We start from the raw sequence: 106,452 nt of genomic DNA on the forward strand, positions 1-106,452 counted from the left end.
ACTTCACCAGCCTTTTCCATGGAATTTATCTACAGATGAATAACATAAGTCAATACTGTATATAACTAATGTATCGACACTGAAGGAACCCATATTAGCGATCATTGAGCAGATGACACGTTTTTCGAGATAGTTTAAAAATTGGTGGATTTCTCCATTACTTTGGGAAGAGACGAAATAAGTGCAGTGGGATAATAATTGGATTAGAGTGACTTGTTGCACTTTTTAGGAAATTACTGCATATGAGCACATTTCCAAGCAGAAGGAGAAAAACGTCAATGGAATAAGAAAGTGTAAAAAGGCAGCACAGAACCACAGTAAGTGCAGGAGAACAAAGGTTTTGAGCAAAGGAAAAATCTCACTTGATATGAAGACTGTTCAGGATTCTTCTAATACCCTACTCTCGGTAAACCATTGGATGTCTTCAGAAAGAAGGGTATAAAAGACGATTAGAGTTTATTGGGTGCAATAGGAGATGATTTGCCGAAATGACCAGTGTCAGAATTAGAAAAGTGAGATGTTAAAAATCAGCCTTATATTTAGTTGTAGATGGTATAGAACCACCACACTGTAACATGATTTGCAGTGTAGTTGGGAAGTAGTTACAGCCAACAGCTTTAGAAAAAGGCTAGAGAGCTCAACTGCCATTGGACAAGAAGTGAATTTCTATTCTGAGCCACTCAAAGTAGTTTGGACCGATTAATAATCGTTTTACATTTGTTGCCAACTTTAATGTAGGAAGAAAACAAAGCTGTCGTTTTCTTATCTTGTACAGTCTTAGCACATTTATTGTAAAGTCGAAGTTTAGATACAGGGCAAGATTTTTTGGGTAAAATGCAGACTAAAGGATTTCATATCTTCAAAAGAAGAATTTTCCTGACACCACCTGAGCAAACATTAGGAGCAGAAAATTTAAAACAGTAATCAAAACAAGAGAAATAAATCGTACAGGTCGTTTCATTTCGTATTTGACACGAGGCTGCAAATGGCCGTGAAGGAGTGAAAGCAGACACGCCAAGTTTCCAAGTTTTCATCTGAGGTACCTAGAGGACCCAATTAGCTTGTTATCCCATATCTACAAGTTGTTCACAAGGGTCATTACTAACAGATTAGAAAGAATACTTGATGAGAATCAACCGAAGGAGCAAGCTGGCTTTAGGACAGGATTCTCAACTATGGATCACCTTCACGTAATATCACAGCTAATGGAGAAAGCAAATGAATATAAAACACCATTATGCCTGGCATTTGTGGATTATGAAAAGGCATTTGACTCCATACAGCATAAGGCAATGTTTCGGGCACTGGAAAGACAAGGCATAGATACTCCATATATTATGATTTTGAAGAAAATATATGAGAGTGCTACATCCTTTATTAGACTAGACAAAGACAGTAGGAAATTTAAAATCTAGAAAGGAGTTCGACAAGGAGACACAATATCTCCGAAGCTGTTTACTGCTGCCCTTGAGGAAGCTTTCAGAAGATTAGACTGGTCACAGAAAGGAGTCAATGTGAACGGAGAGTACCTAAACCATTTACGATTTGCAGATGACATTGTGGTCATAAGCCACGATCCCAAAGAATTAGAGGAAAATCTTAATCAGTTATGCACAGTTAGTAAGGATTTTGGACTAAAGATGAATATGGCTAAAACAAAAGTAATGATGAACAAGTATACCACGGAAAGGGAAATAATGATTGAAGGAGCTGTAATTGAAAAGGTGGAATCATATACTTATCTGGGACAAGTTATTAGCTGTAATAATGATAAATGGCTGGAAGTCAAGAGAAGAATAAATTTTGGATGGATAGCATTCAGGAAATATAGTCACATACTGAAGAGCAATATCCCAGTTTGTCTGAAACGTAAAATAATGAATCAATGTATACTCCCCACCATGACTTATGGAAGTGAAACTTGGGCACTCACCAAAAGAATGGAAGAGAAGCTGAGAACTACACAGCGAAGAATGGAACGAATTATATTGGGAATCAGACTGTTAGATAAGAAGAGAAACACATGGGTTAGGCAGCAAACTCAAGTAAAGGACATTCTTATCAAAACTAAAGAACTAAAATGGTCTTGGGCAGGACACATAGCTCGAAGACATGATGACAGATGGACTAAGAAAATAACAGAATGGTACCCAAGAGGAGCTAGAAGAAAACCTGGAAGACAAAGGCGGAGATGGATAGATGAAATTCATGAGTTTTTGGGTAGTAAATGGATGGCCAGTGCTCAAAACAGAAGGAACTGGAAAGTTGCTGGAGAGGCCTTCATCCTGCAGTGGATTGAAAATGGCTGATGATGATGATGACCTAGAGGACCACTAAAATTGACTATGTATTTTAAAAGGGTGTTGATAAGGAAAAGATCAAGGGTACTTGTAGGATGAATGTTTAGGGAGGCTGGTATTGTGGTAGGTGAATGAACAAGTAACATCATTAATAATTGCAAAATTGTCTGCACCTTGACCAGTTGGATCCGTGTAATTCGAAAACTGAAGCCAAGCTGGAGTTGTGGACATTAAAGTCGCCAAGGAAAGTTACCTTACTGTTAGTAAAGTTAAACTGGACAATTTCAATGAAAGGAAATCAAAACTTTTTGAGTGATTAGAAGAGTTAGGAGAACGATATATATTGAATGGAAAATATTCCAAATTAAGAAGTCTCTGACAATGGATATCAGTAGTATAAGGTTGGGGTTCTAACCGACTTCGGCTCTATGAATTTTGGCGTCAATTTTCGTGCGTGCTGCCGCGTCGGTCGCTTGTTTTGCCGTTTAGGTTTTGAGCGTCTGCCGGTGAAGCGAGCCGAGGTTTAGGTTTAGCGGTTGCGCCGAGGCTTAGTTGCGGAAAAATATATTTTAGTTCTTATTTCGCCCGCTAGATGGCGCCACTTATTTTCGCCATTAAATTAAAATTTTTTTTTTCTTTACCCAGGCTCGAACCCATGTCGTTGCTACTGGTGGTCCGGTGCTTATCCCCACGGCTGCCCTTTCAGTTGTAAGAATGTGTGTAAATGTAGCTCTTATAGTTAAGAGTGGTGTGAGTGTGACGTATGAAGTTGTATTTCGCCTTTTTCTGATTGGAGGGGGATATGAACCGATGTTCTGATTGGTTTGGGGGTATAAACCGACTTCGCCTCTGAGTCTACCGGTGATTTTCTGGTCTGTTGATGCCGTAGAAATCGTCTGCTTTTGCCGCGTTGGTTTTCAAGGTGGCAGTGGCGTTGGAGGGTGCGCAATGAATTGTGGGTTCGCGCACGCACACACACACACACACACAAGCCCGAGCTCTTGAGCTCGCGCACGCACACACACACACACACACACACACACACACACACACACACACACACACACACACACACACACACAAGAAAATAGAGCAGTAGACATTCTTTCCCAAGACAAAGGTTTTGGCGGGAAAAAACGTGGACACTGTAGACATACGGGCACTTGGGGGGTCACAAAAAGTTCGAGCCCGACGATGGCCACGACAACAGAAGCCCACGAAACAGTGCCGCCATCTAGCGAGTCATTCTGAAAGCTGAAATCAAAGATTTTATTTTATTTAAGGTGTTTAAATTTTTTTTTTTTTTTTCCTAGGTAGCTATGACTTTGCCGTTTAAATATATTTCAGTGGCTTTGCAATATGTGGCGCCATCTGTGGAAGCAATCTGAAAGCTGAAAATTAAAAGATTTTATTTAAATATATATATATATTTTTTTTTTTCCTACATACTTCTTGAACGGAGATTGCCACGACATCGTAACAACCAAGAAAATGTGTCGCCATCTAGCGTGTCATTCTGAAAGTTGAAATTAAGGATTTTATTTAAATATATATTTTTTCTCTCACATACGGATACTTGGTGTCACAATACTTCTTGAACGGAGATTGCCAAGACATCGTAACTACCAAGAAACTGTGTCGCCATCTACCGATCTATTCTGCAAGTTGAAAAGCTGAAAAATTAAGTATTTTTATATGTTTAATGTTATGTTATGTGCTTTTTTTTGATGGTTAAATTTTTATATGTATATATTTTTACCCATAACTATTTATGATGGTTCCTCTTCAAGTTGAATTTTGTATCCTGATGCTTAGTCTATCTTGAAAAAAAAAAAAACCTGAAAAGTAAAATGTATTGATGTGTATATATATATTTATTTACCTTCTTCAGATTCTTTCCACAACTTTGAATTTTTTTAAATTTCTACTTTCTAAGAAAAAAAGACAGACAATATTTTTCAAATAGATATGTTTATTGATAAATAATAAAAAAAAAAAAAATAATAAAAAAAAAATAAAAAAAAAATTACAAGATAGTGGGGTCATCGCTATTTTTACCCCATCTTTAACCATTAGCTTCCAAACCCGCCATATAAGATGCAAAGAAACAGGGGTCGCGCCATAAGTACTCCTGGTTTTCGTAGAAGTCCATCTGGAAAAGAAAAAAGAAATGTTACAAGATTACAACGATCCGCGCGTCGTTGGAAGTTTTAGTGGTGTTAATGCATTACAAAAACATACAAAATTACCCAGACGTATCGTGAAAGAGTATTTGTCATCTCAACCTGCTTATGTCAGACACAAACCTCAAAGAGTTAATTTTCCTAGAAACCAAATAATAGTTCCTGGTCTACACCATACGTTTCAGTGTGACTTAGCAGAAGTTTCCAATCTGTCTGATGCTAATGGCGGAGTGCGTTATTTACTCGTCTGTATAGACGCTTTTTCTAGATACGCCTGGGTGAGAACACTTAGAAATAAAACATCGAAGCAGATGGTAAAAGCATTCAAATCAATTTTCAAGGAAGAAACGCCATTCAGTGTTAACAGTGACAGAGGTAGAGAGTTTATAAACAAAGATGTGAGGGCCCTATTTAAATCTCTCAACATTAATTTTTATACTACTAGATCGGAGAAAAAGGCTGCAATCGCTGAACGTTTTATTCGAACTCTGAAAGAAAAAATATTTAAATGGATAACTTATTCTGAAAGTAAGAAATATGTGCATGTTCTTCCCGACATTGTAGCTACTTATAATCGAACGCCACATCGAGCTATAGGAATGCCACCTGCCGATGTCACTTTGCATAATGAAGAAGACGTCTACAGGAAATTGTACTTGAAAAAAACCAAAGAACAGACTCCTAAATTTAAAGTGGGGGATCGTGTCGTTCTAAGTACAGGTTCGAATCTTTTCCGCAAAGGATTCTGGGGCAGTTGGACGCGTGAAATTTTTACTATATCTCAAGTATTGAAACGAAGAAAGCCAGTTGTGTACAGAGTACAAGACAAAGCAGGCGACACTATCGAGGGTACCTTTTATGAGCAACAGTTACAACTTGTTAATATTCACGACAAGTTGCCACAGGATACATATCTTATTGAAAAAGTACTTAAGGAGCGACGTGTGAGAGGAGAACGTCAATTCCGTGTTAAGTGGCTAGGATATCCTGCTTCCTACAGCAGTTGGGTTTCGGCTAAAGATGTTCTTCTTAACACTACCGAGTAATGCATGCATGGATTTCCATCCCCAGAATACGCAAGCTAATTTTACTATTATATTGCCCGACACTATACCTCTCAAAGGCAATTGGGAGGTGGCACTTGCAGAAATACACGTACCTAAGTCATGGGACAATATTTCCGAAGGTTGGGCCGAGTTTGCAATTCTGCAGAAAGAACCGACAGTTAGGAACCCTGAGGTTTACATGCTGAACGATGAGTACGAAAATTCGTCTAAATTGATTGAACATATGTGTGGTCTTAATACCAATTTAGAGCTTAAAGTAGAAGAGACAGAATTCAAAGTGAGATTTACAATTCGCGTTAAAAATGGCTGTGAGTTGCGCATGACTTTACGAACTGCCAGAATTCTAGGACTAGTACACAAAGTAGTAGTGAGTGAAGCTGTTGACAAATCTAGAACTTTTAAAGGGGAGTACATAGGAAAGTGGATACCTAAAGGTAAAATAGTGTTACCACCATTAAAGCCTAACAGTGAGTGTGCTGATAGGAAGCTTGTACTCGTACAACAGCCGACTTGTGATGTTCGCGAGCATAAAATTCCTTATGGTAATTACGGTAGCATCTCCGAAATTCTAAAGGTTATGACTTTTATAGCCCCCGAAATTAAAGGTTCTGTTAATGCCCGTGGTTTTGTTTCTTTCGAAATAGAAAGCGGTGTGCGTCTTCGCTTCCCTGAGACAGGACTCGGTGAGTTACTCGGTTTTGAGCGTATGACCGATGGTTTCGAAGGAACAGCGAGATCGAAATTTCCCGGAGATATAAATAGAGGTGTAGGCTCTTATTTTGTTTATAGTAGTGTGATAGAAGACCAGGTCGTGGGTGATATCAGAGCGCCTCTTTTGCGAGTAGTACCGTTCGGAAGCAGTGGTGAATTCTTACATTTGGACTATTACCCTGTACTGCTCTCGAACATTCAATCCATTTCTATTCAAATTCGCACAGACAGTGGTCAGTTATTTCCATTCAGAGGTGGTAAAACTCTAATTAAGTTACATTTTCGACCCCAATGAACGCGTACGTTGATTACTACTCAGTGCAAGCGGGGGGAAATCCCTACTTTGTAGGAGCAGCGATCCAGAGAGGTCAAGGTTTAGGCAGTATATTCAGATCAGCATTTACATTTCTCTCTCCTCTTCTGAAGCCCGCAGCCAAATTCATCGGTCGCCAAGTGCTATCGGCAGGTCGTAATATCATAGATGATGTCATTTCGGGAGCACCCGTGAAACGTTCGTTTATAAATCGAGCTTCTGAAGTAGGACACGCCATTAAGCAAAAAGTTCGTAGTCAGAGTGGAGGTAAACGTCGAAAGAAAAAAAAATATCAGGACATCTTTCAATGATGGGTGAAGTTATGATGTCAGAACTAGACCTGTTTGCTCAGCCTGCCACAAATCTATGCATCGAGCGATCTTCATACATTACTTTTTTGCCTTTAGCTTCAGTGGATACGCCGGGCCCAATAGAATTTTCCGTACCGGGGACATCAGAAGAATATCTGGACCTGGGAAAAACTTATTTGCGACTCAAAGTACAGTTAACTCAAAGCGACGGAAAAGAATTACAGTCGAGTGTAGGAGTTGTCAACAACTTTTTTCACTCCATGTTTAAACATGTGGATCTTTTCGTTCAAGACAAATTAATTAATCCAAGCAGCGACACATACCCCTATAGAGCTTATTTAGAAACGCTTTTGAATTTTGACAGAGGAGCAAAAAAATCACAGCTCACTACAGAACTGTTCGTAAAAGACAATTTTTCGGATGTTTCGCAAATGTTTTCTCAGCCTGACAGTGGTATGAATCAACGTATGAAGTTTTTTTCGAAAACCAAAACTGTGGAACTTCTGGGTCGTCTCAGACTAGATTTGTGCCATCAAGACAAATATATTATTAATAATTTATCGCTCCGCCTAAGAATGGTTCGCAGTTCGCCCGAGTTCTGTCTGTTGTCTCTCGACAATACTGCTAAAATTCATATACGCGAAGCCTGTCTTTTTGTGCGTAAAGTTAAACTTAACCCCAGCATACAGTTAGCCCACATGAGTGTTCTTGAAAAACATCCTATTGTATATCCTATTAATAGAGCTGATGTAAGTTACTATTCAATACCAAAAGGCATGTCAGACTCTACCCGAGATAATATATATCTAGGCCAGATCCCCACTCGTTTAATAGTCGGTATTGTGTCCAGTGATAGTTTCAACGGCTCCCTCAAAACCAACCCATTCAATTTTGGTCACTACAACTTGTGCTATTTACTTCTGACGGCTGATGGTGTGCAGCATCCTTCCATTCCGCTAACACCCGATTATAAGAATGGACATTATACGCGGTCCTACCTGTCTATTTTCACATCGCTAAACAAATGGAATTCAGACTGTGGAAACGACATATCAATCCTGGATTATACAGAAGGGAATGTGCTTTATGCTTTCGACCTAACTCCCGACAGTAACGCTGTTGGCACGCACATCACTTCTTTACGGCGAGGCGGTGTTCGACTTGAACTGAAATTCGCAGAACCTCTTCCCGAAAACGTAACAGTGATCTTGTATGCCGAATTCGAAAACATTCTTTCTGTGACTAAGGACCGTTCAATCATCGTGAATTATGAACACTAGAGATATATTAAAGGTTTTAGAAGCAGACAGTGAATCGAGAAAACATCTGATCGGTGTCTGTGCCAGGGACGAGTTACCGTCAAAAATACAGAGGAAACCAGCATTGCTAGTCATCAATACAGACAAGGCACACATGCCAGGTACTCACTGGGTGAGTATCTTCCTAGGAAAAAGAGAAAGTCAATATTTCGACAGCTTTGCACGACCACCGACACCGGACATTGCAGAGTTCCTTAACCAAAACAGTAAGAAATGGACTTATAACAAAGTGGTGATTCAACATCCAGAATCTATAGCGTGTGGACTACATTGTATTTTTTTCCTGACTCATCGGTGTAGAAATATTTCTATGTCAAAGATTGTAAACAAATATTATTGTAAAGATTTGTGGGCAAATGATTTGTTAGCCACATTACATGTAATTGAACCTTTACTTACAAAATAAAATTTTATTTATTTTTAAAAAGTGTCTGTTTTATTGAAAAAAAACTTACCACAACGAAATCCACGTATGCTTACGTCTCAAACGACGAGGCGATATTAAAGCCGTATATCGGCGCTTGACCTGCTTACGAGGCTTTACAACTTCGCTCTTGGAGTACCGTTGCTCCGACGCTTCAGAGGATGGAATTGTGGGTAGCGAGGCCGTTACGTTCGATACGCTGGTCTCGATATCGCTTGATGCCGACGAGGACGCTTGTTTTGCGGCATTAGTTTTCAGGCCTAAATATGACTGTAGTATCTGAAGATACATTTTAACTTTAGACTCGGGCTGCAAATCCTGTCTTTTTAAGATTTCAGACATTTTCTCGTCTAAAGAGAGCATCTGTTTTTGTTCTGGCGGTGCAGCTACAAGCAAGAATTTACGGAAAGATTCACTCATCTTCTAATCAAACTTGTAATGAGCGGAACCACTATACTTGCGATCAGGGGGAACAGTGAACCTCCTTGTTGAAGAATTAATTTCCGCCTAGTTTTAAATGCTACTTTTTTATCTGCTAGTGTTCTAAGCAGACGTTTTTTGCGTTGTAACTTGCTTTTCACTCTGTCTGTCAACGGAATGCTACCTTTGACTATGTTTTTACATATTTCACAGAGTGAATTTATTTCTGTTTGATTTGAACTCCTTAATAAAGCGGTTGCCTGTTTCGGCCGAACTTCCGACAGATACCTTATAAAGTTAGCATTGTTTTTTAGACGCAGAGCCATATGGGGATGTAAACAATCGTATGTCCTTCGTTTGGTAACACGTGTGAGCGCAGTCTCAACCTATCATCTGTGTTCTGACAAAAATCAAACAGTAAATATGAATGAGGATCGCGTGTTGCATGCTTATATATGTCGACTAAAACACGTGATCTCCCGGGGAAAACTTGACTTGCTAGGTGTGAAATTTGTCTTGAGTCGCGAGGGTTTTTAAAAACAATCAGATAGTGCGAATTCAAACTGATAGTACGGAACTGCGATCCTTGCGAAAACAGGTTTTGTGTTAACAAAATAACACTCAGATTTCTATGATGTGATCCTTTTATAAATATTTCAGAAACGACAATACTATCCTTTGCTTGGTTGATGAGATCGTCTAAAACAAGTAAATTTTTTACTGATGGATCGAATTCGGGGATGTTTAAACCCTCCACGAACTCGATTTGCGAGTAACACCGAAACTTATCTTGAAACTCTGAATAGCAATAGACGATTCTTTGAGGTGGTGGCGAAATTAAACTTTCACTATTTTCTAATAACGACAATACAAACGTCGTCTTTCCACTCTGTGTTGCTCCCGAGACTATAGCTGTGAATGGATGGTGAAACATTATGTAAATGAGCGCGCGCTAGTCTGGACCAAGTATTTATGTGTGTGTTCGCGCGCTGATGCGAGAGGTCTAGCAACTGTAAAGACAGAAGGTGACGTCTCCAGAAAAACGAAACATTGTCCCCTTTTTTAAAAAAACTGTGAGTTATGAAAAAGGTTTTTTTGGAAGTTGTCTTTTCCATGAAACCATTCTTGACACAGAAAAAAGTGTATTCCTCCATCTAAGCGCGCCCGACACTTCGTGGCGGGTGGGAGGGGTGCCGCGATCCCCCCGTGCGCTCGCCCATCACAACGTGATGGGTGGGAGGGGTGCCGCGATCCCCCCGTGCGCGCGCCCATCACAACGTGATGGGTGGGAGGGGTGCCGCGATTCCCCCTGCGCCCTGCGATTCCCATCCGAGTGCCGTCACGAATGTGACGTCGGTGGGAATAGGATGGGGAAGACGTGCCCGATCGACTTCGCCGACATCCTGAAAAAAAAAGGAGACGTCACCAGAGGTAGCCATTGAAAACTGCTTAGTGTCAAAAACATGGGGATTTCACTGGGTTTTTTTTCTAATGTTGATAGTATGATGACTAGGTGGTTAGCTTTCGCTATGTGTCTTGGAAATATCCATAAGGGTAAGTGCGTGTGTTGTCTCCTATCACACGTTTAGCGAAAGTAAATCCAAACCTTTTTGTTACTGAGGACTCAAGGAGACGAGAAGTACGTTTGTCTCTCCGGACAGAAAACGGTACATCGACAGAAACGTCAACATGTTGGCCTTTTGCAGCAGCTGTCATAACATTCATGTTGACTAACTTCGCGTTTTTGGCATTAAGTGTCACACCCTTGCATTTGGTCACTGTTTTACCCCCTTGGGTGCGGAAGGAGTAAGATTTGGGACCGGTCGAGGCAAACTCAACAATGTGGTCCCCAGACAATTCGTCTGTGAGCTGACCCAGCGAGTGACCTATGGGTGGACGTTCGTCCCCCTGTTTTTGGACAAACACCACCGAATCAGTATCGCAATATAAAAGAGATTGGCGTAGAGGGGCCATAGCTTTGTAAAGCTTTATTCGGCCATAGGAAGCGACGAAAGAGCCAATGACTGCATTACCCCGACGGTATGGTTCTTCCGTTCCATCAATCGGGGCAAATGCAACTTGCATTATTTCTTCCGACACTAACATAACGTCGTGGATGATTTTTGTGTCATCCATAAAAAGCTGTACAACGCTTTCGTAAGTGTTACATACTGCAGTGCTCACCCTATTAGTTCTCATTGCGAGCCGACCCCATAAACTATTGAGACATAATTTTGCAAGTGAACGTCTAGCAGGGTTCGCCTTTATTTCATGCCTGTCCATAGAGATGCCTTCCCTACTTTTAAAATCGGAAATGTATGCATCGGGTTCAACCCCCTTGGGCCAGCCCGACGCCTCCTGTTTGATTTTCAAGAAGGTGTCTATGTAGCCACCAAATAAAGACTTATGGCTCTCTTTGAAATGCCAAACTTCGTAGATGTTATCAATTTTATAACCGCTCTCAACAGCCAGGTAAAACTCAGGCGTGCACCAGATTCCCGAAAAGCTCCGATCCTCGTGATTACAGGTGGGAGACAACTGCTCGGCACAAGCACCGCATAGCGGGAACACTAGCTTGCCATTGGAGCTTATTGGGAGGACGGGTAAGAACTCCTTTTCGGGCGCTGTCACCCTAGCATGGATTATACCAAAGTATGCATTGTGACTATAGTCAAAGTCGCTAAGAATGACTTCGGGGTGACCGCGAGGAAATACGCCGTATTTGCAAACCCACGGATACAACGAACAGAAATCCACATAGTGAATCTCCTCGTTATCCGCCACCTGGTGGTAAAGTTTAAAGCAGTCAACTCTACCTCCTCTGAGAGCGCTACGTGGTGTAATCGATTCGTACGTTATGAAAGCTGCAACAAATTCTTTCATGGCAGGGTCGTTTTTCTGTTGGTTGTCAAACTGGCATTCCCATACGGAAACCACATCATATCCTCGAGACCTAATGAAGGCCTCGCGATCCATGGTTTCAGCATATAGAGCGCCCATAGGTTTGTTTCTCTGTGTCTGTATAGTACTAGATCGAAAACAATTCTTGCACCCGTGATAGTAACAACCGTAGAATTCGTAAGCGGTGCTACCACATACCCCATCTAATAAAAAAGGACCTACTCTAACTTCACCACCCTGTGATCGAGCTTGTTGAATTTTAATGTTGTTCTGTTGTTCCTGCCACGAAAGCCAAGCCAACGCCTTCCTACTCTGTGTGTTACTCCCTATGTAGCCGCCAGGTGGTAGGATAGCCATTGTGTTTGGTTCTAAATAGTTTCTGGCGAAGATCCTACTACAAGCACCGGCGATAGTAATATCCTGACAGAAAGGATCAACTTGAGAGACTGCTATAAAGAGAGAACGGAACTTATTGCAGGAATCTCGCAATACTCTCACGTCGTCTAAGGCATAGGCCAAAAGTTCACATTTCAGGTTGTATGTATCTCGTGACTTCTCTTGGTACCATAACACGAATTCCGTACGGGTTTCTTCGCTCATGAATTCCGGTTTAAAATATTTTTGATCGGGCAAAGCTCCCACATAATCTAATGTGTCTATCTTGTGGAATTCGTGAGGGAAGAAGCCCTTACGCACCTCTGGCAGCTCGAACATAGCTGGCAGTTTTCGGAGTGGAACTGTTAGAAAAGAATAAGAGTCCAAGAAGACTATGTTTAACGAAGATAGAAAGATGCCCAAAATCTTTGACCCATCATAGATAGTGTGAGGAGCTATGTGTTTCGCGAAAATATAAGAAAGCACAAAGTAACCGTCAAAACCACGAAGGTTGTGGGCGATTACTCGCACATTCTTATATTTTGGCTCTATGTGTCGAAGTTTTCGGCCATCACTACCTCGTTTCAAAGTCTCTCGGGTTCCTAACAGCTCATCCAAAAACTCCGCCATGCAATTGCGGCCCCAGTAAACGCGTTCCTGATCGCCAAAAGAAGCAACGCAGAGCACAGCCACATGCTCACCATCCAGCAAGACTGTTTCTGTGTCAAAGTATACAACAGAAACATCGTGCTTCGGGTCCTCAGGTTTTTGAACAAAGCAATGTTGTGTTTTGTGCACAGTTTTACAATAGCTACAGAAGTCGGGATCAATGCATTTGTGTGCTGTGTTGGTAAGAAAAGTGCACATACAAACGCCACAGCGATGCACTTCAGAGCAGGTTTTGTTTGCCCTGTGAGCATTAATGCATGCTTCGCCTTGGAAAAAACGATTACAAAAATTACACAGGAGAAGGTTGTCTTCATTATGAACGGCGACAGCTCTGCATCTATTGCACTTGAAAGAGCAATTGTGTGTGTTTAATCTTTCTCGAGTAGGTAAAACCTTAAGGCATAGGGGACAATAATAATCACTGCCAAACAGAGCTTTCAAAGATCGCACAAGATCATAATGTCTGTCGTGACTGAGTAGAAATATCTGTTTATCAGCAGCGGGGCCCCGATATGCAACTTCAAAACCGCACTCAGCGGAAATTACAACCAGTTGGTAATCAGGGATCGCTCGCTGAAACAACTCAACTTCATTCAAACCACAACTTTCTAAGGCAACCCCTGCGATACCATGTAAATTTGTAGCTCTGATAGTTTGCATACTACGCTTATCCTCTCGCACCTGTCTGTATGTTTTAGCATCATCCTGATGGGCCGAAATACCAACAGCTAATGCTCTGGCGAGACATAAACTATCGGTATTGTTGATTTGAATGACAGCTTTTTTTTTTTTAAAAAGTCATTCAAATTCAACATTGCCCTTTTTTTAATATTCTCAGAACGATAACCACCATCCCCCTATTCGTGATATTAATAAGAATGACGTCCAGACTCAAGTCGTCCGTTATCATAAATTCACTGTTTGATTGGTCGACAGCTATAAATGCGGCCATCACACGGTCAAATGTCAGATCGGTTAGAGGCATAAATGGCAAGTTTATGGGATTTTTTAGACTGGGTGCGTCTAAACACAACCTAACATGAGAATAATCACCCTGATTACTTAAATTGGCGATTATCTCTTCTAGCATCCGCCGAAAGTTCGAAAAAAACAGATCCCCGTCTGCTAAGTTTACAATGTTTGTAAACCGGACCTCATACGTTTTAAATAAGGTCTGATATTTTTTTGAATAACGTGCAACCCCATCCTGTACTTCGTAGTACTGCTCAAAACTTTCTTGTACAGCTACTTCTCTCTCTTCCATCTAAAATTTAAAAAAAAACGTCGCATAAGCTTTAGGGGTTTGTTTTTCGCGAAAAACAAAAAAATATATATATATATATATATATATATATATATATATATATATATATATAGGTATACTTACATCATCATCATCGTCATCGTTCAAAAATCCATCTAGTAATAACGGACTCTCAGCCTCCAATTCTTCTCCCCCAGCACCTTCTAACGTGTTGTCATGTGAGCATCCTGGTCGATGCTCAATACCGTCATCACCATAGCCAAAGAACTCCGCATTCTGAAAGGGTAACGTAAAAGAAACTCAGTTACCAAACAATAATTCTATAAACATTTTTAAAAAATCAAATAAAAAAATTTTTCAGTAATGAAAAAAGAAATACTTACACTCGAATATACCAAAGTTTGGCAGAATTCTATCTCAGCCTCTATCATCCTAGCATCTTCATGATCCTTCTCTACCCTGATAACTTCATCTATGAACTTCGAATCTACTTCGTCCCCAAAGAAAATATCTTCACTACTCATTTTGATTTCTTGTAATAGGAAAAAAGGCACTTGTGAATTGTTGTCGTGTTGACCCCTTTTTAAAGCAAACTCGTGGATTGAAACAACATTTGACGTCAGCCAATCAGTGCTTAGATTCAATAGTATGTGAAAGTCACCGCCAATAGGAAAATACCATGACATGAGAGCGAAATCCTTACACATCAGTAAGGGTAGGTGTGGTATCTTTGAAGGTAACCTTTTGAAACTGAGTTATCTTTTACCTTTTGTTACTACAAGGGCATGTGAACGATAACAGCGCTAGTTATATAACCTTTGTACATGTTTCTACTTGTTCCCAGCCAACACCTTTGAAGTTGAACTAGCTTTTACTACTACTCTAAATTTAAACAAAGACTTTGGGGTTGGTATCACCTTTAGTTATATGATGAAATATAACCTTTGCATGACATGTGTCTAGCCGTTCCCGAACGACATCTTTGAAGGTGAGCTATCTTTTGCTTTTTTTTTGTTACTCTACATTTGAACAAAGACTAAGGGAGCGGTTTTGAACAAAGGTTTGGGAACGGTGGCGCAGACTTGGGGGTGGTATCTCCTTTAGTTATATGACGATATATAGCCTTTGTACGCCATGTGTCCACCTGTGATCACCCCACACCTTTGAAGTTGAACTAGCTTTGTTATCTTTTGCTTTAGCCCTCTCTAAATTTGAACAAAAGACTTTGGGAGCAACACCTGCGTTAGCTATATGGTATTATATAACCATTGTACGACATGCCTCTACCTGTTCCTGACACGTCACGAACTTATGAGCCAGTAACAACACGACTAGATTCTAATCACATGATGCTATAGCCAGTGGACCACATTACAGTTTGGAGCTTTCTCAGTGTGGTTGTGAATTTTTCCACTGTTGCAGTTGTTTCCAAAATGCCAAAGCACGAAATGTTTGATGATATAAGACGACCAAACGTAACTTTCTACAGACGTCTGAGCCATAGTAGCACAGTTCGTGTTTATTGTCACGAATTCGAGCCACATGTTACGATTGAGACAACTAATACGCACATGATGCTATCCAGAAACCAGTGGGAAGAATTCAAAAACAAAATGACTGATATCTTGCTTTCCGTAAGAGCCAGATCTAAAGATGAAATCCATCTACCGGGGATCCGAATCAATACAGATGTCGGTGCTTGTGATTTCTATTGGAAACAATTCTCGCTATCTGCAGAACGACGAATGACTCTCCACCTTTCTGAACTTGAAGCTATATCTAATAGAATCATAGACATAGATTCTTTTCTTCAACGTCTAGAAGACGAAAAACCCGCATTTCTGTTAATGCAATCAGTTATACTTGAGCATCTTGATTGTGTTAGAGAACGTATAAAGAACGATGTGTTTACTGGCTCTATCGATGTTTCGTTTAACGACGTGTATGCGTACTTCGTAAGAAATGCTGAACCATCTACAAGTGTTAAAATTTTTTCTGCTAAGTGCTCGAAAGAAGGTGTAGTTACTGAGTTCAACGATTATGCTTTGTACAATGCTGTAGTTTCGATGATCGAAGAACTTCAAACTGCTTACACTACGAAATATACGAAGTATCCGTTCTGATCAAAGCAATGTGCATATGTAAGTTTTTGTGTTGATTTTTGTGATTAGTAACAACATCTGTAAAAACTTACCAATAAAAACATGTCTATTTGAAAAATATTGTCTGTCTTTTTTCTTAGAAAGTAGAAATTAAGTTTTAATTTTCCATTAATCAATAACCTTTTTTTTTAAAAAAAAATTGAGAATTTACTTTTAGGAAAGAAATGATTTCGAATATAGATTTTTAAAAAAAAATTCAAAGTTGTGGAAAGAATCTGAAGAAGGTAATAAATATATATACACATCAATACATTTTACTTTTCAGGTTTTTTTTTTTTTTTTTCAAGATAGACTAAGCATCAGGATACAAAATTCAACTTGAAGAATCATCATAAATAGTTATGGGTAAAAATATATACATATAAAAATTTAACCATCAAAAAAAAGCACATAACATAACATTAAACATATAAAAATACTTAATTTTTCAGCTTTTCAACTTGCAGAATAGATCGGTAGATGGCGACACAGTTTCTTGGTAGTTACGATGTCTTGGCAATCTCCGTTCAAGAAGTATTGTGACACCAAGTATCCGTATGTGAGAGAAAAAATATATATTTAAATAAAATCCTTAATTTCAACTTTCAGAATGACACGCTAGATGGCGACACATTTTCTTGGTTGTTACGATGTCGTGGCAATCTCCGTTCAAGAAGTATGTAGGGAAAAAAAAAAAAAATATATTTAAATAAAATCTTTTAATTTTCAGCTTTCAGATTGCTTCCACAGATGGCGCCACATATTGCAAAGCCACTGAAATATATTTAAACGGCAAAGTCATAGCTACCTAGGAAAAAAAAAAAAATTTAAACACCTTAAATAAAATAAAATCTTTGATTTCAGCTTTCAGAATGACTCGCTAGATGGCGGCACTGTTTCGTGGGCTTCTGTTGTCGTGGCCATCGTCGGGCTCGAACTTTTTGTGATCCCCCAAGTGCCCGTATGTCTACAGCGTCCACGTTTTTTCCCGCCAAAACCTTTGTCTTGGGAAAGAATGTCTACTGCTCTATTTTCTTGTGTGTGTGTGTGTGTGTGTGTGTGTGTGTGTGTGTGTGTGTGTGTGTGTGTGTGTGTGTGTGTGTGTGTGTGTGTGCGTGCGCGAGCTCAAGAGCTCGGGCTTGTGTGTGTGTGTGTGTGTGCGTGCGCGAACCCACAATTCATTGCGCACCCTCCAACGCCACTGCCACCTTGAAAACCAACGCGGCAAAAGCAGACGATTTCTACGGCATCAACAGACCAGAAAATCACCGGTAGACTCAGAGCCGAAGTCGGTTTATACCCCCAAACCAATCAGAACATCGGTTCATATCCCCCTCCAATCAGAAAAAGGCGAAATACAACTTCATACGTCACACTCACACCACTCTTAACTATAAGAGCTACATTTACACACATTCTTACAACTGAAAGGGTAGCCGTTGGGATAAGCACCGGACCACCAGTAGCAACGACATGGGTTCGAGCCTGGGTAAAGAAAAAGAAAAATTTTAATTTAATGGCGAAAATAAATGGCGCCATCTAGCGGGCGAAATAAGAACTAAAATATATTTTTCCGCAACTAAGCCTCGGCGCAACCGCTAAACCTAAACCTCGGCTCGCTTCACCGGCAGACGCTCAAAACCTAAACGGCAAAACAAGCGACCGACGCGGCAGCACGCACGAAAATTGACGCCAAAATTCATAGAGCCGAAGTCGGTTAGAACCCCAACCTTATACTACTGATATCACATGCACAAGTACCACTTTTGAAGTGAAATCAATCATAGAGAGAATAATCAGGTCAACTCAGATGAGTCCTATCTGAGGCAACCGATAATTGAGATATTTTCTAGAAAAAGTGACGTTTTGCAGATTAATGTGGAAGGGCATTATTGGTGTTGGAACTCATATCTCATATAATTTTCAAATGAATGAGGAAGGTTTTTGGAGGTTTAGATCTTTTCTCAGATAAGATCTAAAGATGTAGGCCTGCCTACATGGTAGCTACGCCACTGTGAAAAATATTTTGTTCTGTTGATTTTGTCGGGAAGTGTATTTGAATACTAGCATTAATAGAGGCAGATGATTCAAGAAAGGCCTCCGTAGCCGAGTGGTCAGAAGCGAGAGTACAATAGCACATGCACTTTGAATAGACCGGGGTTCAAGCCCCTGACTGCTAAATACGGTCAATCTGCTATCCCGTACTCGAACAGCGTGGCAGATTATGGTCCATTTCCCTCCACATGAATCATTGAGGAGGCTTCCATCCTGCAGTGGGTTGATAATGACTGCACTTTACTTTTACTTTATGATGCAAGAAAGCAAGCTTATATAGCATCAGCCAAATGAAAAAAAAAAAAAACCTTTCCATTTCACCCATCCATTAACCCCAAATGTTTGTCTTATCTAGTTCTGCCTTGAATTTATTTAAGCTGTCAACTTCTACAACGACCAATGGAAGTTTTGTTCCAGCAATCAACCATCTGCTGACTAAAAGCAAATTTCTGCACATCTGTTCTACAAATATGTTTCCTCAATTTGAAATTTATGTTCCCTCAGGCGAGAGGGAACATAAATTTCTGAATCAATGGGCAAGAGGAAGAATCTCATCAGCATTGAGCTTGCTCAAACCATTCAGGGCCTTATACGATACACCTCAATCAGATCACCTCGCAATACTGTATGTTTAATTATCCGTTGATGTTAGTTTCAAAAGGTTTCTAAATTTTTGGCCAGTGAGAGTATCATTTGATCTGCAAATACTATTTCAAAGCTAGGCTTTTGTCGAAAAAATAAAATAAAAAGAATATAATGAATGTTTTTCTTTTATATTTATTATATTAAATCACAGTAGAACCACGTTGCAGTTGAATTTTTTTTTAAATCTAAGAGAAAAAAAATAAATTTAAAAATATTCCGTGAATTTTACTCAGTTATTGTGAGCTATCTGCTGTGAAGTAAAAATTACCATTATTATTAGTTAATTAATCCGTTTAATAATTTTACTTTAATTGATAAAAAGTTGATTAGTAAGTGAACCGGTAAAATGGAACTCGGCAGTGAAAATTGCATATCAAAGATAAACCAATTTATGTAGAGCACACACAGTTATATATTAATAGTACGTGTAAACATCGCTATATCTGTGATATAAAGGTATTGTACAATCTATTATTTACTGTTTGTAAAATTAGTACATGTATAATGGCCATGATAACCGTTGACGTCACACAAATGTACACGTACATGTATACTTATTTACCTGTGTTTCATGCGTGATACCTGTTTCGTCATGGCACAATTAAATGTACTATGCTTTAAATGTTATTTTTTTTTTAACGTTTACTTTATTTATTTTTAATTAATTTTTTTTTATGCTGTGGGACAGCCACCAAATCAGTGAGTTTTTACAGCTTCGTTTCCACGGCAACATATATAACGTGCTCATTGAAAATAGTTCAGGAGAAGTTGTAAAAGCTTCATGTACATCTGGATTCATGTATCAGAACTTGCCACAAATCTCGCAATTAGTACAAATGTAAGTTGTACGTCACCTGTTTACATTTATATACAAGTTGTGATATTAGTTTCTAGTAAAAACACAATTATCACGAACTAATTTGAAAAATGACATCGGACTTGGATAGTTTCATTGCTTATAGTGAAATCGTATACAAGATAACGTTTGTTATTACCACCATCAATTCAGATTATCAAAGAATAAACAGTTTATTACAGGTTGGTCATTACAGGGCATAACCAAGCGCACCCAGGAATTGAGAGCAGTTGTGGTGTTGCTACTTAAACAAGAAAAAAAAAAAAAAAAAAAATGGCGCGTGTGCAGACTACATAGAGTCAAGTAGGGCTTGCAAAATTTTGTGGTTACAGAAAACCATATTAATTTTAGGGGGGGGGGCGTGAACTATTTAACTAAAAAAGTAAAAAAAATGTGATTTATATGGTAATTTACTGATAAAAGTTTTATAATGATATATTTACTAATTATTCCGCATGAATGTCAATTAAAGACTCCTGTAAAAAAACAGAAATCTAATATTTTATAAAAACAATAGTCTCGGCCCAGACTAATTTGGAAGTTGGTTATATGCTCAAAGGCGTTTAGGATCGATATGTAGTACATCAGAAGTACTCCTACTCAATCCCCCCCCCCCCAAGACTTATAATTAATGGTACGAATTTTGGTTTCTTGTGGCAACAGGACTGGAATTTAACATCTAGTAATTCACCATTAAAAGAATTTTATTTATCACAAAAATTTATGTCTCACATTTTCAAGCTATTTTTAAAACCAAAACCCTTTTCAGCGCCAACGATGGGGTTGGACTGAACCATCCCCACTTACTCCATTGGCATTACCTACGGAACTGGTGTTGAGTAGTATAGTAGAGTTTTAGGAGCGTTAGCCACTAAGACCATGTTGCTCAGTGTATATTGTGTGTGTTCTGAGGTCGATTTTCTGTTTGGTGGATGAAAAACCCCAGTTTCTGGGAGAAACCATGCGCCGTCTCCTGAGACCGACTAACTCAGCCACGTTGTGAAAAAGGCCCATAAAAATCCTCACGTCATCCACGAAACTCGAACTGAGGTATTTTCCGCCCGATGTGGAGAGGCCCACGATTCTACCAACTGTGCTACATGCATGGGCCTACCGAACTGTGCAAAATTCCTTTTAATACCAGTGCTCTTTAGAGTTGAATATTTTAACCATTTGATCATCAGCCGTTTTGACTGAATCTTAAAGTCTGCGCGGGTAGCACAGTGGTATCATCACCGTCCTCCCACACCGAGTGGAAAAGGCCCGTCGACGCGAGGAACTTAAATGGGCTTTTTTCTCAAGCGTAGATAGCAAGATTTTCACCCCATAAACTGGGGTTTTTCATCCAACAAAACAGACCAGAGAACACACGCAATTTACAGACAAAATAAATATATGGGTAATCATATACGGGTGACCCTAATATCATATTTTTTTTTTTTTTTTTTTTGATTTAATCTTCTCAGACCCTGTCTTAAATAAAAATTCAAAAACAAATACTGCAACGCTTCAAGTTTTTGAACGCTCAATTTATTTTTGTTCATCCATGCTTAAAAATGCATGGATGAATAAATTCATCATTTCAACACTCAAACAGATGTAGTAAACTTGAAAATAGGAGATTGATCATGAGGAATAAAGTTAAATATGGAGTGGAAAATGATTCCTGGAATTTTATATAAATTTAAAGTTAGAATGATCGCGATCTAGTTAACTGATATTACTAGTTTGAAAGAAATTTCCTTATTAAAATTATAAGGGAATTTTCTTATTAGAATTTTAACTGAGACCATATACAATAATATATAGAAAAAGGATATATAAGTAATTCGAATTAAGAGGGGGGGGAAAGACTAGTCTGGATTATAGAATCTAATTGTTTATAAATATTTTGAGGTCGTAGTTTATAAAAACAAGTAAATTTTTCCGAATCCAACAAAAATTATATTAATTTAGATAAACAAGATTTAGAAGCACAAGAAAATAAAAAGAACATTTTATCAAAATGTGCAGGGGAAAAAAAAAAGAAAGAAAAGAAAATACAGAGATAAAATTAAATAGAACAAATAAGGATTTTTTAAATAATAAAAATTTTAATTGCTGACTTTATCGGATTACTAAATATAAATTTTAGGATTAGTATTAATATTAGCTATAAAGTACGAGAATGCTACATGATTTCGCTGCATTAGCCAACAAAAAAAAAAAAAAGAAAAAAAAGAAAGAAAATAATAATATCAGCGTAGGAGAATTTACTCGATGCAGAACCCCAATAGCTTGGCATAGTCACACTCTGGTTTAGTGATGTTATGGTTGACCTTCTTAAGAGGCTCACATCTGGTGAGTTTGGCACACCCGGGATACTGAGCTGGATATCATCATTCTTCTCTTGGTGATCTCTCTCAAGGTAACTCGGAAAGTTAGTTTAGCTGGTGCAGCATAAGCCTCAGGCTTCCTTGCACTATATGGCTAGTAATAATAAGAATTTCTGCAAAGCGTTCATCGAATTTAGTGACATCAAGCGTATTACAGATTCCATATTTCTTGAAAGACCTGAGGTTTCTAGAAGGAAGTAAGATAAACGGTTTAAGATCTTATGGGTAGCATAGTTGGTACAATCCCCATCTTACTTTACACCGAGTGGAAACACCGTTAATGACGTGAGTAATTCTTATGGATCTTTTTTAAAACGGAATGAGTTGTTCGATCTCATGGAGGGGTACCATGGTGTTTTATCATGAAGGTCGGGTTTTTTGTCTAGCAAACAGCAAATCAACCGCAGAACACACGCAATTTACAAACATATTATACATGGTGCAATATGGTCTGAGTTCGCCGATGCACCTAACCCTACATCAGCGTTTCCAAAACTTTTTTTAGTCACGGAACACTTTTCATCTCACAATATATTTACAGAACACTTACGAAACACAAGTTTGGCGGAAGCCAAAGAACTATTTGCTAATATTTTATTACATATGACGCACTATGCATCAGGAGCATACTTATTTCCAACATACACCAATGAGCCAAAACATTTATTACGACCAGCGAGTCGTTATGCAAATCGAAGCAACTGCAGGTGAACTATGGCGCGTGCGCGGGTCGGGAAACGGTATAAAAAACCTGATACTGAGCTCCATTAATCAGCGTTACTATTGTTCTTCAGATGGGAAAGGCAGCGGACTTAAGCAAGTTTGACAAAGGCCACATTGTAATGGCCAGACAACTGAGTAAGAGCGTATCCGAAACGGCACGGCTGGTGGGATGCTCACGGTCAGCCATGGTTGGTACCTACCGAAAGTGGTCCGAGGAGGGGAGACCCACGAACCCCCGGCGAGGTGTTGGACAACCACGGCTCATCGATGCTCGAGGTGAGTGAAGGCTCTCCCGGATGGTACGTGACAACAGAAGGGCGACTGTAGCACAACTCGCCGGTAATTGGAATACTGGTGATGGGAGCAATGGGTCACAACACATAGTACATCGAACCCTACTGAAAATGGGGCTGCATAGCCGCAGGCCGCTCCGAGTGCCCATGCTAACCGTGGTTTGCAGCAACAGCACCTACAATAGGCATGCGAGCTTCGAAACTGGACCTTGAATGATTGGAAGAAGCTCGTCTGATCCGATGAATCATGTTTCCTGTTGCACCATATAGACTGTCGGGAACGTGTGCATTGTTTACTTGGGAAAGTGATGGTGCCTGGATGCACCGTGGGACAAAAATAAGCTGGCGGTGGCGGTTCATGCTTTGGGCGATGTTCTGCTGGGATACCCTGGGTCCAGTCATCCATGTGCCAGGCACTCTGATGTCTAGCACCTACCTAAAGAAAAGAAGGGTTAAAAAAAAGGACAGGGCTTGCCCCACGAGTGTCCTAACTTGAATCAAGTGGACAGGAATAGAGACAACAAACCACAGCCTAGCTCCCAAAGCCTTATGGCAGCCTGAAGAAGGCACCCTATCCCCTGTCACCTTTAAACCATACTTCCCGGGGGGGGGAATGATTCTCTCTTTCCCCACCCTCATTTCTACTCTGGTGGTGTATGGGCATGCCCCACTGAAACTTGGGGCTGTCTTCCCTATTGGCCCTATATTTCTGTCTTTCTCTCCTCCAGTCTTCAGGTCCCCCCTCTCTATTTTCATGCTAGTGAGGCCCCCACACACCTAAATTTAAACACATCCAAAATATCTTCACCCACATCCCGGCCTATCAACTGAAGCGCCATCAACCCCCACGATTGAGGCTGGTATGTGTATGCACGTTGTGTGTATATATGTACATGTGTGTGTATACAGGGTGATTCACTACCAGTGCGACAAACTTGCAGGAGGTGTAGGGGGCACAAAGACGAATCGGAATCACATAGCATTGCAGGGTCCAAAATGCCTTCGTCATCAGTCTCTAGTCTTCAGCTCCCCCTGCTCTATCTTCATGCTAATGAGGCCCCCCACACACCTAAATTTAAACACAGCCAAAATATCTTCACCCACGTCCCGGCCTATCAACTGAAGTGACATCAACCCCCACGATTGAGGCTGGTATGTGTATGCACGTTGTGTGTATACCGGGTGATTCATTACCAGTGCCACAAACTTGCAGGAGGTGTAGGAGGCGCAAAGACGAATCGGAATTACATAGCATTGCAGGGTCCGAAATGCCTTCGTCATGCGGTAGAGGACGTTGAACGGGAGGTCGCGTGAACAGCGATCTCGCTGGAAGTCAGCATTTGTGAACTGGTTCCCGAGGCAGTAGGATGGACGTTGAATTGGCCGACATGCACCTCGCGTATGGAGCCGCGGACTGTAACGGGCGCGCCGCTCTGCGCTTGTACCAGGAACGTTTCCCGGACAGTTGTGCTCCTCGTCATACGATTTTCGCATGCACAGAAGGTTACGTGAGACTGGTTGTTTCACGAGAGGTACAATGAATCGAGAGCGAACGACGAGGACGCCAGACAATGAGGAGAATGTCCTATGTCTTGCAGAAGGCAATCCGAGTACGAGTACTCGAGTGATAGGCCAACGATTGGGTATTTCCCAATCCACTGTATGGAGGATACTGTCAACAAACCAAATGAGTTCATACCATCTGCAACGCGTCCAATCATTGGAGCCTGCGGATTATCCACTCCGGAGGACTTTTGCTACTTGGTTTCTTCAACAGAAACGGTTCGCAAATGCTGACTTCCAGCGGGATCGCTGTTCACGCGACCTCCGGTTCAACGTCCTCTACCGCATGACAAAGGCATTTCGACTCTGCAATGCTATGTGATTCCGATTCGTCTTTGTGGCCCCTACACCTCCTGCAAGTTTGTCGCACTGGTAGCGAATCACCTTGTATATGTATTTGTATACACGCATATATACATACAATATAAGAATATATTTATTTATTTTTATTAGGTCCTAGCCATTGAAATCTCAGGAAATTAGGTGGCAGGACCTGCCAGAGTGAAACTAAAACTACTGAGTTCCTGGTCTTCCTCCACGGGGCGTAGGTGGGGAAACGTTGGGCCTCAGCAGGGGTACAGAGGCTAAACGACCAGATGAACAGCGGTACACGACACTATACATATACTATATCCATACACTTTTAAATCTCTGGCATTTCGAGCGAACTGGTACACCCACAATGAAAACTACGCGGAGATGGGGGCAACCCCTGGTGCCGTCTGACACTAAGTACACCTTACACCTAAACATCATTGCTGACCAGGTGGCTGACCTATCAGGGCAATGGTTTTTTCCTCTGGCAGTGCCGTCTTTCAGCAGGATAATGCACCATGCCACATTGCTCGGAACGTTCGAGACTGGTTCGCGGAACATGAGGAAGCCTTCCACTTATTGCCCTGGCCTTGAAATTCTCCGGACATCAATCCCATCGAGCATCTGTGGTTTGTGTTGGAACAGCAACTCCGATCTGCGACGTGTCAACGACGGACCTTACAGGAATTAAAGGATCTGCTGGTTACATGTTGGTACCGAATACCACAAGACACATTTAGAAACCTTGTAGCGTCCATTCCTCGCCGGGTACGAGCTGTTTTGGCTGCACGTGGAGGACCAACATCATATTAGGTAGGTGGCCATAATGTTTTGGCTCATTGGTATATGTAAAGCCGAAATTCAAATAACTGTCATCATACTTTCGTTTTCGTCTTCTCTTAATTGGTTCCTGTTTTTTCACTTCGGATTTTTATGCGTGACAATATTATGTGCGATTTCATCGACTACAGTTGCAATACTAGAAGTACTTGCTTCTCGTTTTAAAGTTCCTTTTTGGAACCACAAATCCATGGTCATTTATTTTAAGAATAATATTTTAAAATACTGATTATCAAAAAATACTGAAATTATGAAAAAAAATTTATACAAGCAAGTGAGTTTAGTTATGATATGATATCGGTTCGCTTCCTCCTCTCCTTCAACCCGTGTGTACTCCAGGATATATCGCATACGAATGGCATATTAGACTACTACATTGCTTCTTTTTCGTAGATGGCATTACGTCTATGCAAATCCCCCCCCCCTAAAGAAAGTATTCCGGGGTTTATTTGATTGTTAGTCTATACCAGTATATTAATAACCGAAAAAAATAATGTTAAAAATTATAATAATACAAAAGTGGTTGTACGCTACAAATATGCAAAATTTATTTATTTTATTTTTTTAATTATTAATTACGAATTTTCACGGAACACTAACGTTCCTTGGAACACAGTTTGGGAAACGCTGCCCTACAATCAACAACAACGTAAGCGGTTCAAAAACTGACGTGAAAATATTAGCGATAACCCAAGAAGTGTGTCCGACAACCTCTCGAAATGAGGACAGAGTTCCAAGATTTAGGGAAATTTTGGAAAGATCTCGTCGTTTGACCATCAGACCTCAGAATGATGGCTGATGAATTAGACAAGAATAAGAAGATTCGTCAAATTCTGGACGAAGATTTAGCGAAAAGGAGGGTTTGTGCAAAATTTGTACCTCACAGATGAGCAGACTCAACGAAGAAGTGTAAAGTGTGTTAGCTGTCTGGCGGCACCAGGGGTTTCCCCAATCTCCGCACTGTATACTCTGTTTGTTCATCACAGTACTCTGTGGAGGGCAGAAATTTCAAAGTGTGTGGGAGTGGAATGTCGTGTAGTGTTATGTTTTGTTGTTCTTTTGATCATTTAGCCATTGGGTCCCTAGTGGGATCTATCATTGCCCACACTTTGCCACGAGGAGGCAGGTCAGGCACCCAGTAGATTTTTAAGTACTCTGGCAGGCCCTGCCACCTAGTTTCAGAAGATTTTAGTGGTAAAGACCTATAGAAAAAAAAAGGGGAGCATTGCGGTGAATTTACAGTCGAATTGGGGTATAGGTTTAAGTGAAAGGGGTTAAATTTTGCGCCAGTTCAATTAAGTTACTTTATGGGCATAATCGGTAAGTTATGTTTGAGTAGGGGGAGAGACTGAAGGCTGGGGGAAACAGATAGAAATAGGGGGACAATAGGGAAGGCGTGAAGAGTGTCATCATGTGAAGAGTTCATCCAGACTTGTCAAGACAACAGAGGCTGACTGACCATAGGATTCACCGGTGAAACTCCGGTAGGCCAAAGGCCAGAAGCCGATGGAGGCCAGTGTGATTTTGGCCATAAATAATATTACCATAAACCAGAGGTTCCCAAACTTTCTCGGTTCACAGCACCCTTAGCATCTCAGTAATTTTTTCATGGCACCACTAGGCCAAATGAAAAACCTAACAGTTCCGTTTATTAAGCTGTGTGTTATTTTGGTTTTTAGGAGCATTAGCAACTAAGGTCATATTGCTCCGGGGATATGCGGTGGTCATTCCCTGACCTTTCCGCATCCTCCGTACTTGGTGGTCACGGGCACGAATCGGTCTATTAAGTAGTTAGGCCTAAACAACTTATAAGTAATGTTGATACTGTTAACTACCTCGAGCTAGTAGTTCGCGCGGTATCCGACAGATGTCGAGTATCGCTGTGTTTCCTTCGAAAATCCAAAATATCCCGTGGCGCACAATTTGGGAACCTCTGCCATGAACACTAGTATGGCAGCGGTTCTTGACCCACTCCTCCTCTGCAAGGCAACCCTAATTTTCTTGACTGTATTGTCGCAAAGAGTCATAAGATACTGGTCAAGGTTGGGAATTGAATGTTTGACAGATGAAGCTAGTGACAGGCAAAAAATAAATAAATAAAATAATAAAATTGCGTTGGTCGATGAAAAATTATTAGGGAATACAGAACCATACTTGACAAAATTAAGAGAACAAAATGCTTTCCATATAAACTGTGCTGCCACTTTATTAGGTACACCTACCTAGTAGTGTGTTGAGCCTCCTTTGCCTTCAAAACAGCCTAAATTCGTTTTGCATGGATTGAACAAGATGCTAAAACTTTGTACAGGAATGGAGTACCATGCAGACATGAGTGTGTCACGCAGTTCCTTGAGATTCGACGGAGGTGTAGGCCTGCAGTGAACAGCCCTTTCCAGCTTATCCCAAAGATGTTCAATAGGATTGCGATTCGCGGACTGAGCGGGCCACTGCAGCAAAGAAAAGTCATTGTCATGTTCCTGGAACCATTCCATAGTGATTCGGGCTTTGTGCACCCGCGCATTACCCTGCTGGAAGTAACAATCTGACTGAGGATAAACTGTCAACATGAACGGATGCACTTGTTCAGCAACGATGTTTAGGTACGATGTGGCATTCAGACGTGAATCTATGGGTATCAATGGACCCAACGTGTGCCAAGAAAACATTCCCCACACCATAACACTGCCCCACCACCTTGCACAGTAGTCGTCAGACTTGACGGGTCCATGGATTCATGTTGTTTTCGCCAAATTCTGAGCCTTTCATCAGCATGATGCACTAGGAACTTCGACTCGTCAGACCAAGCAACTGTTTTCTAATCGTCGATAGTCCAGTGCTGGTGTTGCTGTGCTCACAGGAGGCGTGCTCTCTTGTTCTTCATTGATAACAAAGGTACGCGATGTGGCCGTCCTCTGTTGTAGCCCATTCGCGACAAAGTGCGTCTAGTGGTCCGTTGCGATATTTTGTTCTGCGCACCAAGGTTGTATTCTGACGTGATGTGCGACATTGTGGCCCGTCTGTTTGCTTGCACAATTCTAGCCATCCTCCTGTAACCTCTCTCATCAACAAGCGATTTTCTTCCAAAGGAGTGCCGTTGAGAGGATGTTTTCTGTTCGTTGCATCATTCTCGATACACCCTTGAGACTGTGGTGCGTGAAACGTTCAGGAGAACTGCCGTTTCAGAGATGCTTTGTCTAGCACATCTTGCACCTACTACCATGCCACGTTCAAAGTCCGTTAGATCACTCCTTTATCCCATTCTTGCTACGGTTTGTACGCTTAACTGGTACTAGAAATGTTGTTCTGCCGCATTTATATCCACAACTGTGGTCATATAACTTGCAACGTTGTGGGACAAACCATTTGTGTGCTCAACAGGGGTGTACCTAATAAAGTGGCAACACAGTGTATATTTTATTGTTAACAGTGTCTCCAAATGCGAATATTTGATATAATAGGCGCCCTGGATGCAAATTCCGAGAATCGAATGGAAATCGATCTACAACCTTACTGAGTCGCACATTATGCAAATTATTCATACCTATAAAAACACGTGTTACGACCATATCACTTCATTCTCATGTTTTAGCTTGTTCAGTGGGATAGCTACATCTATCTGTGGATGGCAAGTCATCGTCGTTTAGATCAAGGGTGGCTAGCTTGATTTGTGATGCAATCTACTTTTTTTCTTCAAAATGGGCCGCGATCTATCATCTCAAGATTTCATTGCACAGGGTTAAAAAAGTTAAACAACACACATTGAAAATTGTTGTTTATAAATTTTAAAATTAAATACAATTCAGAATTCTTATTTTAGATTGACATATATTTAAATTTTTAAGTAATATTTTGAAGTAATATTTTCTTCATGTGAAAAATCTTAGCGATTTTTCTGCAATTCTTCTAAATCGACATTAAATGAATAAGAAATATATTGAACAATGTCTTCAATTGTTTTAAAATCACCGAATCTGGTTTAAAAATCATCCACAACTTTCTCAATTTCAGAAACATATTTCTCACTATTAAATTCAAAAACAGGATATCATATCTGGTGAGTATGGGCTTGGTACACCCAGGGTCAGAGCTGGATATCATCATTCTTCTCTTTCTTGGTTATTTCTGTCTCTCTCTCTCAGGGTAACTCAGAAATTTTTTTTGGCTGATGCAGCACAAGCCTCAGGCTTTCTTGCACCATACGGCTAATAATAATAATAATAAAGAATAATATTTTTGCAAATGAACTTGCATATTTGTAAAATGATCAATTTTTTTCTTGGAGATCCTTGATATCCAAATTCAGATCACTTTAATTTACTGGTAAAATCTGTCGAAAAAGCCAGATCATACAACCACTCCGTATCTTGTAGCTGCTGATAATCATCTCCCCCTTGATTAACAATTTTTTTAATTTCATTCAGAAATTTCGAAATCTCTGTAGAAACTTACCCCGACTCAGCCATCTCACATCTGTGTGTAATATCAGATCTGGTTCATTTTCATCGAGTTGCATTTTGAAATATCTCCTTTGAACAGATTGTCCTCTGATGGAATTCACGATTTCGTAAGCTATATCCATAACACTTTTAATATTTAATCTTTTGCTGGCTAACACTTGTTGGTGGATGATACAGCGGTAACTCAAAAAATCCGGGAAATCGTCATTATTTTGGCACACTGCGATGAATCCGTTAAAGTGTCCCGTCTGTTGTTATTGATACGAGCTTAAATAGTGGTAATTTAATTTTTTCAATAAAATTTTTGAATGCGTTAAATATATCAAGACCTCTAGTTCTTTCTTTTAACGAAACCATACCCAGTGGCAGAATCATCGAAAACCATACGAATAAAAACGAGCAATTGAGCTGTATCACTGATGTCTGTAGATTCATCCAGTTGTAAAGAAAAGGACACACAATTAGCAATATGAGCACGAATAGTTCGCTCACATATTTTCGATGCGTCGCATCACAGTATTTCGAGATAATTGCAAATCTTGAAGAGCACTTCTAATTTCACTTTTGTTTTTAAATTTCTCAAGAATATCTGTTATTTCTAAAAATGAGTCTTTCAATCGACCATCAGAAAATGGTTTGCATTTTTTGCAAGAAGGTGACTCACTTTAAATGATGCTCCAGTTACTATTTTAGACTGTAAATTAGGTGTCATGAAAAAATGTTGTTGTGCGAATAATCTGGATTTAAGTTCTTTTAGTTTATTTTTTCTAAGGTCACTATTAAACGGAAAATCCGATTGGTATTTATCATGGAGTGCATTGAAGTGCCTTTCTCAATTTCTTTTTTGGGCACAGCTACAAATTTTTTTGGTGTATTTTTTGGTACTAAATTTTTTTGGGTATAGCCACAGAAGCATTGCAAATCAAACAACAAAATTTTTCTTTTATCATTACAAAAAAGTATTTTAGTTCTCACTGTTGAAGAAACGATATCTTTTACTCTTTTTCGTAGTATTCATTTCATTTTAAACCATCACATTAGGTGGTTTAAATTTTAAACCACCTAATGTGATGTTGGTCCTCATGCAGCCAAAACAGCTCGTACCCGGCGAGGCATGGACGCTGCAAGATTTCTAAATGTGTGTTGTGGTATGTGGTACTAACACATAACCAGCAGATCCTTTAATTCCTGTAAGGTCCATGGTGGAGACGCCGCAGATCGGAGTTGCTGTTCCAGCATGAACCACAGATGCTCGATGGGATTGATGTCTGGGAATTTGGAGGCCAGTGCAATACCTGGAAGCTTTTCTCATGTTCCGCGAACCAGTTTCGAACAATCCGGGCGGTGTGGTGTGGCATATTATCCTGCTGAAAGATGGCACCGCCAGAGGGGAAGACCGTTGCCATTAAAAGGGTGTACCTGGTCAGCAATGATGTTTAGGTAAGTGTAAAGTGCGTTGATGTCTAGCGGCACCAGGTGTTTCCCCCATCTCCCCTTCGCTTACATTGTGAGTGTGCCAGTTTGCTGGGAAAGCCAGAGCTTTCCCAGCAAACTGGCACTCGTGGTCTTCACACTTTATCCACGGGGTGTACCTTTGTTCATCTGGTCGTTTAGCTGCTGGACCGATGCTGAGACCCAACGTTGCCCCACTTACACCCCGTGGATAAAGTGCGAAGACCATGAGGATACGCGTGGATCCAAGGAGCCTCCATAGCCAGGTGGGCAGGAGCAGCAGTGCGTAGCACACACTTCTTGATTAGACTGGGGTTCGAGCCAGTGATTACCAAATAGGGAGGATGCGGAAAGGTCAGGGAATGTCCACCGCATATCCTCGGAGCAACATGGCCATAGTTTCTAATGCTCCTATAAGCCATATAACAACAACGCGTGGATCCTTTAGATAGGTGGTACAAAATGTCAATTCTGATTACTTCGAGGTCGAGCGGGAGAGCCCCAGCCAGGACCTGTAGAGCATGGGCGCTTACTGTGTGGCAGGCGCAGGTGACGGTAAGTAGAATGATTCTTTGGATTGTGTCCAGAACGCGTTTGTTGGCTACAGTGGTGACTTTGTAGAACCAAACTGCAGAGGCGTAAATTATAATTGGAATAAGGTGGCCTTGTAGTAAAGTGACAGGGTTCGTCTGTTGAGTCCCCAGTCCCTTCTGGAGACTCTAGCGACCATCGCCGAGTATTTCCGAATCTTGTCTCTGATGGACATTAGATGTGGTCGGAAAGAGAGATGGGAATCCAAGATAACCCTCAGGTATTTAATTTGTGTGGACAATTTAATAGTTTTAACTTCAATTTTAAGCTGTGGTGGCCTAGAGGGTCAAGGGTTCCTTTGAGCAGTATTGATGATGTCATGTTGGGTGAGCTCCTAAGGAAATGGGAGGAGCCCAAGTTTGCAACACGTCGAGTGCCCTAAAAAAAATGTAAACTGCAGCCATTATCAACCCACTGCAGAATGAACGCTTCCTCAACAATTCATGCTGAAGGAAATAAACCATAATCTCCCACACTGGTCCAGTGCGGGTTGGCAGATCGACCGTATTTAGCATTCAGGGGCTTGAACCCCGGGCTACTCAAAGAGCGTGTGCTACTGCACTCATGCTTCTGACCGCTCGGCTATGGAGGCCGTTCGAGTACCCTACTTGCTATTATCTCCAGCTGGACTCTAGAGTTCGCCACCATAGTAAGAATGAGGTCGTCTGCAAAGGCCTGGGATCTCACTTCTCCCAGATCCAGCTCCAGGAATTCGTCTAGGATGAGGTTCCAAAGGAGTGGGTGCCTTTATGAGTGCCTCGAGTGGCCCCAGGACGGGACCCTAGGGGCATCCATAAAGACCGGACCGGACTGGTGAGCTTTCTGTAGGGAGCATTTACTTCTATCTTCCTGTTGGATAAGTTTGTTTTGATGACATTATACAGGTTGATTGCCATGCATGCTTTTCTCAGTCTGACGAGGACACTCGGCCACCATACGGTGTTCAACGCCCCTGCAAAGTCGATTGATATGACCAGAAAGCACTTCTTGTCGGAGCTTGTTGCCGCATTTATAAGCGTCTGAAGGGTGTCGATGGTAGAGAGGCCAAAAAAGAAAAAAAAAAAAAAAAACTATTATTTTTAGGCCACCAGAATAATTAAATTCATCTGCCTTGCTGGTGTGTCATATGTCTGTTAATTGCGTGTGTTCTATGGTCGATTTGTCTGTTTTGTTGGACGAAAAACCAGTTTCTGGGGGAGGGGAAAACCTTACTATCTACTCCTGAGACCAGCTAACTCAGCCACGGAGTGAAAAAAGCCCATTAAAGTTCCTCGCATCATCGACGGAATTCGAACTCGGGCCTTTTCCACCCAGTGTAGGGAGGACTGTGACGCTGCCACTGTGCTACACACGCAGACAAACGGTAGAGAAGCGGGTGGTAGACGTCAGAGTGCCCGGGACATGGATGACTGGACCAAGAGTATCCCAGCAGAACATTGCCCATAGCATCACACTGCCGCCACCGGCTTGTTTTCGTCCCACGATACATCCAGGTGCCATCACTTCCCCAGTTAAACGACGCACACCTACCCAGCCGTCCACATGGTGCAACAGCAAACGTGATTCTTCGGACAAGAAGACCTTCTTCCAATCACTCAAGGTCCAGTTTCGATGCTTGCTTGCCAATTGTAGGCGTTGTCGCTGGTAAACCCGTGGTGAGCATGGGAACTCGGAGAGGCCTGTGGCTACACAGCACCATTTTCAGCTGTGTATTGTGACACATTGCTCCCGTCACCAGCATTCCAATTACCGGCGAGTTGCGCCACAGTCGCCCTTCTGTTGCCACGTACCATCCTGGAGAGTCTTCACCCACCTCAAGCATCGATGAGCCGTGATCATCCAACACCTCGCCGGTGGTTCGTGGGTCCCCCCTCCTCGGACCTTGGGTGGGGGGAAATTGTTGAAAAATGCAGTTTTGGACGTCTTTGTGGTGATCCTTAATAACGGATTTCAGGCACTCCTCCAAGATAGCAGTTGAGGTTTCTGCATTCACCGTTCCGTTAATAAACTTAATTCGTCCCACCCCTTTGCTTGTTATGCATCTCCAGACCATCTAACTGGCGGGAACTTTACAGTCGGTGTTACGCAGTGAGGATGGTATGCCTCCAATTTTCGTCTTCTCACATATCCATTCCCATCTGAGCTATGCAGGTTGAATTTTGTCTGCACGGACAACACAGTGGTATCATCACCGTCCACTCCACACCGGGTGGAAAAGCCCCGGGTTTGAATCCCGTCGATGACCCGAGGAACTTTAGTGGGATTTTTTTCACTGCATGGCTGAGTCAGGCATAGATAGCTAGGTTTTCCCCCCAGAAACGTGTTTTTTCGTCCAGCAAACAGGCAAATCTTCCTCACGCAATTCACAGACAAAATAAATATATAGGTAGATGTAATCATTTACGGGGGACCCTAATATCATAATTTTATTTATTTTTTTTTTTTTGCAGGTTGAATTTCGATTCGTCAGCAAAGATGACAATGTCCCATTGCTCTTTTGTCCATGAAAGATGCGTTTTAGCCCAAGCAAGTCGCTTCTTCCTCATTTGTTGGGTCAACAGAGGCTTATTCTTGGGCCGATAGGCATGCAGACTACATTCCGAAATAGTTGGTGCACTTGTTTCAACACCATCTCAAAGTCCAGTTTTAGTTCAGGAGCACTAGCATGGCGATTACGAAGGCATTTCAAATATCGCGCTTGGGAAGGTGTAGTCATTATCTTATGGCCTGATCCAGGTCTTCTCTTCACATCACCGGTTTCACCCTTTCATTTCAGCACCAGGAATACTGTTAACTCGTGGAAGCCTATTTTATCAGTGATAGCACGCAACGAAAGCTCTTCCTGGGACAGAGCAACAGCTACACTTTTTTTTTGTGTCAACTGAACATATGGAACCATGCTTACACCTCCGCAAAACAGGTTACTAATGAGTGTGTATACACTTCCAGCGCCGTATTTATAGAAACGGCTGATGCAATACCTTGCAATTACTGTCTGATGCAATAGAAGCGTTATCTGACGCAATACCTTTGCTTTGGGACAAAAACAATAATTACTGTAATCAAACAATATCTTATACTTTTCATTACAAATGTTACTTTTTTTAAGATGATGTAGTTTTTTTGTCCGCTACTGTATATAATGACAATAATTTTAAAAGATTTACAGCGTGTTGTAAATTGGAATCTTTATTTTGAAGATTTTCAAATTCGTTTGCAAAAATATCTTTCTCTTCCATTTTTAATTATTATCATAGCCTGTCAGAAGCTTTAGCTGTATTTCGTTGCTAGTTCGGATAAGCGGTCACCTGCGTTCTACTTGGGAATATCCTTAAGCATAAGGCTGTCAGGGGCACTGGTTCATTATAAGGCAGTCTTTACTTAACTAAAGAACTAAATATAAAATTTCATCAAAATCGGTAAAACCATCTTTTAAGAAAACGTAATTTCCAAATTAATCTTCAAAGTTCATTAACCTTCAGGTAGAAAGTCAGTTTCCGATAAAAATCACTTAAAAATATTAAGAAAAAAACAGCAATGAGTTTTTCAAACAGTGATTTTGGGCTCCCCTCTGATCGGGTATCAGGTGTTTTTTTATATGTTCCGACCTGCGCAAGCGCCTGTAGGTAGTATACTGATGTGCAAAATTTAAGGACCAGTCAGGTTTTCACCTGTAGCTTCTCATAAGAGTGGCCTGAATATGGTAAAAGCATACCAAATGACCTTCGTCAGGTGCAGAAATGATAAAGGAAACAACACCGACACAACAAAGGAAACAAAAAGGTACAGAGGGACTTTATTCAAAAATGGCAACCTAGCACTAGCTGCCACGATACAGATGCATCACTGCCAAAGATGGAACAAAGGACAGAGGTGGTCCTCAGTAGAGAAATATGGGCACCCTCCTAATGCAGGCTTTGCACCGCCTGTCCATACTTAAAAGAATGTAGTATTAATCGTGGCATGTAATGCAAGAAAGCAATCATATGACCTTATGCAGCATCAGTCAAAAAAAAAGAAAAAAAAAAAAATTCACATGACCATTCCCTCTAAATGTTTGTCCAGTTCCTCCTTAAATTTATTTAACCTAACAACTTCTATAACGACAGATGGAAGTTTGTTCCAGCAATTAACCATCCGCTGACTAAAGGCAAATTTCCGCACATCTATTCTACAGCTCTATTTCCTCAATTTGAATTTATGCTCCTTAGGTTCGTAATCTGAACAAGTGGAAGGATCCCATCAGAATTCAGCGTGCTCAACCCATTCAAGGCTTTATACACCTCAATCAGATCACCTCGCAGATGCCTAGTCTCCAGCCGCTGCAATTTGCAGAACTTAAGCTTCTCTTGGTAAGAGAATCCCATCCCTTCATTCCGGTCACCAATTTTGTTGCCCTTCTCTGTACATGCTCAAGCAAATCTACATCCTTCCTAAAATGAGGCCTCCAGATCTGTACGCAGTACTCAAGGTGTGGACTGACCATTGCCTTATACAGAGGGACAATCACCTCCTTTTCCCTGCTAGCAAGATTCCTGTATATCATTAACAAAATTGCATGACCTGCTCTGGCAGCCTCTCTCCATTGCTCAGAAAATTTGATATCTGACTGCACAATTACTCCCAGGTCTTTTTTATTTTCTACCACCCTAAGTGTAGTACCATACAGTTGGTATGTTCCTCTGGGGTTACTTCTAGCCATATGCAGTACTTTGCATTTGTACTTCAGTTGCCCCTTCTCAGCCCATCTGCCCTAATTTTCTAGATCCTGTTGCAGTAGCATACTGCCATTACTGTCATTAACAACCCTGCCAATCTTTGTATCATCTGCAAATTTCAACACTAAGCCTGATGTACCTTCATCAATATCATTGATAAATATACAAAACAACAGTGGACCCAACACCGTACCCTGTTGGATTCCACTAATAATATTAATCCACAAAGAGCAGCGCTCATTGTTACCACTCTGTCTTCTCCCACTCAACCATCCTTTTATCCATTGTAGCAACTTACCCTTAATACCATTCTGCTCTAATTTGTACAGTAGTCTTTCATGCGCAACAGTGTCAAAAGCTTTTCTGAAATCCAAGTATATGATATCAAAATTATTTTTTTGCGTCCTTTGTAACCACATCATAATATCCAATCAAATTTGTCAGACAAAATTTTCCCTGAATTATTGCTGCAGTCTTGGCTAAATGATCCTTCAGTGCATTTTTAACCAGTGACTCCATTATTTTACCCCGAACAGAAGTTAAGCTAACTGGTCTGCAATTACTCGTGTCACCGTTCGATCGCCCTTTGTGAACTGGGGATACATCTGCACATCTCCAGTCCATGGAGACCTTCCCCGAGTCCAAGGATGCCCTCATAATTGTGGCTAAGGGTTTGCTTATTTCCTCTGCCGCCTCCTTTAATATAACTGGATAGAAATCATCCACCCTTATGTTTAACTTCAACAATTTCTGCTTCACTTTGTTCTCAGTTATTACAAAATTATGAAGCACCCTGCAACAATTTCATAACCTTCTGGCATTTTCAATCCTTTATAACTCCTCATGTGTGAACGGAGACAAAATACCCATTCAGTTTGCTTGCTATCTGAGCAGGATCATCAATAGTCGAACCATCGATATCAAGTGGACCAATCTGATTCATCCTCTTCCTTTTAGAGTTTATATAAGTAAAGAAATCCTTGCTGTTTTTCTTAGCATCCTTTGTCAAAGATTTCTCGTAATCTGCCTCTGCCTGCCTAACTTCCTTTGTGATTTGATTACAGACTAGCTTTATCTGCCATAGGCTTCTGTGTCGTCTGATAATTTATATGCATTCCATGCATTTTTCTTCTCTGCCACGAGTCTCATTAATTCATTTAGGAACCATTTAGGCCTAAACCTTGAACAATATTTCTTAATAGGTATGAAAAGTTTAGTAGCTTCCATGATTAATTTCATGAATTCTTCCCACTTAGCATTTGCTGTTGGTAACATCATCAGTTGATCCCACTGTACAGAATTTAAAAGTACAGAATTTGTTGATAAATTCTTGCTGTAACATCGTCCATTTCTCTGTCAGCACCATCTTCAGCTGGTAAACGTTTTCTGGTGGGTGTGGACGTCTCGCTAGGCGCCTCCCCAGAACGTCCCATATGTGTTCGCTGGGATTTAGATCGAGTGGAACGGGCAGGCCAATCCATACGAACAATTTCCTCACTTTCCAAAATTATACCACAGCTGCAGTGCGATGTGGCGTTATCATCCATAAAAACGAACTCGGGACCAATAGCCCCTTCGGAACACACACACACACACACACACACACACACACACACACACACACACACACACACACACACACACACACACACACACACACACACACACACACACACACACACACACACACACACACACACACACACACACACACACACACAAAAGGCCCAAGTTCGAATCCAGTCGGAAAACCTGGGGGTTTTCCTCTGATGGAGATCAGAGCAGACAAATCGACCAGAGCACACTCAATTTACAGACAAAATGCACGTGGGTTGTTTAAAGTAATTTTATAGGTAACCCGAATAATATAGCTTCTTTTTTTCTCTCTTACGGAAAGTAAGAGAATGATGGACAGCCCTGTCTCACCTCTTAGTGGTATGTATGGCCAAGGTGGGGTCGGGGGTACCATTGGGGGCCCTGCGGCTAAGAGCCAGAAGAAGAACAACCGAACACAACATAAGCAACACCATACGTAAAATACGCAATTAATTTCCGAATGTCATTTAAAGAAAACTTCAGTCTGTGTTTTAAATCATTTTACAAAAGTTTCTCAACTTTCATGGCGACTGTAACTTCCGTGATTGAAACTGAGTTGCTTCTTTTCTTTCCTTCCTTCCTTTTTTTTTTTTTTTTTTTTTTAATCAATACTGACGTGCAAGAAAACACTCAACAACATGAGACCATGATGTAATCTTTTATAAACCACGTGATATTTCGCAATGTAGAATCACAGTCATGATTAACCGGAAAAAATATGTTCGAATATCAAAGAGTTCCAGCATTATTATGTCATAAGAAATTATAATTCAAGAAATTGGACATTTTTCTGTTATTTTATCCTTCTGATGAAGAATATTTCTACCGCCCTCTAGGAATAGATAACTAAATGAACGTGTGGAGGTTTATGTCGAACCACGGATTAATAAAGGTACTCGTCGAAGCCTCAAACATCGAAAAGAGATAATACAGCTGTGATTTATTTTAGTGTTGTAATTTTGGAGTGACACCAAGACCGAGTTTCATTTTTGCAGCTAAATGAATTCTTAACATTCACCGTAATTTAACACCCCATTGCTTCTTCATATGACGAGTATTTAAAACTGTCATTGGGCGTAGTAGTGATTTCGACAGTTTAACACCACTTTTTTTTTTAAAAAACCTTTATCTTTCTTTTTAAGGTAAGAATTTCAAGATTTATTAATTAAGCATTAGGATTTACTAAAATTATTGTTTTATATTTGCTACCTATAACAATTATAATCCTTTGGAAAATATGTAATTCCGTGTTTTCGATTTCGTAGAATTTGTATCACCCAAATTTGTGCAACTAATTGTATAGATAATTAGGTATCTGTATACATAGGTTTATTATTATTATTATTATTTTAAATTAGGCATGATTTGTCTTTGCCTAATTTAAAGACTTAGCTTGTATTAAAACCTCTAGTATGGAAATGGTTCAATTAGAAAATTGTATCTTTCAAAAAATAAAGTAATAAATGAATTATATTAATAATAATGTAAGTAGTTAAATAAAATAACTTCTTAATTGTCGGTATTTGTTGATTCTTGTCCATTATACTAATATAGGTACGATTTTACAAGTATTTTGTAGTGTTGAAGTGTATTTCTAATCTGGTCACCAGACATAATGATGGATTTTTAGTTCTAGAATAAGATGGTGGTGATGAATTGGTATTTTCCACATAAGATAATACTTGAGGTAACGTTCAAGAGATACGTAAAGAAACCTGCCGCTACTTTTTGTTATTTGACTGTAATGTAACCTAATTCGAAAAATTAGGTCATCCCAACTTAGTTATACCAGATTGATCGAAGGAAAATAAATTTCGTTCATTAGATGATATTTTACCTGTACTGTCAATCTTATATTTATTTGCGTTAGTTGTTTCGATATATCAGACATTGTATTTCGAAAGATTTCGATTGTTATGAATATCACAACCTATGCAAACAAATGAGGTGGTTCTGTAGATATGAATGTATTGTCATGGGTCACTTTAATTTTCCAGAGGTATTTAGGGGTGGCTCACTCTCCAAACAGTATCATATTTCTGGATTGATTAGATGATTGCTTCTTATGTAAATAAATATTGTTTATACTCTAGTTTGGTTACTTTGTGGTATCACATGGATTTGAACATGCAACGTAAATAACTTTATACTTCATTCTAACTCGTGGCCATAGTTGTACCCCAACAAGTTTTTCATTAAGAAACTATCGTGGTTATAATTTATTAATGTGGTCATAACTAAGGAGAAAACTATTAGAAAAAATAATTCTAAAAGCTACCCATCTTTTCATACTTTTTAAAGTGTTATTGTTTCAGGCCTACACTAGAGTGAGTGACCAATGAACTATGAAATTATTTAAAAAAAAAAAAAAATACATGGATGAATATAAATTATCAAGGAAGGACACAATATGGTGACAGGCAGTAAAAAATGCCAAATTATTGTCAAACCTAAAAGAATGCTCATACATGAATACTAATCTAGCTTATTTAATATAATTTTAGTGTTTACTAAAATTGTCAAGTTTGGGTGTGAAAAAGGAAGTGTTAGGATATAGCCAAACTCTTATCCATTATGATGAGTGCATCTCTGGACTCTGAAATACCAGCATATTGGAGATATGCAAATGTCTTTGCAGTTTACAAAGATGGTTCCAAGGGTTAGATGGGTAATTACAGATTTAACTTTTCTCTTAAGGAAAATTATAGGATCCATGATATTAAATAATGAGGATAGTTTATTTCACGTATGTCAAAAACTAAAGGACATATACAGTGTGGGACTGTTTATCTGGCACCCCTCTGTTTGGAACCCTCAGAATAATACGTACTTACTCTGTATTTGCCACCTAACCATCGTCCTTGATCCAGCCTCTTGATTGAGGAATTCTGTGACCACTCAGGTCAAGGGTGAATTTAAAAAAATCTGTTCTGTTCCTTTATTTGAAAGTGAAAAGATTTTAAAATAAATAATTTTACTGTCACTTTAATGTTAAAGACTCCATCTGGAGTGCTGCAAAATCTTCAGCTAAGATCAGTCAACACTCTTTAATTCATGGATGACGTAATTGTAGCCATCTGCAAGTATATGGAACTACGAATTTGACCATGTTCTTGTTCGCCATCACATCTAAAAATAACGTATACATTTTTAGATCTTGATGCTGAACAAGAACCTAATTCACCTGGCTTTAGGATATCATAATAAAAGAAAGAAAATTGTAACTGAGTTAGTGAACTAAACTAGAGGTTTGTCATATCAAAAAGCTCATTTGTTGGGCGAAGTGGTAGTTGAGTGCCTCAGTTAAAAAGTATGCAATTATGTTGAAAATATGTAATATGGTAATGACAGTGGTGATGTGAAACAAAAAATGTAGAACAAAAATTCTGTTGACTGGGTGATAAGCATTACATGATGAATTTATGATGTAATGCTTATATTATTATTTAAGTAGCTGAATTTATCCCTCAGATGGAACAGCAGCATTTCATTTCTAAAAGAAAAATGAAAATATTTAAACAACTTAAGATTCAAGATGTTAGTGCTTCAAGCTTATAAAAGAGTTAATGCTATTTTATAAGCTTGAAGTTGCCAAGTGAAGTCCCCTTTCACTATGACAGTGCAATACTAGGGTGACTCATTGCTAATGACAAGTTGCTCCCCCTCTGAGTGAGCATTAAGATCATTGCATTTACTAGGCAGGTTAAACCCTGTTGGCTGCAAAAATACATAAAGGACAAGAGTCTTCCTTAACTTCCTATACTTTAATTACAAAATAGGTTTCATGAAATTGCCTGTAAGTTGAAGGTTGAGCCTCAACCTTCAATTTCCCAAGCCTGTCTGTACAACTAAACCTCCATAGACAGTACTGATAACTTTTTTGAGACAATATTTATTAATTTATCATTCCTTCACTTGAAAGCAAAACCACAAGAGGCACATGCAAGTTAATAACGTGTTATTCTTTATTTTTCTTATTTTATTCATGTGTTTTTAGTATATTTTAGGCTTCAAATGCTGGAAAAACTTAGCATCTGGTAACCCTCAGAATTTAGCCCATACTCTACTTAAATTAAGAAAGGACACCTGTAAACCGAAATTGCCTAATCGTGTAAAACTTTTATGTCCTTCCCCCATTCTGTTTACAAATAAAAAGCTGTTTCAGCAAAGAAAATTTTAATCCTTTTTATTAATAAATCACATTTGAAAATAAGTAAATTTTTATATGTTTAGTTTTTGTTCATCTCATAATTTATCTAATAAATTGAAGAAACTACAATTTTGAGTACAGAGACTGGTTCCATTTACCCAAGATGGCACCTACTTGCTTTTGAACAGAGTGAAGATTTTAACTTGATCCCCAAGAAGCATGGTATATATCCCAGTCCCCCCCCCCTCCTCCCATAGTAAGTCTTAAGCTATGGTAATATTGTTTTTTTTTCTTTCATTGTTAAAACATATAATCTGAAAAGTACAGATGGAAATAGACTGGGGATCCTTTGCATCTTATTTGTGATTATAAATTAAGGATATCACTAGTTAGTACTAGTGCAGTACAACTATATATGAACTACCAGAAAGAAGATATGCTTACATAAAGAATGTCATGTTTCTTGTGAGTTATGAAGATAATGATTGTTATAGTTCCTTGAAGGTTTTTTAGACCTTGTATATTGAAATTATTTAAAAAAAAAAAAAATTTACATGGATGAATATAAATTATCAATTACCTTAGTGAATGGAACAAAGGGTTTTTGGAGACTAGGCACCTGTGAGGTGATCTGATTGAGGTGTATAAAGCCTTGAATGGTTTGAGCATGCTCAATGCTGATGGGATTCTTCCTCTTGCTCAGAATAATCGCCTGAGAGGGCATAAATTCAAATTGAGGAAAGACAGTTGTAGGATAGATGTGTGGAAGTTTGCCTTTAGCCAATGGGTGGTTGATTGCTGGAACAAACTTCCATCTGTCGTTGTAGAAGTTGATAGCTTAAACAGATTCAAGACAGAACTAGACAAACATTTGGAGCAAGTGGATGGGTGAAATGAGAAGAGGGTGTTTTTTTTTTGTTTTTTTTTGGTGATGCTATATAAGCTTGCTTTCTTGCATCATGTGCCCTTGTTAATGCTAATTCAAGAGAGGACACAATATGGTGACAGCAGTAAGAAATGCCAAGACCAGTATTATCGTCAAACCTAAAAGAATGCTCATACATAAATACTAATCTTAGTGTAGTTAATATAATTTTAGTGTTTACTAAAATTATCATGTTTGGGTGTGAAAAAGGAAGTGCTAGGATATAGTCAAACTCATCCATTATGATGAGTGCATCTCTGGACTATATGAAGTACCAGCATATTAGAAATATGCAATTTTTTTTTTTTTTTTTAGAATATTACAATTACTACTGGCAGGCCTCTTGCCTGTATGCACACCCAGTTTCGGGGAGCAACAACAAGAGCAGTCTGTCAGCTGGTAAGAATTTAATCTCTTTGTAATCATCTTAGATTTCCTGTTTTCTATTGTAACGATAATTAAAAAAAAATTAATACTTTACGACCATAATTTGTAAATTGGAATTATAATATTTGTAATTGTAATAGTAGTATTTTAATTTTGAAATTGGTAACTGTAATTGTATTATTGGTAATTGTAATATTCTGGAAAAAAAAAAAAAAAAAAAAAATTCAAATTTGCAACTCTTTCAATTTTTCTGTTCCCCCAACAGCTTCATCTGATGATGGGTGTCGGTAAGATACCTGAAACGCCATATTAATGTATAGTAATGTAGGCAAACAGCTTAATAAACTATAGTATTAATTTTCATGTGGTGAAGAGTGGTTTTAATATAATAATAACCTTTAGCTTTTTCATTTAATATATCAGGTAGAATCAGAAAATTTCAAAATTTAATTTGTTAAAATTGTCGCAACATCAATAATATTTTATTCTGTAACCTTATAATACTGTCAAGAATTTTCTTATAATAAGTAACATTTTGATTGGATGTTGCAAAGTTTTATATTTATCTGTCATTGAAGGCAAAGTAATTTCACATTAATTTTTAGAGAATTTATTGTTGATAAAATTTAGCTTTTTGCTGAATAAATTGGTCTGTCTCAGATTGTAGAATTGTTAAAGCAAATGGTGCAGGGACAACTAGATGGTTACCTATCATACCAGATTTAAGTGAAAAAAACAAGTTAAAATTATATTTGTACAGAAATTAAATATCATTATTTCAATTCATATACAGAGGAAATATAAATTATAATTACTCTCCATTTCTTAGAATTTATTAATATTTCAAATCTTTTATTTATGGCAAGAATAAATATTATAACAAAATTCTTTCTAAAATTGTGATGTGGGGTAAAAATGATCCACTATACAATTTTGTAAAAAATACCAACCACTCAGCAAAACATTTCCAAGTTTACTAAAAATCACATCTTTTTATTAAATTTGGAAATGTTTACCATTCCAAGTTTTCTTTTCATTTTCTTCAAGTACTGATTGCATGGTTCACCTAGGGCACTAGCTGCTGGCAGCTAATCTGGGGCTACCCTTGATTTGGTGAAAAAGCTCTGTTAAGAGGTGAGATATTTTGAGTGTTTTATGAAACCCTAAACACAAAAGATATTAGAACCCTTACCGCTTAAATGGGTTTAAGGCTGAAAATACAGAAGATATGAAATTAGACTTAATTTCTGTAGATTGTAAGTTTTTGGAAATTACCTTGTTATGCAAGATTATTCCTAAAACAAATTTAGAGGGAATAAATAAGGAAAGAGGAAAAATTGGTTTTATGATTTAACAGTTGTACAGTAAATGGATTTGGCTGACTGGTTTTGGCATGTGATTGGACTGGTTTGGAAGAGAGTGGGAGAAATTACAGTGCTCACAGAAGTATATATAGAAAATGCATGCAACAGAAACTGAATTTGTATGAGGTGGAGAGGAGTAGAGAGACAGTGTAAGTGATGATTCTTAATTAACCTGGTTGCCTTCTTTTTAATGGAGTCTAGAAGTGTTAGTAATTTTGGGGGCCACAATCCCAGATGTGGGAACAGTATTCCATTGTATTCCAAAAGAGATATTAAAGGTCAGTGATCCCTAATTGAGATGTGGTACTTGTCTCAAAATCTAAGTATCATCAAAGTGGGCATAGCAGCAGTAGTAGCCTCTCTTTTTGCGAGAAATAAGAGAGGGAAATAAGAAATAATCTGAGCTTCAGAAAGATTAAACTTAACTATTTTCTTTGCCTCATTGGAGAATTATGTGGAAATCAGTATCAAAGGAATTGGTGGGGGATACTTTAGAGGTTTTTAGGAGCATTAGCAACTAAGGCCATATTGCTCCGGGGATATGTGGTGGTCATTCCCTGACCTTTCCGCATTCTCCGTATTTGGTGGTCACGGGCTCGAACCCCCGGTCTAATCAAGAAGCGTGTGCTACGCACTGCTGCTCCTTCCCACCTGGCTACGGAGGCACCTGTGATACAGAAGAGGAGGAAGAACAAGTTCATGGTCACAATTTTTCGGAATAAGTGGAATGATACAATTAGTTTCTGGAGCTTTTCTTGGCATCAAGATCATTTTGAATTTAACACCCTTCTGTCAGAAGGCCATGGTGGTGACATTGAGTCATGTGTCTTGGTAGGAGGTCATTTACCAATCTGATTGATGCAAGAATTAAAAGTGGGATGCTAATAAGTGCTTTATCTTTAGCTGAGGATGTGATAATTCTGACTGCATATTTGTGAAATGAATGTGAAAGTTCTTAAGATGTTCTGATCTTTTTGCAGATATTTGTTCTATTGGCTTAACTATTCATGATGCAATCAGTATATAAAGTAAAAGTGGAGAGGGCAGAGCAGTTAATGAAAGAACAATTTATGAATTAATGAATTTTTTTGATATGGTGCACACAGCAAGAGTATACCCACCTCCTTAACATAACATGCTCTCGACAATGCCTCCCTCATACACACTACTTTGACTCCCTTCAGTTGCTAGCAGGCAGAGTTAAGGTAGTTAAGGTAGTGAGGATGCATCCAGATCAGCAAGTTATGCACTTGCTGATCTGGATGCATCCTCAAGCGACCAGAAAGGGTCCAGTGGACTTGTTATTGGGTGACCTCTGAAAAAATGTTGGGGTTTTGTCATCAGTGTAAGGAATATTGGATCTTGCTATGATGCCCTATTAACCTCAAAAGACATCACTTATACTGCACGATGGAAGAGATGGGAGCTGCCAGAGCTTTACTTCTGAGACTGATGTGGGTTTCAAGTGTTTCAACACTCCAAACCTCCAGTAAGCATAGTGGTGCTATTGCACCAATGTTTGAGAGTCATTTACCACTTGTTGCCTAATAACACAGAGGGGCAGCATTCCTCATTCTCCCAATATGTCATATGCACACCATCCCTCAACCCCTGTTTATGTTGGTTCAAACTTGAGTGGTAACCTCCAGTATACTATGTAGTGTTTTAGGCTATGCATGTTGGGATATATCCGGTGTTACAAACGGTCCCATTGTAAAGGTGCAAGCAGTGCACCTTCACATGTGGAACTATTGGACTTCACCAAAATTCTGTCCATTTTGACTTACAAGTGGAACATGAATATCACTTCCATCAGTGTTTTAAACTCCAAAGTAATAAGCCTCAGGAATCTGAGTTCAGTAAAGGGATCGATTTTCATGGCTTTATTGCTGAGATTAATTTGTTCACATTTGCTTGAACTATCCTCATTTTCATCCTCTCCTTCATCCATCCACCACTGGATGATGTTATTAGCTTTTGTAGGTCTTCTGTTAAATAAGTACTGAAAATAAGGACAACTGCATTTGACTACATGATGTTAAATTCTTGACTGCACAAATATTTGGCAGTGTGTTTGACTTCATCATTCACAACAAGGAAATCTCTAAAACTTACTCTGACCTTGGTACTTTTTTTTTTTTTTTTTATGTGAACCCCAAACACGAGAGGTATTAGAACCTATAGTACTTAGTACCGTGCTTGGGTTGGAGGTTGAGAAGACGAAAGAAGATATTTGTTGACATTGGACTTCAACTTCTGTAGATTGTAATTTTCAGGAAATACGTATGAAGGAAGGTTGTTCCAGAAAACGGCAGTTGAATGAATAAATGAGGAAGATGAAAAGTTGGTTCTGTGGGTGTGAAGTTGGACAGTAAATGGATGTTGGCTGGTGGCGGCACGTGTTCGGACTGTTTTGAAAGAGAGAGCGGGAATTATAGAAGCCAATTCAGAAGAACAGTGCCCATGGAAGTATCTGTAGAAGAGGCATGCAGCAGAAACAGTGCATCTATGAGAAAGCGAGTGGAGAGACTCTGTTAGAGATGAATCATTAATTAACTTGACTGCCCTCTTCTGAATGGAATCAAGAAGCCTGAGAGAGGTTTTGGGGGCACCACTCTGTATAAATCGCAAATCCGCCCTGCCATGGAATATTATTCCCAGATGTGGGAACAATATTCCGTGGCAGGGCGGATTTGCGATTTATACAGAGTGAGCAGCTGTTTGGAAGAAAAGTAACGCTGAGAGTGAAAGAGAAAACCAAGTTTTTTAGATGCAGAGGAAGCAATATTTGTAATGTGCTTGTGCCAAGAGAGATTAGAAGTCAGGGTAATCCCCAAAAGAGAGATATCATTTTGCCTAGAAATCTGAGTGTCACTAAAGATAAGCATAGGAGCAGAAGAATCCTTTTTGTGAGATATAAGACAAGACTGAGTTTTAGAAGGGTTGAAATCAACTAAGTTGTTTTTGCCCCACTGGAGAATTACCTGAAGATCGGCATTTAAGGAATAGGTAGCAGATTTTCGAGAAGTTGAAGCTGATTGAGCAGGACAAGGTTTCTCAAAATGGAAAGTTGAATGCAATGTGCTATCATCGGCAAAACTATGGATAGGATTTCCAGTCAATGGAAGAAGGTCATTGATATACAAGAGGAAAAGAGTGGGGGAAAGAACTGAACCTTGGGGGACACCGGCATTAGTGGAGGAGTTAGAAGACAGAGAGCCATCTACCATCACCCTCAGTGAGCGATCAGAGAGAAAACTGGATAACCAATTACTAAAAACAGTTGGCAAACCATAAGATGGAAGCTTGTTTAGAAGACCTTTATGCCAAACACGATCAAAAGCCTTTGAGATGTCAAGAGCAACTACTTGTGTTTCACCGAACCTTTCCATTGAATTAGTCCATAAATGGGTAACATAAGCCAGAATATCACTAGTGGATCGACACTGACGGAATCCATACTGGTGATCGTTGATCAGACGGAAGGTTTCTAGGTAGTTTAAGAGTTGGCGGTTAATTGATTTCTCCATTACTTTAGAAAGAGTTGAAGTAATTGCAATGGGACGATAATTGGATGGGAGGGATTTGTCACCCTTTTTAGGAACTGGCTGGATATGAGCAAATTTCCAAGCAAAGGAAAAACACCTTTGGAATAAGAAAGTGAAAAAAGGCGGCAAAGAATAGGAGTAAGTTCAGGAGCACAGGTTTTGAGAACAAGTGGAGAAATACCATCAGGACCTGGAGCTTTCTTAGCATCAAGATTCATCAAAATCCTTCGGATATCCTTTTGACGGAAGACCACAGGAGGCATTGAATGGAGCGTGTTAGAAATGGTGGGAGATGTTTTACCAAGATCATTAATACATGAGCTGGAAGAAAAATGGGATGCTAGCAGGTCAGCTTTATCCTTGGCTGAAGTGACAACAGAACCATCTGGTTTGGACAGAGGTGGGAGCAGAGATGGGCAAAAGTTGCGGCCAATAGCTTTGTCAAGAGACCAGAATGCTTGGCTACCATTAGGGCAAGAAGCAAGTTTTCTACTCTTAGCCTGTTCAAACTCTAGTTTGGACTGATTAATAACTGCTTTACAATTGTTGCGAGCTTTGGTGTAGGCAGAAAATGAAACTGAAGAATTAGAAACAAACCAATTACGATATGCAACATTCTTCTCTTGGACAGCCTTAGCACATTTATTGGAAAACCAAGGTTTAGATAAAGGACGATATTTTAAAGTGGAGTGTGGGATAAAGGATTCCATTCCTGCAAGAATAATTTCACTGACACGATATGAGCAAACGTTGACATCAGAAGTTTTGAAACAGTAATCCGACCAAGGAAAAGAAGAAAAGAAGTCTTGCAGGTCATCCCATTTTGCATTCTTGTAATGCCAAACAATACGAGTTTGGGAATAACCACGAGATAAAGGTTCCATTGGAGAAGAGACAATCACCAAGTTGTGATCTGAAGTGCCTAAAGGACCTCTCACTTCGACCTTGTACTTAGAAGGGTTGTTTGTGAGAAAAAGATCAGCGTATTGGCTGTATGATTAGGATTGTCCAGTATTCTTGTAGGTAAATGAACAATCTGTGCTAGGTCATTAGTAATTGTAAAAGCCTCAGCATCTCGACCTGCTGGGTCGGTGTGACTAGAAAACGGAAGCCAGCTGGAGTTGTGAACATTAAAATCACCAAGGAAAATTACTTCACTGTTAGGAAAGTTGGACTGGAGAAAGTCAAGTTGCAAAGAGAGGAAATCAAAGAGCTCCAAGTGATTAGTGGAGTTGGGAGAACGGCAGAGAAAACAGATGAATTTGACACAATGAGGTAGAGAGATTTTAAGCCAGAGAAGATCAGAGAGGAGATTCCAAATTGCCAAGTCTCTGACAGGGAATATCAGAACGGACATATGCACAAGTACCACCTTTGAGGCGAAAGGAATCATACAGTGAATAATTTGGGCATCTGAGATGAGCAGTAGATGAATCAACCGATAACTGAGATTCTGTCAGAAAAAGTACATGGGGTTTGGCAGACTGCAAGTGGAAATGGACATCGTTGAGATTAGAATTGAGACCACGTATATTTGTGAAATGAATTAGGAAGTCCTTGGGAGGTTTAGATCTTTTCGCAGATAAGCTTGCTCTATTATTTTGACAATTCATGGTGTATTCAATAGTAAGAAAAAGTGGGTGGGACATGCTGAATGAAGTAATGAAAATTTTGGATATGGCGTACATGTGGTAAGAATATACCCAGATCCTTGACATAACGTGGCCTCGACAATGCTCCCCACATACACACTACTCGGACTCCCTCCAGTCACTATCTGGCAGAGTAGAGGTAGCAAGATTATACACTAGCTGATCCGGAAGCCTCCTAGAGAGTTACCAATAGGTTTGGTCCGGTGTACTAACTAGCGGCCGGCCTGCGAACACCGTTTTAGAGCTGTACCCTCAAAATGTAAGGAATATTGGATCTTGCCACGACATTCATCATAACCTCAAAAATCATCAATCATACTGCATGATGGAAGAGATAGGGAAGGGTTGGCCGGACCTTAGCTCTAGAGACTAAACATGGGTTCCACCACTTCAAGCCTCCAATAAGCAAAGTGGTGGTATTTCACCGTTGATGAGAGTCATCTACCACCTAGTACTGCCTGGTAACATAGAGGGGCGGCGTTCCTTCATGTGGTGTGGGCGCCACACCTCGACCCCTGCTTACATTGGTTCACACCTGGGTGGTCACCTACCATGTACTTGTGCATGGAAGTTATACCCAGGATTACTAACAGTCCCACCATCGTGAAGGTGCAAGCAGAGGATTTGGCTGTCGTAGACCATCCGGACTTCGCCGAAATTGGGTCCACTTGACTTGAGTGTCACCCGAATATCAGCTCCATCAGCGTTTTAGACTCCCAGGTACCAAGTACAGCTTGTGTGGCATATCTGAGAGAATGTCTGTGACAACCTCAAGGACTTTCTTGGTTTGGTATTATACTTGATTTGATTTTGTGTTTTTGACACCGAGCTTATCTTCAATGCACATATTGATAAACTTCAGTCCAGATTCTGCTGAATAATCTAACTTTTTCTTCATGCATCTTTAAGGGTGGATTATTTGAGTTCATCCATCAATTTCTTTATGATGGTCATTGCATGTGATTATATATCTTTTCCTGTATTTCCCAGTAAAAGCTCAGGGTTATTTTGAGTGAAGCCTGCAATATAGCCAAGGTTTCAGGTGTAATAGCTCTTGAATATTTTCAGTCCTGATCCATGGGTTGAAGAAGTGGTGTTGGAAGATAGAAATGCTACCTCAATGTAGGATGAGCAAGCTGTAATGCCTCTAGGTAACTGGGAGCATATGCAAGAATCAGCAACTCTGAAATCAAATTTTTCTCTTTTAGGTATCATTCTCCTTCATAAACAAAGCAGTTGTGGGGTCAGATGTAAAAAAAACATATTCTATCCTATTTGAACAGGAAGGAGCATCTTATTTTTCCCCTTATGGGTTAAGGATTCAGTAGAGCTTCATGGAATCATTGTCACAAGAAAAAATAAAGCAGAGTTAGCCTGTTTGTTGCTTACTTAAAGCCCTGAGTAGTGTCCATCTCCTTTCATAGAAACATAGGCATGTGTTTCCAGAACAGGCTTGTCTTGTTACTATTAAAGACCTGCACAAGTTTATAACCACCTTTTTATTGAATAAATTTCTTGTTCTTCTGGATATGCAATCATATTAAGAGAAGCAGCAAAGGAGGCAACCAAGCCTTCAGCCATAATTATGAGAGCATCCTTGATTCAGGGTAAGTCTCTGTGAATGTATACCATTCGTAAAGGGGGAACAAAAGGTGAGATGACTAATTACAGACCTGTTAGCTTAACATCTGTTCCAGGAAAAATAATGGTGTCACTGGTTAAAGATGTAATGTAGGACCATCTGGACAAGATTGCAGTTATAGTCATTGTTCTCTTTCTTGGTGATTCCCTTCTCTCTCTCTCTCTCTCTCTTAGGGTAACTCAAATAATTTTTTTTTTTTTGGCTGGAGCAGCATAAGCCTCAGGCTTCCTTACACCATATGGCTAATAATAATAGTTCAGACACAGCATGAGTTTATTAAGGGGAGGTCTTGTCTGACCAATCTGATAGGTTACAATGATGCAGTGACCAAGGAACTGGATGCAAAAAATAATTTTGATATCATATACTTGGATTTCAGGAAAACTTTTGATACTGTTTCACATAAAACACTGCAGTGTAAACTGGACCAATGCGGCATTAAGGGCAGGTTACTGCTATGGATAAAGGAATGGTTAAGTGGAAAAAGACAGTGGCTATCAATGGGCACTGCTCTCCATGGACTAATGTTATCAGTGGAGTCTGCCAGGGTTTAGTGCTGGACCCATTGTTTTCAATATTTATTAATGATATTGATGAAAGTATATCAGGCTTAATATCAAAGTTTGTAGATGATACAAAGGTTGGCAGGGTGGTTAATGACAGTATTCTACTGCAACAGGATCTAGAAAAGTTAGGCAGATGGTCTGAGAAATAGCAATAGAAGTTTAACATTGACAAATGCAAAATACTTCATATGGGTAGCAGTACCCACATAGTAACATACCAACGGTGTAGTACTACACTCAGGGTAGTGGAAAATGAAGAAGACCTGGAGGTAATTGTGCAATCAGATATGAAATTCTCTGAGCAGTGCAGACATGCTGCTAGAACAGCTCATGGGGTTTTGTAAATGATATATAGAAACTTTTCTAGCAGGAGTAAAGAGGTGTTTATCCCTTTGTACAAGACCATGGTTAGGCTGCATCTTGAATATTGTATACAGGTCTGGAGATCTCATTTTAGGAAGGATATAGCTCTGCTGGAATGGATGCAAAGAAGGGCAACCAGATTGGTGAAGGGAATAAAAGGGTGCTCTTACATAGAAAGGCTTTATTTCTGTAAATTTGCAGCTTTTGGAGACTAGGCACCTGCAGGGAGATCTAATTGAGGTGTTTAATGCCTTGAATGGATTGAGTAAGCTGATTGTGAATGGTATTCTTCCTCTCGCTAAAAATACACACATGAGGTGGCATAAATTTAAGTTGAAGAATGGTTGCGGGATAGGTGTGTGTGGAAATTTGCCTTCAGCCAGCGGGTGGTTGATTGTTGGAACAGGCTTCCATCTGCTGTTGTGGAAGTGGATTGTTTGAATAAATTCAAGGAAGAAATAGCCAAATTCTTGGAGGGTATGATGGAGGGTCACTACTATTACTACATCGTAAAGCTTTTTTTCATATTCTGATTCTGTTTCTCTTACCAACATCGTGTTGTCTCAAGAAATTGTGCTTTCAGATAAACAAGATGGAGCACACGTCATCTTCGCACTACATCCCACTACCTTTGAAAAAAAAAAAAAAGGGGGGGAAAAAAAGCAGTTTGATTTTGTGTAGAGGCCAAACAGTTTGACTTGCTAGTACTCAAGCCATTCCCTTTGCAAATTGTAAGCTGGTATCCGCAACTTTATTTCTGATATAAGAAATAGTTGGAGATACTTGAGGATTGTGAGCCATAAATGTGTGGTGTGGATGATAAGGAACTACTGTACTTAGAAATCGTTTAGTACAGTAGTAATCAGGTGCTAGAGAGATGTAATCAGGAGTCTTGATCTGCAGACAAAGAAAAGCTGTAAATTGTTCCTGCTCATTGTGCAACATTAATTTCTGAATACCTTTTCAAATGCACTGTTTTGCACTAATTCACTAATTTTAGGTCATTCAATTATTTATTATTTATTTTTTGTTTTACAAAAGGAACTCGCTAGAGGGATGAAGATTTTGTAGTGAAATAAAAATTATGTTAGCTGTGACAAACATAATCAAGGAAATTTCAGAAATTGATTTCAAACTTTTTTGCAATTTTGCAACTGTATAACCAATGGGATAAAATGTGTAAATAGCCAAGGTGGCTGTTTTAAAAAATTGTTTTTTTGTGATTAACTGTGAACATATCATATTTAGTTAACCCTTTTGTGAGTCTAAACATATACAAAGTTTAATAAGACTGTGTTGCAATTTGAGTTATGCTCATCATGCCAAAGAGAGCCTACTGGCTTTGATAAGATGTAGCTGCTCCAGGCAAAAAAGCTGGTGGTGCAAGAAAATATTACATTGGGCAGACAAAGACCTGTTCCTTCAGAACAGTTGATTGTATGCAATCATATTTGTTTGCTGATGGTGTATTTATTTATTTATTTTTTTCATTTTATTACATAATATTAATTTCAAAATGTGGTCATGAATGAAAAGGTATTTCTGTCATTATTTTAAACCATTTAGACATTTTTATTTAATTTATTTTCTTATCAATAAAATGTATAGCAATTTTATGGCTGTGTGTTACAAATTTGAGGTTGTAGAAGCAGTTTCAATTATATTGATTGTTTTGGAAGAAAATTTACAATGATGCAATTTGTGGCCTCCACACACACACACGCGCACACACACACACACCCACCCACCCCAAAGCACTTATTGTTTTCACCGTGTCCATCTGCATTTAATAACTCAACTTCCAGTGGGTGGATTTTCATGAAATTTTATATTTGGGTTTTTTAGAAAGATTTTTCAAGCCATCCCAAACTTCATTAAAAATTGAACAAACAGAAATCCAGCAGTTATTATTTTTCTTTTTCATACATATATAGTCTATATCCATATACCACATATTGTAGCTGAAGCACTGTATAATATGTTTGTTACTGTGTGATGACTGGAGAAATGAATGGGCAATATGGCAGATGAGCAGAAATAAAATGCTTGCTTGCTCTCTCTCTCTCTCTCTCTCTCTCTCTCTCTCTCTCTCTCTCTCTCTCTCTCTCTCTCTCTCTCTCTCTCTGCCTAAAAGTTGCTCTTTGAGAAGCTCATTATGAAATGTGCATTGCATTTCACGCATGATTACAAAGTATTACAAAATGTTGAATAAATTTAATGCTCTGTGATGTCATAAATTAAATAGTAACTATATCCACATCTCACATTTCTATTTCTTAATATAATAAGCAAATAATAATTCATAATGTGTATATATTTAGCAAACTGATAATAAAATGAGCTTCTCAAAGAGCAGCTTTTAGGTAGTGAGGTATGTGCAGTGAAATGAAAATTACTTTTATATATTATTATTCAGTCAATTAGTAATTAATCTGTAACAAGACAGTTAGTTATTTACTTTTCATTGATTTATTAATATCATAAAAAGGAATAATTTAATTTCTTATTTTGTTAATATGCGATTTACCTTCCAGCTGCAAAATGGCTACTGAAAAGCCTACCGGTTTTTACCCAGAGCCTCCACCACCATATACATCTACTGCTCCTTCACCAGGATTTAATCCTCCCCCTCCTCCACAGGCTGGCCCATATGGCCCAGGCACAGGTAAAAACAGAAGTTTTTGTCTTTGAAACTGCTTTCTCTAATCTTTCTCAATAGTTAAGTAATTATCTTTGATGTTAATGTTTATAATTCCATTTAGCTTCAATTTTATAATTTTACGTGCTCACTATTATTATAATAAACTCACTTTTCATTTACTTACTAGAATATTAGACAGTTCTAACTGTATGTGTTTGTGCACCCCCCCCCCACAACACTTGGAACATTTCTCTACCAAAAATCCTTCAAACTAAGTATTAAATGTTAGTACACTGAATTGAACTTTGATGGTCTTTTCTCTGGTGCAGCATCTGCCCACCACCACAACCACTGTTTTCACCACTTCATGACATTACAGCAGTACCAAATAGTGTGTGTGTGTGTGTGTGTGTGTGTGTGTGTGTGTGTGTGTGTGTGTGTGTGTGTGTGTGTGTGTGTGTGTGTGTGTGTGTGTGTGTTTAATTGAACTATTTTAAATTTATTGAATCTGATACATATTGTGGAAGTGAAATCATTCTTGTAGAGGTGAAATCTTCTATTTAACATTACACCATAAACTGTTGCCCTTCATTTAAACCTCTATGGGTCATATAAAACATTTTGCTGTGCAGCATGTCCTATTTTCAGTTTCAGCATCATCTCAGTTGTGTTTGTGTTCTTCTGATGTCTTTTTAGGTTATACTCCTTTAACACAGTTAATGTTCCCTTGCAAATCAAGCAAAAAAACCTTTTCCATGCCAACCTACAAAGAAATATTTATTCCCCATAACTGTTCATTAAAGTTTGACTAACTTATAATACATATTTTGGCCTCTTCCTCATGGCATAATGGTAGCTAGTCTGTTGAAAGACTATTTTCAGCAGTGCGAAGAAACTTAACATTCTCAATGCAGTAACATCCAGGCTAAAAGGCTGACATTATCTGGGCATTCAAAGAGTTCCTTTATAATCTGAAATCCCAGATTATTTGCCATTGGCTGGCTGCTATCCTAGCAGCTATTCTTATTAATCTTAGAACTTGTGTATCATTTTTCTTTTATCACTATTGTTTACATTAGATATAAATGGGCATACTTCAGAGTGTACTAGTGTATTACGTGGCATCCATCAGTAATCAGTGTTTAGGATCCTCTTGTATGTAATCCTCCTTAATATCATCTGAGGTTACAGGGAATTCTCTGTTTGTTGATGATTAAATGGATAGTTTTTGTTTAATCCAAAACAAGCTATGTTGCTTCTAAATGACTTGGAGCTGTTATGAATCTCATAAATGGCAACTAAGGCTTAATGTTAAGGCAGATGCAGGGTCTTTACTCCTGAAGAACAGAAGCCAAGCCACCTAGTCTACAAGTAATTACTTGTGGACTAGGTGGTTGGGGGGGGGTACAGAGATTAAGTGTTTCAGGTTGAAAATGACATTGTGGGCTTATGATACGAACAGTTTTCCATGCAGTATAAATTGGTTAGATATAAAGGCATAATGGCCTACCTGTCATTGATTTATCAGACATTTGCAAATCTGATAAATCAATGACAGGATAAGGAAGTCATTATTTCTCTGTTTAAGATTATAGTTAGACCACAATTGAAATATTGTATTCAGGTCTGGAAACTGCACCTAAAAAGACATAGAACTTCTAGAGTTCAAATAAGGGTTGCCAGGATGCTGAGAAGTGATAATCTTTATTTCTATAGAATAGCTGAGAAGGTGTGGACCACTGAGCTTGATAACTAGACATTTTAGGGAGAGCTGACTGAAGTATAAAAGGTACTGAAGGGAATAAATGAAGTAATTGAGAGAAAGATATTCTCACTAATAGGTGGGACAAGAACCAAGGAGCACAAATATAGAATCTTAGGGAGTAATAGAAGATTGGATCTCATGAGAAGATTGCCTTTGGGCAATGTGTTAATAGTTAACTAATAAGTAGCAAGGTGGAGATTTTGGTAAAGTCCAAATCAGAATTGGATAGCCACCTTTTCTCAATGTTATGAATAACACAGTGGTGTGTGTGTGTGTGTGTGTGTGTGTGTGTGTGTGTGTGTGTGTGTGTGTGTATAAATAAAATTATAAATGCCGAAGTTAGTAACACTAAAAGCCACAAGGAAAAGAGTAGATTAGATTAGATTAGCTACAGATTAAAGATAAAACCAGCATAGGCCAAAATGGCAAAGCGGAGTTACAAATGAGACCATAGAAAGACAGAAAAAAATGGGAGTATTATTAAGAATAGTATCATGCAAAGCAGCAGATAACTAATTCTTAAATTGATAAAACTTTTTAAGAGATAGAATTGAAGATATGGGAGTATTATTCTTAATAATACTCCCATTTTTTTCTGTCTATGGTCTTGTTTGTAACACCATTTTGCCATTTGGTCTGTGCTGGCTTTATCTTTAATCTATAGCTAATCTACTCTTTCCCTTGTGGCTTTTAGTGTTACTAACTTTGGTATTTATAATTATATATACATTTGCGCACTTTGGTGCATTTGATTTGTCGAAACCATTTTTATTTTTCTGTTGTCTCTACTGGTTTTAATTAACTTTATTTTTTTTTTTAATTTGAAAAAAAAAAAAAAAAAAATAGATGAACTAGAACCTAAATAGATCTTTGAATGCTGATTCCAAATATGTTTTTGGTTTTCCTGTAGCACACCTAGTTTTTGTGATAAGACTGATTACATGAACATGATGACTGATTATACCAGTCACATACTTGTTTAGATAGCCTATGTGAATTTAATTATTATTTATTTATTATTATTGTTTATACATGTAATTGCTTGAATTAAATTATTTGATTATAAATTATTTCAGATAATACATAAATTTCCACCGAATTACTGAAACGCATTCATAATCATGTCTCGAAAGTTTTAAAAATTCCCAAAAAATTGCTCTTTCCTAACTAAATTACAACAATATACAATTGCAACAAATATTCTGAAAATTTACCAGTTATATTTTGACTATCTGGGTGATAAGAATAAGGTGTGTGCAGCACATGTTATATGCACTGCTTAGTTTGTGATATGGAGGGCACCAAAAGACCATGATGATGATTATTGCTCTTTTAAAGTACAAGATTGTTTACCTGGATTCATCAGTGAAACCAATCTTTCCTGATGACAGTATGCTAATTTCAGTACCTCTACAGCATGTACTACATTCTTTAAAAGGCAAAATGGAATGCAATGAAGATGCAATTGGTGGAGACCTCCAATCCTGAGCACACACCTGATGAAGAGGCATCAGAGCCGAGCTGTTTACCAACGGTGAGTTGGATGATTTCATTAGAGATCTAGCCCTCTCCAAAGATAAAGCTTAACTTCTTGCCTCAGTATTAAACCAGAAGTAGTTGGTTTAAGAAGAATGTCAAAAGTGTTTTCACCACTGAAAAAAAAAAAAAAAAAATTTTGGCAACATTCTTTACAGTAAATAGTCTGCTTAGCAATAACTGCTATGAAATTGGTGGTGATTTTAGGAAATTGTCACAAGTGCATGCTACACAATGCAGCTTCACTAATTCTTCAAAGTGAAGTTTGAAAGCTGTTTTCTTGCATAACAGGAACTTAAAGCCATCCATTCCCATTACCCCCATCTGTTCATCTAAAGGACAGAACACAGATCAGCACAGAACTCTCGATGGAATATCTGCAGTGACTTCAGAGTCATTGGTATGTTAATGGGCATGCAAGGAGGGTTCACAAAATGTTGTTACCCATGCCTATGGAAAAGTAGTTGTACCACACACCATTACGACAGATGTGACAGGCCTCAAAGAAGCATAAGCTAGGAACGAGTAGTGTGCAGTGTTCCATCAGTGGATCCAGTGAAGATTTTCCTTCCACCTCTCCATATTAAACTTGACCAGATGAAGCATTTTGTGTGAGTGACGAGTAAGATGAATTAGAGAGGATTTCATTGCTTGAGTGAGAACTTTGCAAAGATCGGTTCTGAAAAAAATTAAAGAACAAATCTTTGTCGGCTCAAATTGCTTCTACATGATAACAGCTTTGAAAAATGTCTCAATATATTAGAACTAAAAGCATATTTAAAATGGCTTTTTTGGAAACCTTTTGGGTAACCACAGGTCTTCCACACACAAAGGTGGAGTTCAGACACTGCCCAATGTATATAGAAAGATATAAGGTTTGATACTATAGCCTGTGCAGTCCATACCCTTGACTTTGTGTTGCACTGTTACTTACAGCCATTGTTTGGTGCATTATGGCCTTACCCTTTCACCATAAAGCCCTTAAACAGCAAAACAAGCATATAAAGAATTGGGATGCCATACGTTGCCGAAACCTCATTTATTGCATTCATATTTAAACTTCTGTCCCAAAAACCTTGGCACAGTAAGTGACAAGCAGGAGGAATGATTCCATAAAGACATAAATCAGTGGAAAATCACTACCAAGGTTTCTAGAATGAACATATGTGCAGAATACTGCTTGATATTGTACTGTGATATTTTAGACAGAGTACTAAAGGATCTACACATTTTTAAATTGCATGTGTCTTCTTTATGACAGTGTCCTGTATTACAGGTAACCCTTGTATAATGCGGAGGTTAGGTTCCAGAAATATCACGCGTTATAGAAATCACGTTATATGAGGTTCAGGTTTCATACAAAATGTAGGGTTATGTTCCGTAGTGTTTTTTAATAATTATAAAAACAACAATGACATTCAACAAAAACATTTTTTTTTCATTCAAGAATTTGGGTAACTAACTATTTAACAAATACATAGCATAGAATTAGGAATTGTGCATAAATTTCATTGCACATAATGCATAAATTTCAAAATTAAAGAAATGGATATTAGATCTTATGTATAGCTTAGCTTAATTTTCAGCACTCACCTCATTATATTGTAATAACTAGATCTTATGTTAGCTTAGCTTAATTTTCAGCACTTGAAAATTAAGCTAAGCTATACATAAGATCTAGTTATTAAAATACAGCACATAAGGACTTCTTAAAAATCAAGAGAATAAATGGATATTCTAATCGTCATCACTGTCTTCAGAAAAAAAAATATTTCGTAGATATTCTTTATTTACGAGTGGCCGGATGTCATTATCACTTAATCTCTTCGACATCATTTGTATAATTCTCACTGGGTATTTCAGCTGGTTTTCTTTATCAAAAAGTCAATAATAAGACCTTGCTTACCACTATGCTGCAATTTTTTATTAAGTTCATAATATGGAGCTAAACAACTGTCCAATTGTCTTTTGAATTTTTCCGAGCGCTCTGTTGAGGGATCATTATCCGTAAAATAACTTCCGAACTTTTGTGCCAAATTTAATCCCTCTCTTAATTTCTTTAGACTGAACTCTTTAACGGACTCAGCACAATCAGAATCTTCAGTAGAACTTTCCTCGCCATTTGTATTTGGTTTGCCGTCTTATATTAATTGAACCAATTCCTCCTCATTTAAATCTGTTTCTTCATCAATTAATTCACAAATTTCATTTTCAACCATATCAGAAAATCCCTCGCCACCACAAATGTGTGCCATGTTTATTATACGACTTAGTTCAGTATCCACGGGAGGTACAAAATTTTGATTAAGGACGACACCAGGCTATATTTTTTTCCAGCAACCTTTCTGTGTAGAGGGTTTTAACTCCTTTACGCATAGAGAAATAACTTTTACACAATTAAATATTGAAAACTCTTTCCACATTTGAGGCAGTGTCATGTTTGGATTAGATTCCATTTTTTCCAAAATTAATTCGAATGTTTGACGAATATAATACGCTTTAAATGTTGAAATTATCCCTTGATCAAGGGGTTGAATGAGTGACGTTGTATTAAGTGGTAAATAAATTATTTTAATATTCGGATGGGTTACATTTTTTGAGTGCCCTGGCATGTTATCTAAAATTAGTAAAATTTTAAAGTCGATATTCTTTTTCTTTGTGTATCTTTCTATATCAAGCACAAAACAGTTAAAAAACCAATTTTCAAATATGCTAGCTGTAAGCCATGCCTTTTTGATGCTCTCCAATAAACAGGGAGGGTGGACTTTTCAATCGCTTTCATAGCACGAGGATTTAAAGATCGGTTAATTAACATTGGTTTTGTCATGTAATCACCTGACGCAGTAGAGTAATTCTGTCTCTAGAAACTTTGAATCTAGGAGCTGTTTTTTCATTTTTCGATATATAAGTGCATTTTGGCATTTTTTTTTTTCCGGTTTAACCCAAATTCGCCTGCATTGAATACCTGGTCTGCACTATATCCACCTTCTTCAATGATTTTTAAAAGTTCTTCTGGGAATTTTTGGGCAGCATCTACGTCTGCTGATGCTGATTCTCCTTGGAACTGAAGATTATGCAAAGAAAATCGCTTTTTAAAATTTTCGAACCAGCCCTTACTGGCACAAAATTCATGCTGAGAGCTTTCTTCTGAAAAATCTTGTTCAAGTTCTTTTAAATATTGATAAATTTTGAGGGCCTTTTGTTTAATAACTTTTCCACTCAATTAGAGATTCCATTAGAGATTTCTCCGTTTTTTCCCATTAAAATATTGTGTACACGAGCACTTCGCTTTGCACTTATCATTGACCCAGCAATAACACTATCTCTGATTTTCTGCTCCTTTTGTTTGATTGTACCAATTGTTGATTCATTTAAATTCAAAGTCCTTGCAACAACTCCTTGTTTTACTCCATTTTTCAACCGATCCAAGATTTAAATTTTTTCTTCAAGAGAAATGAATTTTCTTTTCAATGTTGGTTTTTTCCTTCTTTTGTAGTTTTGATGGCCATTACTATAAAAAATAAATTTTTTATTTGCCAAAGGGTATTCCCCTAATAAATTCACTATTTATAACTACTTGCACAACAATTAACTCTTTATAAGGTAAAAAATTGGCACTACACAAAAAATATGTATGTATGTACTTGCGTGTTTCCCCTTATATAAATTCAGTTCTGGCAACTACACCCGTTATACGAGCAGACACAAATTTAACGAACATAAAGTTTGATTTTTAAGTCGCGTGGTAAAAGCATGTGAAAAGAAGCGATACAACAATTTGATCGCGTTATGTCGAAACCACGACTGTGTTATACAAGGGTAGCCACAATTTATAAACCGCATTGTATAGGTACCGTGTTATACGAGGGTTACCTGTATTTTAACTATGTTTATAAAACAATTTTTTTTATGTTTATGAAATTATGTTGGGTTTAACTGTAAAAATGATACAAAATTAACTTGTACTGATATTATCAGCGGTAACATTATGAAAACTATGTACACTAGAAAACTGAGAACATTTTTGAAATCAGCATACGAAACTGGTTTAGAAAGGTATGAAAAAAAGTTTAATTTTGTTGAGCAGCATAATTAGGGGTTTTTTGTTTGTTTTTTTTTTTTTTTGCAGATGCAGAATATAGATTCCATCAGTGCTGATCTATTAATAATATCTTAGCATAATGTTACAAAAATTCTATGAAAAAGTTGAGAAACAGATATTTGCTTACAGCATTTCTAAAGCTTTCATTTGGGTTTGGCACAAAGGCCTCGTAAGCAAGCTTCCATTGCATGGTCTGCATTTTTAATTTTTGTAATTGGGTAGCCATATTTCTCTCTCTCTCTGCTCACTGTGTGTGGTGGCTCTCTATCTTTTAACTTCTCTACTAATACTGGAGTTTCCAAGGTTGTGTGTTCACATGCACACTGTTTATTGCCAAGTGGGAAAAAAAAAAAAAATGCTCCAGAATGGATATCCTAGAGAGACTTAGAACACTTATAAAATATTTGTATTAAACAGAGAATTAAGTCAATGAAGCACATTTAAAATATACATTAATACAAGTAATCTTGCTATTCCAGTGAAGAGTCTTTAAACTGCAATTCACAGATTTGTTTTAGATGGCATTCTGGATGATAAGCTGTCATCTGGGTTAGTCACCAGCTGGAGTAAAGTCTGGATGATCTTGATTTTGCATTTAATCTGATGGGGAGATACTCAGTTTAGCTAAAGGTCATAACAGGAATACACAGGCAGAAAATGAATCTTCATATTCAGCCAGCGAAATAGAAAACTTTTATTCAGTTAAACAGGCCATGAAGAAATTCAAGGTGGAATACCAAATAATTGAAACATAAAAACACTATAATACCATATATTGCAATGTATTTTAAGATTAGCCGACCAGGCTAGCCAGGTGGGTAAAGTGCTTGCCTGGCAACCCAAAGGTCGCGGTTCGAATCCCGCCTCGGGCTTGGATCAAAGTACTGCAAAAACCTTGGGAGGTGCATTATGGCCACAGAAGCTGATGCGCCAACAACTACTAAAAAAAATTTTTTAAAGATTATTCTTCTGTTAGAGAATAGAGTAATGACCTCTTATTTGACTGGAAATTCTATTCATAAATAGTTGGTAATAATTCACTATATCACTTTCTCATTTGATGAATATAATTTGCACAGATAGCTACAACTTCTTGAATATCATTACCAGATCCTTAAATGCTGATTTCCATGTAATTCTCAAAAATGGAAAAGAAAACTGGCTTCAATCCTTCTAAAACTCAGTCAACAGGAATATACACACTGTCACATAAATGCTCACAGGAAGATTGGATGTGCCAGCCCTGGATAATGTTCTAGTCAAACCATGTGCCACTGCCAGACATTGCAGAGAAGTAAATCTTCCACTTTGTTGAATCCTGAACAATCTTGGTAGCCTACAAAAATTCTCTCCATCAAATACCAAAAAAAATTTCACTATCTGTAGATAGATGCCGAAAAATTCTATGAGGATGCCACATACCAGAAAGAGATCTTCCAGAATTCTTATAGATTTACCGAAATATGAATCAGCTGTAATGAGACAACATACCAAACAGTTGACTAAATGAAACTGTGTTTAATGCACCCATAAGTGAAACTTTCTACTTTAAAAAAAAACAGCATTAGCATTAGTAGAGGCATACAATGCAAGAAAGCAAGCTTATGCAGCATCAGACAAAAAAAAACCTCCCATATCACCCCTCCATTCATTCCAAGTGCCTGTCCAGCTCAGCCTTAAATTTATTTAGGTTATTAGCTTCCACAACAAAAGATGGAAGCCTTTTCCACCAATCTACTACCCGCTGGCTAAGGCAAATTTCCTCACATCTATTCTACAACTATCTTTCCTCAATTTGAAACTGTGTCCCCTCAGGTTCTTAGTCTGAGCAAGAGGAAGAATCCTATCAGCATTCAGCTTGCTCAACCCATTCAAGGCCTTATACATCTCAATCAGATCACCTCGCAGGTGCCTACTCTCCAGGCACTGCAATTTGCAGAACTTAAGCCTTTCTTGGTAAGAGCATCCCTTTGTTCCCCTCACCAATCTTGTTGCCCTTCTTTGTACTCATTCTAGGAACTCTACATCCTTCCTAAAATGAGTCCTCCAGACCTGTACACAGTACTCTAGGTCTGGCCTGACATTGCCTTGTACAATGGGATAATTCCCTCCCTGTCCCCGCTAGCAAAATTCCTATATATCATTGACAAGACTCTATGACCTGCCCTGGCAGCCCATCTGCATTGCTCAGTGAACTTCATATTTGACTGCACAATTAACACCAGGTCTTTTTCACTTTCCACTTCCCTGAGTGTAGTACCACACAGTTGGTATGTTTCTCTTCAGTTATTGCTACCGATACGCAGTACTTTGCATTATTCAATGTTAAACTTAAGTTGCCACTTCTTAGCCCATCTCCCTAACTTATCTAGATCCAGTTGGAGTAGCATACTGTCTTTACTGTCGTTAACAACCCTGCCAACCTTTGAATCATTTGCAGATTTGGACATTAAACCCGATATATACCTTCATCTATATCATTGATACATATACAAAAACAACAATGGGCCCAACACCGAACCTTAGGGAATTCCACTAATAACATTTGTCCACAAAGAGCAGTGTCCATTGATTACCATTCTCTGTTGTCTCCCACTCAACCATCCCTTTATCCATTGTAGCAACTTACCCTTAATGCCATACCTCTCTAATTTGTACAGCAGTCTTTCATGTGTAACAGTATTAAAAGCTTTCCTGAAATCCAAGTATATGATATCAAAATTATTTTTGGCATTCAGTTCCTTTGTGACCTCATCATAGTATCCAATCAAATTGGTCAGACAAGACCTCCCTTTAACAAACTCATGCTGTGTCTTAACTATTACTGTAGTCTTGTCTAGATGATCGTGCAATGTTTTTTTAACCAGTGACTCTGTAGTTACTTGTGTCACCTTTTGAACCCCCTTTGTGAATTGGTGATATATTTGCACACCTCCAGTCCATGGGGACTTCCCCTGAGTCCAAGGAAACTCATAATTATGGCAAAGGGTTTGCTTACTTCCTTTGCTGCCTCCTTTAATATAACTGGATAGACCCGTCCACCCCAGGTGCCTTCCTTATGTTTAATTCAACAATTTCTCCTGCACTTTGTTTTTCAGTTATTACAAAATCACTTAGCTCCTTGTTAGAGTTTGATAAACTTCTGGCAATCCCCTCATTGAATAACTCCTCGTGTGAATGTAGATGCACTCATTCAGTTTATCAGCTCCCTGAGCATGATTATCAATAGTCAACCCATCTATGTTAAGTGGTCCAATCTGATTCATTACTTTCCTTCTAGAGTTTACATAAGTGAAGAACTCTTTGCTGTGTTTCTGCCTTTGCCTGCGTAATCTCCTTTGTGACTTGATTACAGACTAGTTTATACCTGTCATAGACTTGTGTGTCATCTGATACTTTATATGCATCCCATACATTTTTCTTCTCTGTCACAAGCTTCATTAATTCATCTGACATCCATTTAGGCCTAAACCTTGAATGGTATTTCTTCGTTGGAATGAAAAGCCTAGTAGCCTCCAAAATTAAGTCCCTGAAGTCTTCCCATTTAGAATTGAACATTGGTAACATGATTCAGTAGACCACGACCGCCTAATTGACCGACTGAGAAAACTTGGGCTTGAAAACAATGATATCAACTTTATTACAACTCTCTACTGGAATCAAACAGCCCGGCTTCGCTATGACAACGATCTGACAGACCCAATTCCAATAAAAAAAGGCGTCCGGCAAGGCTGTCCATTATCTCCCATTCTTTTTAACATCTATTCGGAAATGATCTTCGACCAAACACTGGCTGACAAGAACATCGGCATAAAAGTTAACGGACACTACATCAATAACTTAAGATATGCCGATGACACAGCACTAATAGCGGATTCAGAACAAGATTTACAGACCATCTTGAACGAAGTGGACATAGAAAGCCAAGCATGGGGGCTACGAATCAACAAAAAGAAAACAAAGGTGATGAAGGTCAGCAGGACTGCAAGCAAAATCACGATCAAACTAAACAACGAAAAATTAGAGCAAATACACCGCTTCAAGTATCTCGGAGTACTCATTGATGACCAGCTGAACCATGACGCCGAAATCAAAAGCAGAATTGAACAAGCCAGGCAGGCATTCACCAAATGGAGAACCCTCCTCACCGACAGAAGCTTGAACATCGTGCTCAAATTACGCACATTGAAATGCTATATCTGGCCAATACTGCTCTACGGTGTAGAAACCTGGACTCTAACATCAGCCACTACAAAAAAGCTCCAGGCCTTCGAAATGTGGCTCTACCGAAGAATGCTGAAAATTCCGTGGACAGCCAAGATAACCAACGCACAGGTCCTGCAGGACATGCACACGGAACGGGACCTGCTCAAAACCATCATCAGCAGGAAATGCAAATACCTAGGTCACATCGCTAGGAACCAACAAAAATATCACCTACTACCACTCATCCTGGAGGGAAAGATCGAAGGCAAGAAACGCCCAGGCAGACCGAAAATGGCATGGCTAGATAACATCAACACCTGGCTTCACATGACAACAGCACAAATTCTACACGCAGCGCTAGACAGAGAACAATATCAAAACGAAGTCGCAAACGCCATTCGGCAGCATTAAAGAAGAAGAAGAAGAAGATTGGTAACATTATCAGTTGATCCCACTGTACAGAATTTAAAAACTGTCTGAGACCTCTGTAGTCACCTTTACGAAAGCAAAAGCCCTTCCCTTTAGCCTTGATGGTAGTTACATCTTTAAGTAATTCCCACATCAGTACATTGTGATCACTGTCACCCAGTGGTTCTTTTATCTGCAAATTCTTAATGCATGAATAATCACTGCTGATAATCAGATCAAGAGTATTTCTCCCTCTGGTTGCCTCTCAAACATGTTGCTGTAGAAAACAGTCATCCAATAAATCCACAAAATTCTTGCTACTGTGTGAATGACCAACCCGCAAGTTCCAGTCAATATCTGGAAAGTTAAAATCCCCATTATAAGACATTCTGATTTACTGGCCCACTCTATTTCTCTGCACAATTGCTCATTATACTCATCTGATTCATTAGGCCTGTAATGCACACCTACTCTCATTTTTCCTTTCCTAGTGCTTATTTCACACCAAACAGACTCAACAGTGCATTGTCCAACATCAATTGGATGCACATCCTTAGATTTTGTGTTTCTTAACTAACAGCATAACCTTTCCTCTCCTGTCTATCCTTTCTTTACACATTGTACTCCCCAAATTCCAATTCTGCACTGCTTATATCGGTGTGATACCATGTCTCTGATATCCCAACAATATCTGCCTTTGATGTCTTCACTAGCACTTCAAGCTCATCAAATTTATTAACCATACTCCTAGCATTAGTGTTCATGCAAGTATACATGCACCTGTTCCTACTCTTGGTTACCTGGTTACTCTAACACAGCCCATGTATTTATTTGTTCCACTATGGCTCCCAACTGTCCTGGAAATCTCCATCACCTTGCTTTCTAGGCTGCTGCTCATTCTAATCGAAGCAGTGCAAGAATCACTTTTGCCTCTGTCTGTGGCCACTGTTAATCTTTTAGTCTGTGTATTCCCCCCAAGCTAGCAGTTTTCCAACCCACCTAACACTGCCTCGATAGCATCAGCAAATATTCTTGCACCCTTTCTATTTAAGTGTACCCCATCCCTGTAGAAGCAGTCACTCCTGTCAACAAGCACAGACCAGGCAGCGCCTCCGTAGCCAGGTGGGAAGGAGCAGCAGTGCGTAGCACATGCTTCTTGATTAGACCGGGGTTCGAGCCCGTCACCACCAAATATGAAGGATGCGGAAAGGTCAGGGAATGACCACCGCATATCCCGGAGCAATATGGCCTTAGTTGCTAATGCTCCTAAAAACCAAAACAACAACAACAGACCAGGCTGGAAAAATTCTACCCCTTGAGGCACAACTCTCCAGGGCTAAATTGATTGACAAGGCTCTCATCATATACTCCCTCCTATTGTGTCTGAGCAGAATTGCAGACACTTTCACTTTCAATAATATTTGTTAAGCTATTGACTGGAAAAATATGCCTTTACTAACAGTTGTATAAATATGATTTGCATAATGTATATACAAAATTATTAATGTGTAAATATATATTAAATATAAATGTGTTTAAAATGTATTTCCTTGCAATCCTTAGTCTTGTCTTATATCTTGCAAAAAAGGATTCTTTTGCTCCTATACTTATCTTTGGTGACACTCCGTTTTCTAGGCAAGTTGATATATCTGTTTTGGGGATTACCCTGACTTCTGATCTCTCTTGGCACAAGCACATTACAACTATTGCTTCCTCTGCATCTAAAAAACTTGCTTTTCTCTTTCACTCTCGCCATTACTTTTCTTCCAAACAGCTATTCACTCTGTACAAATCGCAAATCTGCCCTACCATGGAATATTGTTCCCACATCTGGGGTGGTGCCCCCAAAACCACTCTCAGGCTTCTAGATTCCATTCAGAAGAGGGCAGTTAGATTAATTAATGACTCATCGCTAACAGAGTCTCTCCACTCTCTGTCTCATAGATGTAGACAAGGCTACATCTATGAGACAGAGTGGAGTTTCTGCTGCATACCTTTTCTACAGATACTTCCATGGGCACTGTTCTTCTGAATTGTCTTCTATAATTCCCACTCTTTCTTTCAAAACAGTCCGAACAAGTGCTGTCACCAGACAACATCCATTTACTGTCCAACTTCAAACTCACAGAACCAAATTTTCATTGCCCTCGTTTATTCATTCAACTGCCTTTTTCTGGAACAACCTTCCTTCATATGTCTTTCCTTAAAATTAGTCTAATGTCAACAAATATCTTCTCTCGTCTTCTCAACCTCCAACCCAAGCACGGTACTAAGTACTATAGGTTCTAATACCTCTCATGTTTGGGGTTTTCATAAAAAAAAAAAAAAAAAAAAAAAATTTTTTTTTCAGGGCAAGATTACATGCTCAGTTTATGTAACCCACTGCTCATAGTATTTCGCACCCTGCTATGTAATTAGCACCTTTCTGGCACTTAGCCATCCCAGGGTAGTTCCTTTTGTGGAATAAACGGATGATAATAATAAATAAAAGCATTTCTCACAAAAACAATAGCTCCCATGCTTAGTTTCAATAACAAATCTATTATTGCATGATGATATCTTAACATCCATATATTATAACTTTTTTTTTTTTTTTTTTTTTTTTTGCATGAGCATGTCCCAGATATTGCTTCCTCTGTATCAAAAAAAGTCTCTTTCAGTTTCAGCATTACTTTTCTTTTAAATAGCTGCTTACCCTGGACAAATCCCAAATTTTCTCTAACAGGGAATATTGCCCTCATATATGGTGTGGTTTCCCCAGTACTTCTCTTAAACCCTTAGACTGTATCCATAGGAGAAATAATTTGGGTTAATTAATGATCTCTCTCTGATATACATGCCTTTTTATGTTTCCAATGCTACCGTTCTTCTGTATTGGTATCCGGCCACATTGGCATCTATTTGCAATTGAATTCCAAACTCAGTGAACTAACTTTTCTTCTTCATTAATTCCTTCTGTTTCTGTTCTTTGGAAGAATATACTGAATTAAAGTCCATTGTTGACAAATCTCATGCCTTCTTGTTTATACTCTGGCACAACCATCAGGTCAGAGGAGTTTACAATAAATCATGACTACACTCATTAATCGTGTTTAGCAGTCATGGGCTTGGACAATGGTTCACTCAAAGAACATGTTCTACTGTACTCTTTCTCATGACTACTCTGCTACATCCCAACCCTTATGTATGTTCCAGTAACCTTTTGCATTATGAATTGCCATTTAAAAAATATTGCTTTTTATGCTTCCCCCTTTCCATATAACATATCTTTCTTGCTAAATGAGTTATAATGCATGTTGATTATGTGAATGTGTTATATTGTTCTGTGCTATAAGAGGATTTCATGAAAGCTCTGATAAATGAAATTAAATTATAATCAGGGAACATACATCTGATTTCTTTTACATAATTTAGGACATGTTCCAAACACTTCACTAGTCGGGTTCAGAGAAAATACGTACACTGATTCTGCCTTTGTATATGGAAGAGCATCACTTATTTATGAGCACTTCCTTTTCATAATTTTCATCTTTAAGCCCTAAAAATTTAATATAACCATTCACAAAATGAACACTTGTAGTAGTGTCTTTCTTTATAACATCTAGTGTGTATAGTCTATCATACGAATTATTACCTTTCTCTCTTATAACTATAAAATTTGTCAGCCTCTGTCTTGGCAAACAGATTGCATTGTTGAATTATATACCAAACATACATAATTTTTGGTGTAGGTGAATTCGTCAGTAATTGATTAACACTTAAGGAATGAAGAAAAAGATGGATTAAACATATATATATATTTTTTAAATGGTGTTAGAGTTTTGAATTTTATATAAATATTGAGAAAATCACAAGATTTTGTAAGCTTAACTGAGTTTATAGACTAAGTCATTTTACTCTCCTCCACATTCTTATGAATGGAGTACATATTAATTTAACTGGAATTTTTTAAATTATCCATTTATTTTGAACAAACCTGACAATATGAACTTTCCATCTGTTGTAAAGTCACTGTTTCTTCTCGCTCATTTGTTCTTGAAGAGTACTTTTTTCCCATAGGCATGATTGAATCAAAAAGGATAAAATATTTTACAAAACAATTGTTGTGTAAAATATTTTATCAAACAACTGTTTTTATTTTGTTTTTTGGAAGAAGTCTATCTGCATTTATCAGTATCGATTCTACCCTTTCCCCCTCTAGTGGATGATGTTTGTGGAGAATCATTTATCCTCTTTGTAAGCCAAAATTTTGCTAAATATGCTGAGTTATGCATCTATGCTTTTTAAAAATTAAATAAGCATTTTTCAAAAAGCCTCTCTGAAATGTTACATTAAATCTAATAAATTTATTAGGTTCAGTTTTAATAAAACTGTACACTATGTATATAAAGTGCTTAGCATCATAATACACAGCCATTTCTGAATAAACAGAAAATTTTTAAGGTGGCATCGTTTTAGGTTATATCTCATATTGTGAATACCTTCACAACGAGTTGCCATGATATTGCACTACTTCGAATAAGTAACGCTTCACCTAAGGAGAAGACTAGTGTTACTTATTCTCAGATAGGTACCACCACCCAGACAGCACTGTTTCAGGGCTATTTGGCCCTTCATCAGTGAGTGGGTAGGTACCCAAGTGATGCAATGATGGCAAAAACAGTTATGAAGTATAACTCCACAATATGAGAGATGCCTGATGGTGTATGATGTATTTAGACTAAGGTCTAAATACATCATACGATGCCACCTTAAAAATTTTCTGTTTATTCAGAAATGGCTGTGTATTATGATGCTAAGCACTTTATATACATAGTCTAAATTTGTTCGCAGCTTGAGGCTCTAGCCCTAAATGCACCTTAGTCTAAATACATCATACACCATCAGGCATCTCTCATATTGTGGAGTTATACTTCATAACTGTTTTTGCCATCATTGCATCACTTGGGTACCTACCCACTCACTGATGAAGGGCCAAATAGCCCTGAAACAGTGCTGTCTGGGTGGTGGTACCTATCTGAGAATAAGTAACACTAGTCTTCTCCTTAGGTGAAGCGTTACTTATTCGAAGTAGTGCAATATCATGGCAACTCGTTGTGAAGGTATTCACAATATGAGATATAACCTAAAACGATGCCACCTTAAAAATTTTCTGTTTATTCAGAAATGGCTGTGTATTATGATGCTAAGCACTTTATATACATAGTCTAAATTTGTTCGCAGCTTGAGGCTCTAGCCCTAAATGCGCCTTAGTCTAAAACTGTACAGTAACGGCCTCCGTGCCGAGTGGGCAGGAGCGGGAGTGCAGTAGCACACGCTCTTTGAGCAGACCGGGGTTCAAGCCCCTGACTGCTGAATACGGTCAATCTGCCAACCCGCAGTGGACCAGCGTGGCAGATTATGGTCCATTTCCCTCAACGTGAATTGTTGATGAGGCTTCCATCCTGCAGTGGGTTGATAATGGGCACTTTACTTTTTACTTTCAAACATTTCTGTTATCAAGAACTATAGGTTTTTCTTCTCTTAGTGAATGCTGTTAATTGAATGGGCAAGGCTTCAATTTGGTTTTTTTAATATTTTATTTTCAAATTCAAACTGTGAGGTTTTTAAACTGTAAAGTTTTTTTTGAATTATTATATAGAAGATATAATTTAAAAATTAATATTCAGTAAGGAATTAATTTGAAATATGAATAACACTAATTAAATCTTATGAACTGTTAATAGTTGATTTTTATTGTGTGCAAATCATATAGGATACAAAAGTTTTCTATCCTATACAATTTGTCTCAGCTTTTGGGGTTATATTAAATCCAAGTTAAATCCCATGTGAAATCCTCTTGATAGGATTTAACATGAAATTCAGAAACTGAATTATTAAGTGGTTTTATTGGGAGTTTAACTTACTTATTGTAATACTTTGTACATGTACAGAATAAAATTCACCTCATAACAGTTCATTTGGCTTAGTGTTATATCTCATATTAATCTTATGTTATATCTCATATTAATTCTTTATGAACAACCATGTAATGTTCTCTCAACACATTAATATTCATCAAAGTTTAAATACAGTGGATGTAAACAGATTTGAGTTATATGATGATTTTTGCATTTGAAATATGAACTTCTCTGACTTTAAATGTATATATTTGTTTTATTTATTTTCTGTATATAAATGTGAGCGTAATAATTTTTAAGTGCTGTTTTCAATTGATATTCTCTTTTATTTTAAAAAACGTTTATTTTTTAAACTCTTTTTGTCCTTTTGTGGTGTTCTTTTGCTGCTTGCCTTCTGCTGGACTCCTACTGAATTGGCTACAGGCATGGCCTTCTCACCAGGGCATCCACATCATCCACCCCTTCCAGGGGGTGTACCTGTCTTTCCCATGGTGGCAGGTCAGATATCTTTTACCCATAGCAGGAAAAAAAATGAGATGTGCATGCCTTGATGTTTTGTGTCAGTGTTATAAATTATTTTAAGAGTAGTGGTATTTGATTCCATTCAAAACAATATAGTAGAAAAAATTCCTATATACCTATATTTTTAAAAGAAAATATATATATATTTTTTTGAGTTAATTTAAGTAGTAACATTTATATAGTAGTATTATCTTTTTTATTTTGAGATTTAGAGCATGTGTATGTGTATTAAATGTAATAATATATTACAATAAATGACTTGTGCTTTATGTAAACTAATTATGCAGAGCATGAACTGTCTAAAATGAATGAGAAACTGAAGTAGTTATGATTATAAATTGGTTTAGAACAGTTATGACTTTATATTTAAAACTTATTTGAAAAAATATGAGGGTGTTTTAGAAGTCCTGACTCATCAGGAGAAAAGAGGTGTATTATGTCATTACGTATTCATATTTGCATACCACATTGGTGTATTCATACAAATTCTGTCTTAAAACATTTGCTGAAGACTAACCTTCTGTTGGACATGCCAAACAAATCCAAGTGAGAGCTTGTGGTTTACTTTATACACCAGATTTTTGGATAAAGGACAATAAATAGTTCAAAGTGGCACACCTAAATTTTTTCTAAAAAAATTTATATGCGTCTTTATTCTGACACTATACTGAATAAGAACAAGTAATACCTTTAGTAAAGTGGCGCCTCCTTGGGCAGGAGCAGCAGTGCGTAGTACACACTTCTTGATCAGACCAAGGTTCGAGCCCGTGACCACCAAATACGGAGGATGCAGAAAGGTCAGGGAATGAACACCACATATCCCCGGAGCCTTAGTTGCTAATGCTCCTAAAAACCAAATAAAAAATAACAAACAACAAACAAACAAACCTTTAGTAAAGATAATCTTGTTATCCATAAATTATTTCCTCACTATCTTGTTTCCAGTATTCAGCAACATAAAGCAAGGAAAATGATAGGAAAACTCTACAGAAAATTAACACAGAATCTGGTACATGGCACACATTATTTACAAACACTGAGCTGGAAAGAATTTATGCCTAGACTTTTACCCTTTAGGATAATTAATGATAGAGGTCAAAGTAGTTAAAAGTGTATAGAATTACATTAGTTTCACACTAATGTAATTCTAATAGATATTCAAATTAAATTCTCTCTTTTTTTTTTTTTTTTTTTTGTGCAGCCAGTACATTTTTGCTGAATATCTTCTGTTGCTGTTAATTGTTATTTAGCCTAGAGCAGGTTTTTATTCGTTTATTTTTTTTAAAATAAAAGCTAGAAATAGTTTAAAATGTGTATAACAGATAGCATTACAAAGTGGTGCAATATGTTATTATTTTAATATAAAGGATACAATTAGGGATATACAGTAAAGGCCCAGCTATTCAGCACCACCCATCCATCCAGAAAATTAATGGAGTCGTCATAATTTAAAAATCATACTGTGAAAGCTTTGTTATCCAGCACACAATTAGAGTATTCTTGTTATTTAAATTTTCTGGTTATTTAAGTGTACCACCAACATAGAGAAATTTATGGATAACAATATTGAAACTAAAATTTTGGATATGTACCCACATAAATCACATTATAACATTTCCAGTATTTCCGTGGTGAAAGTAACAAAAGGGCGATCATATGAGGAAAGACTCCAATTATGTAGGCTACAGACTTGGCAACCAAACACCTCAGAGTGAACTTAATTGAGATTTATAAGGCTCCGAGAAGGGTTAGTAAAATGACTGAGGGCAGAATTTTCAGTGTTTAGAAAGAATTCCAGAATATGAGGCCATAAATTCAAATTACAGGGGAAAAGATTTAGGTTTTCCTAGATTATTGGAAGTTTTCATTTGGCCAGCAATTACCAGAATAAGTTCTCTGCAGGTAATTGAGACTGACAGTTTGAAGAAATTCAAAGCTCATCTGGATAGTTACCTTCTTCAGGAGGGAAGTGCATAATTTGTTGTTTCTTACCTTCTCTCTCTTTTTTTTTTTTTTTTTTGCCAGTGCATCAAAAGCCTGTGGCTTGTGCTATTTGGTTAATATTAATAAATTTAAAAAAAGTAACCAACAAAAAGTGTGCATATGACAATCAAAACAACTAAACTTTTAATTTTATTTAAAAGAAAAAAATTATCGTGCATTACTGTCACATCAGTTCAATCTTTTTTAGAAAGTTCACTAGAGCTGAAGTGAAAAAGCTAATTGTTAGACCACATTTTACTCCTTTTGCTTCTTCTTTTGTTTGGCACATAATGGTCTTTAGTTGCCATTGCACTGTAAAACCTCCAGCAAATTCTTTTGCTTTGCTTAGAATCTCAAATCTTTAGAATTTCAAAAGAAGCAAATTGACATTATCTTTGCTTGTGATTTTGACATGCATGATTTCTTGAGGATGGAGTTTTCCACAGATACTTAGTTTATACTTACAGAGTCCAGTCACAATATTATAACCCCCCCCAATGCAGATGTCACACACACATACACACGCCTAACGAATCATACAGTGCATATGTCAAGTTCACACGCTGCAAGCGTATAAGGCTTGATGTTTGGCATCTGTGAACACAGTAACAGCCTCTGTCATGGGCAAAGCACGTGACCTATCAGACCTCGAAAAAGGCATTGGCTATCGGGCCAGGGGTGCCAGCATTCCGAAACAGCAGACTTTGTGATATGCTCACGTGGTGAAAGTGTATCAAGACTGGACGAATGGGACTGTTTTGAAGACCCGATGTGCCAATTATGGAGCCCCATGTGCCATTGATTCCAGAGGTGAACATCTGCTGAAACGGTAGGTCAGGATCAGTCAATGTGCTACTGTTGCTCAACTGGCCATACAGATGAGCTGTGGGGCCACCAGAAAGGTCTCCAACACGACAGTGCAGTGAACCCTGTCGCGCATTGGGCTCTGGAGCAGATGCTTGGTGACAGCACCCATGCTGGTGGCCGTTAATCGCAAGCAACAGTCAGTTTGCACAGCAATACTGACCATGGACCCTACTGAGTGATAACGGGTGACCTTCTCCGATGAGTCACGGTTTCTGCCCCACCTAGTGGATGGATGGTGGAGTATTAGGTGTGAAACCTCTGAGAGCAGACACCCGGACACAATTGTTGGCGACGCCTCTGTAGCCAGGTGGGAAGGAGCAGCAGTGCATAGCACACGCTTCTTGATTAGACCGGGGTTCGAGCCCATCATCACCAAATACGGATGCAGAAAGGTCAGGGAATGACCACCGCATATCCTGGAGCAATATGGCCTTAGTTGCTAATGCTCCTAAAAACCAAATAAATAACAAACAAACAATTGTTGGCAGAAGGCAGGCTGGTGGGGGGCAGCATTGTGGTCTGGAGAATGTTTTCATGGCATGGTTTGGGTCCGCTGATACCTCTGGAGGGCACCCTGAATGCAAATGGTTACCTATCGATTGTCACCAATCAGGTACCCATACATGTTGACCGTGTTCCCTGGGGGTGATGGTATCTATCAGCAAGACAATGCGGCATGCCATGTTGTTGTTTGAGGAGCACGATGAAGACTTCAAGCTCTACTCCCTTGGCTACCGAATTCTGCAGATCTTAACCAAATTGAAAATCTATGTGACCACCTTGATCGACACGTCAGACGGATGGATCCTCCACCAAGGAACCTACAGGAACTCCAGGGTGCATTGCAGTCTGCATGGTCACAGATACCTGTAGCAACCTTCTGTTGACTTATTGAGTCCCTCCCAAGGCTGAAGTGCATGCTGCAAAAGGTGCATATTCTGGATATTAGGTAGGTGGTCATAATAATGTGACTAGACCCTGTAGTTTCTGGATCACACTGGAAACATCACATTTCATATCCATTTAGTATTTTCTTTTATCTTTACCATTTTATTTTATCTAGATTTCCTTGAAAGTTCAGAACAATGGCAAATCTATGCTGTTTCTGTATATCAAAATTTGTAACACAATCTTGGCAGAAACTTCACATTCAAAAAAAAATTTCAGAACCACTGTTTATTGAAGTTTAATTCTTTTGCCATCACTCTCATAGTTAATCATCTTTCTTAATGGGCAAAAATCTGTGAAGTTTACATTTTTACTGATCTTGTGGGTGATTGCTTGTTTGCTTTGTGCATCCTCATGAACATTTTTAGTAACTGGAAGTTGTGTAGAGATAATCTTGATTCTTATTCTTTTAGGTTTTTGTGCAAAAAAAAAATTCTGCAACTCTGTGCTAAAGTAATTTTTTTTTTACGTTATTTGAGAATTGTTTGAATATTCAATGATCCTAAAGATGCTGGCATATGTATATGTTTTGTGCATATTCTAGCAGATTAAATGTTTATGTCAATTAAAAACTCTTGCTCTTAATATTGCTACATTCACATAAGATTGTTCTAGCACCTGATAAATTAGAAGAATCTTACTGAAATCAAGATTGAATTCATCCAAATCAAGATCAAAATCTTAAGTTAGAAAATCTAGATCAAAATCTAAAATTCTTTTAAAAGCAAGGATTAATTTAAACCTCTGTTTTTCAGTCTCTTAGAATAGCTTAGACTAACACAGGACTGATTGGCCAGCCTAAAAAATGTTGCAGCAAGATCAAACACATGCCAATTGTGTTCATGTTATGGTCATTTCTCCTCTGCTTCCACTAGCTGCACAGATTTGGTCTCTTTACTATATAGTTGCAACTCCTGTATTATACAGAATGGCCAGTTTATTAGGTACACTGAACTTCTAGAGTAGTACTTCCTTTAGCACTCGGAGCAGACTTGGTCACAACCTGTTGTTGCTCACATCCTTCGGTTTGGATGATGTCAGATCCCTGCCATGAAGCTTATTTTATCTGATTACAAGATGCTTAATCAGGTTGAGAGCCAATAACTAAGCAGGCTAATGCAGTATGGTACATTCACCCTTTTGCTCTTGAGACCATTGCCAAATGATGTCTTGTAACATAGTACATTATCTTTTTGGAAGTAACATTTACCACATGGATAAACCATAAGCACAGTGGGATGTATCTAGTTGGTAAAAATGTTCAAGTAGGCTGTGGCATTCAGATGTTGGTATGCTGGTATTGGGGACCTAACATGTACCATGAAAACACTCCTTGTATGATCACACTTCCACCATTAGTTTTCAGTACTGACACCTGGCACAGTGTGTCCGTTGATCAATGCTATTGTTGCCATACCCTGTTCCAGCTGTCAAGGCCGACCGGGCTAGCCGAGTGGGTAAAGTACCTGCCCGGCAGCCCAAAGGTCGCGGGTTCGATTCCTGCCTCGGGCTTGGATCAAAGTACTGCAAAAACCTTGGGAGGTGCAATATGGCCACAGAAGCCGATGCGCCAACAACTACCAAATCAAAATCAATCAACCAGCTGTCAAGATGACACTGGAACCTAGGTTTTGTCAGACTAAGCAACCCTTTTCCACTCCTCAAACATTCGGCATGACTTTTCCTCTGCCTACTATACCTGTAGCTACTTGTTTTGACAAAAGCAGAACTCTTGTGTAGCAGAGTTACTGCTATGCTGAGATATCATTTGATTGTGGCCCATCTGTTAAACTGCACATTTGCACTCTGCTGGTCTCACATGAAAAAGGTTACTTCAGGTCTACCGTTAGCTGGATATTTTCCTTTTTCTGGATTGTGCTTGCTGTACACTAAACACTTATGTGTGAACACTTGCCAGGTGGATGTGTCCATGATATTTGCACCATTATGTCTGGTCCAAACTATCAAATCATACTCAAAGTTGAATAGGTGTCCTGCTGGCCTTGCTGAATTGACACACGTGCACGTGCCCACTCTGATGGCATGGATATCTGACACTCTCTGGAACAATTGATTCAGTGGATGTCAGGGAACCTAATATACTGGCCTTGTACTTATGTTATTTAGTATGTTATATATTCTTATTTAATTTTTAATCCATATTACCAATATTAGAAGTAAAATAATTGTTTGAATTTACAATTGCATTCCTTAGGCTATTCAACTCAGCCTCCACCAGCCACAGTGATAATGGGGGCACCACCAACTGGCCAAGGTTGGTATAAGAATTTGCATTTTCTGGTATGTTATTTGCATAACAGAAATGTGAAATATTTGCATGTGCCCTTAATGTTGTTTTTGAAATGTCTGAATACTTCTTGCATGAAAAACATATCCATAATGCATATATAAATATTGCTGTTACAATAGAATTTCTATGAAATTTATTCTGATTATTTGAACTGAGTTGAAAACATTTTTAGTGTGATGACAGCTAATTTTATGTGAGCTGAATGTATAAAAATCAGTTCCTTGGATGATAGGGAACATGGAATGATCAGCATCCCGGGAAGCCAGTTGCTGGGGTTTTCAGGAACTGCTGGGGGTCATGAAACAAGTAAATGCATGGGCTGTGTTAGAGTAACTAAGAGTAAGAATAGGCACATGTATACTTGCATGTACACCAATGCTAGGAGTATAGTAAATAAATTTTGAGAAATTTGAAGTGCTGGTTAAGACATCCAAGGTGCATATTGTTGGGATATCAGAGACATGGTGCCAATCAGACATAAGGGATGCAGAATTGAAATTTGGGGAGTACAATGTGTACAGAAAGGCTAGACAGGATAGGAAGAGAGGAGGGAGTTATGCTGTTAGTTAAGAGACAGATAAAATCTAAGGAAGTACATCCAGTTGACATAGATGAACAGTACAATGTTTAGCATTAGTGAAGGCACATGATGCAAGAAAGCAAGCTTATATAGCATCAGCCAAAAAAAAAAAAAAAAAAAAAAAACCTAATTTCACCCATCCACTCGCTCCAAACGTTTGTCTAGTTCTGAATCTATTTAACAGTTTGAATTTATGCCCTCTCGGGTGGTAATTCTGAGCAAAGAGAAGAATCCCATCAGCATTGAGCATGCTCAAACCATACAACGCTTTATACACCTCAATCAGATCACCTTGCAGGTGCCTAGTCTCCAGACACTGTAATCTGCAAAACTTAAGCCTTTCTTCGTAAGAGCAACTCTTCGTTCCATTCATTAATTTTGTTTTCCCTTCCCTGTACTAGTTCCAACAGCTCTACATCCTTCTTAAAATGAGGCCTCTAGACCTGTATACAGTACTCAAGGTGTAGCCTGGAAAAATTCCTGTATATCATTGACAAGACACCATGAGCTACTCTCACAGATCATCTGCTCAGAGAACTTCATATCTGCCTGCACAATTACCCCCAGGTCTTTTTCATTCTCTACCACTGTCAGCGTAGTACCACAGAGTTGATACATTGATCTAGGGTTACTGTTTCCCATATGTAGTACTTTATATTTGTCAAGGTTAAACTTCATTTGCCACTTCTCAGCCCATCTGCTCAACCTTTCCAGATCCTGTTGCAGCAGCATAGCATCAGTAGTGTCCTTAACAACCCTGCCAACCTTTGTATCGTCTGCAAACTTGGACATCAAGCCTGATATACCATCATCGGTATCATTAATAAATAAGGCGCCTCTGTAGCCAGGTGGGAAGGAGCAGCGGTGCGTTAGCACACGTTTCTTGATTAGACCGGGGTTCAAGCCCGTCACCACCAAATACAGAGGATGTGGAAAGGTCAGGGAATGGCCACCGCATAACCCCGAGCAATATGGCCTTAGTTGCTAATGCTCCTAAAAACTAAATAACAACATAACATCATTAATAAATACAGAAAACAATAATGGCCTAACACTGAACCCTGGGGGACTCCACTTATAACACTAGTCCACGAAGAGTAGTATCCATTGATTTCCACTCTCTGTCTTCTCCCACTCAACCATCCCTTTATCCATAGCAGCAGTTTGCCTCCAGTGCCACACTACTCCAATTTGTGCAGTAGTCTTCCATGTGCAATGGTATCAAAAGCCTTTCTAAGATCCAAATATATGATATTCAAAATAATTCCCTGCATCCAGTTCCTTTGTGACCACATTAGTACCCAATCAAATTGGTCAGACAAGATTTCCCCTTAAGAAACCCATGCTGTGTCTGAGCTATAACTGAAGTCTTATCTATATGATTCTGCAGTGCTTCTTTAACCAGTGCATCCATTAATTTCCCTGGAACAGAAGTTAAACTAACAGGTCTGTATTTACTTTTGTTGCCTTTTGATCCTCCTTTGTGAATCGGGGTCACATTTGCACATCTCTAGCTCATGGGTACCTCCCCTGAGTCCAAGGAAACTCTCATAATTATGGCTAGGGGTTTGCTTACTTCCTTTGCTGCCTCCTTTAATGTAACTGGATAGATCCCATCCATCCCAGGTGCCTTTTTTATGTTTATCTTCAACAATTTCTCTTCCACTTTACTTTCAGTTATTATAAAATCATCTAGCTCATCTTAATTCACCTCTGGCATTCCCCTCCCTGAATAACTCCTCATGTGTGAATGTAGATGCAAAATACTCATTTGGTTGTTAGCTGCCTGAGCGGGATCATCAACAGTTGAACCATTGATATCAAGTGGATCAATCTGATTCATCCCCCTCCTTGTAGAGTTTACGTAAATAAAGAACTTTTTGCTGTTTTTCTTTGCATCCTTTGCCAAAGATTTTTCATAATCTACCTTTGCCTGCCTAACCTGCTTTGTGACTTTGGTTATGGACCAGCTTATATATATCATAGGCTTCTGTGTCATGTGTTGATTTATATGTATCTCATGCATTTTTCTTCTGTGCCATGTCTCATTAGTTCATCTGACTTCCATTTAGGCCTAAACCTTGAACAATATTTCCTAGTTGGTATGAAAAGTCTAGTAGCATTCCAAGATTAATTCTCTGTATGCTTCCCATTTTGAATTTGCTGTTGGTAACATTATCAGTTGGTCCCACCGTATAGAATTTAAATAGTCTCAGACCACTGTAGTCGCCTTTACGAAAGCAAAAACCCTTCCCTTTACCCTTGATGGTAGTTACCTCTTTGAGTAAATCCCATTTCAGCACACTGTGATCACTGCCACCTTGTGGTTCCTTTATCTGTAGATTCTTAATGCATGAAGAATCACTATTGATGACCAGATCAAGAGTATTACTCCTAGTTGCCTCCCGAACATGCTGCTGTAGAAAACAATCACCCAATAAATCCACAAAAGCATGCTAGTGTTTGATTGACCAAACCACAAATTCCAGTCAATATTGAGTCAGTCTGGTGTGACATAAGCACTGGGAAAACAAAAATTAGGTTAGGAGTGTGTTATAGACCTAATGACTGATGAGAACAATGAACAATTATACAGAGAAATAGTGGGCCAGTAAATCAGAGTATCTGATAATGGGGGATTTTAACTTCCCAGATATAGACTGGAACTTGTGGATTGGTCAGTCGCACACTAACAAGGCTTTTGTGGATTTATTAGATGATTATTTTCTACAGCAGCATGTTAGAGAGGCAACAAGAGGGAGTAACACTCTTAATGTGATTATCAGCAGTGATGATTATTCATGCATTAAAAATTTACAGATAAAGGAACCACTAGGTGGCAGTGATCAGTGTACTGATGTGGGATTTACTTAATGATGTAACTACCATCATGGGTAAAGGGAAGGGTTTCTGCTTTCATAAAGGCGACTACAGTGGTCTTAAATTTTTTAGGTTCTATACAGTGGGATCAACTGATGATGTTACCAACAGCAAATTCTAAATGGGAAGCATTCAAGGAAGTAATTTTGGAAGCTACTAGGCTTTATTTTTCCAAATAAGAAATACTGCTCTAGGTTTAGGCCCAAATGGATGTCAGATGAACTAATGAGACTCGTGGCAGAGAAGAAAAATGCATGGGATGCACATAAATTGTCAGGCGACACAGAAGCCTATTGTGGATACAAGCTAGTCTGTAATGAAGTCACAAAGGAGGTTAGGCAAGCAAAAGCAGATTATGAAAAATCTTTGTTAAAGGATGCCAAGAAAAACAGCAACGAGTTCTTTACTTATGTAAACTCTAAAATTAAGGGGATGCATCAGATTTGATCCACTGGATATCAATGGTTTGCCTATAGAAGATCATTCTCAGATAGCTGCCGAACTGAGTATTTTTCATCTACATTCACACATGAGGAGTTATTCAAGGAAGAGAGGGCCAGATGTTTATAAATGATTTTGTAATAACTGAGAGCAAAGTGGAGGAGAAATTGTTGAAGTTAAACATAAGAAAAGGCACCTGGGGTGGATGGGATCTATCCAGTTATATTAAAGGAGGCAACAAAGGAAGTATGCAAACTCTTAGCCATAATTATGAGAGCATTCTTGGACTCAGGGGAGGTTCCCATGGACTGGAGATGAGTAATTACAGACTTGTTAGTTTGACTTTTGTTCCAGGGAAAATAATGGAGTCACTGATTAAAGAAGCATTGCAGGATCATCTAGACAAGAAAGCAGTAATAATTCAGACAAAGCATGGGTTTGTCAAGGGGAAGTCTTGTTGGGCAGACAACTTGAGTAGTCGAGACCCGCTAATTTTCGTGAAGTCGGACAAATGCTAATAATTTATTGTAATTTTTCTTTGTAGTGGATCTGCGATCTCATTATGGATTTAAAATAAACTTTGTAGACTTTTTCAAAAAGGATAGTATAGGCTATTTTTTTAAACACCACACTTTGAAATACCACATTGGAATGTGCCCTGGCTATAAAAGACAGCCTACGACATGTATTCACCCTCCTTTGAAGATGTTATTAATGAAAAGCCCCCATCAGGCTTCAGGACATCATTCCCCTTTGTACTTATAATTACTCCCCATTCAAGGATTTAGGACAAAGGCTTGCTTTTTCCTTTGTTCCCCTACTAGATGTATTCTATTTCAACACCTTTCAAATTATATTTTACATGGATACAGCCATTCGAGAAGAAATCTCCAGTTAGGAGAATTCTTCTGCCTTAAAAATATAATATTTCTAAAATTTAATATTCCAAAAATAGCCTATACTATCCAGTTTGGAAAAAATCCACGGTTTATTTTAAATCCATAATGAGATCGCAGATCCACTACAAAGAAAAATTACAATAAATTATTAGCATTTGTCCGAATTTACGAAAATTAGCTGGTCTCGGCTACTCAAGTTGTCTGTCCAACTGTCTAATAACGTTTCAAGACTTTAGGACCTCCATAATTTTTTTACACTAATGGAAGTCTTGTCTGACCAATTTGATTGGATACTATGATGTGGTCACAAAGGAACTGGATGCAAAAAGTAATTTTGATATCATATACTTGGATTTCAGGAAAGCTTTTGATACATGTTGCACATGGGAAACTACTGTACAAATTGGAGCATTATGGCATTAAGGGCAAGCTGCTACAATGGATAAAAGGATGGTTGAGTGGGAGAAGACAGAGTGGTAATCAATGGGTACTGCTCTACATGGAATAATGTTATTAGTGGTGTCCCTCAGGGTTCGCGGTTGGTCCCATTGTTGTTTTGTATATTTATCAATAATATTGATGAAGGTATGTCAAAGTTTTCAGATGATACAAAGGTTGGTAGGGTTGTTAATAACAGTAATGACAGTATGCCGCTGCAACATGATCTGGAAATGTTGGGTAGATGGGCTGAGAAGTGGTAGCTGAAGTTTAACATTGACAAATGCAAAGTACTGCATATGGGTAGCAGTAAACTCAGAAATGTACCAACTATGTGGTGTTACACTCATAGTAGTGAAGAATGAAAGAGACCTGAGGGTAATTGTGCAGTCAGATATGAGGTTTTCCTGAGCAGTGCAGACAGGCTGCCAGAGTAGGTCATGGGATCTTGTCAATGATGATATTCAGGAAGTTTGCTGATTATCTCCTTGTGTAAGGTATTGGTCCAGCCACACCTTCAGTACTGTATACAGGTCTGGAGGCGTTATTTTAAGAAGGATGTAGAGCTGCTTCAAAAGTACGGAGAAGGGCAACAAGACTGGTGAGGGGAACAAAGAGGTGCTCTTACAAAGAAAGGCTTAAGTTCTTCAAATTGCAGCGTCTGGAGACTAGGCACCTGCGAGATGATCTCATTGAGTTATATAAGGCCTTGAATGGATTGAGCAGACTCAATGCTGATGGGATTCTTCCTCTTGCTCAGATTACAAACCTGAGCGGGGCATAGATTCAAACTGAGGAAAGACAGTTGTAGAATAGATGTGTGGAAGTTTACCTTTGCCAGTAGGTAGTTGATTTCTGGAACAAACTTCCATCTGTTGTTGTGGAAGTAGATAGCTTAAATAAATTCAAGGCAGAACTAGACAAACATTTGGAATGAATGGATCAGTGAAATGGGAAGGGTTTTTTGTTTTGTTTTTTTTTTTGGCTGATGCTGTATAAGCTTGCTTTCTTGCATCATGTGCCCCTACTAATGCTAATGAACAAATAAAATTGAGGATACTTATACTCTTACAAAATGTTCTTGTCATTCACTTTAGTAGTACAATGCATGAATTTCTTTAGTTGAATGAGTATGAGGCAAGTGTGACACTTCTGTTTGTTTTGAAATTTAAGGTGAAAATTGCATTACTACATGTGGTGATCCTTCTGTGTCTTCTATATGGCATTTATCTTGGAAAAAGATTAGGATATGCTTATTAGATAAAATGAAATAACTGAAGATATTAATTAGAACTGTGGATGGTGATTAAACTAAAAAAAAAAAACTTGTTGCTGCCTAACACAGTAATCCCCTCTTGATCAGCATAACTGTTACACTCTGTTAAAAAAGCATACCTTCAAAGCCCCTCCACAAAAGTTATTTTATTTTTATTTTTTATTTTTATTTTTTTTTCAAGCTAATCTGTTGCCTCTCTCTCCCACACTAATTGATAGAGGTTTTCATCAATTACTTAGGCTCACCACATTCTTTTCTATTTACATAACATTTCAACTATGAACTTTGTTGCAGATTGGGCTGAAAGTCTCAAGTTGGGCTATAAATGAGAGCGGTTGGCTGTGGCTATAAAGCAACTCATTGAGCATGTGCATTGTTTTGGGTAAATTTAACTTACCAAATTTATGAGATTTTAGACTGTTCTGCAAACATTTCTAATTTGAAATGAAATGTAATGCACCATTATTGTACTCTAAAGATACACAGCAAAATTCCCTTGCAACAAACTTCACAGAGGTGCACAAATCATTCATTGCACTGAAATTTCGTTATGATGAATATTGCTGAGAATGTCATTAAATTATTTCAAAAAGAACTATTATATGTTCAAATAAATTCTACTGAGCTTTCTGCAATTTTATAATATGTAGAAGTAGTAATTTCTGTTATAAAATTAAAACTCTCACAATTATTACTATAGTTATATTTTATTACAATTGCTCAATGTCATTTTGAAAGTTTGAACCCGTCACCACCAAATACGGAGGATGTGGAAAGGTCAAGGGAATGACCACTGCATGTTCCCAGAGCAATATAGCCTTAGTTGCTAATGCTCCTGAAAACCAAATAACAAACTAACAATCATTTTGAAAGTATATTACATATATAAGAAATATTCCACATTCAAAAATATTGTACAGTAGACACAACATGTTACTTTTCATATATTTATACGTCAATTTTGTTTTGCTTGAACTCCCCCCCCCCCATCCACATTAATGAGACTGCAACTTTAGTACAATCAAAAATTCAGCTTGCATCTTGTTGAATTTGATTAATAATTCTGGCACTTTTTTTTTTTTTTTTTTACCAGTGGTGTGGACTGTTGATGTGGATGTACATAAAAGAGCATGAAAACACATGGCCTGTTTTATTACTACCACCAATCTGCTTTTTTTTTTTAATTTGAGCATTTTTAAAAAAAAAAAGTTCTCTACAAAATAAAGAAAAAAAAAAGTAACTAGATACTTAAATTTATGACACATCATTCATGATTTTTTTTTTTTTTTTTTTTTAATCCCTTCTCTTGCTCACAATTCTAATACAGTTTTTCTCTGTCTTTTTTTTCACAAAAAAAAAGCACCATTAAATTCCATTTTTTTTTTTTTTTTTTTTTTTTTTTTTTAACAATTCTACAAATTTGAGCCGAATTTCGTTCTTCACTTCTCGTTAAGGAGTTGGCCATGAAATATACTGGTCTGTATACCTCATGACAACGCCTTAACTAGAGGTGAAGAAAAGTAACGTAAAAATGTGGCATGTGAGATATATTATATAATCTAAGTTATACAGTAAAACTTTTTTTGTATGTGTGATGGGATGCTGAATTTGATGTAACAGTCCCCTTTGATAAAATGCCAAAGAAATAGTCATGTAGTGTTTAAGATGTCTGCCGAAACATTTCAAAGTGGTAATAATGTCCAGTGTTTCTGTGTAAAATAACATGATTACCTCACAACCACAGTTGTGGCTAAGGGAACAACTCCACTTCCTTTCATAGTCACTTCCCAATTTATAACCCTCCCCCATATTGGGTGACTAATATTAATATGGGCCACTTGTCTTTTCTTTTGTCTTATGTGTTTTAGAGGCTAATTTGCATGTTGTGGGTGCAGAAAAATGCTACTCCCTCTGCCGGTGACGGCGCCTCCGTAGCCAGGTGGGAAGGAGCAGCAATGCGTAGCACACGCTTCTTGATTAGACTGGGGTTCAAACCTGCCACCACCAAATACGGAGGATGCGGAAAGGTCAGGGAATGCCCACCGCCCGGAGCAATATGGCCTTAGTTGCTAATGCTCCTAAAAACCAAAAATAACAATAACCCTCTGCCTGTGATTAGCTAACTATAGCTGTGATTTGAAGAGGCCTAAAGAATTTCTTGTCAATGATGGAAATCTAACCCAGACCTCTCCAAACAGATGACAGGTGATAGTGTATCTTGCCAACTAAGCTGCTACAGGGGAAGTTTTTTTAAAAAAAAAAAATAATATTGCTACATCTGTTGTGGGTAGTTCATAATTGGCAAAAACATCCAACAAGTAGGTCATGGACTTTGTGGTTTAATTTTAAATAGGTCCCACAGTGGTGAGACCTATTCAGAATTATGTATGAGAATTCATCCATTAATACCAACATTGCTTGCCCCAATTAAAAATTTCCTCTGAAGGAGTGAAAGTATTTCTGTCAGCATATGGTATAATTTTATGAAAAGTGCTGTATTACAGGCTGAAAGAGGCCTGCGCTGTATTTTACAGCTGTAATTATTTTAAATCTGATTTTATAGCTCTGTGAAAGGGGGAAGGGAATGATACATGATTAGCCATTAACTATGATTTAAAGGAAATTAAAAATACTTTTAAACCATATAATAGTTTTAAATGTTTATTGAAGTGAATCATGTCAATTTACACTTAATACTTTAGCGATGTTTCAGCTGATCCCCATCATCAGGACTATAAGGGAAGTTAAAACATGAAAGAAATCAAATTAGTAATTGTAGAGTTACAACATGATTTCGGTGCCTCCGTAACCAGGTGGGCAGGAGCAGCAATGCATAGCACACGCTTCTTGATTGAGCCCGTGACCACCAAATATGGAGGATGCGGAATGGTCAGGGAATGACTACCGCATATCCCCAGAGCAATATGGTCTTAGTTGCTAATGCTCCTAAAAATCAAACAACACGATTGCATTATGAAGTTACATTAATGAATTTTAATACTGTATTGGCATTAAATTGAGATAAATTACTTACATTAAATTTTTACAAAATTACAAAGATTATTTTATGAGAAAGTGTTTACAGGAAATATTGAGAAGATTCGAATTTAAATTTGGAAGGCACAAGGGCCACTTGGTTTTATAGAAAGGAGGTGCATAAAAAATATAATAAATAACTCTGAAAGGAGGGGCCAGAATATGGGGAGGGAGAGAGAGAGAGAGGGAGAGAGAGAGAGAGAGAGAGAGAGAGAGAGAGAGAGAGAGAGGGAGAGAGAGAGAGAGAGAGAGTTTGAAGTATGTTAGACTGGGGTAGCTAAATTGGCAAGGCAGTTTTTTTTTTTTTTTTTCTTATAGTACAAGAGAGAGGGTGTGATCAGTCATGATTAAGAATTATGGACTTCCCTCTAATAGGGTTTACTTCAACCAAAGGGTAAAGGGATTTGCAAGATGAAAAGAGCTCCAGGCTAAGAGGAAGAGTACCCACTTGATAAATAGGAAAGGTGGAGGAAAATGTTTTCATACCAAGATTATGTGGAAGTGAAGTGTAATGATAAGGATAAAATCCAAATTCTATGAAAATGAGAAAATTAGAAATAAAGAATTAAGGATGTATTTATACGAATTACAGAAAAACATTTGAACGCACACAGATCAGAAGGGAGTAGGCAGGGTAGTTATCATAACTGCAGTTAATCTTCTCGTAAGTAACCTGGCTATTCCTTTAAGTGATTTTTAATTTCCTTTAAATCACACTTAATTGTATAATTGTTTTTTTCTTATAGTGGCTCAATATGTTTGATAAAATTACATATTTCTGAATTGAATGTTTGATTCTTTGCTTTTTTTTAGCGTATTTATTTACTTATCTTATTTTTTTGTAATTATCTACATGTTAATTTTTTTTTACTAGTAGCCTCTGTCACGGTAGTTAATGTAGCTCACTGGGGGCCATATCCAATGAATGTAGGATGCCCTCACTGTGGAGCACAAGTGATGACAGAAACTAATGCCAGTCCAGGCTTATTAACATGGTTATTGTCTGGAGCCCTTGTATTTTTGGGGTAAGTATAATTCATATTGGATATACATCTTATATAATTTATTAAGTGTTCTCTTCTGGTAATTATTAATCTCCAAAATATGTGGTCACTGAAAATTATGACAAAAAAAAAAAAACACACACACACACTTATTGATGAATAGCCCTTACAGTTGGTATAATGGTTGTAGTCATTGCCCTTCCACACCATGTGGAAAAGCCTGGATCAAATGCTGTTGAGACAGAAGCAATATTTATGGTTTGTTTTCTCTCCTAGAAACTGGTTTTTCCTTTAGTGGGATAAGTAAACCTGTTGAGAACATGCAGTTTACTAATACATATTGTGCCTTATGGTTTTGATTGCCTTGGTAGTAATTCTAAGTAAGCTTGATGAACAGGTAATGCTCCAGTGCAATTTTCTTTTAAAAGTAACAGTCAAGCACTAGAATTTAGTTTGAAATATTTCCATATAAACTATTTATAAATTAAAAAATAATGAAAAAGATTATTTAGGTGACCCCAAAAATTATGGCAATGTATTTAAAAGCAAAGATCTGTTTAACTTGCCTAATTTTGTATCATGCATGGCCACTTTAGTGTACTCCCCTCCCCCCTTTGTGGAGTGCAGTGATTTTGCCATTTTTGTAATATAGCTGAAATTTTTTTTTTCATAGTACTTCAAGTTTCTTCTGAGAGTTTTACTGCATTAGCAAAGGCACATGATGCAAGAAAGCAAGCTTATATAGCATCAGCCAAAAAAAAAAAAAAAAACCCCCTTATATCAGCCATCCACTTGCTCCAAATGTTTGTCAAGTTCTGCCTTGAATCTATTTTAGCTATCAACTTCTACAACGACAGATGGAAGTTTGTTCCAGCAATCAACCACCCACTGGCTAAAGACAACCTTCTGCACATCTATCCTACAGCCGTCTTTCCTAAATTTGAATTTATGCCCTCTCTGGCGATTATTCTGAGCAAGAGGAAGAATCCCATGAGCATTGAGCATGCTCAAACCATTCAAGGCTTTATACACCTCAGTCAGATCACCTTGCAGGTGCCTAGTCTCCAGACACCGTAATTTGCAAAACTTAAGCTCTTTCTTCGTAAGAGCAACCCTTTGTTCCATCCACTAATCTTGTTGCTCTTCTCTGTACTCGTTCCAACAGCTCTACATCCGCCTTAAAATGAGGTCTCCACACCTGTATATACAGTACTCAAGGTGTGGCCTGACCATTGCCTTATACAAGGGGATAATCACCCACCTCCTTATCCTTGCTAGTAAAATTCCTGTATATCATTGACAAGACACCATGAGCTACTCTTGCAGACTGTCTGCACTGCTCAGAAAGCTTCATATCTGCCTGCACAATTACCCCCAGGTACTTTTCATTCTCTACCATTGTCAGTGTAGTACCACACAATTGATATGTTACTCTGGGGTTACTGCTTCCCATATGCAGTACTTTACATTTGTCAACGTTAAACTTCAGTTGCCACCTGTCAGCCCATCTGCTCAACTTTTCAAGATCCTGTTGCAGCAGTGTACAGTCATTAGTGACTTGGACATTAACCATGATATACCATCCATCAATATCATTTATAAATACAGAAAACAACAATGGACCCAACACTGAACCCTGAGGGACTCCACTAATAACATTAGTCCACAAAGAGCAGTGTCCATTGATTACCACTCTGTCTTCTCCCACTTAACTATCCCTTTATCCATAGCAGCAATTTGCCTCCGATGCCACACTGCTCCAATTTGTGCAGCAGTCTTCCATGTGCAACAGTATCAAAAGCCTTTCTAAGATCCAAATATATGATATCAAAATTATTTTTGACATTCAGTTTCTTTGTGACCACATCATAGTATCCAATCAAATTGGTCAAACAAAACCTCCCTTAACAAACCCATGACATGTCTTAACTATTACTGTAGTCTTGTCTAGATGATTCTGCAATGCTTCTTTAACTAGTGACTCCATTATTTTTCCCAAACACAACTTAAATTAACAGGTCTATAGTTACTTGTGCCACCTTTTGAACCCACTTTGTGAATTGGTGATACATTTGCACACCTCTAGTCCATGAGAACCACTCCTGATTCCAAGGAAGCTCTCATAATTATGACTAAGGGTTTGCTTAATTCCTTTGCTACCTCCTTTAATATAACTGGATAGATCCCGTCAACCACAGGTACCTTTCTTATGTTTAACTTCAACAATTTCTCCTCCACTTTGCTCTCAGTTATTACAAAATCACTTAGCTCCCTGTTAGAATTTGATAAACTTCTGGCATTACCCTTATTGAATAAATCATCCTCGTGTGAACGTAGATGCAAAATACTCATTCAGTTTATCAGCTACCTGAGCATGATCATCAATAGTCATCTATGTTAAGTGGTCCAATCTGATTCATCCCTTTCCTTCTCGAGTTTACATAAGTAAAGAACTCTTTGCCGTTTTTCTTTGCATCCTTTACCAAAGATTTCTCGTAATCTGTCTTCGCCAGTCTAACCTCCTTTGTGACTTGATTATAGACTAGTTTATACCTGCCAAAGGCTTGTTTGTCACTTGATACTTTATATGTATCCCATACATTTTTTTTTCTCTGCCACAAGCCTCTTTAATTCATCTGACATCCATTTAGGCCTAAACCTTGAACAGTATTTCTTAGTAGGAATGAAATGCCTAGTAGCCTCCAAAATTAAGTCCCTGAAGTCTTCCCATTTAGAATTGAACGTTGGTAACATCATCAGTTGACCCCACTGTACAGAATTTAAGAACTGTCTGAGACCCCTGTAGTCACCTTTACGAAAGCAAAAGCCCTTCCCTTTAGCCTTGATGGTAGTTACATCTTTAAGTAATTCCCATATCAGTACATTGTGATCACCTTCACCCAGTGGTTCCTTTATCTAGAAATTCTTAATGCATGAATAATCACTGCTGATATTCAGATCAAGAGTATTATTTCTTCTGGTTGCCTCTCGAACATCCTCCGTAAAAAACAGTCATCTAATAAATCCAAAAAAGTCTTGCTAGTGTGCAAGTAGCCAATCCACAAGTTCCAGTCAATATCTGGAAAGTTAAAATCATAAGACATTCTGATTTACTGGCCTACTCTATTTCTCTGCACAATTGCTCATTATACTCATCAGATTCATTAGGCCTATAACACACACCTACTCATTTTCCCTTTCCCAGTGCTTATGTCACACCAAACAGACTCGGTGTTGTATTGTCCGCCAACATTAATTGGATGCACTTCCTTAGATTTTGTGTTTCTTAACTAACAGCATAACCCCTCCTCCCTTCCTGCCCTGTCTATCCTTTCTGTACACGTTGTACTCCCTAAATTCCAATTCTGCAGTGCTTATATCTGTGTGACACCATATCTCTGATATCTAAACATTATCTGCCTTTTATGTCTTGGCTAGCACTTCAAGCTTATCAAATTTATTAACTATTCTCCTAGCATTGGTGTACATGCAACCATACCTGAACCTGTTTCTACTCTTAGTTACCCTAACACAGCCCATGTATTTATTTTTTCCACAATGACTTCCAGCAGTCCTGGAAATCTCCATTGCCTTGCTTTCCATTCTGCTGCTCATTCTAATAGAAGCAGTTGAAGAATCACTTTTGCTTCTGCCTGTGGCCACTGTTAACCTTTTAGTTTGTGTATCCTACCCCAAGCTAGCAGTTTTCTGACCCACCTAAACTGTCTCAATAGCATCAGCAAATATTCTTGCACCCTTTCTATTTAAGTGTACCCCATCCCTGTAGAAGCAGTCTCTCCAGGGCCGAATTGATCGACAAGGCCCTCATCATATACTCCATCCTATCGTGTCTGGGAAGAATTGCAGACACTTTCACATTTAACCCTAATTCGCGACTTTTTTCAACATTGACCTGTACTTGTTGAGTAAATCTGCAGATCTCTTACTCTTAATGTCATTAATTTCAACTTGTACAACAGTAAAACCTTAAAAGATGATATCTGCTCTACAACGTCACCAACGTTTGCCCTTGGCAGACATACCCTGGTCCTGTTCCACCTATCCGTGCATAGTATATTCCCATCTCCCTGACAATAGTCGCCAACAATAATTAGTTCTTATGGGACCAGTGCATTCTGCCTTGGAGATTGCCTCTGTGTTACTTGATGCACAGGAGTGAATTCTGCCATTGAGCTGGGCAGCTGAGAGCTTGATAAGCGGCCCCCTCATTAATTTCTTCGAGGGCATTTACCCTATACCTCATGCTCTCGTAGATGCCCATCAGAATGCTGAATTGGCATCTAATTTCTTGACAATCTAGGCATCCAGCACACAAAGACATCCTCCTTGGCTAGATCATGTCCTGTTTTAGAAAGTTCAGCAAACATTTCACATTTTGCACATATTTTTGAGACTGTGATGCGTTGGAGAATTGCCCTCTTTGTTTCTCCCCCAAGTCACAGCACTCTCGGTAGGCTGTGATCATTGCTTCGCAGCTCTAGTCTAGGTCATGATTTCCATTTAAATACAGTTTAATTAACAATGAAATTTACTAAGGTTAATAAATATTTTTGATTAATTGATAATACTATACTAAGCTAACAGATTCCTAATACAGTGCTTTGTATTATGTTATCTAGTTTTACGTTATACCTTCACTATTTCTTATCGATTACAATATGGCGGCTAGTTCGCCAATATTGGCGCCAACACCAGGAGTCGTAATTTCCAAAAATCATTAGTTAAATTCAAAATAAGAAGCTAACGAATGCTACTAAACCTATTTAATATCTTTGTAAAACACAATGTAGTGTGTTAATTAACGAAGAATACGGTAAAGCTATCAAAAATACTTATCCCTTTACAGCAGCCAAAAATCCACTGACTGTTCCCTTCCACGACCAGAGCGCCCTCCTTTGAGGGAGGTTAAATGAATAGGTTTTTTTTTGGATGAGCAAACTTAACTTAATAATAATGCAAGGAACAAGCTTATACAGCATCACTGTATAAGCTTGTTCCTTGCATAAATTGCCAGTAATACTAATTACAGAGTTTGTTAAAGTATATATCAATTCATCAATTCCTCCCGTACTATTCAATCAATTGCTGCCATTCTTTTCTAGATGAATGCTAAGCTCTCCAGAAGTAATACAAAGTGGTCAAAATTCCCACCAAGTCTCTAACAAAATCTTACTTGAATTTTTCATCTGGGAATACGATGAAACAGTATTCCAGAATGTCAGTCTGACTAACAAATCTGAATGTTTTATGGAATTATAAGTGCTTGATATAATCGTTGCACGATAAAAGTGCATATGATAAAAGTCTAATTGCTGGTTCAGTTACACCTCTTTAATCTGGTTAGTTTATTTCATAATTAGATTCTGGGTAGACTGACTATTGGAGGAAAAAAATGAGTAAATAGAAGTACATGGGCAGAGAATGGGTAATCAGCTAATAGTTAAGTATTAAATTAAATACAATAAAAACTGATATAAAAAAAGTTTATTTTATTAAAATAAAATAATTTTATTTTAATAAAATATTAAAATTAAACTGGTAAAGACTCTCTATTGAAATAGTATTCATGCTCGCATAACAAAATATTCCATATTTTTATGCGTTCAGTTAATTTCATTGCTGGCACAAATGAATCTCTTTAATTTAGCATCATTGGAATCTGACTGGAACCAGGTTAGGGAATTTTTTTGACCATAGAAGGTATATGACTAATCCCAGCTTAGACAACATTATACAGTACAGCTAGGCCTCGCATAACGCGAGTTTGATTAACACAATGTTCAGTTAACGCTATTTGAAAAATGATACCACTTTTCACTTTACACGATGCAAATTTCCAGTTAATGCGATCTTTTTTTTTATGCGATAGTTGAAAAAGATTTGAATCACGCGTTAAGCTTACCGCAAGTCGTACGGTCAATAAACAAACGTTTGCCTGCTACCCGCCTCGATGTGTTCCATCAACCATCGGAAGAAGAGGTGTTTGTGTCCTGCTAATAAAGTCAATGCAGACTTGCATTTAAAAATTCAAATTTTTAAATGAGCCAGATGAAAATGTTACCGCAAAGGAGATAACGGTAAAAGAATTAGATGAAATCTTTTGTATTACATAGAACCTCAAACAAAAGGTTTGATGATCTCTGCGATATTTATTTCACCAGGGCCCAGAGAAGATTGTTGTCGGCTATCGGAAATTGATTGATGAAAAGAGAAAGTCAACACTGTTCAAATATTTCCACAACAGTAATTTCTTCATTGTGTATTTTATGTCAGAGGTTCCCAAAGTTTCTCGGTTCACGGCGCCTTTAATGTCTCAGTAATTTTTTCAAGGCGCACCCAGACCAAAAGAAATACCTAACAGTTTCGTTTAGTAGTTAGGTCCAAACAACTTAATAAGAAATGCTGAAACTGTGAACTACCTCGAGCTAGTAGTTTGCACGGTGTCTGACAGATGTCGAGTATCGCTGTGTTTCCCTCAAATTTAAAATATTCAGCGGCGCACAGTTTAAGAACCGCTGTTTTATGCAATAAACATTTAATTCCATAATTATTTTCATTAACTTTTACATTATATACAGTTAGAAAGTTATTTAAAAGGTATTTTTAAAATTCTTTATGGACATTCCAGAAGGTCAAGGACCAATTATAATTTTTCCTATTGGTTATTATATTCGATTAACGCGTTTCTGTTTTGCGCGATGCACTCGCGGGACGAATTAATCGCATTAATCGAGGTCCGCCTGTATATAGGCAATGTGGCAGATGCACAGAAATTAAATGCTTTTTTTTTTTTTTAAATAAATCTTGAATTACTATTTGCATAGACTAAGGCAATGACTTACAATTTGCATAGACTAATGCTATCAACCCCAGGAGCCTTACTGGCCTACATGGGAGTAAGGCTCCTGAGGCTGATAGCATTTGCCCTATAATCTTAAGGGAGGCAGCAAGTGATTGCATTGAACCATTGAGGCTAATTATAAGATCATCACTGGACTCGGGAGTGATTCTGTTGGATTGAAAAGTACCAATGTATATCTAATACATAAGGGCAGTTCTAAGAGTGAAGTGGGAAATTACCGGCCAGTTAGTCTAAACTTCAGTAGTAGGGAAAATCATGGAGACTATGATCAAGTGGAATTCAGGATCACTTAGATAGAAATGGAATTCTGAAGGTTACTCAGCATGGTTTTCTAAGGGAAAATCATGTTTAACTAATCTGGTCAGCTATTTTGACAGGGTCAGTCAAGAGCTGGACTTTGGGAATGATTTCAGCAAAGCATTTGACTCAGTCCCACATGAGCGGTTACTTTATAAGCTGGAACAGGTTGGAATCACAGGGAAAATCCTTAAATAGATAGCAGGGTGGCTTCAGGGCAGGAGGCAGAGGGTTGGAATCACAGGGAAAATCCTTAGATAGATAGCAGGGTGGCTTCAGGGTAGGAGGCAGAGGGTTGTGATAAATGGTTATTCCCCAGATTGGGTTGATGTAAGAAGTGGGATTCCCCAAGGATTAGTATTAGGACCATTGTTGTTTTTGATTTTCATAAGTGATATTGATGAAGGAATAGAGGGCGTGGTGTCTATGATGTAAAGATTGGTAGAGTAGTTAATGATTGCCACCAAGCAGAGCTTCTTCAGAATGACCTAGATAGACTTCAGAGATGTTCAGAAAAATGGCTGCTATGTTTTAATCCAGCAAAGTGTAAGGTATCGTACCTGGGGAATAGTAACCCCAAAATAACTTCTACACTTGGCAGAGTTGAACTAAAGCTGGCAGTGGCAGAAAGGGACTTATGTATTACAATACGGTTCAGATACGAAGTTCTCAGAGCATTGTAGACTGATTGCAAGGAGGGCCCATGGTGTCCTGTTGATGACTTATCGAACAATCACTAGTAGAGATACGGACATCATAATCCCATTATATAAGACTATTGTTAGACCACACTTGGAATACTGTGTTCATTATTCTTCTTGAAAGGGGCCAAAGATAGGTAACTTGCCTGGTGAGATCAACAAAAGGGTGTCCATATGAGGAAAGACTTTGAATATGTGGGTTGCAGAGCTTGGAAACTAGGCACCTTAGAGGAGACTTGATTTGGGGTGTTTAAGGCTCTGAGAGGCATAAGCAAAATAAATAAGCATGAAATTCTCGTGGTTATAAATGATTCTAGAACTAGGGGCCATAATTTCAAGTTACAGTCGGAGTTGTTTAGACTGGATTGCAAGGTTTTATTTTAGCCAACGAGTTATAAATTACTGCAATAAGTTACCTACATGTGTGGTAGAGGCTGACAGCCTGGGGAAATTCAAAGGTCAGCTGGATAATTACCTAAAGGAGGAGGGAGATGCACAGGTTGTCCATTTCTTTTTCTCTTATTAATTTTTATTTATTTATTTATTTTTAATTTTCTTCTTATTATTAATTTTTTATTCTTATTATTTTATTTTATGTATTTTTTGTTATTTTATTTTATGTATTTTTTGTTATTTTATTTTATTATTATTATTTATTTTATTTTATTTATTTATTTTTTTGGCTGGTGCAGCCTAAGCCATAAGCTTCCTTGCATCATGTGGCCATTACTAATACTACGGAAAGATTCACCAAAAGGGCAAGTTAGTGCAGTTGCATCATATTAGTATGTAGTAAACCACTGAAGTAGGTGAAATGGCATAATTTTGATTATATCTCATTTTGTGAAAACCTTCACGGGTTGGCTTGATATTGTACTACCTCGAATAAGCCAATGCTTCATGAATGGAGAAGACTAATGTTACTTATTCTCGGCAGATACCACCATCCAGACTGCACCGTTTCAAGGCTTCGGTGGCCTTGAAATAGCACCGATATAACCAAAATTATGCCATTTCACCTACTTCAGTGGATCACTATGTACTAATATGATGCAATAGCACTAACTTGTCTGTTTGGTGAATCTTTCAGTAGTTTGAGGTTTTAGCCCAAAAATTGCCTTAGTCTATACCAGTGCTTCTCAAACTGTCTGTGGTGAAGGACCAGTTTCTTTTATTTTAAATCCATCGTGGACCGGTAACGGACGAATCGTTGGGGACTGCTAACAAACAGTTGCGTGCCGGTCCGTGGACCACACTTTGAGTAGCACTGGTCTATACTGTTGCACACTATCTGGAATCTCTCATACTGTGGAGTTATACTTCATATTGGGTTGTCACTTATTGCAACTCCAGGGTACCTACCTGCCCACCGAAGAGAGGCAATAAGCCTTGAAATGGTGCAGTCTGGGTGGTGGTATCCGCTGAGAATAAGTAACATTAGTCTTCTCCATTGGTGAAGTGTTGCTTATTCGAGGTAGTGCAATATCAGGGCAACTTGTTGTGAAGGTTTTCACAATATGAGATGTAACCAAAACAATGTTATTTCACCTAGCGAACCTTCAGTGGTTCGCTATGTACTGATATGATGTAATGCATTGTATGCATTAATTAACTTATATTATTACACTGTGTGCTAATAATTCAGATGTTATTCAAGTTGCGTACATTTTTTGCACTCTAAATGATGTTGATAGTGTGTTTTCGCCCCAATGTTACATAAGCTTTCTTCTTGCATATTTTTACCACAACTAACTTTATGTATGCAGTGAATATTTTGGTTTCTGCTTCCTATGTTTGTAGGTCTTTCATTGGGCCGATCTTAATTCGTGAAATATTAAAATAGTGTTTCATGAAAGATTATATTGAAATTTATAAAATATTAAATAAATGTTATTTAAAATTTAAGAAGATAATGAGGAAATGAGTCATGAAGAAAATATCAGTTTATCAAGGCTTAATTCTGAAAGCTATATGTCTTGATTTTGAGTGCTCTTTTTTCATTTTGTTGATATTGTGAAACTTTCTTCCCTTTGTAGATGCTGGTTGGGGTGCTGCCTCATTCCATGTTGTATTCCCGAATGCCAAGATGTTGACCATCGTTGCCCCAACTGCAAAATGCATTTGGGTACATTTCGCCGTATGTAATGTATCAATTGTTTTGGTTAGACACCAACCTCTTGTAATATATGGTACAGACCAGAAATTGCTAAAAGGAAAAAAAAAAAAAAATTTATAAACATCCTGTTTCATTTATGTAAAGCAGCATAGCCTCTGTTATAGTACCACTGTTGATCAAAATAGGAAAATTCCACTTCCATTATTCTCTGGTTACATTCCTTGATTTAGCATAGAAGTGACTTATTATTTCTTTTATATATATATCTATATACATATTGTGTGTGGGATCACAGTTTAGATATTCAAGCTATCAAGTTACTACCATGCAATTTTTTTAAAGCAAGCTTGATGAACTTAAGAGCAGATTCTTCTTGCTGTGATCATGTATTTGTATTTTTTGTGTATTTTTGCCTGAACTAAACTATGGTTTCATGCAAATTTTTAATACTGATTGTTAAACAGAACAAGACCCCTAATTTGGCTGTTTGCCAAACATTAAAATAATCATATCAGTGCAGCTGTCTAGTCTAGTTAATCGTTACCCCAGAAGACAGTTTTATTACAGGTGATAAGTAATGCAATTTAGTTTCTTGTAATGCATTGCTGCTGTTGACAACAGCGCGTGTATTTATTATGCCTTAATGTATATGGGATTGTTAATTACCTTTTGAATTTTTATTTTTATTTTAATTTTTGATTTTTGTATTGCAGAAACACTTTTTGCTCTAAAGCACTAATAAAGAACTTTTTTCAAGCTTTGTTTTTGTTTTTAGTTTTTAACTTTGGTCATATAAAAGTTCACATATCTCTGATGTTAACAACAACCTTTGCCATGAATTTCCGAATATGCAGTATGGTGGAAATTTGTTATAGATGATAGAAGTACTCTGTTCTTTGTAGTCATTAAGGAAATTAAGTAGTTTTTTATAATATTGCAATTCTGTTTATTAATATGATATTGTATGTTATTATTGAAAAATTGTGCATTCAACCATCTTTCGTTCTGTTTATTTTTCTCGAATGTTATTTCCTATTGTTTCTAGACTATATTCGCCGTGCTAAATCTAAATAACTAATTTTTAATCCATAATTAATTCTTTTGCATTGAGAGGACCGCATTTTCATTTTGTTCTACATTGGCAGGCTGCAAAATGGAATGACTTTGACAAATTTCTCAAATACAGTTGATTTTTTTATTTGTGACATATGATTGTTATTTTCAATAAAAATGTTATGCTTTAGTGCAATTCAATTTTTGATTGTGGAAATCATTAAAACACTGATGACTGAAGCCAAGTATTCAGCATTAAGGTTTGGGCTTAAGTTCAACTCTACATGGAGACATACCATTATGCACAGTTCTGTCCAAGTTGCTAATATCTTGTTAAATTGTATAGCCTCTGAAAAGGTGAATCCACCATATAACATATAAAAATGTCACCCAAGATAGTTGTTTCAAATCTTACTAGTTTCTCATTGGTCAGCACATAGTCTCTATTAGTGAACATATGCCAAACTGTGAATAATGTGTATTTACTGCATTGAAATATCATTCCCCCTCCCTTGCAATCCTGGAGTATTTAATTATTTTTTTTACATCAGAAGATAATTAAATGCAACACGCTCCTAGGGTAGTTTATAATATACACTACCTTACAAAAAAGCATTTAAACACTGTCATGTCTTGAAAAACAAAGGCCATTTTGTATGTTCATTGACATACAGAATGGTCCATTTGCATTTTTAATGACAGATTGATAAGCTGTAGACCCACATTTGGCACCAATAACTGCTTTGATCCATTGTACACTTTCCACTAGTTCTGCCTCTGTCAGAGTCACTTGTATTTTGAACACCACTTGTATGATCACAGCAACTGATGAAAATAGTGTTATCATCCAAGATTTTTGAAATGCAAGTTAACATGCTTTGGGTTGGGAGGGGTGTACTGTCTCCAATACTGAAACATTGCACGAATAAAGCCCAAAACACATGTAACTTTTCCTTTCTTGTTACAGGATACTGCACATCTTTATTGGCATGTGTAACTTAACAAATACAGTCACCTGATTTCTATATGCCAAAGGACTAAGTCCACAGAAATTCATCAGCACCTGAGCTGTGTATGTCCTAATAATTATTTCCAAGAAATATTTTTGTAAAGCAACACTCCACAGTTATTTGCACACTACAGTGATAACATCATTACAGATTTGAGGTTGTTGCTTATCTGCCACTCAGTTCTGACCTTGGCCCTTCTAACTTTCATCTGTTTTGGGCCTTGGAAAAAAAATCTGCCAAGGAAGTAAAAAGGGTAATGTGGCGATAACTATAACATCAGTGCATTTAAACCTAGAGGAGTGTCCTTTTTTTTTTTTTTTTTTTTTTTTTAATTTTAAGAAAGTGGTATGGCTGCGTAGGTGAGACATGACTACAGAAAAAGTAGTATCCCAATCTTGTTTTTATTTTTCTACACAGAAAAGTAGTGTGCCATCATTTGTTTTATTATTCTTATGAATAAATATCTTGACAAAAACATGTTACCTTACTTTTCAAGCAGTCCTTATACTTCAGTTATGACTTTTTTGTAAATTTCTTTTTATTAATAGGAGTAACATGTTATGAATGTCAGTATTTAAAAAAAGAATATATTGAGAGAATACAAATAGAAAAATAGCATTTTTTTTTTTTTTTTTTTTTTCATTTAATAATTACAGATTCCATTGCTACATTTTATAAAAGGTAACTTTCCTTTTATTTAACATATGCTTTAAATTCAGCTATTACTTCATGGCAAGTCCACATACAAAAGTAGCAACTATAATCAGTTACCTAAAAATTACCGGTATGATAAATATTTGTCTCAATAAATAAAATGAAATAGAAATACATATGTACACCCAAGTAGTAAGAAGGAAACAGTTAATTTTGCAACGTTCTAAAAGTATTGAACTACTTAAGTAATAATCTCATCTATATTCAGATGTGAAAGGGGAGTGAGGAAGAATACAGTGGTCCCTTGTTTAACAACATCTTTTATAAATGACACTTTGGTGTATAATGTTTTTGTGATCATTGGATTCCATTCATTTGATTAACAATATCAGTATAATAACATTTAGTTGTTATGATCAAGAAAGGGATTGTAAGTCACACGGTTGCATTTATCAGTGCTTGGAGTCCATCTGTCTCTGTGTATCTGTCTTTACAAAGTGGGTTATGCAAATAGATTGTTATTATGCAGTGTTCTTTTTAACTTATAAATTTAGAGTTTTGTTTAAAGCTGGAAATATATTTCAGTGCATCTCTTAAATGTCTTGAATAATGTTTATATGTAGCATTATATTGTTATTAGCACTTAAGTTTACTTTTTGTATTTTTTATTTCTTTTGCAAGGTTCCAGCACAAAATGATGCTTGTAGTATTCATCATTTTATTATTCGATTAATTCTCTTGAGATAAAGATCTAATCATTTATTGATGGTATGGAAAGCCTAGTTTAATTAATCACTACTCAACTTCATGTCTAAAAGAAATGTTTTAAGTTCTCTTGCAGAGCACATGTCAATTTTTTTTTCAAACAAAAACATGGAATAAGAGGAAATTTATGAGAGAGAAAAAGATACATGCAAGCAGAATGTTGATGCACATTATTCACCCCTTTTTTTTTTTAACACAGAAATAGTTTAGTGTAAGTGGGTGGTGAATTTTTTAGCTATATATTAGTTAAAAATATAATTATAGACCAGTTAACTATATATATTGCTATAACTGGATTATAGCTCTTTTGATTTCTAGCTTTACTGGCAGACCCCTGAAATGTTGTTTTCACTGCTCTCAATAATAAAATGTGATCAACAAAAATATTTCTAGCCTACCTTTTAAAATTTGCCTATCCATATTTCAGATTACATAGATTTAAAAAAATATATATGAATTTGTCTAATGCAGTGTGTAAGTGCCTCTATGCATGCAGTCTACTCAATATGTAATTGCTCATATCTTGGTTTTCTGAAATGCTAAAGAAAAATGTGTCTAACAGAATTAATCCAGCAGATAAGATTATATTTTTTTTTTTTTTGTTATTTACTTTTGTGGTGTACATAGTTAGACCCTTGTGTACTGTTTGCAGACCTCTGGGTCTGCAGGCCATACTTGGATTGAATATGCTACCACATTCAATATACCTAAACATGGCATGCCAGGTGTGCCAATATACAGTAGACCCCCGCTTTTTGATATTAATTCATTCCAGACACACCATCATATCATGAAAATATCGTAATGTGAACCCAGTAACACAGTTTTTGATAATTCATTCCAAGTCCTCAGAAGTTGAAATTTTCGCTATATAACTAAGCTATTTATCTCTGTAAAAGGTGATTTTTATAATAACTTGCCCTAAAATTGTGGTGTCTTATATACCGGAATAAACAGAGCATGATACAAATTTCAAAAAAATATAAATAAAAAAATTCCGATAGTGCCACACTTTTTACTTATCCCCCCCCCCCCGCCAAATGTTTAAAATGATAATTAATAATTATAAACATTAAAAAAACAAAAATCGTAATTTTCATTTAACTTACATTGAAATGCTGTGTCAATTGTAGTTGGAGCTGGAAGAGCATCTTTTACCATCAAGATATCAGGACAACCTTCTGGATCTGGTGTTCTTTTCGATCGCTGCCTCTTGTTACTTATGGTATAAAACTGTCCAAAGTGGTTTGCTTTTGGCACTTTATCTGAAGGTTCTTGAAATAACTTAACACCTGATCTTCAAATTTTCAGGTCATCAAAGTGGTTTCAATATCTGGATTTTTTTTCTTTCTGTCCTCTTCACAATATCCCATGCAGCAAACAATGCTTAATTTCTTGAGTTGTTGCTACACTGTCATCCTCCTTGTGTTCCTCATCTCCACTGTCATGCTCACCCATCTGCTCTAATTCCTAGAGCTCCTCTGTTGTCAACTCCCTTCTGTGGTCTGCAATTAACTCCTCCACATCTGCCGCATCAATCTCTACAGCCAAGGACTCACCAAGAGTGATAATTTCCTGCTCTAGAACACCTTCAGCTTGAAAATCATGGATGATTGAAGACCATAAGTTCTTCCAGGCTGTATTGAGGCACCAAGCTGAAACTTCATTCTAAGAACTGACAATCTAAGATGTTAAACCTGGTCTTCCACCTGAATTCCTTTAAGGTGATGGTTCTGTCTCCTGAAGTCTCTTCAAA

At 37.9% G+C, this 106,452-nt stretch overlaps 2 protein-coding genes across 5 annotated transcripts; one reads left to right on the top strand and one right to left on the bottom strand.

Annotated features, from left to right (window-relative positions):
* Positions 1-4,372: 4,372 nt before the first annotated feature.
* Positions 4,373-14,781, bottom strand: LOC150079938 (uncharacterized). The gene is made up of 4 exons (XM_090383284.1): positions 14,641-14,781; positions 14,381-14,533; positions 11,628-13,386; positions 4,373-4,452 (listed from the first exon to the last, which is right to left on the bottom strand). The coding sequence occupies exons 1-4, from the start codon at positions 14,779-14,781 to the stop codon at positions 4,373-4,375; spliced, it is 2,133 nt and encodes a 710-aa protein (XP_090239410.1).
* Positions 14,782-39,640: 24,859 nt separating this feature from the next.
* LOC150079939 (lipopolysaccharide-induced tumor necrosis factor-alpha factor homolog) lies at positions 39,641-101,975 on the top strand. 4 transcript variants are annotated; one of them, XM_090383824.1, is made up of 6 exons: positions 39,641-40,019; positions 56,009-56,139; positions 74,456-74,530; positions 80,568-80,627; positions 91,088-91,238; positions 101,135-101,975. In XM_090383824.1, exons 2-6 carry the CDS (start codon positions 56,016-56,018, stop codon positions 101,241-101,243), a joined length of 519 nt encoding a protein of 172 aa, XP_090239950.1. In that variant the 5' UTR covers positions 39,641-40,019; positions 56,009-56,015; the 3' UTR covers positions 101,244-101,975. The 4 variants fall into 4 exon arrangements, with proteins under 4 accessions (XP_090239950.1, XP_090239951.1, XP_090239952.1 ...); XM_090383825.1 differs by having other exon boundaries at positions 91,091-91,238; XM_090383826.1 differs by lacking the exon at positions 74,456-74,530.
* Positions 101,976-106,452: the final 4,477 nt, after the last annotated feature.

Source organism: Mastigoproctus giganteus, chromosome 10 (genome assembly GCF_048544385.1).
Source record: "Mastigoproctus giganteus isolate SK-2022 chromosome 10, ASM4854438v1, whole genome shotgun sequence".
NCBI classification, from domain to species: domain Eukaryota; kingdom Metazoa; phylum Arthropoda; class Arachnida; order Uropygi; family Thelyphonidae; genus Mastigoproctus; species Mastigoproctus giganteus.

What these genes read in the sequence shown, in the direction of transcription:
- LOC150079938 (XM_090383284.1), bottom strand. Translation starts at nt 14,781, where the DNA reads ATGAGTAGTGAAGATATTTTCTTTGGGGACGAAGTAGATTCGAAGTTC. An exon ending in AAACTTTGGTATATTCGAGT is followed by an intron (nt 14,534 to 14,640) that starts GTAAGTATTTCT and finishes TTACCCTTTCAG; the next exon opens with AATGCGGAGTTCTTTGGCTA. An exon ending in ACGATGACGATGATGATGAT is followed by an intron (nt 13,387 to 14,380) that starts GTAAGTATACCT and finishes CTATGCCTTAAG; the next exon opens with GTTTTACCTACTCGAGAAAG.
- LOC150079939 (XM_090383824.1), top strand. Translation starts at nt 56,016, where the DNA reads ATGGCTACTGAAAAGCCTACCGGTTTTTACCCAGAGCCTCCACCACCA. An exon ending in TGTCTTTCCCATGGTGGCAG is followed by an intron (nt 74,531 to 80,567) that starts GTCAGATATCTT and finishes TGCATTCCTTAG; the next exon opens with GCTATTCAACTCAGCCTCCA. An exon ending in GGCACCACCAACTGGCCAAG is followed by an intron (nt 80,628 to 91,087) that starts GTTGGTATAAGA and finishes TTTTTTTACTAG; the next exon opens with TAGCCTCTGTCACGGTAGTT.